At 49.2% G+C, this 141,082-nt stretch overlaps 1 protein-coding gene across 2 annotated transcripts; it reads left to right on the forward strand.

Annotated features, from left to right (window-relative positions):
• The first annotated feature begins 5,454 nt into the window (after positions 1–5,454).
• On the forward strand, positions 5,455–107,603 carry sema4c (sema domain, immunoglobulin domain (Ig), transmembrane domain (TM) and short cytoplasmic domain, (semaphorin) 4C). Of its 2 annotated transcripts, none has more exons than XM_080216823.1 (16): positions 5,455–5,816; positions 27,737–27,931; positions 60,353–60,501; positions 71,581–71,643; positions 73,145–73,243; positions 75,101–75,197; positions 80,233–80,349; positions 84,292–84,443; positions 88,359–88,534; positions 93,519–93,663; positions 95,015–95,237; positions 98,872–98,987; positions 99,465–99,613; positions 100,781–100,842; positions 102,799–103,932; positions 106,042–107,603. In XM_080216823.1, exons 2-15 carry the CDS (start codon positions 27,826–27,828, stop codon positions 103,638–103,640), a joined length of 2,496 nt encoding a protein of 831 aa, XP_080072949.1. In that variant the 5' UTR covers positions 5,455–5,816; positions 27,737–27,825; the 3' UTR covers positions 103,641–103,932; positions 106,042–107,603. The 2 variants fall into 2 exon arrangements, with proteins under 2 accessions (XP_080072949.1, XP_080072950.1); XM_080216824.1 differs by lacking the exon at positions 5,455–5,816 and adding an exon at positions 5,849–5,944.
• Positions 107,604–141,082: the final 33,479 nt, after the last annotated feature.

Raw genomic sequence — 141,082 nt, forward strand, 5'->3', positions numbered from 1 at the left:
TTTATTTGGTAGTAAACGCCACTCGCTTTCGGGGCTCTGCCCCTTTGTCGGGTGAGTGGGAAATTCTGATCGTTAAACAGGACATGTAAAGGCACACACACAGTTCACAGAATAATGATTAGAGTGCGAGTCTTTGCAGCTAATCAGTCTTAAAGATGCAGACAATGTGAGTGGAGATAGCAATAAGCATAGGTTAAGGAGATGTGTATTGTCTCCAGACAATACACATCTCTTCAGCCTGTACTCGTCTGGAGTTCTGCCTGTTCCATGGAGCAACGTCTGTTTCTATCAGGGCTCTATTTCAGTCTGTGGGTACTTTTTAAAAAATGTATTAATGTTACAAGTAGGCTTACATTAACACTGCAATGAAGTTATTGTGAAAATCCCCTGCTTGCCACACTCCAGCGCCTGTTCAGGTACACTGAGAGAGCATTTAGCATAGCCAATCTGCCTAACCTGCACACCTTTGGACTGTGGGAGGAAACTGGAGTACCCGGAGGAAACCCACACGGACACGGGGAGAATGTGCAGACTCCACACAGGCAGTAACTCAAGCCGGGAATTGAACCCGGGTCCCTGGTGCAGTGAGGCAGCAGTATTAACCACTGTGCCACCGTGCTGTCAAGTGGCAATACTTGGGACATAGTTTCTGCTACAGACAAAATGGAAAAAATATTATGTTCGGAAAACTGTCAACATAGCAGTTCTTAACAGTTTCTGGCAAGTATTTCTTTAACTTGATAGACAAGGACATTATATTCTGTGATGTATATCACTGCATTGTACACTTATGTGTACAACACTGTGTGTCTATCATTGGACAAACCAGTGGGGTGCATATCCCGTTCTAATCATTGTACATGAGTGAGATTGTGTGTCTGACTTTATGTTTTATCCTGTGTAAGCTTGTGTGTGTGTCTGTGTGTGTGTCTGTGTGTGGGTGTGTGTGTGTGTCTGTGTGTGGGTGTGTGCACATGTCTGTGTGTGTGTGCGTGTCTGTGTGTGTGTGTGCGTGTGTGTGTGCACATACACATTTACGGTAGAGAAGAATTGGCGAATGTGGACTGGGAGAGCGCGTTGGAGGGAGGGTCTGTTGAGGAGCAGTGGAGGATCTTTAAGGAGATCTTTCTTGGTGCTCAGCGGAAATTTATTCCGATGGTTAAAAAGGACCATAGGAGGTGAGGTAATAAGCCGTGGATAACGAAGGAGGTGAAGGAAAGTGTTAAATTAAAAGCGGAGGCGTTTAGAGTAGCTAAGAGTAGTGGGCGAGCAGAGGATTGGGAGGGGTTTAAATGTCAACAAAGATTGACAAAGAAGTTGATAAAGGAGGGTAGGAGAAACTATGAAGCTGGGCTAGCGCTTCATATAAAAAAGGATAGCAAGAGTTTTTATAAATATATAAAAAGGAAGAGGCTGGCTAGGGTGAACGTTGGTCCCTTAGAGGATGAGAAGGGGGACTTAGTGGTAGGGGATGGGGATATGGCAGAGGTCTTGAATAACTTCTTTGTTTCGGTCTTCACGGAGGAGGACGTGAATAATTTGCCGGACGTTAGAGATGGAAAGGTGGTAGGACTGGAGGGTCTCGATGACATTACTGTTACTAGAGAGGTGGTGCTCGACAGACTGGAGGGGCTGATTGTGGACAAGTCCCCAGGACCGGATGGAATGCATCCGAGGGTCCTGAAAGAAATGGCGGAGGTGATAGTGGATGCCTCGGTGGTTATTTTCCAGACGTCGCTGGATTCCGGGGAAGTGCCGGAAGATTGGAAAACGGCTAATGTTACGCCGTTGTTTAAGAAGGGTGCCAGGTAAAAGGCGGGGAATTATAGGCCTGTTAGTTTAACGTCTGTGGTAGGTAAAATGTTAGAATCCGTCATCAAGGAGGAAATAGCGAGGCATCTTGAGGGGAACTGCTTGATAGAACAGACACAGCACGGTTTCCTTAAAGGGAAGTCGTGTCTGACAAATTTACTGGAGTTCTATGAGGATGTGTCTAGGGCAGTGGATAGAGGAGAGCCGGTGGATGTGGTCTTTCTGGATTTTCAGAAGGCGTTTGACAAGGTACCTCACAAGAGGTTATTGCAGAAGGTCAGGGGGCATGGAGTTGGGGGTAGAGTGTTAGCGTGGATAGAGGACTAGTTGTCAAATAGGAGGCAGAGAGTGGGGGTCAATGGGTGCTATTCGGATTGGCGGATGGTGACTAGTGGAGTGCCCCAGGGGTCGGTGCTGGGGCCTCAGCTATTTACCATTTATATAGATGATCTGGAGGAGGGAACCGAGTGTAGGGTGTCGAAATTTGCTGATGACACCAAAATTGGTGGAAAGGCAAATTGTGCGGAGGGTGGGGAGAGTCTACAGAAGGATCTAGATAGGCTGGGCGAATGGGCCAGGAACTGGCAAATGGAATTTAATGTTGGCAAGTGCGAGGTGGTCCACTTTGGTAGGAATAATGGTAGGAAGGATTATTACTTACGTGGCGAAAAACTGCAGCAGGCGACGGTGCAGAGGGACCTCGGGGTCCTTGTGCATGAGTCGCAAAAACCCAGCTTGCAGGTGCAGCAGGTGGTCAGGAAGGCGAATGGGATGCTGGCCTTCATCACGAGGGGGATTGAATATAAAAGTAGGGAGGTCTTGCTGCAGCTGTATAGGGCATTGGTGAGGCCACAGCTGGAGTACTGTGTGCAGTTTTGGGCGCCGTACTTACGCAAGGATATTTTAGCCTTGGAGGGAGTGCAGAGGAGGTTTAGTAGGCTGATGCCGGAGTTGAGGGGGTTGAGCTATGAGGAGAGGCTGAATAGATTGGGATTGTACTCGTTAGAGTTTAAAAGAATGAGGGGAGATCTCATTGAGACGTATAAGATGATGAATGGGATGGATAGGATAGAGGTGGAGAGACTCTTCCCTCTCAGAAAGGATAGTAGGACTAGGGGGCACAGCCTCAAGATAAAGGGGGGGTGGTTTAGAACGGAGTTGAGGAGGAACTTCTTCACTCAAAGGGTGGTGAATCTCTGGAATTCTCTGCCCGTTGAAGTGGTGGAGGCTGCCTCGCTAAATATTTTTAAGATGCGGGTTGATGGGTTTTTGATGAGAGAGGGGATTAAGGGTTATGGGGAGAGGGCGGGAATGTGGAACTGAGCCACGACAGATCAGCCATGATCTTATTGAATGGCGGGGCAGGCTCGAAGGGCTAGTTGGCCTACTCCTGCTCCTATTTCTTATGTTCTTAACTTCAGCCTTCAAGCAACTAACATTTAACCTCTTTTATTCTCAAGTCTCCAAGTCAGTACTTTTGGAAACAAAGAATTGTCAGGCAGTAATCTTCCACAGCTCCCACTTTGTCCCCCTCCTCTCTAAGCTTTTGTCTATCTCTCTCTCTCTCTCTCGCACTCTGCCCCCTGTGTGTTATTTGTCGGGAGGCAGTGGTGTATCGGTATTGTTTTCAGACTAGCAGTTCAGAGACCCATGGTGGTGTTCAGGAGACCTGGGTTCAAATCCCATCGTAGTCGATGGTGAAATTTCAAATGGTTCCCCGCATGGTGGCACATTGGTTCACACTGCTGCCTCACAGCCCCAAGGACCTGGGTTCAATTCCCAGCTCGGGTCACTGTCTGTGCGGAGTTTACAAATTCTCCCTGTGTCTGCATGGGTTTCCTCCGGGTGCTCCGCTTTCTTCCCACATTCCAAAGATATGCAGGTTGGGTGGATTGGCCATGCAAAATTGCCCCTTAGTGTCAGAGGGACAAGCTAGGGTAAATCCATGCGGTTATGGGGATTGGGCCTGGATGGGATTGTGGTTGGCGCAGACTCGATGGGCTAAATGCCTTCCTTCTGCACTGGAGGATCCTGTGGATGGGGGTGACACTGCTGCCTCAAAGCGCCACGGTCTCAGGTTCAGTTCCGGCCTCAGTTCAGTGTCAGTGTGAAGCCTGTACATTCTCCCTGTATCTGTGTGGGTTTCCTCCGGGTCCACCGGTTTCCTCCCACACGCCAAAGATGTGTGGATTAGGTGGATTGGCCATTCGAAATTGAGCCAATGTCAGGGTAAATGTTTGGGGTTATGGGAAGAGAGCCTGGGTGAGACTGTGGTTGGTCCAGAATGGCCTCCTTCTGTACTGTAGAGATTCTCTGATTTTCCCCTTTATTCTTTCTGATTGCTGAAGTTCAATCTTTCCGAACCTGGTTGAGTGTCCTCTCCCAGTCATCTGCTTCCCAGTCAGATGAAGGGATGAAGATTCAATAAAGCAGTGGGGTGGGAGAGGGATGTCTGAGAGGTCCGGGGGATGGATGATTTGGAAAAATCATCCGACAAACACAGATTCAAATGTGTCCGTTGGAGAGCAAATTGCACAATTGTTCAAAAGAAATAGAGGGAAGGAGCCAGGGGAGTGGCAGGAAGAACTGAAATAAAAGCAAAACACTACGAATGCTGGAATCTGACAAAAATAGAAAATTGCTATAATGAAATCTCAGCAGGTCTGACAGCATCTTGGAAAGGGGAAAAGAGCCAATGTTTCTAGTCTGGATGACCCTTTGTCAGAGGCTGGTTGGGTCATCCAGACGAGAAATGTTGGTTCTGCCCCCCCCCCCCCCCCCAGGTGCTGTCAGACCTGCTGCGATATTCCAGCATTTGCTGTCTTGGTTTGGGCAGGATGGAAGAACTTTTACACTTCTGAATTTTACAATTTTTACAGATGCACCATAGAAAGCATTCTTTCTGGTTGTATCAAAGCTTGGTATGGGCTCCTGCTCTGCCCAAGGCTGCGAGGAATGACAAAAAGGTTGTGAATGTAGCCCAATCCATCACACAAACCAGCCTCCCATCCATTGACTCTGTCTACACTTCCCGCTGCCTCGGCAAAGCAGTCAGCATAATTAAGGAACCCATGCACCCCGGACATTCTCTCTTCCACCTTCTTCCATCGGGAAAAAGATACAAAAGTCTGAGGTCACGTACCAACCGACTCAAGAACAGCTTCTTCCCTGCTGCTGTCAGACTTTTGAATGGACCTACCTCACATTAAGTTGATCTTTCTTTGCACCCTCGCGATGACTATAACACTACATTCTGCACTCTCTCCTTTCCTTCTCTATGAACAGTATGCTCTGTCTGCAGAGCACGCAAGAAACAATACTTTTCACCGTCTGTTAGTACATGTGACGATAATACATCAAATCAAACTGGCTTGATTTTGAGGAGAGCTGGCACAGATTCGATGGGCTGAAGGGTCGCACTGGCTGTGCAAGAATCCTGCGTGTGTGGATGTGACCCTGTGTTTATTGGGATAGTGTGTGTGTATGTGACGCTGCCTTTCTGTGTTCATACTGTATGTATGTTTGTGTGTGTTACTGTCTCTCTCTCTCTCATCAAGTTACACTGTCTCTTTAAATGGGCGCGCCTGGCTTGGGGGCTGGGTAATGAGAACAAGTTGGCAAGAAGAGGTTGGAGGAGGAGGGGTGCGAGCTGTGTTGGAAAGGAGCCCTGAGCAGTGTAAGATTATCCCATTTCCTTGTCGGAGAGAAGATGTTCTGAGAGAGAGGGAGAGGGAGATGCAGAGGGGGTGAGAGGAGCAGTCTGCAAGGTTTTCCTTTAGCCACTGAACAATAGAGTTTGGGACATCTGGTCATTTTTTTCCTTTAGCCTGGGATTGACTTCCCTACATCATTGCTCCAGCTTCCCTGTCTCCCAGCCGGGACCGACCTGCACCCAGAGACTGTCGATGCTGCCGTTTCGGAGATAAGTTTCCCCAGGACAACCCCCACCAAAAAAAAAATCCAGCAGAAGGAGAGAGATTGTGGCCGCAATTCATTCAACTCGGGTAAGGAGCATCTGAAAGTGGGACTGAAATCTGTGATTGTACACAAGACAAACGCTGGCTCGCTTTTTGTTTCGTACACTGTAGCTCGTTTTAAAGGAGAATGATGTGTAACAAATCCTGCAGTAGCGGTAAGAATGGGATACATTTTTGTTCCAAGTATGTTTTAAGTAGTCTGCTTTTATTTTCTCTCCCCCCCGCCTTTCATGATTGCCTTTCCAGTCTTGCTCTAATTGTACCAGGACAATATAAAGCCAGAGCCATGGGCGAGACCTTCATTCAATAGCTGGACAAACACCCCACCCATCTTAATAAAGATGACCACGTCCCTGTGGCCCTCAATGTTGTAATTTGTAAGATTGCTTTCACAGCAGCCTCCTCCCCCCCCCCTGTCTTTTTTCCCCCATTGTTATATTTGCAGCGTGTGTTTCTCTAATAAATACATGTATTTGCCCTGTTTTGTGTGGGGGTGGCTTTGTTTGGGGAGGGAAGGGGTCCAGTTTCTGGAGACCCTCCCAACCAATTGTGTTGTGGCTGTGTTTGCTTTTATTTTCTTGTAGGGGTGATGGTTTTTGTGTGAGGGAACGCCGATCCCTCTAAATGCCAGATTTGGGGGGGAGAGAGAGAGAGCGAATGGTTAAATCCAACAGATAAAATGGGGCGAGTGCAATAACAATTGCCAGATTTAATTGCAGATTGATTCGATAAAAGGGGAGCTTGTGGAGAGGGGAAATATGAAATGATTTTTAGTGCTGGCTCAGAAGGATTAACAGGAGAGAGAGAGAGTTAGACCTCCCTTTGAGTGTGGCAGACTGTGTGTGCACCTGAATCCTGTGTGTGTGTGTGTGTGTGTAACACCTATTGTCCTGATCTACATAATATTTGTGAATCCAGCGAGCAGTCAGATGGAACAACACGGGAACAATTTCCTCAACGCAATCTCTACTGCTTTTGTCCATACACGCATACACACACACACACACATATATATATATAATAAAGAGCTTAGAAGGCTGTTGTTAAAGGTTGTTTTGTTTGGAAGGAGTGTTGGGCTGTGCAGCAGGGGAGGATCTTTGTAACTTCAATCGGGCTATTTTGTTTCAAACTGCGTGTGACGCAATTTCATTTAAAGCCACAGTGTTGGAAGATTCTTCACAAGAATCCAGACAATACTTGGGGGAGAAAGCATAAGCTGCCATGTTAAATTGCCCCTTAGTGTCCCAGGATGTGCAGATCACAGGGATTAGTGGGTTAACTGTATGGGAATACTGAGATTGGATGTTGTGGGGTGGGGGAGGGTTAGGTGGGCTTGGGTAAGGTGCTCTGTCAGAGGGTCAGTTGCAGACTCGATGGGCCGAATGGCCTCCCGCACTGCAGGGATTCGAATCCAGACTGTGAGCGAAATGTGCTGCAGTGTCACAGATGGTGTCACTCTGGCACTTCATCGATAACTTGGTCCAAAGGAGTCTGTACGTGGCACAGTGGGTTAGCACTGCTGCCTCACGGCTTCAGGGACCTGGGTTCGATTCCCGGCTAGGGCCACTCTGTATGGAGTTTGCGCCTTCTCCCCGCGTCGGCGTGGATATCCTCCGGGTGCTCCAGTTTCCTCCCACAGTCCGAAGATGTGCGGTGGAGTGACCATGCTAAATTGCCCCTCAGTGCTGGGGGATTTGCAGGGTACGTGGAGTTAATGGGGATAGGGCCCAGTTGGTACTGTTGTTGGCATAGGCTGAATGGCCTTCTCCACTGGAGGAATTCTATGAATTATGACAGCGGGTTTAAGAAACATGTGAGATGCTGAGGTGTGAGGCAGCTGAAGATCAGACCAGCAGTGGTGGAACAGTTTAAAAATGGGAGTGTGTGAGAGGCCAGAATTGGAGCAAAGTGGAGAGAGACCAAAGACAGGGAGCGGACAGAGATGTGAGAGTTCAACGCAAGTGCCAATAAAAGGCAGAACTGAACTGGGAGCTAGTGTATGTCGACCACAGGAGTAATGGGTGAAAGGGACTTGGTCAGAGTTCCAGTGTGGGCAGCAAAGGTTTGGAGACCTCGGGTAGAAAGGTGAAAATGGAAGACTGGCCAGGTGGTGCATTTTTCAATAGTCAAGTTTGGAGGGTAATGAGTGAGGGTTTCTGCAGCGGAGGAACTGAGGAGCGCAGTGTCACAGACAGAAGTGATCTCAGTGCAGATATGAGGTAGGAAGCTGACTGTGGGCGTCCCTCACCATGTTATAAACATCCAAGGTCCAGCACGGAGAGGGATGGAAGCAGACGCACAACGGTGGAGTTTGTGTCGGGGTCTGAAGACCGTGACTTTGGCCTCCCTGATATTTAGATGCAGGAGATTCCTTGATCTGTAGCCTTGCACTGAGGTAAAAGCCAAATAGACGCTCGTGATCTGAAATAAAAAGTGCAGCAGGTCAGGCAGCATGTGTGGAGAGAGAAACCAAGTTAATGTTTGGACTCCCATCTGATTCTTCTTCAGAAGACTTTTGAGTTTCTCAGTGTCACATTTGAGTCAGTTAACTATTTAATAGAACCTTTTACAGTACAGAAGTCTGCACCCCCCCCTCCCATCCCCACAGCCCTGCATACCCTGTCTCTCCCCTTGCCAAAAAGCAATCAAATTTCTCCCTCTCCTGAATACTCCGATCAACACTCCCTCCCCATCACCTTCCTCAGAAGCCCATCCCATGTTCCAGAAATCATCCTATTCACATTGCTGTTCCTCAATTTGCCAGTTATTCTGGATTTGTGCCCTCTGCACTCTCCTGAGTGGGGGGACAGCTTCTCGTCACCCTCAGCTCGTTCATACCCCTCAGGATCGCAAAGCCCTCCACGGAGTCTGCTCCCAACCCGTTCTCCAGCCAAGGACAACAGTCCAACCCTCTCCCATCATCTCCTCGCCACTCAAATCCTTCCTCTCTAACAGCAGCGTGGGTGTACCTACGCAGGGATGGCAGAGTCTCAAGGAGATGGCTTACCATCACCTGCCCAATGGGCAGTGAATGTTGGGTGGGTGAGCAAGCAGCACTGGCATCTGGTGAAAGAACACTTTTTTGATAAGTGGAAGCAACTTGCATTTCTCACTCCCCAGATGCTGACCGACGCACAGAGTATTTCCAGCACGTGCTGTTATTATTTTGTGTTGTCGACTGCAGTCCGGATGTTCCAAGGTGGTCCCATTTAGTAGTTCCAAGTGTGTGGGTCGTACATAGAGCAAATTTATCTTCAGATTCCTTCCAGGGCAGGGACAGCATGGGCCAGGTACAGGATCCCAACAGTGCAGTTGTACTCCAATCTCAGAGACCAATTGCTACCTGTAGTGGAATACTTTTACGCTTCCAACTCTGGATCTCTTGATGAGGTTACTGGGCTGGGACAGTTTGCTGCTTTGAGCCTGTCCCATTTAGAAGCTGCATTGAGTTCCTCCTGTGTCAGACCTTTGATTTGATTTGATTTATTATTGTCACATGTATTGGGAGATAGTGAAAAGTATTGTTTTTGGCATACTATGTAGACATCGCATAACGTTCATAGAGTACGTAGGAGAGAAAGAAAGAAGAGGGTGCAGTATATGGAGTTGCGGTCGCAGCTACGGTGGAGAGAAAGATCAGCTTAATATAAGATAGACTTATTCAAGGAAGTTACTTTTCACAGTAACTTCATTGCAGTGTTATTGTGAGCCTACCTGTGTCAATAACAAATAGCACTTGCTTCTGACTATTAGCGAAACAGAGCCTCGGGCATTCGAGCACCCAATCTGCTGTTTGAGTGTCGGATACACATGGTTTGGAGTTGAAACAAGTGTTCCTATTGTTCTTGGATAGGTGTGTTCCCTCTCACAGTGATGTGGTCCAAGCTGAGATAGCTGGTGTTAGCCAATATCCAGTAGATGTACATGTTGTGAGTGCCAGTTTACTGGAAATGTTTCCTGCGTTTGGTGCCAACTCATGGCTCCACCTACTTGGCTTAATAAATTTCTTCATTCTGATAGCAGTCAGGGGCAGAATATGCGACATCTGTCAGCGTGATTTGATTTATTGTTGTCACTTGTATTAACATACTCAAGAAACAATATTTTCCACTGTGCCAAACAGACAATGCATACCGCCCATAGATAAGGAAAGGAGAGAGTGCAGAATGTAGTGTTACAGTCATAGCTAGGGTGTAGAGAAACATCAACTTAGTGCAAGGTAGGTCCATTCAAAAGTCTGACAGCAGCAGGGAAGAAGCTGTTCTTGAGTTGGTTGGTACGTGACCTCAGACTTCTGTATCTTTTTCCTGATGGAAAAAGATGGGAGAGAGAATGTCTGTAATGTGTGGAGTCCTTAATTATACCGGCTGCTTTTGCTGAGGCAGCGGGAAGTGTAGACAGAGTCAATGGGTGGGAGGCTGGTTTGTGTGATGGATTGGGCTACATTCATGACCTTTTGTAGTTCTTTGCGGTCTTGGGCAGAGCAGGAACCAAGAATGCTTTCCATGGGGCATCTGTAAAAGTTGGTGAGAGTCGTAGCTGACGTGCCAAATTTCCTTTAGTCTTCTGAGAAAGTAGAGGCGTTGTTGGGCTTTCTTAACTATAGCGTTGGCATGGCGAAACCAGGACAATCATGTCCAAGTAAAATTTATAATCTGATGAAGCACGTTCCAGGCTGATTTCTTGCAATCTGGATTTAATAACGTTTTCTGGAAGATTTGACAATTGATTGACCTGAGGTTTGGTGATCAGAGCCAGGCAGGGCAATCTTTGACTGGAAGTGTTTCCACCAGCACTGGTTACCTGTTGCTGGGGAGTGCAGTCTCTGGAAGCATCAGCCTTGTTGGCCAGCTCCAGATTGGCAGATCTGCTCCCTGCGTTAGATTGAAGATCAGAATGGACGTACTAATTCACAACTTGTACTGCTGAGGGACATCTCGGCACACAAACACATTACTGGCCTCACAGTTCCTTGCCAGCGTGCACGCTCCATGTGAATTATTACTTTCTCCCTCATGCATGTGTGTCGCTCTCAGCCATTTGCGCCAACTGCTCCACGTGGTGGTGAATTTGTCACAACTTGTTGAGTGAAGGAGCCGCTCCGGAATTCCGTATCGGAATTACTAGTTGATAATGGGCCGAGCAGCAGAAACGGACACCGTTCTTTCATCTGGGACTCGCAAGTGAATCCTTCCTTTGTTTTCGTCCGCTGTGTTTCCATGGAACATCTTGGGGACGTTTTGTTACATTGACGGCTCTTTAAATACGAGTTGTTCAAGGCCTGGGTGTTATTATTTGTGTGGCTCGATAGCTGGTGCCTTCATCGTCAACACTGAGGGATGGAAGCAGAGAGGGCTGACCGAGGGGCATGGACAGGCTGGTGACGGACCAGCTGTTCCCCTTGGTTGAAGGGTCAGTTCTGAGGGTACATAAGCTGAAAGTGAGAGATGAGGGGATTTGAGGAGAAAGCTTTTTACCGAGAGGGTGGTGAGGGTCTGGAATGCGCTGCCCGGGAGGGTGGGGGAGGTGGGATGCCTCACATCCTTTAAAAAAGTATGTGGATGAGTACTTGGCATGTTATAACAGACAAGGCTGTGGGATTAAGTGGGCAGATCAGGGCATTTCATGCATTGCTGCAGACTGAATGGGCCAAAGGGCCTCTTCTGCATTGTAGTGTTCTGTCAACAAGGGCCAGGGGCATCTTGTTGGAGAGAGTGACAAGTGGTAACGTAACCTGAAGGGTACCACTCCCAATCAAACATGGGACAAGGAGACAACCCTGCACAAACAAACAGTGCTGGCAGAGGGATTGGCACCATGTTGTTCATCTCCTTGTGCACCACTTGCTAGCCTACACCACCCCAGAGTCCTGAAGAAAGCCAGACTTCCCCACATTACAGCAGAGATTTCATGTCTGAAATGTTTGATTGCCTGTAAAGTGTTGTGGGATGTCCTGAGATTGTGGGGAAAAAAAGCAGGCAAATCTTTTGTTTTTTTTTAAAAAATGCCTGGTTGTGGATCGATTAGCTTGTCTGAGCATTTCACTGTAAAAGGTCCCTGGTAACTCTGTGCCATTGTTAGACAGAGTTTAACAATGAGTCACTAGGTTCTGTTGATCCAACTGGTGAACGTGGCTTTTAAATTACTGAATCACTGGTTTGTATGTGCTTCCTAAATCCCCGTGTCCCTGCGATCTAATAGCTGGGGGAAGGGACGGGTTTGAACAGCATGTTGGGTTTGTGGGGAGAAGAATGGTGTGAGAGCAAAAGAGAGAAAGGAACTGGTGTACAATAGGCAATGTATGACAGAGCGCGGCGACTGCAGTGTGTGGTAGCCTTCTCTAGATTGTCCCTGGAAGTATCCTGTTGATTTTCTAATTGCACAGAAGAGAATTGTGTTCTAAATGCAGACGTACGTCAGTCCCCGACTGTGGTAAAAGAAGCCCATATCGTTGCATGACTTCGAACCACTGTGTTTATATTAGCGGCGCAGACCCAGCTTCACAGGCTGTACAGCAGGGAACATTTTCCTAAACACTCAAAATATCTCTGCGTCATTGGATCAACCCTGTGATTGCTTCCTTTCGTTGGAAATTACTGTCAGTGCTGTTCCGAGACAAACTTCTCATCTAATGGTACCTAACTCATCTCCAGTCCTAATTTGGGACATTGCTAGCTCATTTCCTTCGCTCTCTGTCACTGGCAGTGTGGACCCAATTGTCGTCTCCTGTGCTGTTAAGATTCTGAGACAGCCTATCATCATCTGTTGGTTTTCACTCTCCCAGCATCTTTGAAGTGAATCTCCTTACCCTTTTATTTTCATTTCCTTCTGCCTTTTAGTCACTAATCACTGTTGGATTTATGTGCTCTTCATGCACTCTCTCTCTCTCCCCCCCCCCGCTCTGCTCCCACTGCACCTTCAGTGCAATTCGAAACTCAATCTCTGCTGCAATGCAAATCCTGGTTAATAAGTGCTACCTGAAGTCCTAAGAATTTACTCCCAAAGCAGATTTCACATGAGCAGGAATTGTGTCAATGCAAATTCTGTTCTCTTGCCTGACCTGCCCAATGTTGAAACAGCTGAATTTTTGCAGGGAAACCTGACCTGGGCCTCAGGCAGCACAGTGCAGCCTTATTCCGGATGGACGTGTGTTGGCTGGGCGTATTGTCAGGGAGACAGTTCATCACAGGACACCATTCAGCTTATCAGTCTTTGCCATCTCTTTGTCAATCCATTGTCCTGCTCTGTCCCTGTAGTCCTGTGAATTTCTTTCCCTTGTTCCCATCCAATTTCCTTTTGAAATGGTGGATATTTTCCCCTTGTTTTGGATCACTCCCATTGCTTAGGCTTTTTAAAGTTTCTTCATCCCATTCCTCTCGAGTGTCTGATGCCCCAAATCTTTGGTGTCCCTTCTTTCCTTGTACCCAATAGTACGCTTTCTCTAAACTTGCCAATCTTATACAGCTCTCCAGATAAATTCATTCTTTCTTTCTTCAGAGAACAACCTGGGTTTCCAAATTTGAATTCGCCCCTCCATCCTCTGGGTTGTTCCAGTAAACTTCCTCAAGGACCTGTATTTGTCAAATTTGGTGAGCGCAAGATGAGAGTCATGGAGCGATCCAGCACGGAAACAGGCCCGTTGGCCCAAGCGACCCATGCTGGCTTCCCAGCTAGTCCCAAATTGCTCACGTTTGGCATCCAAGTCTTGGGTGTCGTCACTGAATCACCTCACTGCCCTCCATTGTTGGAGTTCAGTCTGTCCGGAATAAGGAATGAACTTCCTGGGACTGCCATCTGCATGTTTCCTGCAGGCAAGATCAGGAGTGACGACATCCAATAAAGCTGTGCCTTTTGGAGACGTGTATTTTACCGATTAAATCCCACCCCCCACACTCCCATTTGGTATGGTTCTACATACCTGAGTGCTTTGTTCAATGTCTATCACTTGGAAAGAGGATAGATATATTGGCCAGGGATGGAATCCAATCTGGATCTCCAGGGTTGGGATAAGTCTGGGAAATAAAAGGTTAACCTTTATGTATCAGGTTGCACCTGACTTAATATTCCCTTGAGTTTGGAAGGCTGAGTTATGATCTAATCCTGTTTAATTTGCGGAAGGGATTCGCTGGGCTCTGTCTATAGGAACACGGGTTGAGAACAAGGCAGCACAATCTTTAAATTGGAGTGAAATCAGAAAGCCCTTTTTCAGACAAGGTGCAGTTAAAATCAGGCAGTCACCCCACCTCCAGCCTCACGTACTGTGATTTCTACGTCGATTGAAGCGGTGCATTTCAAGTTATGGATCAGCTGTGTGTTTGAACGAGCTGAGTGAGAGAAACTCCCCCACTGCTGTGCCAACCGCAGCAAAGCCAATCTCGACCCACTGGGAGATCATCGAAATCATAGAATCCCTGCAGTGCAGAAGGAGGCCATTCAGCCCATCGATTCAGCACCTGTCACAATCCTATCCATACCTATCCCCGGAACTCCATGTTAATCCCTCTAACCTCCGCATCCTGGGACACCAAGGGGCAACTTATCATGGCCCATCCACCTAACCCACACGTTTTTGGAGTGTGGGAGGAAACTGGAGCACCCAGTGGAAACCCACGCAGACACAGGGAGAGCGTTCAAACTCCACACAAAGTGATCCAAGCCAGGAATTGAACCCAGGTCCCTGGAGCTGAGAGGCAGCAGTGGTAACCACTGTGCTGCCCCAGAGATGGTGGTGCCTTGGTAATGTCACTGGACTCATAGTCCAGAGACCCAGGCTTAACCCTTTGGGGGCTTGGGTTCAGTTCTCACCATGGCAGCTGGTGGGGGAGAGGGGTTGAAATTCCATTAATAAAACCTGGAATACAAAGCATGTGACGTGAAATCTTCGAATGTCATTCAAGAGCCATTCGGTTCACTCGTGGGTCTTTGGGGAACCAAGCTTGCCTGATCTGTCCGCATCCACACTGACATGGTTCACTCTTAAGTGTCCTTTGAAATATTCACTTGAGGAGCAATTAGGGCCAGGGATGTCCACGTCCCCTGAAATAATAGATTAAAAAAGAAACTTGTATTTTGCAGCAGAGAGCACCAAACCATGATGAGGAATGTGTACTCTGGCTGACCACCTGTTTACAACTCATTGCTGAGATGAATTGTAGAAGCACCTTTTGAGCTACCCTGGTTAGGCACAGACCAGGCGTCCAAGTGTTGCGGTGAAAGGTGGGTAACTCTCAGATGAATCATGGGGTGAGCTGCTGTTGTTTGCTGATGATGGGGAGGAAATGTGTCCTCGGTCAGCTGATGATATCGTCTTTTTTCTGCTCGCCAAAGACGACCAGGAGAAGCTTGTAAACTTCAGGCCCACCTGTGTCGGAGCTCTTTGGGTGCTGACTGCAAACCACCCCCCCCGGCTGCCCCCACCAACGACTTGAATTCCTTATGAAGATTAGTGACAGAAAACCCCTTCTTAAGTCTATGACTTGCTTTATTCTTCATCAATAGAACAGCCATTGCATATGGTAATGTTTAACATGTGCAGATGAAAATGAAACAAAAGCCACCTTGTTGGGAGATGTCTGCAAGTAATCAGTCGGCAACTGGTTTGCTTTCATTGCATTGGGATTTATGCGCGGGCTCATTTTGAGACCCTTCCTTCTCTCTCGCTCTCAATCTTGTTATTTACTCTTACGCTGTTTTTGATCAGGACGTTCAGTTTTTGCCTTGTGTTCGGACAGATGTGCGCAACAGCTGCATTCGTGTCTGAGTGGCTGAATGTGAAGTCAATTGCCCTCCTCCTGTGTTACTGACTCTCTGAGTCATGCCAGCTCAGTGCTACGTCCTGCGTCCTGGCTTGGCTCTCTGAGTGAGTGGGTTGAAATGCATAATCGAACATGAGAGAAATTAAATGGAAGGAAAGGATCAACAGTTCCCTGCTGTAAATGTTATCGGAGCATTCACAAAACTGCCCCCGAGAAGGGAGAATGTCTTTGACCAAATTATGGTGGAGCCGGATCAGAATTCAACCAAAATGTTTAATAATGGATTTGTTTAAAAGCAGGCTTGAATGTGGGACAGTCTATCTAAGGGGTAATGAGAGTGAGTTGGGAATCTGACTGAGGTTCAGAGGAAGTGTGCTGAAGACTGGGTCTGTAGGAGTGAGGGGTGAGCTGATGTTTTTAGAAAGGTCTGGTTGAGTGTTTGTAAGGTGGAAAGCTCAAAGGACCAAGGTGCTGTTTGGGTGGGGCAAGATGGGGGTTGGGAGAGGGGAGATGGACTCTGTCACTCCTGGAGTGTGAGAGAGAATGGGACAGGAGCCCCAGCTGTCACGTTATAGAATCCACACAGTGCAAAAGGAGGCCATTCGGCCCATCGAGTTTGCACCGACCACGATCCCACCCAGGCACCATTCTCAAACCCCTCACATTTACCCTGTCAATCCCCCTGACACGAGGGTTAATTTAGCATGGCCAGTCAACCTCACCTGCACATCTTTGGAGTGTGGGAGTACACTTGAGCACCCTGAGGAAACCCACACAGAGGTGGGGAGAATGTGCAGCCTTCACACAGAGTGTGGCCCAAGCCGGGAGTTGAACCCGGGCCCCTGGTGCTGTGAGGCAGCAATGCTAATCACTGTTCCACCCCAAATTCTGTGATGGAGTATGAATTGAGAAGCACTTTGTATGAGAGCAATAAATCGTTTGCTGTCACAATCTGACATCAGAATCTTGCTTCTGAAAATCTTTCATTAAAAATAAGAAATGCTCAGCCGGTCAGGCAGCATCCAGTTTACGATGCATTCTGTTCACTGACTAGCACGTCCTGTGATACAAGAAATACAGGCTTGTCTGAAGCAACAAGTCCTACAGGAGCCTGAGCTTGGTGTCCTGTCATCTGATAGTAAATCACATCCGCACATACACACATAACCTGGTTATGTTGTGGTAAGTGTGGCTTTGACTTCAATGCCTGAAGCCCTCCAAAGATGCCTGCTGGTTGGGTCAGTGAGTTCGTTGCGAAATATGGAAAGCAACTGTCGACATCACGCGTGGCTGCTGTCCTGTTCCTGATCTTTCCTGTTGTTTTCCAGTTGGTGAATATCCTTGTGTGCAATGCCAGACGCAAGAGTGTTGGTCAAGCATTCAGCCTCTGGGGGAGGGAGCAGAGTCACTGCTCATGTTTTGTGTGAAGGTCAAAGCTTCTGGTATTGGGGATCTTGCCTATCGTTGCAGTGGGAGGCATGGTAGCACAGTGGTTAGCACTGCTGCTTCACGGCTCCAGGGATCTGGGTTCGATTCCCGGCTCGGGTCACTGTCAGTGTGGAGCCTGCACGTTCTCCTCGTGTCTGCATGGGTTTTCTCCAGGTGCTCCGGTTTCATCCCACAGTCCAAAGATGTGCGGGTTAGGTTGATTGGCTATGCTAAAATTGCCCCTCAGTGTCCTGACGTGCTTAGGTTAGAGGGGTTAGTTAGTGGGTCAAATTTGTAAGGATATGGGGTAGGGCCTGGGTGGAATTGTGGTCAGTGCAGACTCGATGGGCCGAATGGCCTCTTTCTGTACTGTGGGTTTTCTATGATTTTCGGTAATTCTTCAATTGGGCACTTCAGCAGAAAGCAGGGGACAAGCTACACCATTGTTCTTGGCTTTGGCCGTCTTGTCCAAGACGTGCAGGGCTGATCATGAGTTTATGGAGGTAGATTAGTGGTGCTGAGGCAAGCTGGAGGGGTGGTCACGTTGTGTAGAGCTTTCTACTTGCTTGGGGTTAATGGTCTGGTTGTGCAGAGTGTGTGTCTCTCCAATCAGATCAACTAGTTAATCCCTTTGTGGGCAGTGTCAAAGCGTGTGAAATAGTTCACTGGCCCTGAACTGGGAATTGCTGAGTTGAGATACTGAGCAATTTGCTGCATGGTGATCCCTCGAGCATAAAACAGGGACTAGTGATAATGTGTACACTCAGCACCACACCAGTAACTGTTGGGGAGCCCTGCATGTGACCAATTTGTACCACTGGAACATGCCTAGTTAATTACGAGTAATTCCTTCCTTTAACACCTTTCATCTTAATGAGCAAAGTGATCAACAACTGCATGTTGAAAAGTGTGGTGCACACAATCCATCTCGGCCAACTTCACCCCAGATTAAATGGAGTAAAGCTCCCTCTACACTGTCCCCCATCAAACACTCCCAGGACAGGTACAGCACGGGGTTAGATACAGAGTAAAGCTCCCTCTACACTGTCCCGCATCAAACACTCCCAGGACACGGACAGCACGGGGTCAGATACAGAGTAAAGCTCCCTCTACACTGTCCCCCATCAAACACTCCCAGGACAGGTACAGCACGGGGTTAGATACAGAGTAAAGCTCCCTCTACACTGTCCCCCATCAAACACTCCCAGGACAGGTACAGCACGGGGTTAGATACAGAGTAAAGCTCCCTCTACACTGTCCCCCATCAAACACTCCCAGGACAGGTACAGCACGGGGTTAGATACAGAGTAAAGCTCCCTCTACACTGTCCCCATCAAACACTCCCAGGACAGGTACAGCACGGGGTTAGATACAGAGTAAAGCTCCCTCTACACTGTCCCCATCAAACACTCCCAGGACAGGTACAGCACGGGGTTAGATACAGAGTAAAGCTCCCTCCACACTGTCCCCCCCATCAAACACTCCCAGGACAGGTACAGCACGGGGTTAGATACAGAGTAAAGCTCCCTCCACACTGTCCCCCCCATCAAACACTCCCAGGACAGGTACAGCACGGGGTTAGATACAGAGTAAAGCTCCCTCTACACTGTCCCCCCCATCAAACACTCCCAGGACAGGTACAGCACGGGGTTAGATACAGAGTAAAGCTCCCTCTACACTGTCCCCCCATCAAACACTCCCAGGACAGGTACAGCACGGGGTTAGATACAGAGTAAAGCTCCCTCTACACTGTCCCCCCATCAAACACTCCCAGGACAGGTACAGCACGGGGTTAGATACAGAGTAAAGCTCCCTCTACACTGTCCCCATCAAACACTCCCAGGACAGGTACAGCACGGGGTTAGATACAGAGTAAAGCTCCCTCTACACTGTCCCCCCCATCAAACACTCCCAGGACAGGTACAACACGGGGTTAGATACAGAGTAAAGCTCCCTCTACACTGTCCCCCCCATCAAACACTCCCAGGACAGGTACAGCACGGGGTTAGATACAGAGTAAAGCTCCCTCTACACTGTCCCCCCATCAAACACTCCCAGGACAGGTACAGCACGGGGTTAGATACAGAGTAAAGCTCCCTCTACACTGTCCCCATCAAACACTCCCAGGACAGGTACAGCACAGCCCCTTTCAATATCAGCGCAATAGCATTACTGGGTTGTAATTTTTGCTCCCTTGTCCACTGGTTTTTTACATCATTGTTGCCATGTGATCTGAGACTGAACTGGATGCTGCACTAGGGATAATTTGGTGCTCTGCCTGTGAAGAATATGTATAAGAATGCCTGAGCTGACATTATTGAAGATCTGTCAATAATAAGCTGCCTTTAATTCTGGGTTAAATTATGATTTCTATTTTTATTGATCTTTTGTATCAATATTCTGGCTGGGGTAATGAAATGTAGCAGGCACAGAAGAGAAGCCAGGTATAACGGAGAACGTGAAGTGGATTTGATGGGTGGGACAGCAGACTGAATGGAGTCCCTTGTTCTTTAATTACAACTGACTGGCTTCTTAATTGCTGAAAGCTGTAATTCAGCGGTGTCTTTGTCTGAGGAACCAGGGCACTGGGGAGGACAGGAAATGGGAAGCAGAAAGGAGGGGGCTGGAAAATGAGGCTCCAAGCCTGAATTAAGGTTGGCCAGTCCTGGAACTGTCAAGTGTGCGATCCTAGGAGAGGGTGCTGTTGATGATAAACTATCGGGGCAGCACAGTGGTTAGCACTGCTACCTCTGCGCCGGGGACCCGGGTTCGATTCCTGGTTTGGGTCACTGTCTGTGCGGAGTCTGCACCTTCTCCCCGTGTTTGTGTGGGTTTCCTCCGGGTGCTCTGGTTTCTTCCCACAGTCTGAAAGACGTGCTGGTTAGATGTTAACATTCTCCCTCTGTGTCCTCGATTGCCAGAGAGTGACAACTAGGGGACTTTCACAGTCACTTCATTGCAGTGTTACTGTAAGCCTACTTGTGACAATAAATAAACTTTACTTTTAACTTCTCTGTCCTAACTTGAAGCATCATCAGCTTACCTTGAGAGCGGCTGAGAGTAGGTTTAATTTGCATTTGCATTGCATTGTCAGCCAAGTATAACATCCCAGGGTGCTTCTCCAACAAGACTGGAGACTGACTGAAGGAGATAGTAGCTCAGGTCACTCATCAGAAATGACTGAAAAGAGGAGAGAGAGCAGACAAGGGGAGGGTCAGTGAAGAAATCCAGATGTTCGGGCCTCTCAGACTGCCAACTGTGCAGCCGAGGAAAAGTGGGGATGAGTAAAAGGCTAGAGTTGAAGACACAAAAACCACAAGTCCAAATATCTTCGAATCCCTACAGTACAGAAGGAGGCCATTCAGCCTAACGAGCCTGTACTAACCACAGTTCCCACCCAGACCCTGTTTCTGTTACCCTGCTCATCCCCCTGACCCTCGGGTCGGTTCAGCACGGCCAATCGACCTACCCACACACATCTTTGGAGTGTGGGAGGAAACCGGAGAACGCGCAAGCTCCGAGGCCGGGAATCGAACCCAGGTCCCTGGCACTAACCACAGCACCAGCATGCCACCCCTCATCAGTTGCTGAACTCCCTGCTCCCACGCTTAGCCGGCACAGATATGAGTTGAAGGGCATGCGATGATCTGGAATGAAACAACAGAATGAATCAGTTGGTTGAGGAGATGCTGAGGCTAGCAAACTTTTTTTTATAAATAAAAGTACTGATGCTGGTTTTGGTTTTGTGTTTTTCAAACTTGAATGATTGCACTCATAAAATAAAGAACAAAGCAGGCACATCCTGTGGGACAGCTGAAATGAGATTTTCTGAAGTCATCAAATGTGGTGTCCTGTTTGTTCCCAGTGATTAAATCTCAACTTGTCGTGATTTAGATAAGGACGCAGTTCCCGCAGTCCTGGATGTGGCTGTGACGCTTGTCCGGTCTCGGGGGACATCTGGTCTTGAGGAGGGATGTGTCACAGCCAGCTTACACGGCATGGACAGCGGAGAAGCAGGCCATTCGGCCCAGCGAGGCTATGCCAGCATGAATGTTACACTGAGAACAGCATGCACGAGGCACGGGTTCATACAGGGCAAAGCCTGCTCGATTGGCACTGCTTCCCTCTACCATTGGCACAGTGCGGTGGCAGTGTGTACCATGTACAAGATGTACTGTAGCGACTCCCCAAGGATCCTTGCAGCACCTTTCAATCTCGGGACTGCTACCGTCTAGAAAGGCAAGAGCAGCAGATACCTGGGACCACCACTCACCATCCCTGTCTTAGATATCTAAGTGCTGTTGTCTTATTGTGGCTGCGTTAAAATCCTGGAACTCGTTCCAGCACTCTGGGTGTAACGATACAGGTCCGAAAGTGGTTTAAGATGGCAGCTCACCACCACCGAGGGGCAGTTAAGTGTTGGCAAGAAACGCTGGCCCAGTCAGTGATGCCCAAATCTTGTGAACTAACTCTTTTTTTTTGAAAAAGTTAAACAGTTGAGCTGGGATGTTGCCAATCGGAATGATTTTCTTGGCCACAGAGTATTTAACATGAAGCCACCAAGTCATTTCCCTGTGTCATTCACTTGGCGAGAGAGAGAGAGGCCACGTCGCTAAGTCACTGCTCTTAGGATTTAGAGAGTGATCGTCAAGTTAGTTTTGAGGATTGAGTGGGTGGGGGGGACCAGTGGCTGCTGCTTTTTGGATCTAAAAGCAAATTAGTGCAGATGCTGGAATCAGAAACCAAAAGAGAGAATGCTGGAGAATCTCAGCAGGCCTGGCACCATCTGTAAGGAGAGAAAAAGGTGGTCAGCTGTGACGAAGGGTCATTTGGAGACTCCTTACAGACGCTGCCTGACCTGCTCAGATTTTCCAGCATGCCCTCTTCTGCTTCTCAACTTGTTTGTTAACCAAAAGGCCAGCGTGGTCAGATAGTCACAAGTAATACTCAGGGGAGAATGATGGTCAGGTCCCGAGAGTGGCCAGCTGTCTGTGAAGAACTTGCTTGTTGATTTGAGGCGAGAATGGACTGCAGGTTGACAATCTCTCCTATCTGTGAACCTGCGAAAACAAGAGAGATTGTGCTGTGTGCTACATTTCCTGTCCAAAGCCAGTGCCGCCAGCTGGGGTATTGTGTTCACTCTTGGAGGCTGCTCTTCAGGAAGTAGCTTGAGGCCATGGAGAGGGGTTGCAGCAATGGTACCAGCCCTGAACGTGGAGCCATGTGACAAGCTGGGTGTAGTAAATGCAATAATTGGTGACAACCGGTTCGCTAACAAACAGCCACTGATTTATGGCTCTATCCAGGGTGCCACAATCTATGATCTCATTCTGGGCTGTGTGTCAATCTGGTTGTAAAAGCACGTGCTTTGCCCAAAGATCCCATTACCCATCTTCCATTGCACAACTGGATAACGTGACCCTTCTGATACATATACCCTGCCTCCCCCCGAGGACTAATTATTACACTGGGATTGTTCTCTCTCTCTCTCTCTCAAACCACAATGTTGACATTCAGAATTATTCTGCAAGATTTTGATAGACTAAGTAGGGAACAATTTTCGATCAGCAGACGAGTTGGTTACAGAACATAAGAGCATAAGAATTAGGAGCAGGAGTAGGCCATCTAGCCCTTTGAGCCTGCCCCGCCATTCAATAAGATCATGGCTGATCTGAAGTGGATCAGTTCCACTTTCCCGCTCTCTCCCCATAACCCTTCATTCCCTTGTCTGTCAAACACCTATCTACCCGTGACTTAAATATATTTAGTGAGGTAGCCTCCACCACATCAATGGGCAGAGAATTCCAGAGATTCACCACCCTTTGAGTGAAGAAGTTCCTCCTCAACTCCGATCTAAACTGCCCCTCCCCGTTATGTTGAGGCTGTGCCCTCTAGTCCTGCTGTCCTTTCTCAGCGGGAAGAATCTCTACCCTATCTAGCCCCTTCATTATCTTATACGTCTCTATAAGATCCCCCCTCAGCCTTCTAAACTCCAACGCGTACAGACCCAGTCTATTCAATCTCTCCTTCAGCTAACCCCCTCATCTCCGGTATCAGCCTAGTGAACCTCCTCTGCACTCCCTCCAAGGCCAAAATATCCTTCCGCAAGTGCGGCGACCAAAACTGCACACAGTACTCCAGCTGCAGTCTCACCAGTGCCCTGTACAGTTGTAGCAAGACCTCCCTGCTTTTCTATTCTATCCCCCTCGCTATAAAGGCCAGCATACCATTCGCCTTCTTGATCACCTGCAGACTGGGTTTTTGCGACTCATGCACAAGGACCCCCAGGTCCCTCTGCACTGTAGCACGCTGCAGCTTTTCACCCTTTAAATAGTAATCCCTCCTACTATTATTTCTGCCAAAGTGGATAACCTCACACTTGCTAACATTATACTCCATCTGCCAGGTCCTCGCCCATTCACTCTGCTTTCCACACCCTCCGCACAATTTGCTTTTCCACTCACCTTCGTGTCATCAGCAAATTTCGTCACCCTACACTCAGCTCCCTCCTCCAGATCATCTATGTAAATGGTAAGTAGTTGAGGCCCCAGTACCGATCCCTGCGGCACTCCACTAGTCAGCAACTGCCAACCAGAATAGCACCCATTGATACCAACTCTCTGCCTCCTATTAGACAACCAGTCTTCTATCCACGCTAACACCTTACCCCCAACTCCTTGCACCCTAACCTTTTGCAGCAACCTTTTGTGAGTCACCTTATCGAATGCCTTTTGGAAATCTAAAAACACCACATCTACCGGTTCCCCTCTGCCTACCGCACATGTCACATCCTCATAGAAATCCAATAAATTCGTCAAACACGACTTCCCCTTAACGAATCTGTGCTGCATCTGCTCGATCAAACCATTCTTTTCTCGATGTCTCGCTATTTCTTCTAGCATTTTTCCAATGACAGACGTTAAACTAACCGGCCTATGATTCCCTGCCTTTTGCCTGCTACCTTTTTTAAACAGCGGCGTAACATTAGCTGTTATCCAATCTTCCGGCACTTCCCTGGAATCCAGCGTATTTTGATAAATAATTACTAAGGCATCCACTATCACCTCTGCCGTTTCCTTCAGAACCATGGGATGCATTCCATCCGGTCCTGGGGACTTGTCCACCCTCAGTCCCTTTGGTCTATCAAGCACTACCTCTCTAGTGACAGTAATTGCATTAAGGACCTCATCTCCTACCATCCTTCTATCTTTAATCTTTGGCAAGCTATTTGTGTCCTCCTCTGTGAAGACCGAGGCAAAAAACTTATTTAAAGCCTCAGCCATTTCCTCATCTCCCACCGCTAAATCCCCTCCTCTCGTCCAACATTCACTCTAGCCAGTCTCCTCTTTATGTTTTTGTAAAAACTTCTACTATTGTTTTTTATATTTTGAGTTAGTTTAGCTTCAGACTCTCTCTTTCCTTTCTTTATCTATGAATGGATGCAGGTGGAAGGTGACTGATGCATTGAGCTATGGGAGATCTCTCTGTGCGATGATGCCCTGCCTGAAAGCTATTGGAAGCAAACTGAAACGTGACTTTTGGAAGGGACTTGAGAAATTTGTGGGACAGTTTGGGTCGGATTTTCTTTTTGTGCAAGGTGAAGCATGCGTGGCTATGTGACTCTTTTCTTCCCTGCGCTGTATGGGTTTGTGTGACACTGACCCATTTGATGATTGGTTTGAAAGGGACTGCTTTCACATGGGCATTTTACTGCCTTGTTTGAGAAGGTGAGGGAAAATGCAAGTAGGAGGACCACAAGTGGACATCATCAGCTCATCCATCAGAAATCCACTGGGGAATTTGAGAGGAGCATTTTTGACCCGGTGAGGGTGAGAATGTGGAACCATAAGACATTGGAGAAGAAGTAGACCATTTGGCCCATCAAATCTGCTCTGCTATTCAATTACAGTGATATTTTTCTCATCCTCATTCCCATTCTCCTGCCTTTGCCCCATAACCCCTGATCCCCTTATCAATCAAGAACCTATCTATCTCTGCCTTAAAGACACTCAATGACCCGGCCTCCACAGCCTTCTGCAGCAAAGAGTTCCACAGATTCCCCACTCTCTGGCTGAAGAAATTCCTCCTCATCTCTGTTTTAAAAGATCGTCCCTTTAGCCTGAAGTTGTGTCCTTGGGTTCTAGTTTTTCCTCCTAGTCACTCTATCCAAGCCTTGTTGTATCCTGTAAGTTTGAATAAGAATCCCTCCCCAATCCTTCTAAACTGCGACAAGAGTCTCCAATCATTCCTGATGCGACAAGCTCTTGATTCCAGGGATCATTCTTGTGAAGCTCCTCTGGACCCTTTCCAAGGCCAACACATCATTCCTTAGATACAGAGCCCAAATCTGCTCACAATACTCCAAATGTGGTCTGAGCAGAACCTCATACAGCCTCAGCAGTACATCCCTGCCCTGGTATTCTAGTCCTCGTGACATGAATGCTCACATTGCATTTGCCTTCCTAACTGCTGACTGAACCTGCACGTTAACCTTGAGTCTTGGAGAATGACAGCCAAGTCTCTTTGTGTTTCAACTGAGAAGGAAGAAATAACCTGGATGCGTTTGACGGGGAGGGAGTGAGAAACCAATCAAAGGAATGGCAGGAGGCTTGAATGCTGGCACAGACCAGTTGGGCTGAATGGCCTGCTTTGTGCTCTACATGTGATATAATAATTGCTCGGTGGCTTGTGAATTTTATTTTAGAATTTAGAAATCCTCGTGCTGATGTACCTGGCTGAGCGCTGGAGAAATTGCTGGTTCCCTGTCACAAATGTTGCCATGATGTAATTGGGATCGAATCTCCCCGCATTACGCCATGGCGACGAGGGAACGGGCTGTGATCAGATCTGCCTGGATGTGCAGGGTGATGAGAGGGTGAGACTCCCCTGGGTGTGCTACTCATCGTAATGTCAATGACGCATGGTGCAATGATCTCATTGCTGTGGATGCGAGTGCTGGGCTGGGATTTGTGATTGCTGAACTTGCAGTTGGAGGTTAACAGTGACACAGACTGTGCTTGGTTGTTACCAGGGCACGCATCTCTCTGTGTGAACTGTCTTGCAGAGTATTACACCACTGGTCAATGTTTAGGCTTTGGTAACTAGCATCATCACCTGGGGTGCCTCTCAGCCACGCAGGTCCAGTTGGGTAAGTGAATGAATCGATGGCCTCTGAGCACTTGTGCAAAGTGATGGACATGCCTGGCAACGCTGGATGAGAGTTTTGGAGTTGTCAGTCATAATACTTAATGGTGCAATCATTCTGTGGTTCCCACTGGAAGATTCTTGGAAATCGTAAACCACCAAACGTTGGGTTCTGAACAAGGTTCCCATTTCGAGTTGCAGCGTTAACTCTTTCTCTCTGTCTCTCTGCCACAGATTGCTGCCAGAGCTGCAGTCTTTCAGCATTCCTCTGTTCTATTTCAGATGTGGGGAGGGTGAAAGCAATTGCAAGAAGCATCCTTGATGCATTTAAGATGTGGGGGGGTGGGGGGAGGGGTTTGAGTGGAAGCAAAGAGTGAGAAAGGAATCCGAGGAACAGCGTCAGATGAAGTTGGGGGCAGGAAGCTTGTGTGGAGTGTGAATGCTGGCACAGACCTGTTGGGCTGAATGGCCTGTTTTGGTGCTCTGCACATGATGTAACAATTGTCCAGTGAATTTTACTTTGCGCCATGAGTTTCTAGAAGCAAAGGGAGTGAGATCTGTGAGAGTCATGGTTTGTACATGTAACACCTCACAAATACCTTCCGGTGGGAGATGAGGTTCAGGGTAGACGAATGCAGTTGGCCCATCTGCACTTGTAGCACACCTGAACTAGCCTCATCGGCTTTGATAAACTTATCCAGTTCCTTTTCACTGAAGGGGCACTTTCTCTCTCTCTCTGAAGGTAGATGTTCCCAGTTGACATGAACGTGCTTTTCTCTTCAGGGTCCCAGCCTCTACTCCCAGTTCTGTCACCCTTGCGACAATCTGCACTTCCTCCAGTGCATCTCCATCCTCCTGACAGTGTGGAGATCAGAATTGTTTACTCCTCCAGGTTCATGCAACTTTGTCTGGCTTTCAATTCAAAGGCAGATTTTTTGGAAACAGAAGCTCACCCTCCACTTTTCCAAATTGTTCTTCCATTTGAAAGGAGAATAATTTCTCTCCACTTGACTGAAATTACAAATCCCTGGTACCTTCTTGAGTAAGAGACAATCTGTAATTACTCAGAGTGAGATTTGATCGAGATGTTTAACATAATTGAGAGATTTGACCTAGTGGCTGGGGAGGGGGATTATAAATGTTCACGCTGGCAAGAGGTTATCAATCTGATAACCCAACTTAATTGGCTGAAGAAATGTTGAGAGAATGAAAGAATTTCAATTATTATTTGGACTCCGTTGCTGAAGGGTTGATGGAAACAGGATCAGCAGTAGTTTTCACAAGGCAATAGGATATGTGTCAGCCTTGCCTGCTGGTTCCTGTACGAAGCTTTTCAATAAGTCCCCGGCTCTTGTGTTTCCTTGCAAACTCGAGACGAGGGCCAAATGGCAACCGTTGTATTCAATTGTGGTTGTATTTCCTCTTTGCAGCTCAGAGGGTATTGTATCTTGGTGGGATGTGGGGAGCAGGCTTTGGTTGGTTGGGCATGAGGCCACACTATCTAACTGTAATGTGACTGACTGACTGACCAAGAGTTGGCCTTTCTCTTAACCATTTGTTCTTGTGTTTTTAAGTGCCTGTTTGTCACCCAGAACTGACATTGCTCAATAACCCTTGCAGTGGCAGCGAGAAAGTTGAAGATTTAGTGGCAGTCAGAGGCCTCGAACGAAGAGGAAGACGTGAGTGTGTTCTACGAAGGGACAGGAGCGATGGCTGGTGGCTTTCTCGTCTTCAACTTCCTGATGGTGACGCTAGTGCAGCTCGCGCAGGCCAGCGACTGGAATACGTTGCCTCGCAAGACTGTGAGCCACAGTGGTAAGTAGTCATTTCTCTCTCTCTGCACCCATTTTTCTTTTTTGTAAACCTTTGGGAGGTGATTTAGTTCTCGGTGAATAAACTGGTAGTTAGAAACTCAACTTGAACAAATCCCAGAAGCTGAGGCACTCAATGCAATATTTCAGCAAAGGTTATAAAGAAGAGGATGACCTCAGAATCCTATAGTGCAGGAGGCCATTTGGCCCATCGACTCTGCACCGACAACAATCCCACCCAGACCCGATCTCCATCACCCCATATATATTTTAGCTCGTCCCCTAACTCAACAGGTCGATTTAGCGTGGCCAATCCACTGTCTTTGGAGTGTGGGAGGAAACCCATGCAGACAAGGGGAGAAGGGTGATCACCTGAAGCTGCAATTGGACCCAAGGCCCTGCTGCTGAGAGATAGTCGTGCTAACCACTGCCTCTGTGCTGCCCTGCCGCTCTAAACTATTTGATGAGGTTGTGTTCCTGACCTAGATTTTAAAATCCTGTTGCTATGGGGTGCAGGTAAGTGTGCCTGAGGCACTGTCCTGGGATCCCGTGAGTTGGAGAACCATATAATCTCTACGTTTCAGAACAAGGCAATCCGGCCCATTGACTCTTAAGGCCATCCCACCCAGGCCCTCCGCCCTGTCTCTGTAACCCCGTGCATTTACCATAGCTAATCCACCTTACCTGCACACCTTCAGACTGGGAGGCAACCAGTGCACCTGGAGGAAACCCACGCAGACATGGGGACAACATGCAAACTCCGTCCAAGGCCTGAATATAACCTGGCTCCCTGGCGCTGTGAGGCAGCAATACTCGCCACATTGCTGCTGAGATAGAGTGTTGGAAGTTCTGATTCCAACATGGGTAAGGATGCCTGTAATGTGGGACAGTGTTGGGGCTTCAGAAAAGCACTGGCCAGTCCATCAATAAATAAGAGGCAAGAAAATGAAAACAATCTTGGGATGTGAAGCCTTGTAGCCAGTGTCTGGAAATAAGAGAGGTTACTGAGACAGGGATATCCTTGGATATAAGAGAATTGCTTTCACTTGGGCTTTTTCCTGAGTTGTTGAGAAACAAAACATAGAGCTTGGGCACAGTGGTCAAATTGGAAGCCCTTCAAAGCACCTGGACTGGAGAAAGAAAGGGAAGATGGGTGGGACTGACCATCTGAATCTGTTGTTCCACATTGGAGGCGTGCAGGGGTAAAGTACCAGATAAAAGGAGTTTAACTACGTTTCCCCCCCCTGTCTCCCTCCAGGGAAATGGCTGCTACCTTGATGAAGTGTCAGTCACGAGAGGCATTTGCTCCCTTGCGCTGTCTCCTATGGGATTCAGTCCCTGATGGCAGAGACCTGAGCTGGGCTGGGAAAGGAGACAGTGTGGGAAAACTCAATTAACCAGGCATAATCTGAATGCAATCACAGCAGGATCCTACTGGGTAACAGAGTGTATCTGCAGGCAGGAATTCAGTTCCCCAGACACATCGATGTCAGCAGCTGCAATTAGCCCTCTTGCTGATTTGAAAGAAATGAGTGAGTAATTTTTACCAAACAGTGTGGTAAATATTACAACAAGAAGGGGTTTGGCTGCTGAGATCAGCAGACTGAATCTCCTGCCTCACAGCAACCTGGTTCTGGAAGCTTTTTATGCTCCGTGTGCTGGTGAAATATTATGGTTCACCCTTTTGAGTCCCAACAGTATGGAGACGTGGCCATGACTTGTCTTTGTGTGACTTGTTCCCTTCTCATCAGTTCATTAGACATCTGAGTGGAATGAGGCAATTTGGCCCATGGAGTCCATTCCACCATTTCATCCTGGCTGATATGTTCCTTCTCCCCTCAACCCGTTACCAATGAAAATCTGTCCAACTCTTCCTTAAACGTACTCACTGTCCCAGCACCCACCGCACTTTGGGGCAGTGAATTCCACAGATTCACATCCCTTTGGGAGAAGGAGCTTCCCCTCCAACTCAGTTTTAAATTTGCTGTCCCCTATCCTCAGACTATGACCTCTCGTCCTCCGAGAGGAAGCATCCACTCCACATCTACTTCATCCAGACCTTTTATCATCTTGTATATCTCAATCTGATCTCCCCTCATTCTTCAAAATTCCAGAGAGTATTGGCCCAAACTGTTCAACCTCCCTTCACAGGACAAACCCCTCATCTCTGGAATCTATCCAGTGAACCTCCTCTGAACTGCCTCCAATGTCACTACCCTTTCCCTCCGATAAGGGGACCAAAGCTGTGCACAATACTCCAGGTGCCGCATCACCAATACCTTGTACAGTTGCAAAAGCACTTCCTCATCTTTATATTCTTTTCCTTTAGCTCCTGTACGTACAAGCTGCCCTCTGAGGGTCACTCAGCAAGTGACCATGTTGCTGACAACTGATTGTTGGCCCATTGGAGAAATTGTCAGTGTGCCAGCCGCTGTGATGGTTTTACCAATTGAGATGGCAGACATGGTGCCAGCTCACCATTATTCAGGGGAGGTGACAAACTCGTGGTATCGTCACTAGACTCAATTAACCCAGAAACTCAGCTCATGTTCTGGGGACCAGGTTTCGAATCCTGCCACGGCAGATGGTGGAATTTGAATTAAATTTTTTTAAAAATCCGGAATTAAGAATTTCCTGATAACCGTGACGCCATTGTCAATCGCTGTAAAAATCCATCTGGTTCACTTGTGTCCTTTGGGGGAGGAAATCTGCCATCCGTACCTGGTCTGGCCTCCACGTGACTCCAGAGCCACAGCAATGTGGCTGACTCAGCTGCCCTTGGGCAAACAGGAATGGATGATAAATGGTGGCCAGCCAATGATGCCCATGAAAGAATGAAACATTGTGCTGGAGCCCAGCTGGACCTGGTTCCTCACTCTGTTGGGCTGGTTTTAAGCATCTCCCAGTTGCCCTCACCCCCCCAACCCCACTTGAGTTATCAATTCATCTGATTGGCTGAAGATGTGGCCTGGTGTTTTGCTAATACTTTGGTTGTCCCTCAGCCTGCAACGTCCAAGACAGCAGTCACCATCCTGTGTCAACCCTAACTCATCTCTTTGAGCTTGCAGGCTCCCGAACTGGCTGAACGTGCCGATTTCCTGTTTGACCCTCACGTTGCTGAGATGGTTGACGGTCTCCTCCTCTTCCCTTCAGCTCTGCTGTCATTCCCCCACTGCGCTCTCATAAATATTATAAGACACCCTTGACCCCTCCCACCCAGCACTCCTTCTCAGCTATCATTCCACCGCAACCTCCCGTTCGTTGAACCTTCAGTGAACTCCAGATCTGTGCTGTGTCTATTCCCCACCAAGTCTCCGGTTTGCATTCCTCCAGTTGGATTTCTGCCGCTGCCCCTCAGTAACCTTGAAATGGGTCCAGCTGTACAGCAAATGGTCGGGGAACTCGAGGACAAAGACAAGTAAAGCACAGGAACAGACAGACCCTCTGGCCCTCCAAACCTGTGCTGATCGTGATGCCTGAACTGAACTTCTGCCTGTACTCGGTCTGTGTCCCCTATTCCGTCCCCGTTCACGTACCCATGCAAGTACCTCGGAAATGTTCCGAAGAGATGTGCCTGTTTCCAGCACCACCCTCTGGCAGCGCGTTCCAGGCACCCACCACTCTCTGCGTGAAAAACTTCCACCTCACATCTCCCTTCAACTTACCCCCCTTGCCTTGAACCCATGGCCCCTTGTGATTGACACTTCCACCCTGGGGAAAAAATCCTCTGACTCCCCACCCTGTTGGTGCCTCTCATTAATCTTGTAGACCTTGAGCAGGTTTGGCAGCATCTGTAGGGAGAGGAAGGGAAACAAGAAATAATATTTTGAGTCTGGTGTGTCTTCTTTGCAACTCAAAACGGAGGTTGGTGCTTGTTGGAGGTTGAGGTTTTTCCCTGTGCTCTGTGCACACTGTTTCAGTTGATCGTAGACTTTTTCATATCTAATCTTCGGACCGGAGGAAATTATAGAGAGTCTTTGCCAGTATTGGGCTGCTGCTCTATAATTGGAGCAGAGAATATAATTTCCTGTGCACTCGAATGGTAACTGAATATCATCTACCCGGTGTTTGTGGATTGGAGAGCGGTGCGATGGATTTTGGCCTTGTGATTGTTTGACCAGCCCGAGTTGGGAGTTGATCTGCTGGGCTTGGTTTGGTGGGTGAGCTTCTGGTTCGGTTTCTGGGACAAATTGTTCACTTTTTGTTTTTCTCTTTTCTCAGAAAAGTTCCTGAAACTCTGCGTAATCACCCCCCCCCTCCCCCCGAAACCCCATTGCATTGCTTTGATCAAAGAACAATACAGCAGAGGAGCAGGCCCTTTGGCCCTCCAAGCCTGCGCTGATCGTGTGTTCCTAACTAGACCATCCGTTTGTATCCCTCTCTTCCCAGTCTGTTCATGTGACTATCTGGATCTGTCTTAAACGATGCCAGCATGTCTGCCTCAGCCACCTTGCTTGGCAGCGCATTCCAGGCCCTCACCACCCTCTGTGTAAAAAAAAAAAGTCCCCTGCATATCGGTACTGATATTCCACAACTCCAAACATCTTTGGACAAAAACATTTCCTCCCTTGTCCCGCACAGAAGGAGTCCATTTGGTCCATCACATCTGTGCCAGTTCTTTGAGAGAGCTTCACCCCTACCTTCTCTCGGACCATGTGGTGTTTGAAACCTCAGCATCATTTCCAGTTCTCCCCGCACGTATCTCCTCGATTCCACGCCTCAGAAGCACCACTCCCTCTCACACACCAATACAAAGTCAGTCAGAGGCAAGGGAGCTTATTAGGGCCAGTGATTTTTATTTCATTGAAGAGGAAGTCCTGATGTGGTCACCACCTTCCTGACCCTGGGACTTTGATGTTTGGAAGAATTGGACACACGTGTGTGTTCCTTGTGCTGTTGGCATGTGCTATTCATAAAAGGAATTCTCTGAATGTTATCATTGTGAATGGCACTGCTCAAAGGAAGCGAGGGATCCGATTTTGATTTGATGTATTATTGTCACATGTATTAGTCTACAATCAGAAGTATTGTTTCCTGTGCGCTGTGCAGACTGTATACCACTCGTAGAGAAGGAAAGGAGAGGGTGCAGAATGTAGTGTTATGGTCATAGCTAGAGAAAGATGAAATTATTGCGAGATAGGTCTAGGCAGAAGTCTGACAACAGCAGGGAAGAAGCTGCTCTTGTTGAGCTGGAGTTAGAGTTGGTCGTCTTGGCTTGGTTTGGTGATGTGCTGGTGAAGGTGGTAAGAAGGATGAAGGTACGAGGATGATGTGGACTCGTTTGGTTCACGTTAGAATGTAAAAGATCAATGGGTAAGTTAGTTGAGCTTGTCAAGGTGTAGAGAGAGAAAGCTGTTCAAGGGACATTACTGCACGATCTCTGGAGAGAATATATGAACAGTTTATCAGTGTGTGAGAATGGTGGAATTCACCAACCAAGTGCAGCAGGTGCTACCTTGTCAATCTGGGATTGGTTGACCATGGCTAGCCAAAGCAGATAAATCATGCTCTGATCTCTGACTCTCAGAACAGGGACGAGAGGGGCTGAACACTCTCTCTTGTTCCCCTGACTCTCCAGTGGAAATTGTGTGCGAGGACGTAGAATCATAGAAACCCGACAGCGCAGAATAGAGTCTGCACCGACTGTAATCCCACCCAAGCCCTATCCCCACATCCCGACATATTATCAGCTAATCCCTCTAACCCACGCATCTCGGGGACAATTTTTTAGCATGGCCAATCGACCTAACCTGCACATCTTTGGATTGTGGGAGGAAACTGGAGCACCCAGAGGAAACCTACACAGACATGGGGAGAATGTGCAATCTCCACACAGACAGTGACCCAAGCCAGGAATCGAACCTGAGTCCCTGAAGCTTTGAAGCAGCAGTGCTAACCACTGGGCTACTGTGATTTGCTTTGGCCCTCTACACTGTTAGGAAGTCAGTGTTTTGGGATCACCTCTTGGATGGGGTGCTGGAGAGGTCTGAGACTCGGGCGTTTGTGAGTGGGGTCAGTAAGGAAAGCCAAACAGTTTTCTTTTTTCCAGTGTGCCTTGGTTACGCTGTGGGAGCTGAAAGGTTTAACCAGATTCCAGGTGTGATCCCCTCCTGGAACAGTGGTCAGTTTTCTTGCTGGGTTTCCTGATTCCCGGAGGTGTCTTGCCCACAGGGAATTGACTGGAGCTGGGATCAGCCTTACTGAGGGGTGTTGGAGGGAGAGTTTCTGCTTCCTCACTCTTACCCTGTGCACTCTAGTCAGTACTGGGCTTCAGGAGACACTGCTCACCTTCTCAGCGGAACTCAGAGTAAGACTGCACCTCGTCAGGAAGAATTCATCCAAGCCAACAGTTTCAGAAAGCTGATAAAGTTTACTTATTAGTCACAAGTAAGGCTTACATTCACACTGCAATGAAGTTACTGTGAAATTCCCCCAGTCACCACACGCCAGCGCCTGTTTGGGTCAATGCACCCTAACCATCTTTCAGACTGTAGGAGCAAACCCACGCAGACACGGGGAGAATGTGCAAACTCACAGACAATGACCCAAGCCAGGAATTGAACCCGGGTCCCTAGCACTGTGAGGCAGCAGTGCTAATCCACTGTACCACCCACACACACATTCTCAATAGCCTGAGTGTAGATAATGACTTGCAGTGACATTGAATCCACTTGCCACCTCTACCAGGCCAGAACAACGGATGCCGGCAACATTCTGTTTCTGAGCACCAGAAGGATGCTGATCCCTCTCTTTGTGTGTGTCCCGTTCTTGCTCACTCGCTCTTTCCCCTACCCCCCCCCACACACACACACACACACACACCCCTCTCAAGGTTCTTACCTGTTAGACTGGATTGAAAGTGGATGTGAGCCGTGAGAACAGCCATCTGACCTGTGGCAATGTCAGTGCAAATATTACCAGTCGCTGGGTGCGGTGACGTTCACTCCTCCTGGAAGCAGGAGCCGGCACTGATATTCATTTCCTGTCATTGAGGATAAGCTGAAACCCCCACACTCGCAGGTGGTTGGCAAGCACAGCCATGTCCTTCCTATAGCACGACCACACACTGGCCCAGGGTCGTACGTTTCCCCCGAGTTAGCAAACATCTGCTTCCTGTCAAAGCAGACCAGCGCTATCACAAGTCGGCTATTGGAACAAAAGAAACTGTTTTTTTGTGGCCCTCCAATAGCTGACGGGCGAGATTTCTGTCCTGACTTCAGATCTTGCAAGGGAGGCAGTTGCCGGGATGTGCTTCCACTGGTACTAAAACCAAGGTGAGCAACTTCTTCTCATCTGCTGCTGTTAGCAAGAGGAGTGCTTACTCAGCCCTCTCCAATTCCTCCCACTCCCCTGCACTTTCCCTCCTCCTTTCTAACATATTTGCCCAATTCCCTTTTTGACAGGGAGTGAATTTGCTTCCGTCACCCATTGCAGGTTGTATTTTGGATCTTGCTCGCTGTCTCAAAATATTTCTTCTTGCTGCCTTTCTGATTCTGTATCCAGAGAGCCAGGTGTGGGCACTGTCAAGCATGTCCCACTGCAGTTCAGAATCGCAAATACAACTCCCCTTTTCTCTCCAAGCCAACCAGTGCCAGTATTGTGGTGGCACTGTCAGTGATACTTACACTTAATCGTACAATCCCACAGCGCAGAAAGAGGCCATTTGGCCCATCGAGCCTGTACCCACCACAGTCCAACCCAGGTCCGATCTCCGTAACCCCACATATTTACCCTGCTAGTCTCCCTGACGCTAGGCTTGATTCGTCATGGCCAATCAACCGAACCAGCACATCTTTGGCCTGTGGGAGGAAACCCACACAGACACGAGGAGAATGTGCAAACTCCACACAGATAGTGACCCGAGTCAGGGATCAAACCCAAGTCCCTGGCGCTATGAGGCGGCGGCAGTACTAACCACTGCAGCCGTATCATTTACGTTCTGGCCCTATTTTTCACCCACATTTTTTTTAGAGAAATATCCAACTTTTGTTTATAAAACTGCTGAGGAAGGAACCAAAGTTTGGCAAGCAACTTAAAACTGCTTGAGAAAGAGTTTTAGGAGTGAAATTGTGATTGGAGGAGATGCTGTGGGCTGAAATGTTTGTGAATTCAGGAGAAGCAGAAGCTTTTGAATCAACTCTGAGCCTTCTTGCCTTCAATATGTCTAAAGTTGGATGAGTTTCTGCACTGGATGAGAAACAGTTTGAGATATATGGTATTGACGATGTTTGAAAAAGGGAAGGGGGAAACTCTTGACTGTGAAATGAGGGATGTTTGGGAGAGGGTGGTGTCGTGATTCAGCCATGGCATTGTGAGGATGTAGTGTGTGGTCTCAGCACAGACTGAAATCATCAACCCAAAGGATGAATGGCTTCAGATGATGAGTGTAGGAGGAGGTTATTGATACGAGGAAGGAACAGAGTGTGGGAGAGAGAGCCTTGGGGATGGGAACATAAGATGCGCTGTCAATGCAGCAATAGGAGGGCAAAGATGATGATGCTGTTTGGAAACGACTGAAGCCAGATGAAAGGTTTGTCAACATTGCAAAACAATGGGAGATGACTCATCAAAAGGTTTGAGAGATGTGCGGCAGAGAAGCAAGATTATCAGGAAGATGATCATGTCAAACTCTCCTTCTCCTTCTCCCCCCCCAATACTCCTGGCAACTGACTTGTGTAACAATGCCAGCGTGTCTCATGGAACATAGATACCCTACAGGGCAGAAACAGGCCTATCGACCACAATCCCACCCAGGCCCTATCCCCGTATCCCTACGTATTTACTCGCTAATCCCTTGAACCTACACATCCCAGGACACTAAGGAGCAATTTTTAGCATGGCCTATCAACCTAACCCGCACATCTTTGGACTGTGGGAGGAAACCGGAGCACCCGGAGGAAACCCACACAGGCACGAGGAGAATGTGCAAACTCCACACAGTGACCGGAGCCAGGAATCAAACCCAGGTCTCTGGAGCTGTGAAGCAGCAGTGCTAACCACTGTGCTACCGTGTCTGGATGGGACCTGGTGCTGCGTTTGCTCCAGGGTAGTAACTTTGGGCTTTCTGCTGCTTCTGTGATTCATCATTGCCCCGTTGTTTGCTTTTGGCTGCAACTCACCAGACATTGGACCCCCGTCACAAAATCCTAATGTACAGCCAATCGTGAAGTGGGTAGCTGTGGTTTGCTCTCTCCAGAGTGAGCAGAACACGGGCTATCTTTTTGAAAGGGGGTGACTGAGGGGAAAGATAAGAGCAAGTTGAGGAGAGATCAGAGAGGATTTTGTGGGCGTCTTGGAGACAGAGGAATCGAGAGGAGGGAGGAAACGTGCTGTTGGTTCACTTTCCTCCCAGGATAGTCCAGATGAGAACGAGAGCAGAGACCTGACCTGAAAGGTCGGGTTTCTCTTGAAAGAGAGATGGCGACTTGTCATCAGATCGGCAAGGAGCTCCGAGTGGGTCGGTAAGGCCAGCAAGCAGCAGGAAGATGGCAGGCTGCACGTCTTTATTTCTCACAGATGACTTGGCTTGCCTGCTGTGTCTGCCTTGGCCGGTAGTGTGTCTTTGTGGCAGGGCGATGAGATGGTCCAGCCATTGCCAACGTGTACGTGTTGGTTTGGCATCTTCCTGCTGCATGAGTGACATAAAAACAGCTAAATAATAGTTCAAACCAGTGAGAGCAGGTTTGGAACTTAAGCAGAGACTGCCAGTCAGGTTTCTGAACTGTAACATCATACACAGCATGCAGAGTTCCTCGAGGGAAATAATATTTCCTGTTTCCATTATGGGAGGGTGGACATTAATAATAGAAATGGGTGCAGAAGCCAAGGGTTTGAGAACAAAAACACTCACATCCATTCAAATTTTCTCTTTAATTTTGCTGTTTATGGAATTTGTTCTTACCATTGGAAAATATATTGATCAGATGTAGCACAGGGTTAGATACAGAGTAAAGCTCCCTCTACACTGTCCCCATCAAACACTCCCAGGACAGGTACAGCACGGGGTTGGATACAGAGTAAAGCTCCCTCTACACTGTCCCCCCATCAAACACTCCCAGGACAGGTACAGCACGGGGTTAGATACAGAGTAAAGCTCCCTCTACACTGTCCCCCATCAAACACTCCCAGGACAGGTACAGTTCGGGGTTAGATACAGAGTAAAGCTCCCTCTACACTGTCCCCCCATCAAACACTCCCAGGACAGGTACAGCACGGGGTTAGACACAGAGTAAAGCTCCCTCTACACTGTCCCCCCATCAAACACTCCCAGGACAGATGGACTGAAACTTCCTTCACAGTTTGCCAGGAGGTTATGGTGCCTTGGTTTGATTGGTGTGGTTTTGAGGATGCCTTGTGCAATAGGAATTGTAAGATTTCCTGTGCTGTTTGTTGAAGCTTAAACCCTTCAGGCTGAGTATAGTTGGCTCCTAGTTGGTGAAAAGTGGATTGATCAGGTTCCAGACATGTTCCACAGAAGGCTTCAGTTGCCCTGCAGTGGAGGAGCAGGGAACATCATTTCACTCACTCCAATACCCTGCCCTTCGCTTTCACAAGGCCAATTTGATCAGGCAGCCAATCTGCATTTCAGCTGTCACCCCCCCAAAAGCTCATTCTGCTTCTTATTCCGGAGGCTTTTCCCAACGTTTCATACACGATGATGGAGTAGCAGCTGTCGTCTGTTTGAATACACCATGGTGCTGTTTGTATAACATGGAAGAGCCAACTTGGTCAAAGGCTGTCTGTGTCTGTGTCTGTGTCTGTGTCTGTGTCTGTGTCTGTGTCTGTGTCTGTGTGTTTCTACTACTGGGCTGTAACAAGAACAAAGAAAATGACAGCACAGGAACAGGCCCTTTGGCCCTCCAAGCCCGTACTGACCGTGCTGCCTGACTGAACTAAACCCCCCTATCCTTCCAGGGACCATACCCCTGTAATGCAGCTAGGGTTTTACTGATGTGTGGGTTCGGTTGAATTGACCCTGATGTTGGGGATTAGCAGGGGAAATATGTGGGGTTGTGGGAATAGGGCCTAGGTGGGATGATGGTCAGTGCAGACTTGATGGGCTGAATGGCCTCCTTGTGTACTGTAGGGATTGTAAGATTCATGTTGAGTTTTGAAATGTGAGTGTCCCTGGCTTGGCTAGCATTTATTACACCATGTTGATTGGCACTGTTTGCCCTTGATGGGTGTGATGGACTATGAGCTGCGCTGAAGGTTGTTCTGCTTGCTGAGGTGTACTGCACCTTCACTCATTGGGATAAGCAATCCAACTCTGCCCGTCTCAGTTGAAGGTTCTCACTTGAAGCAGATGAGGTCATGGCACAAGATCCACCAACTTTCCATCAATCAGGGACTAGAACCCTGACTGATGACCCCTTGCCAGTTGTCAGGGCCCAACCAGCTCTCTCAAAACAGGAGGTCAACTTGTTGAAATAAATCCGTTTCATGCATCCACACGGTTGTCAAGTTGGGAAAGTTTTATGAAGGCTTTGAGATCACCCGATCCATGCACAGAACTGTGGAAAGCCACGCAGAGGTTTGTGGGGCTCTCCTGTTATTAAACTAGCTCCTTGTTTGATTAAGTGTGGATGTTTCACCACCCCCCCCCCTCCCGCAGGCTGCTCTTTCACCAGAAAGCTGACTGATCAGAGGCAGCTTGGCATTTTCCCTCGGTGTATTGGCAGCACCTTCTCTCTCTGAGGAGGTGGCGATCTGCAAGTGAGTTGGCAGCTAGTTCCCCTCTGTCAAGCCAGCTGCGCACGTATGAAGAAGGCACAGAATTGAGTGACCCAAGACTCCCTGATGTGCTTTCCAATGTATGCGGTGCACAGGAAGATCCAAACTTTGGACCTCCCTCAGCAGCCTCCAGCAGGTACTGAGACCAGGCAGCAGTGGAGAAAGCTACAATTGCTTCCATTCCAGAACATGTCAGCATGGCTGGTGACATATCGAGGGCAGGCAGTGATTACCCCTGCAATTCAATAGCTTACCAGCACTGACTGAGACATACATGAAGGTGAAGAATGGCTTTTAACAACAGCTCCCCTTCATAGGGTTGAGAGTCTGCTGGGATTCGAGTTGGATATGAGGTTTGAGAGGATGCTGGATACTCGGATTGAGTGTGCTGGGATTCTGGTTGGATACTCGGATTGAGCGTGTGCTGGGATTTTAGTTGGACACAAGGACTAAGAATTGGTTGGGATTCTAGCTGGGTCCTACAATTTGAGGGAGTACTGGGATTCTAGTTGGAAAACTAGGATTGGGAGAGTGCTAGTTGGCTCCTATTGGAGGATGCACCTTCATTCTAGCTTAATCCCATTTAATGTTGAGACTGGCATGTTTCCTTTGATTTGTAACTTGGAGCAGTTCCAGATAGATGCCACGTTCAAGTACATCATCAGTGGGAACCTGGAGTGCCACAATCTCTGAGGACGTGTCTCAGTCAAGCAGCTGAACCACGATTCCCCTCACATCCATGTGAATATGCAGTGTCCATGTTGACAACACCCGTTCTTTGCCTTCAGTTGTAGCATCATGTTGGACAATTCTCCAGCATTTCCGCAATCTCCAGAGCGTCCAAAGCCACAATGATATCGTTCATCTCTGTCTCCAAACTGGCAAGAGAGAGAGATCCCCGAGGGATACAGTCTGTGAACAGTGTGGGAGAAGGAATATTGCTGGAGACAATTTGAGGAGCTTTTCCAGTTGCCTATTTTCCCCACTTGCCCTGAAGGTGCTGACACTGTGGACTGCAGTTAGAGATGAGAAGACAATGGAATTGGGTGAAACTGGAGCCTGGGAGCCTGTGGAACGCAAATAGAGACTGAGGGAGCCAGTTGGTATCGTTCTGTGCCGCACATGATGTGTGATCTTCCCAGCATACCCCATCCAATTAGGCACTGTTCAGCTGCAGGAGCTGGCACTGAGCGCTGGCATATTCTCATGGTGCCGGAACTCTCAGCACAGCCAGATCTGGGCCGCTAATGAACTCAACATTTACACCCTTCCAGTGCGAAGGCCGCTTGTCTCCCCCTCGCTTGTTGGCCCCGTCCAAATGCTTTGACCCAGCAGAGGACAAACCTCGAAATTGGATAAAAGCAAGTTAGCGCAGAAGCTGGAGTCTGAAATCAAAAGAGAAAATGCTGGAAAATCTCAGCAGGTCTGGCAGCATCTGGAAGGAGAGAAAAGAGCTGACGTTTCGAGTCCAGATGAGCCTTTATCCAATCTCGGAATTGAATGGGATCAGTGACGAGCCGATATATGGGTGGCTGGAAGAGTTATTGCTGGACCAGCACCAACAGGAATCGCTGGAGGGGGCACGCTGAGCTATTTGCACAATGTATGAAGGATTAGCCATGAAATACATGAAGAAGAATTGCGTTTGTATAGTGCCTTCACCATGTCTAGCCATCCCAAGGCTAGCTTGAGCAAAGTAAGCACTTTCAGTGTTGACACGGTTGTGATGTGGGAAATGTGGCAGCCGGTTTGTGCCGAGCACATTTTGGCAAACAGGATTGTGAGAATGATCAGATCACCTATTTTCAAGTACTGTTGGTTTTACTCCCCAATGCTGCGTTGGAATGCCAACCTTAATGTTTGGACTCAACCTGAAGTGGGAGCAATCCCACAGCTATGGCCACACGATCAAGTCAGAGGTTGGGAATTCTGTGGTGAGAAACTCACCTCCTGACTCCTCCAAAGCCTGTTTGCTATCTACATCTACAAGGCCCAAATCGGGAGTGCAATTGAATCCTCTCCACTTACCTGGATGGCTGCAGCAGCGGCAACATTGATACCAGCCAGGACCAGGTAGCACACTTGATTGGCACTCCAGCCCCTGTACTCTTGTGGCACCAAAAGATGTCCTGCAACAATTTGTCAAGTGAGAACCTTCCCAATTCGTGAGTCTGCTACCAAGAAGAACAAGGGTGTGCAAACACCATCAGCTGACATTTCTCCACCACCTCACACACCATCCCCACTGAGAAATATGAAACCTGTGTTTCACCCTCACTGGGTCAAAATCTTAACTCCTTCCTGTGGGCAGTACAGTGGCACAGTGATTTAGCACTGCTACCTCACAGTTCCAGTGATTCCAGCCTTGGATGGAGTTTGCACATTCTCCCCATGTCTGTGTGGGTGTTCTCCTCCAGGGGACAAGATGGGTGGGTCGGCCATGCTAAATTGCCCCTTGGTGTCCAAAGATGTGTGGGTTCAAAAAAAAAAGGTTGGTGCTGGAGTGAGGCGACAGTGAGCTGACCCCAGCACACCCTCTAATTCCATCTCTTATCCCTGTTTTACACTCTGAACCTCAACTGTAAGTGCAGTGCTCGATTCTGCACCCTCTCCTTTCCTTTTCCCCTCTGTAATCTAGGAATGGTTTGCTTTGTCTGTTCTGTGCGCAAAAAACCGTACTTTTCACAGTAGCCCAATACAGGGGATTAGCAAGGTCAATGCGCAGGATTCCAGGGATAGGGTGGCTACGGATAAGATGCACTGTCAGAGAGTCGGTGCAGATTTGAGTGGCTGAATAGCAGTCCTTGGACAGCATGGTAGCATAGCTGCTTCTCAGCTCCAGGGACCCGGATTCTACTCCCGACTTGGGTGACTGCAGGGTCTAAATGTTCTCCCTGTGTTTGCATGGGGTTTCCTCCCACAGTCTGAAAGCAGTGCTGGTTAGGGTGCATTGACCCGAACAAGCGCCAGAGTCTGACGACGAGGGGAATTTCATTGTGACTTAATTGCAGTGTTAATGTAAGCCTTACTCTTCTGCACTGTCGGAGTTCTACAAAACTCTGAGTCGTGCTCTGTAGTTGAAGCAGCAGTTTACACAGGCAGCGCACCCCCATCTCTGGAGGGCAATTCGGGATCGGTGACACAATGCTGGACTTGCCAGCGATTTTCCACATTGCGTGAAAGAATATTTTGAAAATAAAAAGCTTCTTGCTGAAGTGAGAGAGCTACCAACAGATGATATAACAAAGGACAAAAAACAGGCCCTTCGGCCCAACGAGCCCGCGCCGCCATTTTAATATTACTGGTACCCCCCCCTCCACCCATGACCCTTTTCTATTGTTTTTATGGCAATCCACATTGAGGGAAACTAATTTAGGGACAATTTTTTATTACTTCCAATCAGCCTAATAGCACATCTTTGGGGTGTGGGAGGAAACCGGAGCACCCGGAGAAAACCCACGCAAGCACGGGGAGAATGCGCAAACTCCCATAGACACCGGCCCAAATCCATGTATCTGCACAGCAAACAGTGATAGTCACTGAGCTGTCGTCTTGCCCAGTATCTGGTCCAGTTTAAGCACACGCTAACGACGTGAAGCACTAGGCCAATCTCGAACAACCAAGAGCAGCCCCAAGTACGACCCATCGCGTGTATGCCCCTCGTTGGACAACAAGGCAGACCGACTTAAAACCTGTGAATGAAAAGAGAAAAAACATTATTATCATCCCATATCCTTTTCCATTACCAGGGTCATCCCACTGTTTATGAACTTTATTTAAAACAATCTCCCATCTCCAACCCACTCATGTGCCTGTCTAAGTTACTCTTAAACAGCTCCAGCGTGCCTGCCTCCACCACCTTACTTGGCAGAGCATTCCATACCCCCACTACCCTCTGTGTGAAAAACCTCCCTCTAATATCTGTGTTACACCTCTCCCCCCTCACCTTAAGCCCGTGGCCCCTTGTACTGTGTGTCTCTAACATAGGAAATAGCTTACCTCTGTTTATCTATACCCTTCATAATCTTACATACCTCTATTAGATCCCCCCCTCAGTCGCCGTCTTTCAAGGGAAAACAGCCCCAATTTGCTCAATCTTTCCTCATACCCCAGTCCTTCCATACCAGGCAACATCCTGGTAAACCTCCTCTGCACTCTCTTCAGGGTCTCCACATCCTTCCGGTAGTAAGGCGACCAGAACTGTACGCAGTACTCCAAACACGGGCTCACCAACGTTCTATACAACTGCAACATTAGACTCCAGCTCTTATATTCTATACCCCTTCCTATAAAGGCTAACATACCATAGGCTTTCTTCACAACCTTCTCCACTTTTACTGCCCCCTTCAAAGACTTGTGCACTTGCACCCCCAGGTCTCGCTGCGATTCTATACTCCTTATGGGCTTTCCCTTTATCATGTAACTCCCTCCTACGTTATTCCGGCCAAAATGCATCACCTCACATTTATCCGGATTAAACTCCATTTGCCATGTATCTGCCCAATATTACCAGCCTCTCTATATCCCGTTGTATTGCCAGACACTGCTCTTCACTGCCCGCCAATCCAGCCATCTTGGTGTCATCAGCAAATTTGCTGATCACACCACTTACTCCCTCTTCCAAGTCATTTATATACACTACAAAGAGAAGAGGTCCCAGTACTGAACCCTGCGGCACACCGCTAGTGACAGACCTCCAGCTAGAAAAGGACCCTTCCACTACTACTCTCTGTCTCCTCTTAGCAAGCCAGTTCTCCACCCATCTAGATACCTGGCCTCGTATCCCATGAGCCTTAATCTTTTCTACCAACCTACCATGAGGGACTTTGTCAAACGCCTTAGTAAAATCCATATAGACGACAGCAACGGCTCGTCCTTCGTCGACCGTTTTTGTCACCTCCTCAAAAAATTCTACCAGATTCGTAACCAAGACTGCTTGATCTCTTTTTCACGAGAGTTGCAGAGATGTCATTGCTTCAGTCCTGAGGAGAGTCTGTGTGTATTGTAGAAGGTTGAAGAGATGTCTGCCAGTCATCACATTGGAAACCCAGATGAGCCAGCACTGGTCTGGCTGATAAACCCTCCATCGTGGGGCAGTAGCGGAGCTGGGTGATAATGCAACTTTCTCACACTGATGGGCAGCAGCGCATTTTGCCTCGCCTCCCATTGCCAAACCCAAGTTGTGAATGATCTCATTGTGCGCTGTTGGAAATACCACATCTATAAAACAAATGTGGTCAGGACTATTCCGCGGTGCTCCCCCGGGGACTCAGCTAGTGAATGAATTGCTGTGTGTAGTCAGTGAATCACACACACAGCAGGGACCGTTCTGACTCTCCATCAGGGCGGCAAGCTGTGGGTTCTGTTTGGGATTGTGGGAGGGAGGGAGAAAGCAGCCAAGGTTCCAGCTTCTGATCACTCTCCGGTTAAGTGGTCCATGTCATCTCTCTCTGATTGTTCTCAGGTCTGAGAGGAACTTTTCAGAGTAATAAGTTCTGGGAGTTGACGATGGGCTGGCCATCGCGTTTATGGGGCAGGATTTTGATGTCTGTCCTTGTGTGTTCCTCAAGTGTGCACAGTCTGGATGGTACCTGATGTTGGCAGACTTTGACCTGTATTGACTCCAGTTCCAAAGGCTGTGGTTTGTTGTTTTGTTTTTGGGATGTCCCCTCGCTGAAATAGAAACCAGCTGTTTTTTTTCCAGGAAGGAGTCCGTTAATTGGATTTCCTGGTTGCCACATCAAGAATCAGTGCTCAGGTAGCTTGCTAGGGCAAAGCTGAGGTGGAAAATAAGCAAGGCTGAGAGATTGGGTTTGAGCTGATGGTCAGAAGGGGGCAGGGAGTGGGAAGCGGTGTGTGGTGAGCCAGCTGAGTGGACTGTGAAAGCTGTGTGAGCGGTTGAGACAGGCTGAGAGGCAAGGTGTCTCTGCTTTTGTGAACCAGAGCCAATGAGACCATGTACGGGGATGGTGAGGCGCAGGTGACTCTGGAAAAGCCACACCATCAGGATTTTGACGAACTGAGTGCTGCAGCAGTGAGATAATCCAGCTGGGTTGATGGAGACTGTTTGAGAATCATGACAAAGAGTGGTTAAACTCTCCCAGAGGAGGGTGCAGTGGCACAAGATTGTGGGACTGCGCACAGTGCCACAAGTGTACTGCTAGACTTCTTGCACAGTGCTAAGACTTTGGTTGCATCAGCTACGTCAAGCATAATTTAAGTGTAATCTGTGAAATATAATTTGCCTGTTAATGTCAGTTTTGGTATGATCGTAGTGAGTAAAAGGTTCAAAAAGTGAAATCTTGCTGGTTTAGTTTGGAACTTGTATTCTTCGTCATACAGATCTACAGCATGGAAACAGGCCCTTCAGCCCAACTTCTCCATGCTGCCCTTTTCTTTTAAAACCCTGAAGCTAATCCCAATTGCCCACATTTGACCCCAATCTCTCTATCCCCATCGCACCCATGTAACTGTCCAAATGCTTTTTAAAAAGATAAAATTGTACCCACCTCTACTACTGCCCCTGGCAGCTTGTTCTAGACACTCAGCACCCTCTGTGTGAAAAAATTGCCCCTCTGGATACTTCTGTATCTCTCCCCTCTCACCTTAAACCTGTGCCCTCTAGTTTTAGATTCCCCTGCCTGTGGGAAAAGATATTGACTATCTAGCTGATCTGTGCCCCTCATTATTTTATAGACCTCTATAAGACACCCCTCAGCTTCCTACACTCCAGAGAAAAAAGTCCCAGTCTATCCAGCCTCTCCTCATAGCTCAAGCCATCAAGTTCTGTTGGCATCCTAGTAAATCTTTTCTGCACTCTTTCTAGTTTAATAATATCCTTTCTATAATAGGGTGACCAGAACTGTACACAGTATTCCAAACAGTATGTAACAATAGAAAATTGGGCAAGGGCAAACATGCACACATGTTGGACACCAATGTACACCCACTTGCTGCTGGAGTCTCAGCCTGAGTGAAACAGGGTACCCTGAGGAGTGAAGGTTATGCATTAGTGTCACATTAACACTGCAATGAAGTGACTGTGAAAATCTCCCGGTCCCCACATTGCGGTGCCTGTTTGGGTACGCTGATGGAGAATTTAGACATGCACCCAACGAGCATGTCTTTCAGACTCTGGGAGGAAACCAGAGCACCTGGAGGAAACCCACGCAGACTCCACACAGACAGTGACCCAAAGCCAGGAATCGAACCCAGGTCCCTGGCGCTGTGAGGCAGCAGTGCTGACCACCATGCCTCCCCCAGTTCTGTTTTTTTTAAGGGGGGAGGGGGGTTTATGCCCTGAAGGGCACCTTGCCCGAGGAGAAGAGTTGCTTTGAAGCGCTGGAGTTTTATTCTCCTGAGTTGCCTTTCTTGCTGTGTGGAAAATGTGATGCAGACGATATTTAGTTTTATTCCGAGGACGGCCTACAGATTACTTTGGACTTTGAGTGGCAAGAGGTGCAGCCAAAATTTGAGAGAGTCAGCTCTTAATACGGTTTGTAATCTGCACATTTTCCACATGACAGTGGAGGAGTAGAATAACCTGGCAGTGTTGATGCTGGCCTGGCCAAGCAAACTGGCACCAGAGTTAACATCTTGATGCTGCCTGTAATAGACTCTTAAAAAACTTTCAGTCAGGGAGTTACAAGGTTCCTGTACACTAGAACGGATAACGGATCCCAGAACGGGATCGCTTGGTTATAGAATACTGGATAGTGACACGGTGGAATCTAATCAAGCGGTTAAGATGAGTTTTTATAAACAGTATAATAGATTATCTGGAATCTAATTTTGGAGTTGATGGGAGTGATTGCGGACTGAGTGCCAATGTGGGAGAGAGGGAAAGCTGTCCAGTTGCTGCCTCAGCTGTGTTGTGGTCACTCCTCACCAAACCAGGGACCAATATCACATTAGTCTTGTCTTCAAGTCTCCATATGTTCCATGTTCTGGATTTGCAAGCAGATACTCTCATACTTGGGAGTAAACAGGTTTATCTGCATTTTACCCTGTTGAAGGGAGGGGTTTTTGCAAGTGGGATATCTTTATCAAAAGCAGCACCTGGAAATACCCAAGCAGTGCAACGTTAGACGGGGAGAATGAGAAGCCAAGGAGGAAGTGTTTGTGCATTAATTTTGTGAAAACAGTTACAAGCTCCACAAACAGTGCATAGCCTGACAGGTCCTGGAGATCAGATCAAAAATCTGGGACATCAGCCCTAATGCTGGAGGAGCAGAATTAGGCCATTCAGCCCATCACATCTCTGCCATTCCATATGTTTCTCAGTCCCATTCTCCTGTCTTTTCCCCCAGAACTGTCGGTCTCCATACCAATCACAAGCCTGTCTATTTCTGTCTGAAATACCAAGTTAAAAACTTTGTTTATTAGTCAGAAGTGAGGTTCACATTCACGCTGCAATGAAGTTACTGTGAAATTCCCCTAGCCGCCTGATCAGGTCAACACACCAAACCAGCACGTCTTTCAGACTGTGGGAGGAAACCCTTGCAGACACGGGGAGAATGTGCAAACTCCACACAGACAGTGACCCAAGCCGGGAATCAGAACTGGGTCCGTGACGCTGTGAAGCAGCAGTGCTAATCACAGTACTTCCACCCGTTGTTCAGTTGGATAAAGTTTGTCTTACTGTTGTATGAGGAGGAATTATTTTAGCCTAATATCATCTGGCCTCCACAGCCCTCCTGGGGCAATGAATTCCACAGATTAACTGGCCTCTGGCTGAAGAAATTCCTCTTCATCTTGCTTCCAAAGTGTCATCCCTTTGCTCCCAGGCTGATCCAAGTCTCTCCGACTGATGGAGACATCTTCCCCACGTCCACTCTATCCAGGCTTCAGGATGCTGAGAACAAAATCCGGTCTGTCCGTGTACAAGGCAGCAAAACTAAATTGTATTCATCCTGTTCTTTCCATGACTTCATCATGTCCCCAGAGTGCAAACACCCAATTAATAAAATCAAATTAGTGCGGATGCTGGAATGTGAAACCAAAAGAGAAAATGCTGGAAAAGTCTCAGCAGGTCTGGCAGCATCTGTAAGGAGAGAAAAGAGCTGATGTTTCCAGTCCAGGTGACCTGTCAAAGCTCCCTTCTCCTGATGTGGAGATGTCAGCATTGGACTGGGGTGGGCACAGTAACAAGTCTCCACAACACCAGGTTCAAGTCCAACAGGTTTATTTGGTTTGGCTGCACAAGCTTCCAGAGTGCTGGCCCTTCATCACCTGAAGAAGGAGCAATGCTCCAAAAGCTTGTGCTATCAGACTTTGTGTTGTCAGACTTTGAACTTGTCTCTCCTGACAGACCTGTTGAAAAGTGCAGTCACCGTTGTAATGTAGAACAATGCTGCCTGTGTCAGAGCAGCTCCAGTTGAATTCTGAGAGTGGGTTTTGGTTGCGGTAGGATTGGACTGTAATAGCACGGGAGGAGACCCTTTGACTCATTATGTCAGTGCTCATTCTGTTGAACTGTTGATTGAGTCCCACTGGCCTCGTTTTTCCCCTTTAGCTTTCCAGATATTTTTAACCTTCATTCCCTTCTGTAAGTTGCTATTGATTCTTCCGAGCAGTGCATTCCACATCTCTCAAACTCTGCATTTTCCTTACAAAAGGTTTTGGTTCTGATTTGTCTGCAGTTATCTCTGTTCTCCAGTGATTAACTGAAAAAAAAAAGTTTCTCCCTCCTTCACTCTATCAAAACACTTTGGCTGCACCAATACAAAGTCATCTCAATCAACCTGGCTGTTGGAGTGGTCTCTGATTTGGTGTTTCCTGTTGCCTAAGTTTGGCCAGCTCTTCTCCTCCTCCTCCTCCTCCCCCTCCTCCTCCTCCTCCTCCCCCCGACTGCCCCACCAAGAACATCTTGTTGGTGAAGAACAGGACTAGAGGACACAGCCTCAAGATGAGGGCAGGGGGGCAGTTTAGATCGGAGTTGAGGAGGAACTTCTTCACTCAAAGGGTGGTGAATCTCTGGAATTCTCTGCCCGTTGATGTGGTGGAGGCTGCCTCACTAAATATATTTAAGTCACGGGTAGATAGGTTTCTGACAGACAAGGGAATGAAGGGTTATGGGGAGAAAGCGGGCAAGTGGAACTGATCCACTTCAGATCAGCCATGATCTTATTGAATGGCGGGGCAGGCTCAAAGGGCTAGATGGCCTACTCCTGCTCCTATTTCTTATGTTCTAAGAACATAGGGATGTACTCTGCCTGTGGCAGAAATGGGAAGAGAAAAATAAATAGCAGCAGAATTTAGCTTGTGTAATGAATTGGAGAGTTGTGTAGGTTACCTGTTACTACAGAGTCTCACAGTGAGCTGGCACTTCAACCAGAATCCTCCTCGCACCATCAAGTTGTAGTTTCAGCTCTAGTCCTATTTGTGAAATTCACCTAATTTCCTTCATCTCTGGAGGAGAATGAACAATCACACCTCGTCCTCCACTGATAGAAGGCACACTTTTCCAAAATAAAACAAAAGCAGCTGGAAACGTGCACTAATAAAAGCAAAACACGCTCAGGATGAATGCTGGATCACCTCAGCAGGTCTGGCAGCGTCTGTCAAGAGCGAGGGAAACATGATTTGAGTCCATCTGACCCTTCTACAGACCAGTTGTGTTGTCTGGTCAGACAGACTGGGAAGGCTGTGTTTCTGTCTCCACAGATGTTGTTGAGGAAGTTCACATCAGGTCAGGCAGTGTCCCTGCTCGAAGAAAACCACAACTCCTATTTCAGGCTAACAGACTCCTCTTACTGTTTTTGATAAAATCATGGAATCCCTTCAGTGTAGGAGGAGACCATTTGGCCCATCAAGTCGGCACTGACGACAGCCCCACATATTTCCCCTGCTAATCCCCCTGACACCTGGGTCCATTTTAGCATGGCCAATCCACCTAACCTGCATGTGTTTGGAGTGTGGGAGGAACCCGGAGGAAACCCATGCAGACACGGGGAGAATGTGCAAACTCCACACAGACAGTGGCCTGAGGCTGGAATTGAACCCGGGTCCCTGGCGCTATGAGGCAGCAGTGCTAACCCACTGCGCAATCGTGCTGCCCTGGCAAATATAATTTGTTAAAGTTTATTTATGAGTCACAAGTTAGACTCGCGTTAACACTGCAATGAAGTGACTGTGAAAATCCCTAATCGCTCCACACCGGTGTCTGTTCGGGTACACTGAGGGAGAATTGGGCATGGACAATGCACCTAACCAGCACGCCTTTCAGACTGAGAGAGGAAACCCATGCAGACATGGGGAGACTGTGCAGATAGTGACCCAAGCTGGGAATGGAACCCGGGCCCCTGGCGCTGTGAGGCCTGAGGTGTGCCACCCTGCTGAACGTGCAGCCTGTTGTAGTCCCCGGATGTACCCTGGAGGGCTTTAGCCAGTGGCTGTTCTCTTTTAGTGTGCACCTCAGCCCCATTGCTTTGGGTGGGTGACACACCGGGCTGGCGTAATGCTGGAGTGTGGCAGGAGGGGGGTTAATGGCCGATAGCTTCAGATGGTGGGCAGATTCGGCTCCGTATCCTCAGCGTTTGAGGCCAGCTGACACTCATCTGTGCGTGGTATCTGGCAGGGAAATTGTTAAAAGATGATGCCGCGGGCGGGGGCACCCGCAGCCTGGCTTGTGTTTTGCAGCTTGGAAACTGGCGTAATTCCTTCCGAGAGCTGAGCTTGTGGTACTGTTTCTTACAACTCCTGGGGGAGCAGGAACACTGAACGCCAACTGCTATTGTGCTGCTGCATTTCTCCAGTTAATCCCTTGAACCGCCTCCGTGGGCTGTGTGCCGTGAAATTCGGCCACTTTGAATATGCCAGTGGAACAAAACAAGGGATTCTTTTATTCCGTTGGCCCCAAATACATAAACATTAATGGGAAAGCTTAACTTGGAGAGGCAGGTTATTTACAGAGGACGTTCGTGGCAGCCTGTTCCCCGAGGAGGGGAGACCCTCCCTCCAGGGCGGTCAGGGTTTTCTGTCTGCCACGCTGCTAAGGCAGTGACCTATACTGGCAGGAACCTGGTGCCCCCGCAGGGAATGAACCTGAGCACCCATCCCTATCACCACCCCCGACCCCCATCGGCCTCAGAAACCCTGTTCATCTCCCCCGCTGTGTTTGTGTGTTGAGCTTTTGAGAGACTGTCTTCATTCAGGCTGCCCCATGGGACAGTACTGAGCAGCCAGAGGACTCCTTGTCCTCCACCCTTGCAGCTCAGCTCGGGAATAGCTAGCACACGCAAGGTGGTGACCTCTTGCATTCCACACTGCCATCTCCTGAAAGCGTTGCCTCCGGTAGACTTACGGCTTCCTTCCTCCGCTCCGTTCCCCCGTGGGATCCTTCATCTCTTGGCTAATGTGGGAAGTACCAAGCGGGTATGGTGCCTCATGGGACCAGGCTTTGACTCCAGCCTCGGGTGAATGTCTGTCAAGTTGGCATGTTCTCCCCATGTCTGCTTGGGTTCCCCCCCCCCGGGCCCTCCTGTTTCCTCCCCCAGTCCAAAGATGTGCGGGTGAGTTGGATTGGCCATGCTAAATTAACCCCAGTGTCAGGGGATCAGCAGGGTCAATTTGTGGAGCTGTGGCAGTGGGGCCTGGGTGAGATTGTAGTCAATGTAGACTCGATGGGCTGAATGGTCTCCTGCACTGTAAGGATTCGATGATTTGATACAGTTAAGTGGGGGGAGGTTGGTGGAGCATGGCTTTAGATTACGCGTGCCTGGAACTCTTCCCAAGCAGCAGTCACAGCCTCGTGCTAAAGAACAAGAACACCGGCTGTTAGTCTCCCTTCTAATTCGTAGCCCTCAGCTCCTTGGCAGCACTCAGCAGCTGAGGCGTTGATGGAACGACACACCAATACGCAAGTGTGCCTCGTGCACGCGCCACCCTCCTGCTGTCTGCCTGAAGGAGCACAATTGGAGTCCAGTGGGGTGAGGGATTTCAGCGAACCTGAGTGGTGAGGACCCAGGCGAGTGGTGAACACCAGCCAATGTGCCACCTGCTCCTGCCAAGCAACACAAGACTCTGTCTGCCTGGCCAGGATCTGGTTAACCTAACTGAGCTCTCCTTACATCTTGCTGGGTGATTCATTGTGAAATGAATGGAAAAGGAAGAGAGAGAGCTTGAGGTCTTTGAAAGAAGGGCCTGAAGCCACAGCAGATTGGTCAGTGGCGGAACTGGACATGTTTCAGCTGTGGGTCTTTGAGAAGGTTTGCAGGAATTGCTGAGGAGGCCAGTGTAAAAGACCCCTTGAGCAATGGGTTAAATGTTCTTGCATTATCATTGTTTTAGTATAAGCTTTGACCTGGGGGGCTGCTCCCATGGTCTCTGTGTCTTTCTGCTGTTTTGCGTCAGTGGATTAAAAGTAAGCAGTTTGAAAGCTAACTCTGTCCACGCAGCAGATTGAGTCAATGTTCCACAATAGAACAGTAGCTAAACTAAATGATCAGTCTCATACCCTTACATGTTGGAGACAACAGGAAGTGTCGACTCTGTCTACACTTCCCACTGCCTTGGGAAAAGCAGCCAGCATAATTAAGGACCCCACGCACCCTGGACATTCTCTCTTCCACCTTCTTCCATCAGGAAAAAGGTACAAAAGTCTGAGGTCACGTCCCAGCCGACTCAAGAACAGCTTCTTCCCTGCTGCTGTCAGACTTTTGAATGGACTTACCTCACATTAAGTTGATCTTTCTCTACACCCTAGCTATGACTAACACTACATTCTGCACTGTTTCCTTTCCTTCTCTATGAATGGTATGTTTTGTCTGTGTGGCGTGCAAGAAGCAATACTTCTCACTGTATACTAATACATGTGACAATAATAAATCAAATCAAATGTGTCTATATGACGCATGAGTCTCCCTCTGGGAAAAGGATGTCACTTTGAGAATTGTAAAATATTGAGAGTGCTTTTATTGAAAACAAACTGTCGTGACCCCTTTGCTCCTGGTTGCTGTCCTGGGCTTCCTTTAGGGTGCTTGGATACTTCAGTGTGAGTGGCAACAAACAGGGAGAACATCCGACTGATTGACTTCCTCACGTTTATTTACAACATCAAAGACAGGCAACAATTTACTCGGTTCCTAAAGGTCCACCATTCAGTGTGAGAGAAACACGGAGCTTTAAAGTTGAGCTTGATCCCATTCGCTCCCTGTCGTCTGATTTTCTAGTGGTGACAGAGGGCCCCCTCTCTGCTATCTCCTTGATTTCAGCTGTCTTACAACCATAGAACATTACAGTGCAGAAACAGGCCTTTTGGCCCTTCTTGGCTGTGCTGAACCATTTTTCTGCCTCGTCCCACTGACCTGCACCTGGACCATATCCCTCCACACCGCTCTCATCCACGTACCTGTCCCGGTTTATCTTCAATGTTAATGAGCCCACATTTACCACTTTATCCAGCAGCTCATTCCACACTCCCACCACTCTGTGTGTGACGAACCATGCCCACACCCCCCCCACCCATATTCCCTTTAAATTTCTCCCGCTTCACCTTTAACCCATGTCCTTTCGTTTTTTCCCTCCCCTGGCTTCCGTGGAAGAAAGCCTGCTTGCATTCACTCTATCTATACCCATCACCTCTATCAAATCTCCCCTCATTCTTCTACGCTCCAGGGAATAAAGTCCTAACCCATTCAATCTTTCTCTGTAACTCAGTTTCTCAAGTCCCGGCAACATCCTTGTGAACCTTCTCTGCACTCTTTTCAACCTTATTAATATCCTTCCTGTAACCAGGTGACCAAAACTGTACATAATACTCTAAATTTGGCCTCACCAATGTCTTATACAACCTCACCGTAACATTCCAACTCTTATACTCAATACTTTGATTTATAAAGGCCAGTGTACCAAAAGCACTCCTTATGACCCTATCTACCTGTGACGCCACTTTTAGGGAATTTTGTCTCGATATTCCCAAATCCCTCTGTTCTACTACATGCAAGGATATTTTGGCCTTGGAGGGAGTGCAGAGGAGGTTTACTAGGCTGATGCCAGAGTTGAGGGGGTTGAGCTATGAGGAGAGGCTGAATAAATTAGGCTTGTACTCGTTGGAGTTTAGAAGAATGAGGGGAGATCTCGTTGAGACGTATAAGGTGATGAATGGGATGGATAGGATAGAGGTGGAGAGACTCTTCCCGCTCAGAAAGGACAGTAGGACTAGGGGGCACAGCCTCAAGATAAAGGGGGGGCGGTTTAGAACGGAGTTGAGGAGGAACTTCTTCACTCAAAGGGTGGTGAATCTCTGGAATTCTCTGCCCGTTGAAGTGGTGGAGGCTACCTCGCTAAATATTTTTAAGACACGGGTTGATGGGTTTTTGATAAGCGAGGGGATTAAGGGTTATGGGGAGAGGGCGGGAATGTGGAACTGAGCCACGACAGATCAGCCATGATCTTATTGAATGGCGGGGCAGGCTCGAAGGGCTAGATGGCCTACTCCTGCTCCTATTTCTTATGTTCTTATGTTCAGTGTCCTACCATTTACCCTGTATGTTCTACCTTGGTTTGTCCTTGCAAAGTGCAATACCTCACACTTGTTTGCATTAAACTCCATCTGCCATTTTTCAGCCTATTTTTCTAGTTGGTCCAAATCCCTCTCCAAGCTTTGAAAACCTTCCTCACATCCACTACATCTCCAATCTTTGTATCATCAGCAAATTTGCTGATCCAATTTACCACGTTATCATCCAGATCATTGGACCCAGCACTGATCCCTGTGACACACCACTTGTCCCAGGTCTCCACTTGGAGAAGCAATCCTTCACCACCACTCCCTGGCTTCTTCCATTGAGCCAGTGTCTAATCCAATTTACTACCTTCCTAACTAACCTCCCAAGAGGGACCTTGTCGAAGGCCTTACTGAAGTCCATGTAGACAACATCCACCGCCTTCCCTTCATCCACTTTCCTGGTAACCTCCTTGAAAAACTCAAATAGATTCGTTAAACATGACCTACCACGCACAAAGCCATGTTGACTCTCTCTAGTAAGCCCCTGTCTGTCCAAGTATTTGTAGATCCTGTCTCTTAGTACCCCTTCCAATACTTTACCTACCGCTGACGTCAAACTTACTGGCCTATAATTTCCCGGATTATGTTTTGCGCCTTTTTTAAACAAGGGAACAACATGAGCTATCCTCCAATCATCCAGCACCTCACCGATGGATACTGAGATTTAAAATACCTCCTGCCAGGGCTCCTGCAATTTCAACACTAGTCTTCTCCAAGATCCAGGGGATTACCCTGTCTGGCCCTGGGGATTTATCTACTCTGATTTGCCTTTCTCTACGTGCCACAATTGTATGGACTCGGATTCAACTCCGGCCCCGTGCGACTGTCCAGACGGAGCCCGCACCCCCCCCACCCGCGTGGGTTTTCTCTGGGTGATCCAGCCCACCCCACACTCCAAAGATGTGCGGGTCAGGTTGACTGGCCGTGCTAAATTGCCCCTAACTGTCAGGGGGATCAGCAGGGCAAACACATGGGAATAGGGTCTGGGTGGGAGTGTTGTAGGTGCAGGCTCAATGGGCTGAATGGCCTGTTTCTGTAGGGATTGTCTGATCTCCCATTTCTGGCTGTTCCAGTTGACCAGGACAGTTAGGAGTTTGGCCATCCTCCAGTGTAAATGTGGCAACAATTGAATGGAGGGAAAGCGAGAGGTTTGGAAAATTCAGTCACCTCAAGCCAACAGCTGGAGACGTAATGGGTGGGATTTTACAGCCTCACTTGTCCCAAAACCCTAAAATCCCACCCGGAGGTCACCCTGCTCCTCCCCTCATCCACTCCGATTCCCGTGTTAGATGGGCTGGTAAAAATCCCAGTGTATATCAGTAAGGCCACGTTGTATCTTCCTGATGCCCCACACTCATTCCTCAATATTTAAAACAAAGTCCCATCGCTGTGAAATGGAACTGGCTTATTTCAAATTACTGGCTGATGTACGTACACAGACTAGGGGAACCCTGGGGGACGGGCAAGTTGGATACGCCACTGAGCTCGGTGGAGGGGAATATCTTTACTTGCACCAAGCACACGTTTCTGGCCTACTCCTGCTCCTATTTCTTATGTTCTTATGTTGTCACACAACCCCTACAGAAGGAGGCCATTCAGCCCATCAAGTCTGCACTGACCACAATCCCACCCAGAGCCTATTCCCCATCACCCCTGCTAATCCCCCTGACATTCAGATCAATTTTAGCACGGCCAATCGACCTGACTCTTTCATCTTTGGAGTGTGGGAGGAAACCGGAGCACCTGGACTGTAGATATGGGGAGAGTGTGCAAACTCCACACAGGCGGTGACCCGAGGTCGGAATCGAACCCGGGTCCCTGTCCCTGTCCCTGTCCCTGTCCCTGTCCCTGTCCGTGCCTCCCACTGCCTCTCACAACAGAGCCTCTTTTTTTCCTCACAAAGGACTAGGTCTAATTTGCAGTCTACACTGCCTTAAAGTACAGAACAGGACAATAATGCTGCTTCCACATTGTTGACGCAGTGTTGAGATGTTTTAACACCAGGGTGAAGTGATGATGATTCCTGATCAGCCATTGGTTGTGGCAGCAAGCTTTGAAGGCATCATCAAATGCCGCACAGGAAAATATTATGCGTCAGGAGAGTGTGTTTTGGGTTTCAAAATATGCAAATCCCTTCTCTGACTCATCTTGGGACCGAAACGCACAGTCATCCCACTCACTGGCAGCAGAGACATGGACTGGGGTCATGTAAATTTTACTGGGATCCTGGCTGGGTAGGGAATAAGCCGATGAGTTTGAAACAATGGGGTGTCAGATTGCAGTCACAACCCCCCTCTCCCACCCCCTCGGAAACCAGGACAATGTGGGATTGAGAGAGTCATGGAATCCTACAAATCTGAGGGCAAGTGGTGGCTGATGCAAGCACGTGCGGCTTCACCTATTTCTAACTCGCAGTGTGTGTCTGAATCGGCAGGATGAGTTAGGAGTGGTGAGATTACCGGAGAGAATAGGCACAGTGCCCACGATGATTCCCCAGGAGTCCCTGCGAACTAACATTTGGGTAGCAATGAAAGCGTGCTTTGTGAAATAATTGGAAGTGATCCAGGTTGGATTGTTGAATATGCTTCGTGGTCTAAAACTGGATCCACGGCCTCTCTGCATCCCTGTCCCAAACCTCAGTTTAGGGCCTTCCTGACAAGGCACCGTCTCTCACACTGGGCTTGTTTGGTGGTCAGTGCTGGCCTCTGGACAGGTTCTGTTGAGGACTGTGACCCTGATCCCTGGGTCAGGGAGGGGTAATCCTCCATTCCCCTTTGCTGATGGATACTGTTACAAAGCCTCTTGTTGGGGACATTGGCTGAGGGTGGGTTTGGGGTCTGCTTTGGTAGCCTTTCCATTCCTTCAGACTTTGCCAGCAGCAACACTGTTTGTGGCGTCTTGGGTCAGGGAAGGTAGCACAGGCCTAGGATTTCACTGAGCTGGGCATCTGAACTGCTTCTCCATTATCAGTACAGCACAGGAACAGGCCCTTCTGCCGCCCATCAAGCCTGTGCTGACACAGATGCCTCTCCATGGTCTATCTCCCTCTATTCCCTCCTAATTCATGTATCCATCCAGATGTCTCATGAATCTTGTTCTGGAATCTGCTTCCACCATCTCCTCCAGCCCAGGCACTCACCACCCTCTGTGTGGAAAACTTGCCCCTTACATTGCTTTTAAACTCTCTGACCCCTACTACCCCCGCTCCCCACACACACACACACACACATTCCACCTATGTCATTGACCCTGGGGAAAAAACTCTGACTATCCACTCTCTCCAAGCCCGTCATAATCTTGTAGACCTTTTGATTTATTATTGTCACGTGTATTAGTATACAGTGAAAAGAATTGTTCATTGAATGCGATTCAGACAAAGCATACCATTTATAGAGAAGGAAAGGAGAGAGTGCAGAATGTGGTGTTACAGTCATAGCTCGGCTGTAGAGAAAGATTAACTTATTGCAAGGTAAGTCCGTTCGAAGGCCCAACGGCAGCAGGGAAGAAGGTGTTCTTGAGTCAGTTGGTACGTGAGCTCAGACTTTTGTCTCTTTTCCCGTTGGAAATGAAGATGTCCGGGGTGTGTGGGGTCCTCCATTCAGCTGGCTGCTTTTCTGAGGCAGTGGGAAGTGTAGACACAGTCAATGGATGGGAGGCTGGTTTGCCTGATGGCTTGGGCGACATTCAGTTGTAGTTTATTAGGTTCCCCCTCATCTTCCAATGCTCCAATGAAAACAATCCATGTTTGTTCAACCTTGCTTGATAGTCCATATCCTCCAAAGCAGGCAGCAATCTCTCTTGAACCGGAGGAATCATTTGGATAGAATTCTGCTTATGCGCCATTCCAGATTCTTGAGCTGAGTGATGCAAGGCCTCAGTCCAATCATCAGACATGATCACACCTTCACCCTGGCAGTAAAGGTGTTCAGTGCAATGCTGTAGGAGGTGAGCAGTGAAACAGGCCCATGTTAACAGTGCTTGACTTGAGCTTCCTCCCATTCTCCACATTCTACTTCAATAAGCCGAACCTTCTCTTTCTTTTCTTATGGTTGTCTCGTTACCTCCTAAATGCAGCTACACTGTTTGCTTTAGCTGCTCCGTGTACACGCAAGCTCCACAGTGTCCCCTCTCTCCGAATACCGGGGTTTCTTCGAAATTCAGGGAAGATCTTCCCTTGGTGGCCTCTTCCCCGCAAACTGAAAAGGTTTCTGTCACGATCTTCAAGACCCCAATGAGATCAGCTCTCAGCTTTTCTCCTTCTTCCAGCCTGTTATATTAACCACGCATTTCCACTATCGTCCCTGTCAATACATCCATTCCAATGCCTCTTTCGTACTATCGTGACCACAACTGTGTGCAGCCACCTAAGTGTGGTCACACACTCTGGTACAGATCTGAAACACTTCTCCACTTCTCAGTTCCGTGCCTCTGGCGTCAGCTTGCCTTTGTTATGACATTATTAACCTGTGTCACAACTGTGATTTGTGTATTTGTACTCAGATTCCTTCTGCTCTTCCAGCACCGTTGGATTCAGTTAGGTATGTTACCTCCATCACATTATTGGCACCAAGTGATTCCTCACATTATTTCTGTTCAAATTGATTTGCCAGCTCTACATCCCTCTGGCAAAGTTTCCCAAACCTTTTCCTCCACCGCTGCGTTTGTGTATTAGTGAGTATCGATCTGTCACCGTTACAGCAGCAGCAGGAGGGATTCAAGGTAATGATTTGAAATGATCAGACAAAGTGGACTTCTGCTGTTTGTTGTAGAACGAATACCTTGTAATATATTGCTATTGAGCCTTGGAAGAATGCTCAGCTGGATGCTCCTTTTTACAAATCACATTTAAGAATGGAGTGCGTCATGTTTATGTGTGGGGTTGTGTCACCGTACATTACGGGCATACAGACCTGTGTGTTTGTACTCTGCTGGGGTGTTATGACCTGTGTCTGTTTGTGTGTGTGTGTGGGCAGTGGGGTTCTGTCATCTTCTCAGCATGTGAGTTGTTTGGGGAGAGGGGGAGCTTTTCGTTCTGTGGGGATGCCGGGAGTTTTGAGGTTTGCCCATGTGCTGACGCGCTGGCAGGAACTCTTTGGTCTTTCTGCAGGTTTTGGCTACCTGTTGGCACGACAGCTGAGTGTCACTCGGAAGCTAATGTCCCTCCTCTCTCTGTCTCTCTTGCAGCTCTGAAAGAGGTGAAACGCTTCTCTCAACCCAATGTCTTCAACTACACCACCCTGCAACTGGATGAAGATGAGCAGGTTCTGTACGTGGGCGCTCGAGAGGCTGTGTTTGCCCTCTTCACACATAATGTGACCGAGGTGAAAGAGGCGGTAAGGAACGTTTCTGGTTGGAAACAGGCTGTATCCGATATGGCGGTCAGTTAGGGTCACTCTGAGCTCCTCACCCACATGTTCAGAGTATGTCCATCATCCTTGGTGGTGCTGGTAAATAGAACAATTGGGAAACATCATCATCGTCATCATCCTGGAATGGTGCAAGGCTCCATTGTAGAAAGAGCTCTTTGGCCCATCAACTCTGCACCAATAGTAACTACTGTTAAAGTCACAAGGATCCCGTTTTCCTGTCCCATATCCTTGAATGTTACTCTGTTTCAAGTACTTTTTAAAGGTTTCCAGCCTCCACGACCTTCCCAGGCAGTGCACTCCAGATCCCCACCACCCTCTGAGCGAGACAGCTTTTTCCTCAAGTCCCCTCTGAATCTCCTGTCCCTCATCCCAAAACGATGCCCCCTCATGATTGATTCCTCAACTCAGGGGAACAGCTGCTCCCGACTCACTCTGTCCAGACCCCTCATGATCTTGTACACCTCAATCATGTCCCCCCAACACCTCAGCCTTCTCTGCTCTAGAGAAAACAATCTAAGCCTATCTAGTCTCTCCAAATAGCTCCGATGCTCTGTCCCAGGCAGCACCCTGGTGAATCTCTTCTGTATCCCACTCGTGTTGTCACATCCTATTGTCAGTGAAATTAAATTTGGGTCTTAGATGGGACATTTGAGAGTTTGTGTATCTGCCTGAGAATAGCAGTGCAGACTGCTAATTCATAAGAGCACTCCTGTATCCTTGCAGATATATTTGTGTACAGTTCTATCAGGTCTCAGTTATTGAAGCATGTGACGATACACCAGTATCAGGTGCTCCTGATGTTAACCCTTCACTCTTCCATGAGTTTTCCACGGGACACAGCCAGCCTTCTCATTGCCCATCCCAAATTGCCTTTGAGAAGGTGGTGGTGAGGCTGCAGTCCGTGTGTCCCCACCATGCTGTTACAGAGGGTGTCCAATGGTTTTGACCTGGCTGCATGAATATATTTCCAAGCCAGATGGCCTGGAGGGGAACTTGACAATGGTGATGTTCTCATGTGTCTGCTGCCCTTGTCCGTCTAGGTGGCAGAGCTCACGGATCTGGAAGGTGCTGCACAAAGAGCCTTGGGAAGTTGCTACAGTGCATCTTGTTGATGGTACACAAGGTTGCCATTGTGCATCAGGGAGGGATGTTGAAGGTGGTCGATGCGATGCTTTGTCCTGGATTGTATCAAGGTTCTTGAGTCTTGTTGGAGCTTCACTCATCCAGGCAATGCTTGCATTGGGATGGACTGGATATCAAACATAGGATCTTCCCAGTCGTTATTCCAGGGTATGACCTGGGAAGGTGCATTTAGCATCTGACCTGAAGGTGGCACAGTGGTTAGTGCTGCTGCCCCATAGTGCCAGGGGCCTAGGTTCTGATTCCTGGCCTTGGCTCACTGTCTGTATGGAGTTTGCACATTCTCCCCATGTCTGTGTGGGTTTCCTCCCACAGTCCGTAAGATGTGCTGGTTAGGTATATTGGCTGTGTTAAATTCTCCCTCAGTGTACCTGAACAGGCGCTGCAGTGTGGCAACGAGGGGATTTTCACACTCATCTCATTACAGTATTATGTCAGTCTAATTGTGACCTAATAAATAAAAGTTTAACAGAAAGCTCCAAAGCCTGGACTTTGTGGCAAGTTTGGACCCAAGCCCAATTTGCAAGTTGCTGGGTGGTTTATAAGTTTCACTTGGTGAATATACGAGCGACGTCTATTAGCAACCATTTCTTTGAGCAAGCAGGCATTTGGATCTTGCTGCTATGTCCAGCTGGCCATTGGAATGTAAGAACAGTTTTTTAATACTGAAATATAACAGCTCTTCAGTTGGTATGCAGGATAACATTGGGAGTGTTATCATTGCTACTTGTCATTCCCCCTCCCTGGCAGCCCATGGAGTGAAGAGTGGTTCCTTATGCTCTTTTGCTGGCAGCATCCGGCCAAGCAGTACTGCCTGCCCAGTGTGTGAGACGTAGCATACTTCTCTCTACTGTTCATGCTCATTAAATCATCGAATCCCTACAGTTGCAGAAGGAGGCCATTTCACCCATCGAGTCTGCGCTGACTCTCTGACAGAGTATCTTACCTAGGTCCCTATCCCCACGTTTACCCCACTGATCCCCCGAACTTGTACATCTTGGGACACTCGGGAGCCATTTAACATAGCATGTCCAGCTAGCCTGCACATCTTTGGACTGTAGAAGGAAACTGGAGCATCCAGAGGATGCAGACAGTGGGGAGAGCGTGCAAACTCCATACAGTCAGTCACCTCAGTCCGGAGTCAAACCCGTGTCCCTGGCACAGTGAGGCAGCAGTGCTAACCACGGTGGCACCGTACTGCCCAGGCCAATGAAGGAACAGGCGCAGTGAATAACCTAGTCAGCCGGTCCGAATAATACTCTGAAAGAAAGGTCAGTCATTCTGTAAACCGGTGCTTCCCAAACTGACCCCATCTTAATGTCTTTGATGTTGTGGGCCTCTTCCCAGAGGGAAAACTTGGTGGGGTTGGGGGGTGGCGTTGATGGAGTTAAAAGCGATGGGGTTTGCCCTGAGGAATGTGAAGACTTGACTTTTCATTCAAACAAGGGAGGAAAGACCCAACTTTCGAACAGCTGCGGCTTTTGCAACGGTTGAGTCTCGGATAACAGAGAATTTAGTCACGTCCACCCAAACACACAAAGGAGCTAAGCAGCCCTCAGGACGAGCACCATTGTAACAACGCCTCCTCCCCCAAATCTCAACCCCCATTGGGGGTTGTGAGCAGTTTGGGAACCCCCCCTGCCCCCTGCTGTAAACTGTTTCCATCAGCAGGAATGAAGACGACAGACAGCTGTGAGGATTTACCATGCGCCGAAAGGCCAGTGGAAGCAGATACTGTTCAGAATGGATTTCAAATGAAATGTTTATTTGTCAGTCACCGGGATGGCATGGTGGCACAGCTGCCTCACAGCACCAAGGGCCTGGCTTCAATTCCAGCCTCAGGTCACTCTCTGTGTGGAGTGTGCACATTCTCCCCATGTCTGCGTGGGTTTCCTCCCACAGTCCAAAGATGTGTGAGTTAGGTTGATTGGCCATGATAAATTGGCCCTTAGTGTGAGGGGGATTTGCAGGGTAAATATGTGGGGTTACTGGAATATGGCCTGGGTGGGATTGTGGTCGGTGCAGGCTCTTTGGGCTGGATGGCCTCCTTCTGCATTGTAAGGATTCTATGATCCTGAGGCTTGCATTAACACTGCAGTGAAGTTACTGTGAAATTCTCCCAGTCGCCATAGTCCGGCACCTGTTCAATGCACCCTAACCAGCGTGTCTTTCAGACTGTGGGAGGAAACCGGAGCACCCGGAGGAAACCCACGCAGACACGGGGAGAATGTGCAGACTCCACACAGACAGTGACCCGAGCCAGGAATCGAACCCAGGACCCTGGCGCTGTGAGGCAGCAGCGCTAACCACTCTGTCACCGTGCCGCCCCGTTTTAGGATTGATGCATTTGCAGAATAAAGGCTAAACTCTGTGCTGCTTTGGGGCAGGAGGCGATGAATTGGGTAGTGCAGCCATGCGTGTGAGGGGCTGAATGGCCTCATTGTCTGCTGTGTGATTCTCCTGTAGAGAAGTGTCTGCTTTCCACTTGGCAGTGTTACAGCAGAGGTGTGTGTGTGTGTGTGTGTGAACAAAGAACAACCCAGCACGGGAAACAGGCCCTTCGGCCCAACAAGCCCGCGCCGCTGCATCACCCTACACCTATTCTACCCTGCGTATCTACAATTAGAACCCCTGACTTAGCCAGATTCAGGGGAGAATAGTGTCAATTTGGTAAAACCAGTCAGCCTAAGAGCACATCTTTGGGGTGTGGGAGGAAACCGGAGCGCCCGGAGGAAACCCACGCAACCACAGGGAGAATGCACAAACTCCCACAGACACAGGCCCAAATCCATGTATCTGCACAGCTAGCAGTGCTAGTCACTGAGCTGTTGCGGCGCCCGTCTACCGGTCCAGGATCAAGCACACACACCGACACGAAGTACTAGGCCACTCCCGGAACCTCCAAGAGCAGCCCACGCACGACCCACCGTGTGCATGCCCCTCGTTTGACAACAAGGTGGACCGCCACCTGCGGAATAAAAAGACAAAAACGTTAATCACAAGCCTGCCTTTCCGGTGTCTCCCGAGGTTCTAACCCTTATTCAATAACCCCTACCATAACCCTCCATCCTCGTTTCACTCATGTGTCTATCTAACTGAACCTTAAACGAGTCCAACGTTCCCGCCTCCACCACCCCACTCGGTAGCGCGTTCCATACCCCCACAACTCTCTGCGTAAAGAACCTTCCTCTCATATCCAAATTGTACCTCTCCCCCCTCACCCTTAAATCATGTCCTCTTGTATTCGTAACCAATCTAGGGAGCAGTCTATCACTATTAACTCTATCTATTCCCTTCAGTATCTTATATACCTCTATCATGTCACCCCTCAATCTCCGTCTTTCCAAAGAGAACAGTCCCAGTTTCTCCAACCTTTCCTCGTAACCCAACCCCTCCATGCCAGGCAACATCCTGGTAAACCTCCTCTGCACCCTTTCCAGAGCCTCCACGTCCTTCCGGTAGTAAGGTGACCAGAACTGGACGCAGTACTCCAAATGCGGTCTAACCAACGTTCTATACAACTGAAGCATTAGACGGCAGCTTTTAAACTCTATACCTCTTCCTATAAAGGCTAACATTCCATAAGCCTTCCTGACAACATTCTCCACTTGTGTCACAACCTTCATGGATTTGTGAACCTGCACTCCCGGGTCCCTCTGTATTTCTATACTCCTAATTTGCCTACCTTTAATCACATAGCTCCTCTCTACATTATTCCTTCCAAAATGCATCACCTCGCATTTGTCAGGATTAAATTCCATCTGCCACCTATCTGCCCAATGCACCAACCTATCTATATCCTGTTGTATCACCTGACAATCCAGTTCAGTACCCGCCAACCCTGCCACCTTGGTGTCATCAGCAAACTTGCTGATCACACCACCTACGCTCTCTTCCAAGTCATTTATGTAGACTACAAAGAGGAGAGGTCCCAGTACCGAGCCCTGCGGCACACCACTGGTCACTGGCTTCCAGCTGGACAAAGTCCCCTCCACAACTACCCTCTGTCTCCTATTGCCCAGCCAGTTCTCAATCCACCTAGCTACCTGACCCCGTATCCCATGCGCCTTAACCTTTTCTACCAGCCTACCGTGAGGGACTTTGTCAAACGCCTTACTGAAATCCATATAGATGACATCAACGGCTTGCCCATCATCAACCGTTTTTGTCACCCCCTCAAAGAATTCCACCAGATTCGTAAGGCAAGACCTTCCTCTAACAAAGCCATGTTGCGTATCCCCAATCAGATCGCAACGTTCCAAATGCTCATACATCCTACCCCTAAGTAATTTTTCCATTAATTTCCCTCCCACCGATGTCAAACTCACCGGCCTATAATTCCCAGGGTTATCCCTACTACCTTTTTTGAACAGCGGTACCACATTTGCCACCCTCCAGTCTTCTGGGACCTCACCTGTGTCCAAAGAAGAGACAAAGATTTGCGCCAGAGGCCCAGCAATTTCATCTTTCACCTCCCTAAGCAGCCTGGGATAAATACCATCAGGCCCCGGAGCTTTATCCGTCCTTACACTACCTAAAAGCCCTAGCACTTCCTCCCTCGTAATAGATATTTCCTGCAACTGATCCTCAGCTCCCTCTAACAGACCGCACGATTCCGAACCCCTCTCCTTCGTGAATACCGACGCAAAGTATTCATTCAGGAGCTCCCGCATTCCCTCCGACTCAATACATAACTCCCCGCTTTTGTCCCTAAGAGGACCAATTTTCCCTCTAACTACTCTCTTGCTCCTAATATAGGAATAAAATGCCTTTGGATTCTCCTTAATCCTACCAGCCAAAGCCATTTCATGCCCTCTCTTCGCCCTTCTAATTCCCCTTTTTAGCTCCCTCCTACTCTCTCTATATTCCTCCAGCGCACTCTCCGTACCCAGTCATTTCGACCTAACATACGCCTCCCTCTTCTTGCTGACCAAGTCTTCGATACCCCCTGTAATCCACGGCTCTCTAATCCTACCTTTCCCATCCTTCCTCTTAACCGGAACATACCTCCCCTGCAACCATTTCATTTTGCCTTTAAAAGCCTCCCACTTGCCAACCGTGGACTTTCCAGCTAACAGTCCTTCCCAATCAGTGTCCTGCAGCTCCCTCCTAATCCTGCTATAGCTCGCCTTTCCCCAGTTCAGCACACTCCCGTTCAGACGGCACTCGTCCCTTTCCATTTTTATCCTAAAGTAGACGGACTTGTGGTCACTGTTAGCCACATGTTCGCCTACCTCTACCTCACCCACCTGCCCCGGCTCATTTCCCAACACTAAATCCAGTATAGCCTCTCCCCTAGTCGGACTAGTTACATACTGCTCCAGCGACCCTTCCAAAACACATTTCACAAACTCCTCTCCCTCCGTACCCCCAGCTCTAGGCCCCCTCCAATTCACTCCAGGAAGATTAAAGTCACCCACTACAACCACCCTATTCTTCCTGCACCTGTCCAAAATGCCCCTGCAAATGCCTTCCTCCACTGACCTCGGGCTGTTGGGTGGCCTATAGTACACCCCTAGCAATGTAATCTCTCCCTTTTTATTCCTCAACTCCACCCACAGTGACTCAATCCCTATCTCTTCCATATCGTCCTCCCTCTGCACTACTGTGATGTTTTCCTTTACCAACAGTGCCACCCCTCCACCTCTCTTCAACCCTCCTCTGTCACACCTAAAACACTTGTACCCAGGAACATTCAGCTGCCAGTCCTGCCCTTCCCGTAACCACGTCTCCGTTACAGCCACCACATCTAACTGCCTCACAAACATCAAGGCCCTAAGCTCATCCGTTTTTCCTGTCACACTCCTAGCATTTAAACAGACACAGTTCAACCCACCAGTGTCCCTCGGAACCTCCTTCTCCCTGATAATTTTCCTTTCACCCGACTCTCTCCCAGCCACCTCCCCACCCCCCCTCCATATTAGTTTAAACCCTTCGTAAACACCCTAGGTAACCTCCCCGCTAAGACATTAGTTCCCCTCCCGTTCAAATTCTCCCCACCCTTCCTGTACAATTGCCCTTCTCTCCTAAACAGTGTGTGTGTCTGTGTGTGTGTGTCTGTGTGTGTGTGTCTGTGTGTGTGTGTCTGTGTGTGTGTGTCTGTGTGTGTGTGTCTGTGTGTGTGTGTCTGTGTGTGTGTGTCTGTGTGTCTGTGTGTGTGTGTCTGTCTGTGTGTGTGTGTCTGTCTGTGTGTGTGTGTCTGTCTGTGTGTGTGTGTCTGTCTGTGTGTGTGTGTCTGTCTGTGTGTGTGTCTGTGTGTTTGTGTGTGTCTGTGTGTGTGTGCGCATCTGTGGGTCATGTTTGACTGAGCTGTGTTACTGCTTTCCCTGAGAAGGCTTAGAGCGAGATAGTGGCTTTAATTGACTGCCCCCCCCCCCACCCCGTCACCAGTCTGTGCGTCAGTGTCCCTGAAAGGTGACGAGAATTTTTATTCCAATAACCTTTTTGTAAGCTCCAGCAGGCAGCAAGGTTATGTAACCTTGCATGTTTACCTGCCAGAACCGAGAGAGAGAGAGAGAGACACAACAGTGCCGTGACGGGGTAGAAAGGAGATTGGGTTTTAAATTACAGCTAAAGTCAGCTTCTCCATTCCCGCTACTCGTTCGCTGTCTTAGAAATATCTCCTTAATTACCAGGTTTAATTTTAGTGACACTGGCTCGAGTTCAAGGGCGCTGTTGGATGAATGGAATTGCTCACCTCATTAACAAATGGGGCTGGAGTTCAATGTGTCAGTCTGTTCAGCCCCCCAAGCCTGAGGGGGGGGAGAGAGAGAGGGGGGGGGGGGGTGTGGGGGTGTGTGTGTGTGAGTGAGCGTGCGGGTACCGAGTGTGTGTTCTTTCCCGATTTACTGTGACCTGAGACAGCGATTTGGTCTCACGCAGACATGTCAGTGCCCTGATTTAGTACGCTTCACATGCGCTGTGCAATTTAGCAAGCGTGGTGAGACGGGCCAGATGACAGTGCCTCAGCTGCTTTCTCTCACAATGGCTGGAGCCCTGATTCTCACAGCTCACATTGTTCGGGTGAACAATGCAAAATATTGCACAAACCACATCTGCCAACAGCAGCGTGACCTGGACCAAATAACTCTGAGCTCACTTCCTGCGAGCCCCATGTCACCCTGCTCGGCACTCAAATCTCACTCTCACCCAAAGTTATTCTGAAATTTGCACCTCCATTTCGTCCTTGTGTGGATGCACATCCACGCTGAAACTAAAGCTTCTTCCCAAACACTTCCTACAGAAAGACAGGGGGGAAAAAAAGGATTAAGTCTGATAACAATTGAATCTCCTGTAAATCTTTTTCTTACTTTAGGATAAGGATACAGCAATGCAGAATCCTACAGTGTGGACAGAGGCCATTCAGCCCATTGAGTCAGCACTGACCACAATCCCACCCAGGCTCTATTTCTATAACCCCATACGTTTGCCCTAGATAGTTCCACCCCTCCGACACTAAGGGGCAATTTAGCATGGCCAATCCACCTAACCCGCATTTCTTTGAACTGTGGGAGGAAACCGGAGCAAACCCATGCAGACACGGGGGAGAACGTGCCAACTCCACACAGACAGTGTCCCAAGCCAGGAATTGAAGCCACGTCCCTGGTGCTGTGAGACAGTAGTGCCACTGTGCATTCAGCCTCAATGAAGAAGTTTGCCATCCCTGTACGTTCCCCCACGGTAAACTCGGGAAGGCCTCCCGGTGGCAGAAGCACGGTGTGCTGTGTTTTCCAAGTCAGTTTCATTCCTGCTCGTTAGAATCCATCCCCTCTGTCACTGCCTGGTCCAGTGGTAAAGCACTGCCAAGTATGTGAGATTTGCAATCTTGGCTGCCTTGGTTCGTTAACTCTGGATCCCTTTGGGATGATGGGTGGCAGCACAGTGGTTGGTACTGCTGTCTCACAGCGCCAGGGATCCGGGATCAATTCCAGCCTTGGGTCACTGTCTGTGTGGAGTTTGCACATTCTCCCCGTGTCTGCGTGGGTTTCCTCCGGGTGCTCCGGTTTCCTCCCACAGTCCGAAGGCATGCAGGTTAGGTGGATTGGCTTTGCTAAAAATTGCCCCTTAGTGTCAGGGCGGTTAGCAGGGTAACAATGCGGGGTGACGGAGATGGGGCCTGGCTGAGATTGTGGTTGGCGCAGGCTCGATTCCGCACTGCAGGGATTCGATGACGTCCTGAGGCTGTGAATCAGGCCAAGTTGTGTTTGGACATCTCAGACAACTATCTTCCTGTCCTTGACCTTTCTCCCCAAGAGTGGATGGCAGCTGTAAACGATGGAAGGAAGTGGGAGTCGCAGTGATTGGAAATGGGTGGATGCTGCTTTCCCCTCCTTGAAACTCCTTGGCACTGCCTGACCCAGCAGGAGAAAAAGGATGAACAACTTCATAGAATCCTACAGGGCAGAAAGAGGCCATTCGGCCCATCGAGTCTGCACCAACCACAATCCCACCCAGCCTCTATCCCCATATCCCAACATATTTACCCACAAATCCCTCTAACCTATGCATCCTGGGACACTAAGGGGCAATTAGGAATGGCCAGTCAGCCTTGCCTGTACATCCTTGGACTGTGGGAGGAAACTGGAGCACTCGGAGGAAACCCATGCAGACACAGGGAGAATGTCTGTGTGGAATCTGCACCATGACCCGAGCCGGGATTCGAACCCGGGTCCCTGGAGCTGTGAAGCAGCAGTGTTAACCACTGTGCTACCATGACGCTCTTGTCCAACAACCTTTTCCATCTGTCTGTTTCTTTTCTTCCATTGTCACTTGTTCCTACCCAGTGTTGTTGGAAACTCTGTGTCTCTGCCTGGTGTACGGGGTCTGTCCCACCTCGAAAGGATGGTTGACCCTCCAGCCTTGATGCTCAGGAGTGCGACAGGGCTCTGTATCCCTTCCAGCACTTGTCTCCATTGTTGATGACTAACTCTCTGCTGTCAGCACGACCCGCAAATCTGGAGCTTGGCCTCCTGCTCTTCCTATTCTCCCTCTTGAGAAGCATTACATTGGACTCTGGCTGGGGGCGGGGGGTCATGTTCTGCTCCCACCTGCTGTATTGGGGTGTTGTCCTACCTGATGATGCTGACAGCTGATTTGTTGAGTGATTTTTGGAGCTGGCACAGTGATGAACAAACATCAGTGTTGGGGCTTGGCAGGGAGGTCACTGGGTGGGATTGAGTTGCTATGGGCAATAATACTGACCCAGGTCAGCAAGAGCACAAGTTAGTGGGACCCCTGCACCATGAGTTGGCCACCGACACTCCGCAGAGTGGAGGGAGTGTTCCCTGCTGTGACCAAGAACCAAACAGGAGCAGGCAGAGGCCATTCAGCCCTTCAAGCCTGTTCCGCCATTGAGTGGGATGTTGCTGGTTCCAGCTGAGTGCAGTTTGGCTGCATGTGCCTGGATGCACAAGCTGACAAGAATATGTTGATCGCTGATTGTATCCTGCTCGGATTGGAGCGGAGTTGCATACTTGGACCACTGCTCGTGGGAAGAATGTTGCCTGACATCCTGCTTAAGTGGCCTCTAACTTTCTCCCAGCTTTTGCACAAGTTTATCAATTCCTTACGAAAGCCAACAGGATTCCAGGGCATCAGCTATTAACCTTTCATCTTCCAGAGAATCCAAGCCTCATGTATATAATATTGCACATCGTTCAATCTGCACATGGGAACTGTACGGTGCTGAATCGGGGTGGGGGGCTGTGACTGGGCTTTGTGGGGGCATGGGGTATGTGCGAGGGATGCGTAGCTGGTTGAGCGACAGACGATTGCCCATTGCCAAGAGAATCGGACCCCTGATCAGGCAGGAAAACGGAGGGTGTGGGACGCTGATAGGGCCTGGAATGTAAAAGCTGAGTGAGTCTCATAGTCATTGTCTGGCTTGCTTTCTTGTTGAAACAGATTGTTTGGGACGCCCCGATTGAGAAGAAGATGGAGTGTGTTCTGAAGGGGAAGAATAACCAGGTAGGTTGGAGCAGCGGCTGGGAGATGGTGTGCAGGGCAAACGGTAAAGGGATCAGAGTCAGGCACGTGAGAGGGGTCACACTGCAGGGGCACAGCGTTACAGCCTGGACTGTTCTCGGGATAAGGTTAAGTGTTACTCCCTGGCTTGTGCAGGGCGATCGCCAGGCTGAGAAACACGAATGCCATTTTCCTATGGGACACGGCAGGGTTTTGACAGCGTAACCAGTGCTATGGGTTTAAACAAGCACAGTGTGCCCGGATACTGGCTGCAGGCTTGTTCAGCCTGGAGCAAAGCCACACTGCCACGCACGATGACATGGTGGACATTGTTCTCTGAACTGAGGCTCATTGTTGCTGCACGCAACCGGGATTAGACTGCCTGGGCTTGGCTGATCCACAAACAATCCTCACCCTCCGTCCCAATGTTCTTGTCTTCCTATCCCCCCCCCCCCACCCTCCCTTTGATTATTCAGCCCAGTAAAAGCCTTCCCTTCCTGCTGGCTTGTGGTGAGACATCCCTGCCTCTCTACCACAGTACGGCTTTAAACCAACCTCTGTCTGAGTTTATAGACAGTAGGAGTAGGCCATTTGGCCCTTTGAGCCTGCTCCACCATTCATTTTGATCGTGGCTGATTGTCAAATTCAATATCTTGATTCCCCTTTTCCCCACCCGTATCCCTTGATCCCTTTTAACCCCAAGAACTAGATCTAATTTCTTTTTGAAATCAGATGAGGTTTTGGCCTCAACTCGATTCTGTGGTGGTGAATTCCACACGTTTACCACCCTCTGGGTGAAGAAATTTCTCCTCAGCTCAGTTCGAAAAGGCTTTATCCCCTTATCCCCAAACAATGAACCCGAGTTCTGGACTCCCCCACCATCAGGAACATTCTTTCTGAATCTACCCTGTCTAACCCTGTTAGAATTTTATAAGTTTGTATGTGATCCCCTCTCACTCTTCCAAACTCCAGTGAATGTAATCCCAACCAACTCAGTCTGTCCTCCTATGACAGAGCTGCTATCCCAGGAATCAGCCTGGAAAACCTTCGCTGTACTCCCTCTATAGCAAGGACACCCTTCCTCAGATAAGGACACCAAAACTGCACACAATACTCCAGGTGTGGCCTCACCAACGCCCTGTACAATTGCAGCAAAACATCCCTGTACTGGTCACCTTCTCCTGTTATCTTCTGAAGCAAATGAGATTGCACAGCCATGGGTCGTTTCAGTATGTTAAAGGTGCCACAGAAATGCAAGTTGTTGTTGAGTGACTGGATAGTAATTCAGGAGTGATGAATTAGATGGTGAAATTCCTGCGCTGTGTTGAGATGAGTTATTCCGAGCCCACCCGTGTGGCCCGTGCACCCTCTGTGCAGCGGGCAGTTGGCAGTATGGATTTGGCACATGGCCAGCTTTGTGCTATCGGTCAGCCTGTGCCTGAATGGTGCCGGTGGCTTTGTGAATGATTGACGGACAAGTTGTTTGTTTGCTCTCTCCCCACAGACTGACTGCTTCAATTACATTCGTTTCCTGCAGAACTTCAACAGCACTCACCTGTACATCTGTGGGACGTACGCTTTCCAGCCCAGGTGCACCTATATTGTAAGTTCCTGCTGCACCGTGAGGGTGTGACCTCCCAGTGTCCTCCATCTTAGCTTCTTCCGCCTCAGGACGTGTGGGAATGCTGCACTAGCTTTGGGATGTTTAGCAGAGAACGCCACCCCCCCACCTCCCTTCCCCCTTGATAATGGATGTGCAAAATATCCTTCCCCTCAGTGGGAAGAGGAGCAGTATTGGAGTCCTGGCTGATAATTGTCCCTCAAACAACACAAAACAGGTTATCACATGGCCATCCTGTGGGTGGGAAGTACTTTCTTGTCTGTAATGAGGTGCAGGGCAGCACAGTCGTTAGCACTGCTACCGCTCAGCGCCAGTGACTGAGTTCAATTCTAGCCTCGGGTGACTGTCTGTCTGTCTGTGCGGGGGTTGCACCTTCTCCCCATGTCTGCGTGGGTTTCCTCCCACATTCCAGCAACGTGCGGATTAGTGGAATGGTCTTGCTAAATTGCCCCTGAATATTCCAAGATATATACAGGCTAGGGGGATTAGTGGGGTAAAATGCATGCGGTTATGGGGGTGAGGTTATTCGGTTCGGGCCTGGGTAAGAGTTGGTGCAAATGAGTTGGGCCAAATGGCCTCCTTCAGCACTGTGTAGGGATTCTGTGATTTGGTCATAGAAGGAGCCATGTGAATGAGGACTGGATTTTCATTTGGAAACCTGGGATTATTGTGGGTGAGGCGTGGAATACCAGTGCCCCTGTCACTCTAACCTTCCTAGTCTGCACAGAGTTTGAACAGTAATGTGGAGACACTCTGGAGAATTGGCCAGCTCTCCCTTCCTGATGTCCTGTATCCTTTTGCTTGGTTCAATGTGCCTGCTGTGGGTGGATTTTGGAGGGGAGGAGTGGTGTGTGTGTGTGTGTGTGTGTGTGTGTGTGTGTGTGTGTGTGTGTGTGTGTGTGTGTGTGTGTGTACACGTGCGTAAGTATGTCCCACCTGCAGCGGGGAATGGAGAGATGAGTTAACCAGCCACAGGGTGGGTGCGAGGAGGCAAAGTCTATGCATTCTGGGGTATGATTGGTTGGCGGATTCCATGGGAAGTGTGAGCTCCCGGATGATTCTGATGAAGTTTGGAAGATGGAAAAATGTCACCAGACAAGAGGTGGATGATGTCTGAACCTGAGAATTGACATGTTCTCCCCGTGTCTGTGTGGGTTTCCTCCGGGTGCTCCGGGTTCCTCCCATACTCCAAAGACATGCTAAATTGCTCCTTAGTGTAATGGGATGAGCAGGTTGAATGTGTGGGGTGGTGGCGATAGGATCTGGGTGGGATTGTTGTTGGTGTTGGCTCGATGGGCCGAATGGCCTCCTGCACTATAGGGATTCTATGATTCCATTCGAAAGGTGCTTGTCAGGTGAGGTTTTCATCTCGGGTTCAGACTCTGCTTGAATTCGTGGTGCTTTCTCCCAGTCAGTGCTCTCGTGTGTTTTACCTGCACCTTTAGGGGGAGGCGATGACCCAGTGATATTATCGCTAGACTGTTAATCCAGAAACTCAGTGAATGTCCAGGGGACCCGGGTTCAAATCCTGCCACGGTAACTGGTAGAATTTGAATTCAACAAAAAAAAAATCTGGAATTAAGAATGTACGGATGGCCGTGAAACCGAAGTCAATTGTCTGAAAGAACCATCTGGTTCACTCATGTCCTTGAGGGAAGGAGATCCGCCATCCTTACCAGGTCTGGCCTACATGTGACTCCAGAGCCACAGCGACATGGTTGACTCACAACTACCCTCTCAGGGCAGTAAATGGTGGCCCAGCCAGCGATGCCCATGAATGAATAAAGAAAATGCAGTGCCTTCAGTGGGGATTACATCATTTTGTTCCTCATTTTACAGGAGGTGCGAAATTTTACTTTAAACAAAGCAGCCATGGAGGATGGGAAAGGCAAATGCCCCTATGACCCTGCCAAAAGTCACACTGGTCTCATTGTGGGTGAGTATCCCGGGGCCCTGGGTTGCAGGATGTGTTTTCTGGAGCTGTGTCGTTGGACGTGCTGGAGTGGAGAAGGGGGGGATTCTAACTGTTGCTCTCTGCTTTCTGATGTTTAAATAAAAAGACCAGCCCAGCTCTGTGCACCTGAAGGCAACAGGTTTTGAATGCTGAAGCCTGGGTGTGGCGCTAACTACACTCGTTAGAGTTTAGAAGAATGAGGGGAGATCTCATTGAGACGTATAAGATGATGAATGGGATGGATAGGATAGAGGTGGAGAGACTCTTCCCGCTCAAAAAAGACAGTAGGACTAGGGGGCACAGCCTCAAGATAAAGGGGGGGCGGTTTAGAACGGAGTTGAGGAGGAACTTCTTCACTCAAAGGGTGGTGAATCTCTGGAATTCTCTGCCCGTTGAAGTGGTGGAGGCTGCCTCGCTAAATATTTTTAAGAAGCGGGTTGATGGGTTTTTGATAAGAGAGGGGATTAAGGGTTATGGGGAGAGGGCGGGAAAGTGGAACTGAGCTACGACAGATCAGCCATGATCTTATTGAATGGCGGGGCAGGCTCGAAGGGCTAGATGGCCTACTCCTGCTCCTATTTCTTATGTTCTTATGTACACTGCGGCTTCGGTGAGGTTGCAAGTGACCGCGGTGTGATTGTGCCAGTCACTGAGCCCCTTGGTAAACTGGACGATGGAACAAGTTCACATCGAAATGAAGCAGAAAGCTTCTGCTGCCTCTCCCGTTTACTTCCAGCTGGGGTGGCACAGTGCTGAGCACGGCTGCCTCTCAGCACCACGGTTCCATTCCCAGCTTGGGTGGTTGTCTGTTGAGTTTGCACATTCTCCCCGTGTCTGCGTGGGTTTCCTCCGACAGGTTTATTTGGCAGTCCAAGCTTTCGGAGTCTCATCACCAGGTGAGTGAGGACTTGTGTTGACAAACAAGTCATATACAGACACAATCTCGTGGTCGGAATTGCGAGTCTTTACAGGTACAGACAATGTGAATGGAGAGGGGGTTAAGCACAGGTTAAAGAGGTGTCAATTGTCTCCATCCAGGACAGTTAGTGAGATTTTGCAAGTCTTTAAGACTTAATTACCTGTAAAGACTCGCATTCCAATCATTATCTTGTAAATTGAGTTTGTGTCTATTTATGCCCTGTTTGTGAACACAAGTCATCGCTCACCCAATGGAGTGACACTCTGAAAGCTTTTCCTGCCAAATAAACCTGGTGTTGTGAGATTTCTTATTGTGTTTATCCCTGTCCAATGCCGGCATCTCCACATCCTGGGTTTCCTCCCACACTGTGAAAGACGTGCTGGTTAGGGTGCATTGGCCGTGCTAAATTCTCCCTCACTGTGCCCAAACAGGCGCCAGAGTGTGGCCACGAGGGGATTTTCACAGCAGTTTCATTGTCATGTTAATGTAAGCTGACTTGTGACACTAATAAAGAAACTTGGACCTCAGTACTTTAGTTTGTCGCCTGGATTTTGGCAGCACCCTCTGAGATACTGAGCCTTGCAGACCAGGGTCACTCACTTCCTCCCCTTGGGTATGTTGAGGTGCGGGATGGGATGCGGTGGCCAAGGCTGGAAGCCTGGGTCGATGTGGTTCGCCTCCACGTGCCCCGGTTCCCTCCGGTATGAACTTCACCCATCGGCTCCTGCTAGCCACTATGGGATGGTGGTAGGACTGGGCTTCGCTGCGCCGCCTCCTGCAGACCACCAGCTTTCCATCTCTGGCCCTCCCCAGGAAACCTGTCAGCCAGGGCGAGCCAGTGCCTTCAGCGCGGGCTTGAGGACCGGGAGTGAAGTGGGCCAGTATCTGAGAGAATGGCCTGCATTGGGGTCACTGCCGAGTTCCTTTACCAAAACAGGGCAGGGAATAGTTTGGACAAGCTAGGCAGACGTGTTTATGTACCAGTTATCCTGTCTGCAAGTTCCTTTTCCCCTTGATTACTAGAGTAAACTGATCTGTGCAAACATTGAGCGTGCTTTCCAAACACTGTGCTGCCCCCTCGTCCCCTGACCTCCGGCTGCCTATAAACCATCCAAACACACGCAGCGTGCCAACTGAAATACCACTGTCAGCAGACTTCTCATCTGCCTCGGAGCCAGCATTCCTCTCCCTCACAACTCACTATCTCTCTCTCTGTCTCTGTCTGTCCCCCCAACACCCCTTTATCCCACAAACTCCTGGGGAGTTAGTTGTGTACTTCCCAAAAAGCGCAAGGCCGGTCTGATTAACGTGGGAGCGAGTTAGTTTTCCAGTAAATAATGTTTGCATGGAAACGCGTAACAGGAAGTGGCAATATGATACAATAATTAGAGATGGAATAGAAGTGCTGGAGTGCTGTGTAAACCTCGCGTGAGTGACCTCGCAATAACATCAAACTTTGTTATGATTTGAAAGCTCCTTCTCCTCCCTGCCCCCTCCCTCAGGTCATTTTCTGCTCCTGGTTTGAAGTTGCTGACTCCTGGTGGTTCTGTCTTTTACTCTCCAGTACGCACTCTCTCCCCTTCAGCTGCTGGGCAGGAAGACTCCACGGGGAGTTCGCTGTGGGGGGGCCGGGGGGGGGTGAGGCCCGACCCCCCCCCCCCCGATCGCTGGCACAGGCTGGATGGGAAGAGTGACCTCCTGTCGCACTCAGCCTCCAAATTTGCTGTAGGTTGGCGGGCTGCCCAGCTGTCGATTAGTGCGCACCCTTGATCCAACCCTGCCGCCGTGTACGCAGTCCCCAGTGGGACTCGGCTGACCCCCGCTTGACAGTGGCGGTTCCTCGGGATAGGAAGAGTGTGGGAAAAGAGAGAAAATAAATCAGTTGGGATTCCCAGTCCTGACTGCCCTTGTTAGGAAGTACATGTCAACGAAATGAGTCTTGCTTTTTTAAAAAAAAATTGGAATAATAAAATTGAATGCCATGGGAATATGTAGAATAGAAACTGGAGTTATCATGAGAAAGAGAGAGAGAGATCAGACTAATGGAGGAGGCACACTGGGGCCAATGCTTAAATCTTTTCTTCATCTAGGTAAGTGATCTGGAATCCCGGATCCATGTGGGATTTGTCACTGGTTCTGAAATGGGGAGTCAGCCGGAACAAGAGGCTTTTCAAAAGGCTGTTCCTGCGGGAATAAAACGGAACACCATCGAGACCCGACATGTTGACGTTGGCTCAGAAAATAGCGACAGATGGGCAGCGAAGGAACTCAGATTGGCAGGAGGGGAGCTGTGTAAAGGATCGAGATGGAGGTGGGGGGGGGGAAGGGAACAGCAGAAACATGCAGTGCCAGCAATAGTGTGCTTGATATGGAGAGATTTGGGCAGCACAGTGGTTAGCACTGCTGCTTCACCGCTCCAGGGACCCGGCTCGGGTCACTGTCTGTGTGGAGTTTGCACATTGTCTGCCTGGGTTTCCTCCGGGTGCTCCGATTTCCTCCCGCAGTCCGAAAATGTGTGGGTTAGGTTGATTGGCCATGCTAAAAGTTGCCCCTTCGTGTCCTAAGATGCATAGGTTCGAGGGATTAGCGGTAAATATGTTGGGTTGTGGGAATAGGCCCTGGGTGGGATTGTGGTCAGTGCAGGCTCGATGGGCCGAAGGGTACTGTAGGGTATCTATGATTTCTATGTTGATTTGGAGAATGGGAAGTAAATGGGTTGTCAGGACAGGTGAAGCACAGGTTGGACAGAGGCTGCTCGGGCCATTCCATCCAGGAATTCTGTGGGCCCATGTCCACGTCAACATCCTGAAGGCGGAGAGAGATGAACTTGAAAGAAAGCAGCTCCCTCCCCTCCTTTCCACATCACTGTGTGAACATTAACACGAAGGGGAATCGGGCCTGGGCATTGCTTTTGGGTCGAAACTGAATTGAACCGTCCACCATAAAGCAACCCCAAGACCAGTTTGAGAATGAATTAGTGACTGGGCGGTGATAGTGGGTGTTGAACAGGAAGGTGAATTGTCTCCCCTTCCCCCCATTCCACCTCCCCTTGAGGCACTGCTTTTCCTATTTAACCTTCTCCCTGTCGTTACTGAGAGAAACTGCCGGGTTTCTTGTTGTCGTCTGAGCCTTCAGAAGGTTGTCATGATGTGGAGATGCCGGTGTTGGACTGGGGTAAACACAGTAAGAAGTCTGACAACACCAGGTTCGAGTCCAACAGGTTTCTTTGATAGTAATCGCCACAAGCTTTTGGAAACAGTGTCCCTTCCTCAGGTATATGGAAAGCTCATAGATGAGTGGAACGTTCCATACACCTGAGGAAGGGACACTGTTTCCGAAAGCTTGTGGTGATTACTATCAAATAAACCTGTTGGACTCAGAAGAACATAAGAAATAGGAGCAGGAGTAGGCCATCTAGCCCTTCGAGCCTGCCCCGCCATTCAATAAGATCATGGCTGATCTGAAGTGGATCAGTTCCACTTTCCCGCTTTCTCCCCATAACCCTTAATCCCCTTGTCTACCAAAAACCTATCTACTCGCGTCTTAAATATATTTAGCGAGGCAGCCTCCACCACTTCAACAGGCAGAGGATGACTCTATAAATCTCAATCCCATTAAATCCCTTGTGCTCATCCAGAAGTCTCTTAAAAGACCCCAGTGAGTTCGCCTCTACCACCACCGACGGCAGCCGATTCCACTCACTCACCACCCTCTGAGTGAAGAACTTACCCCTGACGTCTCCTCTGTACCTACTCCCCAGCACCTTAAAACCTCTCGTAACGACCTGGGAAATAGCCCCCGAGAATCCACCCTATCTATACCTCTCAACATCTTATAAACCTCTATCAGGTCGCCTCTCAACCTTTGTCTCTCCAGGGAGAAGAGACCTAGCTCCCTCAATCTATCCTCATAAGACATGCCTCCCAATAAGAACATAAGACTCGAACCTGGTGTTGGGAGACTTCTTACTATGCCTTCAGAAGGTTGGCAGTGTATGTGGCACATGGCCTGGTCTCTTTGTAATAGACATGTTTTATTGGCCAACTGAAGCAGAACTCGGATGGGTGATGATCCTCCGCTCTCTCTCTCTCTTTTCAGATGGGGAATTATATTCTGCAACTCTGAACAACTTCCTTGGCACAGAACCGGTTATCCTGCGGAACTTGGGGCATCACTACTCGATGAAGACAGAATATCTCGCTTCCTGGCTCAATGGTAAGGTCCTTTAACTGCCTTCCCTACGTGATCAACTTGAGGAATGAAGATTTGCATCAGGTCAGATAGAGTGACATTTTCTCCATGCTGATGTGGAGATGTCAGCGTTGGACTGGGGTAAACGGAGTAAGAAGCCTCACAACAGGTTGAAGTCCAACAGGTTTATTTGGTAGTAATCGCCACAAGTGTTTGGGGTTTGCCCCTTTGTCAGGTGAGTGGGAATTCTGATCGCAAAGAGACCATATACTCTGTGATCAGAACTCCCAGTCACCTGACAAAGGGGCAAACCCTGAAAACTTGTGGCCATTACTATCAGATAAACCTGTTGGACTTCAACCTGGTGTTGTGAGACTTCTTACTCCGTTTACCCCATCAAACACTCCCAGGACAGGTACAGCACAGCGTTAGATACAGAGTAAAGCTCCCTCTACACTGTCCCCCCCCATCAAACACTCCCAGGACAGGGACAGCACAGGGTTAGATACAGAGTAAAGCTCCCTCTACACTGTCCCCCAGCAAACACTCCCAGGACAGGTACAGCACGGGGTTAGATACAGAGTAAAGCTCTCTCTACACTGTCCCCCCCATCAAACACTCCCAGGACAGGTACAGCACGGGGTTAGATACAGAGTAAAGCTCCCTCTACACTGTCCCCCCATCAAACACTCCCAGGACAGGTACAGCACGGGGTTAGATACAGAGTAAAGCTCCCTCTACACTGTCCCCCCATCAAACGCTCCCAGGATAGGTACAGCACGGGGTTAGATACAGAGTAAAGCTCCCTCTACACTGTCCCCCCATCAAACACTCCCAGGACAGGGACAGCACGGGGTTTGAGATATGGAGTTAAGCTCCCTTGACCGATGCTGATAAGAGCTCATGTTTGTTGCGAACGTTTCAGATAACTTTTTGAAACAGCAGAATTGTCAAGTCATGGATGAGTGGAAAGTTTGTAACATTGGCCCGTGCATTGTTCTGGGAAAGCTTGTTGCCTTCTCTTCAGTCACATCCGCTGTATTGGTCCCGTTGTGTCATGTCAGCAGGGAGCACTTGGTTTTAACTCATTCCTCTTCTGCTCCATTCAGTGCTCCCAAAGCCTTTCCAATCTGCCTGTGTGGATTGAAGCGGGGAATGGCTGTTAATAGTGTAGCGGCTGCACTTGATTCAAACCTCCCCCCTCCCCCCGGGGATACAGGGACCCAAACCCCTGTCAGATCAGTGTCCCTTTCCCCCACCCTGAGCAGTGCAGAAACAGGAGGAGAGCTGCAGAGACTCAGTGGGAAGGCCAAACCCATTCTGCTGCTGTGATTGGAAAGTCGGATTGATTTGCACTGCTTGGACGTGAAGCCTGATGGCAGTTCGGGGGGGAGCCAGACCCTCGGCAGCAGTTGGTGGTTTGTGCGGACGATCTGCTGTCGGGGCAGAGGCGGGGGGTGGGGGCAGTTGGATTGGCAGGCGATGTTGCCATCTTGGCCCTCGATGGTGAGGGGGTGACGGTTGTCGGTGACAGCTGGGTTGGTTTGTGAAGAGGCAGACAGTAACCCACCCGATGGGCCAAATGGCTACATTGGAAACAGTCAGAACCCTGGCCTTTGGAGGAATTGGCTCCCCGCTTCCCTGCCAATTTAATTTGATTTTTTTGTCCTCTTCCCTCCGCCTCTGAGAGCGATTATACCCTCCGGGAGGACACCCTCAGGGTGCTAGCATTGAGAACCCACCCAAGGGTGCGTGGTCTGGGGCATTCACAAGCAGAAACCTTGGCAAGACAAGTTGACGTGGCTATTTTATCCTTAAACAGAAGGCAGGCAGGATCCTGGGATTTCTATCCAGTCAGAGACGGAGTACAAAAACACAGTGATTTATAAGTGGCTGGCGAGCTCCCAGCTGGAGCTCTGGAGTCTGACTCTGGGCACAGCACTTCACAAGAGCACGCAAAGGTGCAGGAGAGATTTACTCGAGTGGTTCCAGGGATCGGGTTACATGGAAAGACTGGAGAGGCTGGGATTGTTATCCTTCCAGCGGGGAGGGTGGGGGAGCTAATTGTCAACGGCTTTGGAAGGGAGGAAATGGAGAGAGAGAGAGAGAGAGAGACAGAGTTTCACCGGTTGGAAGGTCGCTCACCAGAGGGGCTAAAATGAAAATGCAAGAGGGGGTGAAGAGATTGTCCACAACTAGTGGTGAGGGGCTGGCAAGAGTGAGTGCAGTGGGATTTGGAAAAAAGGTCACGGGAAAAGAGCTCACAAGTAAATATAATTAAGCCAGTGAAAGGGCACTGGTGAGAGGTAAACGGTACTCTTTGTGCTTTAGAACACCATTCATTATAGATAAGCATTGGGAAGCATGTGCCAGGAGGCTGTTCAACCGTGTGTGCCTCACAGACAAACCTGCTCCTACACCCCGCTCCCCCGTCCTCACCCCACCCCGTAATGATGTGCACTTTGCAGTCACTGGCTTGCGCTCAGAGGCAAGAGTTTGAGGCTGTTATCTCTGTCTTCCATTCGCTCGTGGGCCAAATGCAGGAAATTGGGACCACCTTTGGAGTTTAATAAAAAGGGTGGCACGGACAAGTTGGGCCGAAGGGCCTGTTTCCAGGCTGTAAACCTCTGTGACTCAGTGACGTAGATACACTTGAGCCAGGCCACAGATTGAACTGGGGACCTTTCCTGGTCTGTACAGAGTTCGAGTCATCGAGAGAGACAGCAGGGGAGCAGGCCCTTCGGCCCAACTCATCCCTGCTGACCAGGTTTCCTCAACTCAACTCATCCTATTTGCCTGCGTTTGGCCCGTATCCCTCGATCTTTCCCATCCAAATGTCTTTTTAAATGTTGTAATTCTACCAGCTCCTCATTCCATATACACACCCCACGCTGTGTGTGAAAATATTGCCCCTCAGGTCCCTTTCCCCTCTCATTTCGGAATCACCTCACCTTGGGGAAACGATCTCGGCTGGTCATCTTTTCTATGCCCCTCGTGATTTTATTAACCTCGATAAGGTTACCCCTCGTCCTCCTACACTACGGGGGGAATAAACTTCCAGTCGATCCAGCCTCCCCTTATCATTGAAACCACGTTCCAACCATGTTTCCCAAAGTTAAAAGACCTTCAGGGTTAAAGGGGGAATTCATCTCTTTGAGCATCACAGCCAATCAAGGCCTGGTCCTCAGTATCCTCGGAGTGGGGGTGGACATGAGGAGTAGCAGAGCTGTCTGCCTGGGAATAGTCTGAGCTCAACTGGGCCGTGGCAATTACTTACTCAGTCCATTCTGTCACATTGTTGCTCTGTGAGACCCGGCCCCTCCGTCAAACATGTGGATTTGCTCCTTGTTTTATTCCGAAGTGGAGGCAACTCCACGTGAGATCTCACTCCAAATGAGATGATTGGCAGAATTCCACCCAAGTTTGTTCATGTCATGGTGGCATAGTGGTTAGCACAGCTGCCTCGCAGCGCCAGGGATCCGGGTTCGATCCCCGGCCTTGGGTCACTGTCTGTGTGGAGTTTGTACATTCTGCCCGTGTCTGCATGGGTTTCCTCTGGTTTTTCCCACACTCCAAAGACGCGCAGGTTAGTTAGATTAGCTGTGCTAAATTGCCCCTTAGTGTTGGGGGGACTAGCTAGGGTAAATGCATGGGGTTATGGAGATAGGGCCTGGGTGACATGGTGGTTGGTGCAGGCTTGATGGACTGAATGGCCTCATTCTGCACTGTCAGGATTCTGTGTCCCTAAGCGAGCTCTGTTCCATGCCCGAAATGTCCACTTGGAACACGTCCTTGATGAAAACATGCAAACTCACATGTCTGAAGAGTAAGTTTGAACCTCATTCACCCTGAGGTTGTCCTGGGGCTGTGATGGGGGTAATGGGCGATCACAATTGTTGGGCGTGTGGAATGACATGAGGGGAAACGGGAACCACCAAACTCTTCACTCTTGTCCATTTATTCCAGAACCAAACTTTGTTGGTTCAGCGTACATCCAGGAAAGTGCCAACAGCAAGACGGGGGACGATGATAAAATCTACTTCTTCTTCAGCGAGAGAGCTGTGGAGTATGACTGCTACAAAGAGCAGGTGGTGGCCAGGGTTGCACGTGTGTGTAAGGTGAGCAAAACTTGGACAACTGGCCAGTCCAGCCAGGGTGGTCTTTAACTCAACAACGTGCGCACACTGAGGGGTGACTTGATGCATGCAGTTAGTGGCATGAGACATGACAAGTCTTGAGGACTCATTCTGAGTTGATGCTATGTTTGTGATTGAGGAGTGGGTACCCTGGCTGATTTTTAATCACCCTCCCTGATTGGAGGACTGCTGAAATCAGTTCTCTTTCTCCATCTTCTCCATCCAGCCGCTTGGGTGAGAGATGGGGAAATGACTACGGTGCAGCCATTGAACATTGGTTTTCTTCTTACTCCCATGCTTGCGTTTTTTTGAGTGAGTCCTTTGATTTGATTTATTATTATCACGTGTATTAGTATACAGTGAAAAGTATTGTTTCTTGCGCGCTATACAGACAAAGCATACCGTTCATAGAGAAGGAGAGAGTGCAGAATGTAGTGTTATAGTCACAGCTAGGGTGTAGAGAAAGATGAAAGAGTTCAAATGAAGTTTTAGACGCACAGATGGAGAGTAAAAGAGAATCAGAAGGTATGCTGGGCACAGCTTGCAAGAAGTCTCCTCACTCCAGCAACATCTTGGGGAAAAACCCTGGTAGTTTTCAGACATTTACATTCACGTTGGAACGTATTATACCAACGTTCTAGCTCTGGACTTGTATGTGTACATGTGCTGTTGCTTTACGTCCTGTTATCCTTGCCCTAAATCCTGCTTTCCTTGTCACTGGGTGTCGATGTACCCTGGTATATATGGCCAGTTTGCTCACATCATCCCCAGGGTGTTCCACTTGCACTCCCTTTCTCCTTGCTTAGCCTGTTTATCTCCTCACTTGACCCCTGGCCACCCTGTATTCCTGTACCTCTGAAAAGGGGTGGCACAGTGGTTGGCACTGCTACCTCACAGCGCCAGGGACCCGGGTTCAATTCCAGCCTCGGGCCACTGTCTGTGTGGAGTCTGCACATTCGATGCGGGATTTCTCCCACAGTCCCAAAGATGTGTGGGTTAGGTTGTGTGACCATGCTGTGGGGTTACAGGAATAGGGCCTGGGTGCGAGTGTGATTGGTGTAGACTCGATGGGCTGAATGGCCTCCTTCTGGGATTCTGTGACAGTAAGTCCAGCAGTGCACTGACGATTCACTCGAGTAACACCATTCCTCCATCGATTCTATGAATGGAAATCTGGTTTTGCACCCAGCAGTAAGCTGTCAGCATTCCAAAATGGCCACGCAAGTCCCAACGGCATGACCCGAAATCAATCCCTGAGACATTGGACCCCGGACCTTAATGCTAATTCTCTTTTTCTCCCTCTCCCTCTCTCTCTCCACAGATGCAGCCAGATGTACTGAGTTTTTCCGACGCTTTGTTTGTATTTCAGATTTTCAGCACCTGCCGTACTTTCTGTTTGTCTGATTACGAGCAGATGATCTGGTCGTTGTTTGTGGGATCTTGCCGTGTGCAAAAGAGTTCCTGTGTTTATGACATTAGAACAAACAGAGTAATGAATGGAGTAAAGCAAGATGCCACATGAAAGTCCTTTCCCTTTCTTGCCCTCTCCGCCACCCTTGCTCCTGTTCAGATGTTTACCCAGTTCTCTGACAGATCTCAAGCCATTGAATGAAGTCAGCGTTTTTGTTGAATCCTTGTCCCTGGTTTCCCGAGACAACAGCAGATTTCTGCTTACGTCCCTCAGCCTCTATCCCTGGGCTTCTCATTGCAGAGGCATTACACTGCCCAGGTGTCTAACCATTCGGTCCATCGTGCCTGTACCAGCTCTCTGAAGGAACAATTTCCTTCCCACAGTGGCTTGGCTCACACGAGAAGATCCCATCCCCTTGACCCTTCTGGAGTAATTGATGTTTTGGTGAATGTATTGCTCGAAGCACATCATTGTTTCAGCTGCTGCTGTTCTGTTCCCTTGGATTGCGGAGGTTTACAATCTTCCTGCTTTGTTTCTCAGTCTCCTGATGTGCAGAACATCCTTTCTTCAGCGCGATCTGTTGCTTTTCCTTTGTCTTGGTTTGAGTGCGGCCCAGCCCTCACATTCTGTCTGTCAGCGTCTCATCTCCGTGTCTGTGCTGGAACTATCATCCCCCCACCCATCCCCCTTCCTCTTGCTCTGTCACATCTGGTCTCTGTTGCAAGCTTTCCGTTTCTCCCTCCCCCCCCCCCCCCACCCCACCCCCTGCCTCTCCCCATCACTTCATTTCCTGGTATAATCTTTCCCAATAAAATCTCCTCCGCTTCCATGCAATGGTCATCCAAAGCCCAGTTTTAGCAGGGGTTTCTCTCTCTCTCTCTGAAGGGAGGGAGATGGAAGTTATTCCAGTTTACACCACTGCCTTGTGACCCCAGAGTCCTCATTTCCAATTCAATTACTGTCACACAAAGGTCTCCGCACAGCTGCTGAGGGCACCGACCAAGACATTTTTGGATTGCCTGCATCCGACTCCCAGTTGAATTGTTTTCCGCACTAACTGACAGCGAGATTGGGAGAGGTCAGGAGTTTAAAATAAATCTCTGACACGCAGCGACCAGCTTTGTTCACTCACGAACATTCTCGTCACTGGTTTGAGAAATTTGAACCCGTAGCCAGGGCTAATCTCATTACCAGCGAGCTATGCTAATGCTGGAGTGCAGCGCTGAGGGAGTGCCACATTGCCTGGGGTGCTGCCTTTTTGCCCAGGTAGTTAAACTGAGGCCACGTCTCACTCCTCCTCCAGTTCTCCTGTCTTCAGCATCACTGAGTGTAGTTGCTGCTCTGTCGGTGGTTGTGCCTTTCTGTTCAAACCCTGAGCTCTGAGACTTGCTTCCTCCTTTTGAAGATGGCCCTCAAGCCAGTGTGACTTTGCCCTTGGTCACACGTCCAAGTATCTTTTATATGTGGCCCATTATTGAAATGAATTTTGTTTGATAAAGTTCCCAAGTCCTGGGAATTATCAATGCTTTTTGTTGTATGGCGTGGGATGATATGGGGGAGGCGATGGCCCAGTGGTGTTATCGCTAGACTATTAATCCAGAAACTCTGCTAGTCTTCTGGGAACCCGGTTTATCCCGGCACAGCAGATGGTGCAATTTGAATCCAGCAAAAGAAATCTGGATTTAAGGATCTGCTGATGACCATGAAACCATTGTCGGCTGTCGGAAAAAACCCATCTGGTTCAGTAATGCCCCTTCAGGGAAGGAAATCTGCTGTCCTTACCCGGCCTGGCATGCGTGCGAGTCCAGAATCACAGCAACTGTTCTCCCAGGGCAGTAGGGATGGGCAATAAATACTCATGGCCAGCGATGCCCTATCTCACACAAATGTATAAAAATTGTCAGTATTAATAGGACTGTCTGGATGGAGATCTGTCCATGACTTGACCAACTTCCACAGAACCCGGACAGTGCAGGAGGAGGACATTCCGCCTCCTGACTCTGGACCAGCTCCCCGAAAGCCCACCTTACCCAGAATCACCGCCTTGCACTATTACCGTAACCCCACACTTTCACCTTGATGAATCCACCCAACCTACACATCCTTGAGCGTGGCCAAGCCATCTGACCTTGGAGTGTGGGAGGAAACCGGAGCACCCAGAGGAAACCCATGCAGACATGGGGAGAATGTGCAGACTGCACACAGACAGTGACCTGAGCTGGGTATTGAACCTAGAGCTGTGAGGCAGCGGTGCTAATCACTGTGCCACCGTGCCGTCCTCAGCTGTGACGTGGAAGGAAACAGATTTGTTTGAGCGAAGAGCTCCTTGGTGGTTTTTGATGCTTTCTTGTTGGGTGGGGTGGAGCGGAGGGTGAGAGAGGGACACGATTATGTCCGAATGGGCTGCCATGTTTCGAAGATGCATTAATGGGAACTGGGCTCCAGAAGGTGCTGGAATAATGTGAGTTTGTTCTCTCCAATGGCAGGGTGACATGGGTGGGGCTCGAACCCTTCAGAAAAAATGGACAACCTTCTTGAAGGCCCGTTTGTTATGCTCGATCCCCGAGCAACAGCTTCACTTCAACAAGATTCAGACCATTTACACACTGACCGATAGCAACTGGACCAAGACCGTGTTCTTCGGGATCTTCCGGGCACAGTGGTAAGTCCAGCACTCCCGATTTCTTTCCTACTCTTGCGGTCCCCAAATCCAGCTGCCGGCTGACACTCAGCACAATATTTCCGCCAATGTCTGTTCTGGGGACCCGGGTTCGAATCCCGCCACGGCAGATGGTGGAATTAGAATTCAATAACCAAAAAAAAATCTGGACTTGAGAATCTATCGATTCCGTTGTCGTAGAACCATCTGGGGAAGGAAATCTGCCGTCTTTACCTGGCCTGGCCTACATGTGACTCCCAAGCCACAGCAATGAGGTTGACTCTCACCTGCCCTCTGAAATGGCCCAGCTAGCCACTCATTTCAACGGCGATTAGGGCTGGACAGCCAGTGACGCCCATGTCCCGTGAATGGATGAAGAACCCTGATCTGAAGTGGTGGCCTGCTGGACTGTCACGATTTAGCTCCCGTAGCCCAGCTTCCTGATTCCTGATTGCTGCCCAAGCTCACCCCAACCCCGGGGCACCAACTCCTGCTCCTGACAGGACACACATTATCAAAGAGTCACCCAGACCCAGAACATTGGCTACCTGAGCTCTCTCTCTTTCTCTCCACAGAACCCGTACAGTGCAGAAGGAGGCCATTCGGCCCATTGAGTCTGCACAGACCAGAATCCCATCCAGGCCCTATCTCTGTAACCCCACGCATTTACCCTAGCTAGCCCCCCCTGACACTTGTGGGAGGGGGGGGGGTTTACAATTTAGTCTGGCCACCCACCTACCCCGCACATCTTTGGACGTGCTGTTTGTACTGAGGCACCTGAATGATGGGGTGGGGGTGGAGGGGGGAGGGTAGGGGATCCCATCCGCTGAAAGCGGAGAGTGAGCGCACGGCTGGAGGCTTCCCGATCGGGATCTGATGCACTTTCTGGGAAAGCGCTGGAATCAGTCAGCAGTTTGACTGTCGACCCGGCACTGATCAGAACCCTGTCTGTCTGCTCCTGACGGGAAGGTGCAACCCTCCTCGGGGAAAGCAGCAAGACACCAACAGCAGAGGGCAGACCCCCAGCAATATAAAATCCAACAGAGGGTGAAGGTTTGCTGCCTCCTGTCATTGTCTTGTTCCTACGTTTGAGGGGGGAGAGGAGGGGGTGCTCGGTATTGCTTGGAAGGCCAGCCATCCACAAAGACGTTGCTGGTAGTTCTCTCCCCCCCGGCCCCGCGCTCCCTTGACGTGGCTACGATTGTTGAAATTCTGACCCCTTCAGCAGTAGAATACGTGAAGAACAGCAGTTGTGTTCTCTCCCTCCTCCCCTCCACTCCACTCCCCGTTCCAAAGTCAGCAAAAAGCACTGAAACCAGATGGACCATCCAGCGCAAGAAACAGCAGCAATGGCAAACTTATCCAACGTTAACAGTTGTTATCCACATCCAAAACTGGGGCAACACACACACACACACACACACACACACACACACACACACACACACACACACACACACACACACACACACACACACACAGAGTGGGCAGTTTGGGGGGTACTGTACACTGGCTGCTGAGTTAGACCAGAGGGAGACAGGATCGGCCCAGGGATCGCTCTCCAGTCTGCCCCTGACCGTCAGGCAGGGGAACGCCGCTCTGCAGTCAAACAGTCTGCCAGCACTCGCTGCAGCCTGGCCCACTTGAAGGAGAGGCACCGCAGCAGAGTTGCCAGAGGGAGCTGCCATTGCCTGCGGAACCACAGCTCAGCAAAGCTACAGCAGGGGAAAATGGTGGTGGGGAGGGGTGGGGGGGGGAGCGAGGTGTGAGAGAGTGATGAAGAGACGCTGAGAGGGGGGGAAGAAACGTTTCACCTTCTGCTCCGTTGGCAAGGAAGCGGGTATAATCCAGGCGGGAGTGCTGTTGCTGCCAGTACGTGAAGGCACAAACGGTGGGTAACCCAGGCTGTGAAGTCAGCATTGCACGGGAGCAGGCTGCCTCAGCGAGCTTTCCCTTTTTTAATTGTCCCCCCAGAGGATTGCCACAGCTCTGATGAGATGTAGATGCTGAGAAGACGAGAGAGAGGCTGTGGGTTGTGCCTGAGCGGTTGGTTTGGGGGGGTGGGGGGGTAGATGGTGGTGGTGTGAGTGAGTGAGCGATGAGACCATCTGCTGGGTGCAGGGAGTGTGTTCCCTGCCGATTTGGCAGGACTGACACACATCAGCTCCACAGACAGAGCAGCCTGATTTCACGTCCCGCCAATGTGCGTTCCCCTCTCCCTTTTTAACCCAAGGAATGCTGACTTTGAAAGGATAAGTCACTGATTTTCACACTGCCTTGGGACAGGGGCTGGGGGGGAGAGTTCAGCGACCTGGGGATCGTTACTGACTCAGGAATACTTTCCAATCCCAGGCGACTCTGATTGGGGCAGAGTGTCCTCTTGTTCATTGGCAACGGGTTGCCAAATTTATTCCCTTTTGTTTTTTGAAACTAAAATCTAACTTGCTCCAAATGTGGGAGTGAAACTTGAAGACAGTGGTGGGGGAAAGGGGTGAGGTGACGGAGGTGAAGGGTTTCAGTTTGATTTATTATTGTCACACCTATTGAGAGACAGTGATAACTATTGTTTGTTGCGCACTGTACCGACAAAGCATACCCTTCATAAAGTACACTGGGGAGAAGGAAAGGAGATTGGAGTGTCACAGTCATAGCGAGGGTGCAAGGTCCATTCAGAAGCCTGACGGCAGCAGGGAAGAAGCTGTTCTCGAGTCAGTCGGTACATGACCTCAGACTTTTATATCTTTTTTCCCCGATGGAACAAGGTGGGAGGTCCGGGGTTGCGTGGGGTCCTTGATTATGCTGGCTGCTTTTCCCAGGTGAGGTGAGCAGGACGGAAGGTGAATCGAACATTTAAAAATGACTCACGTGGGCGTATCTGACAGCTCCAGGTGTGAACTCGGGACCCGGTGAAGATTCCAGAAGTTGAAATTTGGAGGTGTGGTGAGGATATCTGAGCTGTGGACAGGAATGCTGATAAACGCCTGAAAGTCTGGGCTGGGATCCAGACCAGGTTTTTTCCCAATGCAGCCTGCTGTCAGCGTCACACTCACACTTGTGCAAGTTTCCACCTCAGTTGGGGATCTTTTTTTCCTCCCCTCCCCCCCCACCCTCTGGAGTCTTTCTCTCGACGTTTCCAGATGTTTGTGGCTGGAGAATCCGCCATCTCGCGACATGTGCAGGATCAGAGTGCTGAGCTTGGCCGGTGTCCCGTGGATGTGTGAAGGAATAAAGCTCCCTCTGCACTTGGACTGAAGGTCGAGGGGGAATTTGAGGAAAAGCCTTTCCCCCTCGGCCCATCAAATCTGCACCGACAATATCCGCCACTAAAGTTGTGGGAATTCCATTTTCCTGCACTTGTCCCACATCCTTGAATGTTATGATGTTTCAAGTGCTCATCCAAACATCCTTCACGCACCCCGGACATTCTCTCTCCCACCATCTTCCTTCGGGAAAAAGATACACAAGTCTGAGGTCACGTACCGACCGACTCAAGAACAGCTTCTTCCCTGCTGCTGTCAGACTCTGGAATGGACCTTGCACCCTGGCTATGACTATAACACCGCAATCTGCACTCTCTCCTTTCCTTCTCTATGAACAGTCTGCTTTGTCTGTATACTGCGCAAGAAATAATACTTTTCACTGTGCGTTAATATATGTGACAATAATAAATCAAATCAAATTGATAAATATTTCCAAGGTTGAGGTTTGCAGCCGTGACTAGCTTTTCCAGGTCGTGCATTCCACATTCTCACAATCTTCTTGAATGAAGAAGAATTTTCTGAAATCCCTTCTGAATCTCCTCCCCCTTACTCCAAAACTATATTTCCTCATGATTGACCCCTCAACCCAGGGGAACAGCTACTTCCCTACTCACCCTGCCCATACCTGTACGTCATCTTGTGCATCTCAATCATGTCCTGCTCCTCAGCCTTCTCTCCTTGGGGCAAAAAAAACACGATCTAACCCATTCAGTCTCTCCTTATTACTCGGATAGTCCGTCCTAGGCAACACCCCTTAGTGAAACTCCTCAGTATCCCCTGTAGTGCTGTCACATCCGTCCTACAGTTGGTTGTGTGGGATGGAGCATTTGAGCTGTGAGATGTGTTGGGGGGGGGTGGATTGGCCATGCTAAATTGAGCACAGTGTCAGAGAATTAGCAGGGTAAATATGCGGGGTGATGGGGATTGTGGTCGGTGTAGACTCGATGGGCTGGATGACCACCTCCTGCACTGTCGGGATTCTATGCTCAGAGGATGGTGGGAATCTGGAACTCACTGCCTGAAAGGGTGGGAACCATCACGACATTCAAGAAACATTTAAATGAACGCTGGCAAAGTCACAGTGTGCAAGGCCACAGAGCAGATGCTGGAAAGTGGGAGTGGAATAGGTGCTGGATGACCAGCACGGATACGGTGGGCTGGAGGGGTCTCTTGCTGTACTTTGTGACGTGGTGTGAATTGTACACCATTTGGCATGATGGGTCAAATGGCCTCCTCCCTCCTGCGCTGTTGGGGTTGTGTGATCGAGTGGTGTAATTCCTCGCAGGCTGAAAGCTCAGGTTGCTCGATGAGGAGCAGGTTTGTAAGCTTTCCCCACACGTCAGAGCGAGAATGTGGAAGGATGAGGCCCAGTCTGTCTGGAGTAAACGTCTCCCAGGACAGCACAGGGTTCGACCTGCTTTAACAGATGGATTTGTGGCTGGTGTGTGTGTTTTGCTGCCTCTCTTGCAATGATGTCAGAAAGATGAGCTCCAACATATCACTTCAAACTCTGGCAGAGGAGGAATGAAACAGCTTGAAGCAGTTCTGCTAAATGGGACAACCATCTGGAAGCTCCGCTTGCCAAATGCCGAGTGTGGAACAGTGCTGGTGCAAGCCAGTGATGTGTTAGGAGGTTTGCGATGGGAAGTGGGAGCTTGACTGGGGGATCAGTGGGAAAGCTGTGTTCCCGGCCTAACTCTTTGCCTGTACCTTCTGTCTGCTCGCAGGGCTGACGTGGACGTGTCTGCTGTCTGCCAGTACAGGATTGAAGATATCCAGCGGGCCTTTGAGGGACCCTACAAGGAGTACCGGGACCAGGCGCAGAAATGGGGCCGATATTCTGACAAAGTGCCAAGTCCCCGGCCTGGAGCAGTAAGTTCTCCCGGGGACAGACCTTCGTTCTGATCCTTTCAGTGGCAACAAGTTCTCATTTCGACATCTTCACAGAGTCCCTACAGTGTAGAAGGTGGCCATTCAGCCCATCGAGTCTGCATTGACCACAATCCAACCCCAGGCCCTATCCCCATCACCCCATGTATTTATCCTGCTAATCCCCCAACACGAGGGTCAATTTAACATCACTAATCAACCTAACCTGCACATCTTTGGACTGTGGGAGGAAACCGGAGCATCCGGAGGAAACACATGCAGATATGGGGAGACTCCACACACAATAAGACGGTGTTGCTGAACTCCCACATACCTAAAGGAGCAGAGTCTGAAATCTAGTGGCTTGTGCTACCAAATAAACCTGTTGGACTCGAACTGGTGTTGTGAGACTTCTTGTTGTGTTTACCCCAGTCCAACACCGGCATCTCCACATAAGCAGTGACCTGAGGCTGGAATTGAACCCAGGTCCTGAGTGCTGTGAGGCAGCTGTGCTAACCACTGCGCCACCATGCTCCTTCCAAGATGTTAATATTCCAGTCTCCTTCTCATCCTAAATTTTCCCTTGTGGGGCTGGGAGATGTGCGGGGGTCCCTTCACTCTACGGGTGAAGAAGATTCTTCACAGTGCTGTGTAGGATCTCTTGGTAACTACCTCACTGAACATAAGATAGATCTTTCTGTCAAATTCCTTTCCAAATCCTAAAAAAAAAACTCATATCAGTTCACCCCTTCAAGTTTCAGAAATTCCCAAGGAAACCCTTTGTTGGCACAGCAGGTTAGCACTGCTGCCTCACGATGCCAGGTACCCAGGTTCGATTCTGGCCTTGGGTGACTGCCTGTGTGGAGTCAGCGCGTTCTCCCCATGTCTGCGTGGGTTTCCTCCCACAGTCCAAAGATGTGTGGGTTGGGTGGATTGGCTGTGCCCCTGAGTGTTAGGGGGTAAATGTGCAGGGTTATAGGGACTTGGATCTGGGTGGGATTGTTGTTAGGGAAGACTGGATGGGCCAAATGGCCGTCTTTTGCGCTGTAGGGATGCAGTGATCCTCTGAAGTGTTGTGGGAAGTATTTCAAGGTATTCAGCTGGTGTGCGGCAGGAGTCGGGACTGGGAATGCCGGTGAGTCCTCCCCATCCCCCCGCCACACTGCCACCAATCAGCAAGAGGCACCAGATTGTCATATACAATCCCAATCTTGCTGGAGATTGATGTGTTCAGACCTTCCTGTGTCGAACCATCAGGGGTAATGTTGTTTGAAGCTGACACACACACGGTGGGTGGCTTCTAGAAATGCTCTTCTCGTTCCTCACCGTGATTTTGTTTTTGACTCGTTCCCAGTGCATCACAAACAGCCACAGAGTGAACGGCTACAACACGTCCCTGGAGCTGCCAGACAACACCCTCAACTTTGCCAAGAAGCACCCACTGATGGACGACCTGGTGCAGCCTGTGGGCCGCAGGCCTTTACTGATCCAGAAGAACGTCAACTACACGCAGATTGTGGTGGATCGGGTACAGAGTGCAGACGGCAGTCAGTACAACGTCCTGTTCCTCGGGACAGGTCAGTCCTGATTCAGACCCGGGTGTGGGTAGAACTGGCAGAGGGCGGTGCGTTGGGTCAGACGCTGGGTTGAATCACAGAATCCCTGCAGTGCAGAAGGAGGCCATTCGGCCCATCGAGTCTGCACCGGCCACAACCCCACCCTATCTCTGTAACCCCATACGTTTACCCTAGCTAGGCCCTCTGACGCTCAGGGGCAATTCAGCACGGCCAATCCGTCCTAACTCCCACATCTTGGGAATGTGGGAGGAAACTCACGCAGACACGGGGAGAATGTGCAGACTCCACCCAGACAGTGACCCAAGCCAGGAATCGAACCCAGGTCTGGGGTCACTGACTGGGCAGGCAAACGAGAGGACAGTAGGTTTCCTTCAGTAACTGGAGCTTTTGTGGTCAGTATCACAGATAGCACTTTCTGTTCCAGACTGTGAGGCAGCAGTGCCAACCACTGTGGGATACAGTTCATGTCAACGGCTCCTTGCAAGTTGTGGTTGGGTCAGTTCCTAAGTCGGTGCCCCCAGTGGCTGGCACGCAATGGCACACTGGTGCAAAAGACAGCCAGGACTCCTGTTTGGGCAGAACGTTGGAATTCTTTGCTGCTGCCGTTCAGCACCTTCAGCTGTCTGTTGCTAAAACCCTTTATCTGGATAGAGTGCAAGAGTTCCGAAAAATAATTGCTCCCGAGATGGGGACGAGGTTGTGCCTTTGTGAAACCTGACTTCATGTTGATTTTGGCATTAGTTAGAAAGGGTTGGGCACTTGTGGAGAAAATGAGATGACCACATGCTGAGCGCTTGATTAGACTGAATCTTTTGTGGGATTTGGCCATTGCTCGATGAGATTCGTTGCCTGTCCTCACTTTTCCTCGGACTGAGCTCTAGCTCGGCTGTTTTCAGAGCCCACCATGCTGAGCTCTTAGAGCCAGATGTAGACCAGACTGGGTCAGAAAGGCAGATCTCCCCCTCGGAGATCCTGGCCTTTATTTAGACTAAACAATCTGGGACAATTCTGGGACTCCGGAAGGACGTTTTTCTTCTGGAAATGGAGAAATGGGAGATGAAGAATGTAGCTGTGATTAAGCAATGTCAACAAAGAACAATACAACATAGGAGCAGGCCCTTCGGCCCTCCAAGCCTGCACTGCTCATGCTTCCAACCAGACCATTCGTTTGTACCCCTCCATTCCCAGTCTGTTGGTGTGGCTATCCAGATAAGTCTTAAATAATCCCAGCGTGTCCACCTCAACCACCCTGCTTGGCAGTGCATCCCAGACCCCCACCACCCTCTGTGTAAAATACATCCCCCTGATATCTGTGTTGAACCTTGGCCCCCTCACCTTGAGCCTGTGACCCCAGATCTGTTGAAGTTCTCCGCTGGCCGTACACACCTGCGCTACTTGCACTAGGGGAAGCAGATGAATGATTTGCCAGGGTGTTAATTTAATTATGGCCTGGCTGCCCTGGTTAGGGAGTGAAATGATCTCGTCCTACATTTGCCTGGGAAGCATTGGTCAGAGAAACAGCCTGAGGCTGAAGGCAGCAAATGTGGGCATCGCTGGCAGGGTGGGCACTTACTGCCCATCCCTGAGGGCATTGAAGAGTCACCCACATTGCTGTGGGGGGTCTGGACTCACACTGTAAGCCAAACTAGGCCAGGACGACAGATTTCCCTCCCTAAAGGACATTAGAGAACCAGGTGGGTTTTTCCACAATGCTTTCATGGTCATCGGTAGATTCTTAATTCCAGATTTCCCCAGGCGGGATTCGAACCCTTGTCCCCAGGGCTTTACCCTGTGTCTCTGGATTACCAGTCCAGTAACAGTACTACTGCCTTCCCTTCAGGAAAAAACCAGGTCAGTGAGGGGCGAGCTACAGTGTTCTGCCTTTGTGTGTACAATGGGGGAAGGAAAGCAGCATTGAGTCAGAGTGACTGACAGGAATGTGGGCCCCAAGACCTCGCCATTTAACATTCCCACTGTGGGAAAGTCTTCAAGCTGTGCAGCCAGATTTAATTCCATCGTACTGACAAACAGTGAAACTGCAGGAGATCATGACCTGTAAACATGCCTGCAGATGGTTTGTTTTGAAAGGCTTTTATCGACGTGTTTGACCCCTCCATTCATCTGGATCTTAGATAGCTGGGAGGCAGGACAGAAACGTAGGAGCAGGAGGAGACCATTGGGCCCTTCAGGCCTGCTGCACCATTCACCACGATCGTGCCTGATTGTCCAAATTCAACAGCCTAATCCTGCTTTCTGCCCCAGCGCCTGAGTCCCTGTTTGTCCCGAGTGTTCTCGAAACAAGGATCTTCAGTGGAGTCACAGAGCAATGGGACATAAAGCCACTTTGCCGGGGAGGAGGGGGTGGGTTCGGGGAAGTTTCAGGGAAGGGGTTTCGGGATGGAAGTCCCTGGCAATTCTTCTCCTCTGGTCTGCACTGCTGGGAGATGGGTGCTCCGACTTCCTCCCACAGTCTGAAAGATGTGCTGGTTAGTTGCGTTGACCCAAACAGATGCTGGAATGTGGCAACGAGCGAATTTCGTATTAACTTCATTGCAGTGTTAATGTAAGCCTTATTTGTGACCAATGAATAAACTTTGTGGTAGCTGAAGGCTTGGGTCCGAATGAGAGCGAGAAGGTGTCAGACTGAGATGAGCTGCTGTGGCAGCTGGCTTCACATCAGTGAGCAGGCAGTCATGGCTGGCAGTCTGAGCAGTGTGTTGAAATGTCAGGGATAGAGACGGTGGTGATGACTCAGGGTACACTCACCCACATTGGCGCCACAGAGCTGGCAATGCCTTGATTTTAATCTGGTTCTGCTTGTTTTCAAATCCTTCCCTCCCTCCTGTCACCTCCTCCAGCCCCACAGCTTCACAAGGTCTTGTTCTCACCCTGGCCTGTTATACACCCCCCGGTTTCCATTGCTGCACTATTGGTCTTGTGCCTTTAATGCCACATCCCTCAGTAGGCCTTTCGTTCCTCCCTTCACAGTATTGCTTCAGAATGTCATCCTTCCACTCAGCTTTTAGTCACCTCCCCTAATGTAGCATTGTGCAGTTTGGGGTCAGACAGTAGCACAGTGGCTAACACTGCTGCCTCATAGCGCCAGGGACCCGGGTTCAATTCCCGGCTTGGGTCACTGTCTGTGTGGAGTCTGCACGTTCTCCCTGTGTCTACATGGGTTTCCTCCAGTCTGAAAGGTGTGCTGGTTTGGGTGCATTGGCCATGCTAAATTCTTCCTCGGTGTACCTGAACAGGCGCCAGAGTGTGGCATCTCGGAGATTTTCACATGAACTTCATTGCAGTGTTAATGTAAGCCTACTTGTGACGCTAATAAAAGCTGGATGTTAGTTGCTGATGTACCTGTGGGAGACTGGGGTGGGATGGTTGTTGTTGCATGGCGCCTGTTGAAGAACGGATGTTTGAGAGGGAGCAAAGACTGCTTGACGTTACGTCCGTGAAGTTCACCCAGATGAAGGCTTTGGGTCCCTTTGGAATTGGTCCACTGGGTGAAGAGAGCTGCTCTGGGCTGTTGACCCCGGTCCAGATTGGCTGAGCTGACGGTTTCCCAGTTGGCAGGGATGTGTTTCATTTGCTGGGCCTTTTATTTGAAACTGGTTTTACTCTGGTCCAACAGGAGCAGGCTGGCTGCACAAGGCTGTGGTGGTTGACTCCTGGATACACATCATTGAAGAGCTCCAGCTGTTTGAAACGTCACAGCCGGTGGAGAGTCTGGCCATCTCCAAGCAGAAGGTAAGAGCCTCCCATCCTCTTCCTCCGCAGGATGGCAGCCTTGTTAGACTTGATGCAGCTCTCTCTCTCTCTCTGACAGTTCTCCCCGATGGGAATGTACTGCATCCGTCAACAGATCATCAACGGGTGCTGACTTTCCAGTTCTCTCAAGCAGCCCAGCGTGAGCTAATGGTTTCAGGAGAACCATTCAATAAACTGGAGGCATTGCTGTCTTCAGAGGGAGACTGGGCAGAGGCTAACTCACAGATTTGACTGTGGCATCTTGCCATGTTACAGATGGTTAGGGTTTGATAGATAGATTCTTTGGCAAGACAATCCAACACAGAGAGATCAGGCCTGATCTTAATGAATGGGGGAACAGCCTCCAAGGTGTGAATGAGCTAATTCTGCTCCCGTGTTGTGGAGAAGATCTTCCAAAGAGGGAAGAGTGTCTCTCAGTGGTACCACTGATCCTGATGTTTTCCCTCGTTCCCACAGAAGCTCCTGTTTGCCGGGTCTCGGAGTCACGTTGTTCAGGTGCCCTTTGCAGACTGTGAGAAGTACAGGAGCTGTGAAGATTGCATCCTGGCGAGGGATCCGTACTGCGTCTGGACCAAGTGGGCCTGTGTGAGGCTCGATGGGCTGAGGTAAGGAACTGGGGGGGGTTGTTGGGGGATTGTCACTTTGATCCACAACCAGGTACTGAGACTGTGAGATAAAACAACAGGTCAGGCAGCGTCTGGGGAAAGGTGAACAGTTCAGACGTGAAATTTGAAGTTGGCTCTTCCCTGAATCTCCTGATGTTTAAGGAGAACAATCCCAGTCAGTCTCTGGAATTCTGCAGCCCGGTGAACGGTGGAAGCTGAGGTCATTGAACAGAACCACTCCTGAGTTTGACAGGCCTTTACACTGCAATGAAGTTACTGTGAAAATCCCCTAGTCGCCACACGCCGGTGCCTGTTCGGGTACACTGAGGGAGAATTTAGCACGGCCAATCCACCCTAACCAGCACGTCTTTCGGACTCTGAGAGGAAACTGGAGCACCCGGAAGAAACCCATGCAGACATGGGGAGAATGTGCAGACTGCACACAGACAGTGACCCGAGCTGGAAATGGAAGCCGGGTCCCTGGCGCTGAGAGGCAGGAGTGCTAACCATTGTGTCACCCCCAATTATGACTGTAGCTGATTAATTGAGAAGAGGAGGCCACGAGGTTTGTTAACAAAGTGATTGAAACCATTCACAAGCTCCAGTTTGAAGCAAACTTGATTGATTGAATCTGTGGAAACTGAAAGAAAGGTATTCCGAGAATTGTCATGGTGCTGGAACTCCTGGAGACTTTCAGTTGCTTTATATTTGGTCTGCTTCTAACCAATATCCAAAGGTAATGCTGCTTCCTTCCAGGAACAGAGTGTTGAGGCTTTGAATTGTGGGGCGTCTTCTGTTTCTTCTCACCCACTGGGACCAGGGCTTTGTGTTTGCAGCAAACAATTCCTGGAGACGTGAGTCGCACAAAGGGGTCAGTGCTGATCTTCGATTCCTGACACTCCCACACCTTGTTGTCTTTGGATCTCAAGACATTTCCTTGGGACTGGGGAGGGGTATCCTGAGCTACTTGGTAAACTTGTCGGTTTGGGAATCGGCCGGTGACAAAGAAACTTGGGGACGATGCGTGGCGTATTGCACGCGGAGAGCCAGCTGTGAGCAGATGCCCCGAAAATTGAGTTTGGCTGCTGTGTTGGCCGCCTTGTTGTGATGTTCAGGTTTGTGTTTCTGTCTGGACTAATCCCGTGCCATTCTTATGCTTTTCCTTAGGGATCTTGATGTGGAGCAGGATGTTGAGTTTGGAGATACCAATGTGTGCCGTTCCACTCCAGGTAACAGGAGTTCCATGCCTTGGCGCAGGGTGGGCAGTCAGGCAGTTGTGTCTCTTGGCATTGGCAAGTTGCCAAGTTACAACTTGGGATTCCTGCCAGCAAGCTGCAGTTACTGAGTTTGCAAGCACTGGGAGGAAATAACAGCTTCAAATCCTGCTCGTGTTCTGTGAATTGGATTGTTTGCACCTTCCCCCTGAAGTTGCTGTGGGCATCGCTGCCCGTGCCTTCCACATCTGGGCAATCTGGCCATCAGTGGCCCCAGCCAACTGCTTTCCTTCACCAGGGGTACCTCCCTGAGCCCAAGGTCTCTGCTGAGGCTTTCTCACTCACCACAGGTCATCGGTTAAACCTGGGACGTCCCCCTTATTGTTCGAGTGCCTCTCTGTTGAGGCCAGTCAGGGAGCTTGGCCAATATTTTGCTCCAAATCCTCGGGTGCGTGTGTCTTGTAGCTGAGCTCCAGTAGTTGGACCTCTCTCTGGGTTTGGACTCCAAGGAGTGGAGCATTAAATCCGGGTTGACGTGCTACACTGCTGGGAGGTATCACCTTTCAATCAAGGTATTACATGAATGGCCTTTCTGTTCTATTGGACAGAGAAAGATCACAACACTGTTAGGATGGAGAGCCTCTGGAAGTCTCCCTGGCCAACAGTTACCCTTTATTTAATCACAAGTAAGGCTACATTAACACTGCAATGAAGTTAGTGTGACATTTCCCCTAGTTGCCGCACCCCTGTTCAGGTCAATGCACCCTAACCAGCACGTCTTTCAGGATGTGGGGAGAAACCAGAGCACCCGGAGGAAACCCACGCAGACATGGGGAGAACGTGCAAACTCCACACAGACGGTGACCCGAGCTGGGAATCTAATCCAGCTCCCTGGCGCTGTGAGGCAGCAGTGCTAACTCAGTGTGTCACCGTACCCGGGTCCCTGGCGCTGTGAGGCAGCAGTGCTAACTCAGTGTGTCACCGTACCCGGGTCCCTGGCGCTGTGAGGCAGCAGTGCTAACTCAGTGTGCCACCGTACCCGGGTCCCTGGCGCTGAGGCAGCAGTGCTAACTCAGTGTGTCACCGTACCCGGGTCCCTGGCGCTGTGAGGCAGCAGTGCTAACTCAGTGTGCCACCGTACCCGGGTCCCTGGTGCTGTGAGGCAGCAGTGCTAACTCAGTGTGCCACCGTACCCGGGTCCCTGGCGCTGAGGCAGCAGTGCTAACTCAGTGTGTCACCGTACCCGGGTCCCTGGCGCTGTGAGGCAGCAGTGCTAACTCAGTGTGCCACCGTACCCGGGTCCCTGGTGCTGTGAGGCAGCAGTGCTAACTCAGTGTGCCACCGTACCCGGGTCCCTGGCGCTGAGGCAGCAGTGCTAACTCAGTGTGTCACCGTACCCGGGTCCCTGGCGCTGTGAGGCAGCAGTGCTAACCACTGTGTCACCGTACCCGGGTCCCTGGTGCTGAGGCAGCAGTGCTAACTCAGTGTGCCACCGTACCCGGGTCCCTGGCGCTGCGAGGCAGCAGTGCTAACCACTGTGCCACCGTACCCGGGTCCCTGGTGCTGAGGCAGCAGTGCTAACTCAGTGTGTCACCGTACCCGGGTCCCTGGTGCTGTGAGGCAGCAGTGCTAACTCAGTGTGTCACCGTACCCGGGTCCCTGGCGCTGTGAGGCAGCAGTGCTAACTCAGTGTGCCACCCTGCTGTCCATCTCCGCGATAATCGGATGATATGTCATTTATCATCTTGCTTTTGGTGGGAGGTTATTGTGTGCCAATTGGTGCCACGGTTCCTAAGTTGCAACAGTGGCTACACTTTAGAAGTATTTTGTTAGCTGTAAAACACTGAGATTGATTATGGCAGCTTAGACACTTGTTCATACTTGTGTACTCCTCTCCCAGTTGCCAATCCCTATGCAGTTTGTGTGGAGTAAAGGTTGACTGACCTTTGTTTGTACATCACTCTTTTTCAGTTGACCTGAAGATGGAGAACCTCACTGTTGTAGCTGGCACAAATATCCTCCTGCCTTGCCGACTCATCTCCAACTTGGCAGTGCCCAAGTGGACCTTCCAGCAGCAAGACCTTGCCCAGGTACCGGACGCTAACTACGAGGTGCGGCGCAAAGCCTTGTTGATCTCGGAGGTGGGGCCACAGCACGGCGGCAGCTACAGGTGTTACTCGGAGGAGAAACGGAAGCGCTTCCCGGTGGGCAGGTACTGGCTGAAGGTGGTTTCCAAACCAGCCATGGCATTGGAGCGTCAGATGGCAGCGAGCAATGTGGAACTGGTCTGGCTGTGTGTCTTTGTCCTGGGAGTGGTCTGTCTTTGCTTGTTAGGAGTGGTCATCTACCTGAACCGCAAGCTGAAGGAGCGGTTGGACAAAAAGGCGCCAAGCACGGAAGCTGAGCGTGCCACCGTGTACCCCACCGAGCGCATCCTGCCCAAGGAGCTCCCCAAAGGCACCCAGTTCATCCCCAGCCAGACGTCCAGCTCGGACGAGAAGCTGTGGGAGGCGCCCTCCTACTATTACTCCGACGGCTCCCTGAAGATCGTGCCCGGCCACGCCCTGTGCCAGAACGGCAGCTCGCCCTCGCACAACGGCACCTCCAACGGGATCCCCGGGCAGCCCCTGCCCACCGCCGTCCAGTCGCCCACCCGCCTCAACCTGGCCAACATCCGCGGCGCCAACACCAACGGCTACATCCGGCTGCAGCTGGGCGAGGAGGGGGTGGACCCTTTCTCCGAGGAGCTGAGGAAGAAGCTGAAGCAGCGGCAGATGCTTCCAGATGCAAATCCGGAGGAGTCCTCGGTGTGAGGGACTGTCTGTCGGCAGCCCCCCCTCCATTCACCACACCGCTACCTCACCCCTTGTGTAAATAGGACAGAAAACAGACACTGATCTTTTGTCAAGATTTCTGTATATATTCCACGCTTCACCTGCATTTAAAACATAAAGACCCCAACCAAAAATCCCTGAAATGTAACTTAACACAGACTGTCGATATACACTGTACCCACCATCTCTCCAGCCAAACTTGTGTGATACTGTGAACAGGAAGAGAAACTCTCCCTCCTTGCTGTGCTTCAAGGTGGACGCCAGGTTGTAGGTAGGTGTTCATCTGTCTCTGTTGTTGGGGGTTTCTGTCCTGCGACAGGTCACGCTTCTTCATAAACCACCTCTTTATTTCCCTGTTTCGATTCCAAACACACACACACAGCTCTGCACCACCGACCCAGTGCCACCTGTCGCCCCTTTCTATATCATTGACATCAAATGAGGACTGAATTGGGAGGCCTGTTAACCCCTTCCTAACAGGCCCATCTGCTGCAAGCCTCACCCGCTGTCCGCAATAGCAACCAGGAGGGCATGAGGGGGCTGAGGAACCCTCTCCATCAGTTGCTTCGGGGCATTTGGAGGCCAAGGAATTGCAGATGGACCTTGAGAAGATTGGTGGTGTGGCCAGTTCTGATCACAAGTGGGTCTTACGTAAGAACCAGGAGCAGGAGTCGGCCATCTGGCCCCTCGAGCCTGCTCCGCCATTCAATAAGATCATGGCTGATCTTTTCATGGACTCAGCTCCACTTACCCACCCGCTCACCATAACCCTTAATTCCTTTGCTGTTCAAAAATGTATCTATCCTTGCCTTAAAAACATTCAATGAGGGAGCCGCAACTGGTTCACTGGGCAGGGAATTCCACAGATTCACAACCCTTTGTGTGAAGAAGTTCCTCCTCAACTCAGTCCGAAATCTGCTCCCCCTTATTTTGAGGCCATGTCTCCTAGTTCTAGTTTCACCCGTCAGTGGAAACAACTTCCCTGTTTCTATCTTATCTATGCCCTTCGTAATCTTACATGTTTCTATAAGATCTCCCCTCATTCTTCTGAATTCCAATGAGTATAGTCCCAGTCTACTCAGTGTCTCCTCATAAGCCAACCCTCTCAACTCCAGAATCAATCTAGTGAATCTCTTCTGCACCCCCTCCAGTGTCAGTATATCCCTTCTCAAGTAAGGAGACCGAAACTGTACACAGTACTCCAGGTGTGGCCTCACCAGCTCCTTATACAGCTGCAACATAACCTCGCTGTTTTTAAACTCTATCCCTTCAGCAATGAAGGACAACATTCCATTTGCCGCCTTAATTACCTGCAAACCAACTCGAGATTCCTGCACAAGGACACCCAGGTCCCTCTGCACAGCAGCATGCTGCAGTTGTTTATCATTTAAATAATAGTCCATTTTGCTGTTATTCCTACCAAGATGGATGACCTGACACTTACCAACATTGTACTCCATCTGCCAGACCCTCACCCACTCACTTAGACTTTGCAGATTTTCAGCACCCTCTGCACACTTTGCTGTGCCATCCATCTTTGTGTCATCTGTGAATTTTGACACACTGCACTTGGTCTTGCAGTTGCAGGGAGGTCCCTGGGGAATGGACTCAGGCTGTGTCTGCCTCAGTGGACGCGTTGCTAAGTAATGAAATCAGCACAGCTGGAGTTCCCCTCCACCTCGGCCTATTGACGTAGGCTTGAGTCCTATCCAAGGATTTGGATAGTCACAGTGTGGGCCTTTGGCTGAAAGGCTGTTCTTGCAGTTTTGGTCTGCAGATTACACCCCAAGGCCCCCCACCCCCCAACAGCTGGTGTTAGAGGTGGATACTTTGGTGATACACAGTCTTAATCTGGTGTAACATGGGAACTATTCCCTGCTTCCAGTTATAAGCTATCACCTCCTGTCAATCCTTTAGAATATTTTTTTGTTCCACATTAACTCCTTGGCCAATGGTTTAGCACTGCTGCCTCACAGCGCCAGGTTCGATGCGGGTCACTGTCTGTGTGGAGTTTACACACTCTCCCCATGTCTGTGTGGGTTTCCTCTGGGTGCTCCGGTTTCCCCCCTCAGTCCATAGATTTGGTTGGTTGGCGGTGCTGAATTCCCCCTAGTGTCAGGGGGATAAGCAGGGTAAATATATGGGGTCACAGATATGTGGGATTGTGGTCGGTGCAGACATAATGGGCTGAATGGTTTCCTACCGCACTGTAGTGATTCTATGGCCAGTGAGACCTGCTGGCCCAGGTAGGGCCATGAGTCCAAGGGAATAAGACTGAGCTTGGTGTCGCTGGAGAAGGAGCGGTGTGTGCCCTTGTTCTCCTTCCCTGGCTCCTCACTCCCACCCTGTGTATAACTCTGCCAATGTTTTTTCCCCACAGTCTTCACCATCAGTGGAACAACGGTCGCAGAGAACCCATCACTCTTCAGATATGACAGTGAGCACCTCCTATTGAGGCTAGTGTTTGAGGTGCTGAGGTGAAGTGTGTGATACTCGTCTGCTGCCCTGGAGCTGAGGGGGTGCACACTCTGACCCAGCTTGCTGGGAGATGTGATTGGAACGCTGATGGCACAAGCCATCGTCATTGTGCTGTTGGACATGGTGAAGTGGTACACTCGGAACTCTGAACACATTCATGCTTGACTTCAATCCAAGGATTCGGATGCTTTCTGTCTCGTCTGCTGCTTTTAGGGAAGGAATCAGTGTGTGGGTTTGGCTTGCTCCCGTATCAAATATCATGGGAGTTGTTTTGAAAACAACCAATGGAAAGGTGTTTGTTTTTTTTCCCAAGGCCACATTCGATGGATGCTCTCCCATCAGGTGCTTGCGTGCTGCTGGAAGATGAGTGGCTGCCAAGTCATGACTAAGCTTTAAATGATTGTTAATTGGCAATCAGTGGGAATAACTATGTTTGTACAGGATGTGTCAAATATGAGCAGAAGGAAGTTTGGTTTTCTGGGCAGTCCCAGCTGAAGACATTGGAAGACAAATGGTATAAAAGTGATGCTTTGTTTATTGGACCATGTGTTGAGTGATTGTACATTGTGTGGGGGGGGGAAGCTGATTAGGATGTGTTGAGGTAGGCAGGTTTCACTGTTGATATTACTCATGGTCCCAACTCAGACGTGTTCCTTGTATTTTTGGAGTTGACCTTGGTTTCAGATGAAGATCCGACACGTGCGAGATGAGTGTGTGCCCGGCAAGGTGTGGCACTCTGGCCAGACAGGAGTGAGAAACCCAAGGGTTAATCTTGTCTGGGATGAAGAGAGAATCCTGCAAGTACACTGGAGGTCAGACAGCATTCGTGGAGATATAGAGAGAGACTGAGGAGAGTTCAAATTTTGGGGCAATGACATACTGTTGGAATGTATGTGATTGGCAGAGGGTGGGTGTGAGGACCCGAGACGAGGTGTGCCACCCTCAGCTCACGCGGCGTCACATTGGAAGGTGCAGCTACGACAGGGACAGGGTCAGGGCCAAAGAAATTGCCAATTCTACCTGCCGGAATTGGCAATGTGGAAGGGAGGGGATTGGCAGAAGGTGCGGCGGGGGAAATGAGTAGGCGGGTGGGTGCATGAGGAAGCTCTCATGCAGCTGTATTGTTACATGGTGGGAATATTGAGAATCCCAAGTGAAGCGTGGGTTGGGCGAAAGCAAATAGCCACGGTGCTGACTGCATTCAGTGGCTTGGAGGAGAGGATGGGGAACAACTCCCATGTGTCTTCACCATTACTCCGTCAGCAGAGAATGGAGGGGTTAGATGATCTGCTGTTGATCTGTGCGGGAGGTGGCTGTGTCTCATGTACTTGAATCAGTTTGTAGGTGGTATTGACTTTATAATGTAACTTATTGAACTCAGCATGTAATTTAAATATTGTACAGTCTCGCCGAAAAATATTTATGAAAGTATTTTTATATCAATTAAAAAAGGATTAAAATTTAGTAAATGCATACGGTCTCCAATTTTATTTGTCTTTAAGGGTTGGGTGGTTTCCAGTGTGGTCATTTGTTGACTGGATTGGGAGTTGATGTCCATTCTACCTTGATGGCTGCGCTCTGAACTGGAGTTTGAAAGTTCAACTTCAAGGACACTGGCGCGACAACCAGCTGCAGTGCGGCGTTGGAAGAGTGCTGCTTTGTCAGGGGTGACGTGTCCCTGTCCCTGTAAAAGATCCCGTCACAGTATCTCTCCGAGCAGGGGAGGTGGACGTCCCTTTACCAATATTTACGCTCAACCAGGGCAGAAAGAGGTTTGGCTGTTTGCTGATTGATGTTGAGTGTAAGGTCAGGAGTTTGATCTTGGATGACGTACCAGTCACTTTGATTAACCGTGATGTCGTTGAGATGTTGAAGCCATTGCTCAATCTCCAGCATTTGGGTTCCTACTCGGGCGTAAGGGTCATCAAGTTGAGAAGAGTTGTCGGTGATTTCCGGGTGGGTAGCGGGGCCTACAGAACGAAAGAGACAGTCATTGGGCAGCAGGCTCCAGTTCCACACCGGTGGAGCTGAGGTTGCTGGAGGGGGATAGTGCCTACTTTCTCACTGTCAGTAAGGCAGCAGAGACACAGCAGGCAGGACGTGTCTATCCTGACCTGGGAGTCCTTGTTGAGGGTGCAGTGTGGGGTGGGGGGGAGCTCTCCTCCTGCACCTTGGCACGATTGCATCCGGACTGGGAGTTATGAGGGCATCACAGTACATCATTCCCCTTAGCTGCCAGCTGTGCTCCTGGCAACCGAGCTGCCTGGAAATGTAGGAGCTGTCGTGGGTATTGCAGCCTTGTTGAGATTGGCTCAGATAAATGGTGTTGATGAGTCTGACCCTGGATGAAGAGGTAAGTGACTAATTAATATTGACAAGATCTTCAAATCCATACCTGTGGAGCTGAAGCCTCAGAGTTTGGTGTAATCTGCTTTCACTCTGTTGTACCGTACATCAGTACTTTTATCAGCAGGTTCTCAGATTGTCACACGTGGTAAAGTCACTGTGTGAGCAATCGGACACACGTGAGCTAACATGAGGAGACGGAACTGGACACACAAGCTCCTGTACGAAAAGGTAAGGTTTCACACTCTCACATTTCCCAGTGCTTTCCAGTGTGGTTCAGTCAATTAAAGGTATCCCTCCTTCTCTGTCCCCCTCTCTCTACCTCCTCTTCCACCTCTATCCCCCTCCCTCTGACCCTGTGTACTCCCTCTGCTCACCTCTCACACACACCCCCCCACCTTCTCTCCCCTTTCTCTCTCTTTTTCTCTCTCTCCCTCCTGCTCGCTCTCCTCCTCTTTTCTCTCCCTCTTTTTCTTTCTCTCTCTCTCTCTCCTCCCCTCCCCCTCTCTTTTTCCCTCTCTCTCCTCCCCTCCCCCTCTCTTTTTTTCTTTTTCTCTCCCTCCTGCTCTCTCTCCTCCTCCTCCTCTCTCTCTCTCTCCCTCCCTCTCCCTCTCTCCTCCCCTTCCCCTCTCTTTTTCTCTCTCTCTCTCTCTCTGCCCCCCCAACCCCCTGCCCTCCCTCCCCATCTCTTTCCCCCCTCCCCCACCCTTGCCCTTGCTCTCTCCCCCCTGCCTCCCCCCCCAACCCCCTCTCCCTCTCCCCCTCTGTCTTCCCCCTGCCACCCCTGCCCTCTCTCTCTCTCTCTCTGTCCCCCCCCCCCCCCATCCCTCCACCCACCCTTCTCCCCTTGGGCAGCATTGATCTCTCCCTTGTGTTTGGTCCAAATGCCCCAGTTACAGGAGAGGAAAGGTATTTGCTGCTTGGATGAGTCCCAGTGAAAGGTTATTCAACCCCGAGTCGTGTTTGATTTTTCTTTTCATAACACGGTGCGAGGATGCAGTGGGGAACATTCCAGTGCAGCGCAGGGAAGCCAGCGATGGCTGGAAGGTAGCCAGCGTCTCTTGCTGCTTTATGTCAGGAGAGGTCAGGAAGGGTGCTCGTGTGGAGGAGATACAGAACCAGAACACAAACATTTCCTTAAATGGTTGGACTTGTGTCTGGGGCCAGAAGAGGCTCTGTTTGGAGATTGAGTCACAGCATCCATCACTTTGACAAGCTGAAAATGCTTTGGAATAATAACACCCTGTTCTTTCTTGAGAAGAAACAATTAAGGATTCTTCATCCTTCTGAACAAGCCCACCTCATCTACCTCAGCCCACTCCACTCCACCTCCCCATCCTCACACCAAGTCCCTCCCTACCCTGAGCTCCCTTCACTGAAAGCAGTGGTCTCTGGAGTCTGCTTTTGGATTGCCATGGCAGTGTCTGGATGCTGGGCTATGTCTGTGACTCTACTCTGCATCTCGCTCTTCTCCCTGTCACACTGCCCCAGCGAGTACAGAGGGTGAACCTTTAACAGAAACATCTCCCAGGGCACAGATACCAACTCTGTATTTCGGGAACCTTCCGTTGTGCACCTCCTCGGTTAGACCATATCTGACGTGTTTGGTTTTGGGCACCGCTTCTTGGGAATGCTGTGCAATGATGTTTTAATATAAATTTCTGGGACATGAGTGTCGCTGGCTGGCCAACATTTATTGCCCATCCCTAGTTGCCTGAGGGCAGTTGAGAGTCAGACACATTGCTGTGGCTCTGGAGCCACATGTAGGCCAGACCAGCTAAGGACAGCAGATTTCCTTCCCTAAAGGATATCATTGAACCAAATGGGTTTTTCTGACAATGGGCAATGGTTTCATGGTCATCTAGATTCTTAATTCCAGATACTTTTTTTGTTGAATACAAATTCCACCATCTGCCGTGGCGGGATTCGAACCCGGGTCCCCAGGATGCTCACTGAGTTTCTGGATTAATAGTCCAGTGATAATACCACTTGGCCATTGTGGAGGGCAGAGCTCTGAAGATTGAGGCCTTCCCTTTTTTCTGGGGGGGTTTTGTCGAGATATCTAAGGGTTTGGAGCTGAAGGTGAGTGAATGGAGTTGAGATGTTGAATGGGAACCTCCTGCTGGAGTGTGGCCAGGTTACCAGAGCTCATATCCTGGGAAAAGGTGACCCTCAGTGCAGGAATGGGGAAGGGAAGCTATTGGAAGGAGCATGTTGACAGTTTTTCTGTATGTCAGCCATTAGCAGCTGGTAATCTGCAGTTCTCCACATGATGTGGCGCACAATATCAACTGGAGGACCCAGCTTATCTCAGGCTTTTGCAGTCTGGCCCCGTTGCGATAATGATTGCAGCCTGAGTTGTAGGATTCGAGTCAAAGGTTCGTTCATCAGATGCGAGGCAAAAGCCCCCCTCACCCCACAGTCGAGGCTGGTCTGGTGACTTGCTGTATCTGCTGGAATGATGCGGTCCAGAAGGACCCTGGTGATTGTTGAGTGCACGGTGCTCTGTCAGGAAGGGAGGGTCCCTCGGCCTTTATCTTTGCTGACACCTATCGTACCTCTGTTACAGTTCAGCTTGGGAATGTGGACCAAACACCACAGAGTTTCCAGCACCCCACAATAACAGACGTGGAGGGCAGTTTGTGAACTGAAAAACCACAGCCTGTCGCTCATCGATTTCTTCCTGAAGCAATTTGCTTTTTAAAAGGGTGTTTGTATTTTCACTGGAGGCCATGGGGTGACACTGGGAAGGCTGCCTTCATTGCCAAGAGTCAGACGCCCTCAGAAGATGGTGGAGCTTGTCAGTTTGTGGTGGTGGTGTTCCCACACGGGGTTATTTTGGGAGTTCCAGGATGTTCCTCTCTGGGTTGGTAGGTGATTTCCACTGATGACAGTGCTGTGGGGAGAGATGGGCGTTGTTCCTGAGTGAACAGACAAACCACTCTGCTCGGTGTTGAGCTTTCTGAGCAGAAGTGACAAGATTAATCCATCGCACTCCTTATAAACTTCGAAAATAGATCGGGGGGAGGCCATTCACCCCTTCAAGCCTCCTCCCCCATTCAGATAATCATGGCTGATTATCCAACTCAATAGCCTGATCCCAACTCCTGCCCGCCTGGAGATCCTATCATTTCTCTTTGCTCCCAAGAGTTGCATCTTACTCCTTCAAAACATAAAATGTTTTGGCCTCACGACTTTCTGTGGCAGTGGATTCACCACCCTCTGGGTGAAAAAATTTCTCCTCACCTCAGTGAAAAAAGGTTTACCCCTTATCCTCAAACTATGACCCCCAGTCCTGGACTCCCCCACCATCAGGAACATCCTTCCTGCATCTACCCATTTGTCTTGTTGGGATATTATAGATTTCAGTGAGGTTCCTCCTGACCAACTCAGTCTCTCCTCATCTGTCAGTGCCACTGTCCCAGGAATCAGCCTGGTAAATGTTCAGTGTACTCTCTCCATAGCAGGAGCCTCCTTCCTCAGATAAGGAGAACTAGAGTGCACACAACATTCCAGGTGTGGTCTCACCAGGTCCCTGGAAACTGCAGCAAGATACCAATGCTCCTGTACTCGATTGCAGTAAAACATCTTATCCTTTACTCAGATCCTCTCGCTCTGAAGGCCAACGTAGCATTTTCCGCCTTTACTGCATGCTTACCTTCAGCGACTGGAGTACGAGGACACCCAGGTCTTATTGCACATTCTCCCCTTTACATTTCTAGCCATTCAGGTAATAATCTGTCTCCCTGTTTCTGCTACCAAAGTGGGTAAGCCCATGTTAATGCACGTTATACTGCATCTGCCGTGCACTCAGCTTATAGAAAGGCTGCAAAGATGAATCAACAGGTGGCCCCCTGTTATTGCAGGAGGTTCAGTCTTTACTGGAATCTTGTACCATTCATGTGGCTAGTGCAGTGCAGCCATTGGTCAAGGGTAAGCTCCCAAGACATCTTGGTTGGAGAGCGTGGGCTCAGCTATTGATGAAGGCCAGGGCAATGGGTCAGAGCCTCAGGGGAGTTGGAGATTTAAGATCCAAGGTGCAGTTGTGAGCAGTGGGACTGGCCTTTTGAGGTGCATAGGAAGGGTTCTGGGCAGTGAGGAGGGCCATTGTCTTCTTCTGTCAAGTTGATACCTGTGCGGCCTTGGAGAGATGCTACATGGTAAATAATGGGATAAGTCCACACTCTGACTGAGATTACTGATTTAGCTTTGGCTTTCTTCACTGGTTATGCTGAGTTAGCGGAGTTGCTCCCTCTGAGGACCTGAACCATTTGTACAGTGGTCATCTTGGCTGGGGGTTAGAGCTGGCGAGGCACCTTGGGCTGCCAGTCTGTGTTGTGGTAGCTGCTAACTCATATATTCCTTTATTGATTGTATTCTCGGAACGGGTCAGCCAGGCCACAGGGGCGGAGTGACAGGGGCCCAAAGGTAGTGCTCATCAGAATGAAATAATCGGTCATAAATCCAAGAGCGATTCAGGAGAAACCTCTCTGCATGGAGGGTGATGAGCCTGTGGAAACCCATACTCCCCGGGAGTAATTGCAGTAAATAGCACGGTTCATTGAAGAGGAAATTAGATAAAAACATGAGGGAGAAAGGAATAGAGCGGACAAGAGTTAATCAATCAGGTGGGGCACACGGTGACGCAGTGGGTTAGCACTGCTGCCCCTCAGTGTCAGGGACCCGGGTTCAATTCCTGCCTTGGGTCACTGTCTGTGGGGTCTGCACATTCTCCCCGTGTCTGCATGGGTTTGCTCTGGGTGCTCTGGTTCCCTCCCACAGTCTGAAAGACTTGCTGGTTCAGTACACTGACCCAAACAGGCTCCACAGTGTGGCGACGAGGGGAATTTCACAGTAACTTCATTACACTGTTAATGTAAGCCTGCTTCTGACAATAATAAATAAACTTTAAGGTTCTTCTGGAGCAGAAATGCCAACAAGTGGAGTTTACTTTTTTGTTAGTTTGCTGTAAGTGTTGAAATGATGTCTATCATTGAAGAAGGGCAGAATGTTACTAGTTTTCAATAATAACCCAGTTGCTTTGTGGTCATTTTGAAGCAGGTTTTGTGTGAAAACATTCTGATAAGTGTGTCAAATAACAATTTGGGGAAATTGAGGGGTAATTCTGAAAAGAATCATAGAATTCCTACAGTGCAGAAGGAGGCCATTCGGCCCAACAAGTCTGGAACAACCACATCCCACCCAGGCCCTATCCCCACAACCTCATGCATTTACCCTCATGCTAGTACCCCCGACACGAAGGGGAAATTTAGCATGGCCAATCAACCTAATGTGTGCATCTTTGGCCTGTGGGAGGAAACCCACGCAGATATGGGGAGAATGTGCGGACTCCACACACACTGACCCAAGCTAGGAATCAAACCCGGGTCTCTGGCGTTGTGAGACGACAGCGCTAACCACTGTGCCACCCACGGTAAGTTTGAAGATCTGCCTTCCCAGCTGCTTATTTGAGGATTGAAGGGGGTTTCATGGCTGGTGAATTGTGGTGGGCCTGTCCATCTCTGTTGTTGCAACACCCACGAGAATGGGAGCTTGAGGGGGCGGGGGATAACCCATCAGTCAAACAGGGACAAATGATGTTAGATACGAGAGTAGATTTCCTTCCACAACCTGTTCTGAATAATGATTCGTCCTCTCAGAATGGAGCTGGACAAGCTGCTGGAATTTGAGGAACTTTGGGATTCCCAAATGGTGGTGGGGGTGGGATGACTGAGATTCCTCGGAACTTGCTTGATCATCTTTTGGCTGAGAGAGGAATTGGAGAGAGATGTTCCATGAATGAGCCTAAGGGTGTTTCGCTATTTCTCGGCTCCTGGAGGAGACTGTGTGGTGAGCGGATGATTTAGTGAGTACGTCACTGAGCTGTGCTATGTTGAGGCAGGATAGGCCCTGTGTATGTTTGTATATCAGAGCCTGGGGTACAGCTGAGGAATCAACAGAATGTCACATGTTTCCTGAAGGTGCTGAGTGTGGCCAGGAACACTCTCTTGTATTTCACCAAAGTCACTCATTGATTTCCGGTGAGCCCAAGCAATGAGAGTCCACATTTGGGAACATCAGACTGAAGCTCCGTGCTACCCTCTCTCGCACTCGGCTAACATGGAAAGGGAGCAGAAGAAGCATCCCCGCCCTCCTCACCTCACTAACCAGGGCACCATGGTCAGTGGGCCTGGTGAACCTTCCAAATCCCAGATGGCTCAGACAGTGTTTGGGAGCGCTATCATCAGCTTGGCAAGTTGTATCTCAAATGTCTCCCCTGGGATTCCCCTGTGTTTGGGCCGGAAAGCCTTGTTGTTGAGCTGTCATGGGGATTTGTGTAATTTGTGGTCACAGCTGACTGACATTAGGTACAAGACACCATTTCACAAGAGGAGATGGTGCGTGACTCAGTGTGTAAATGTGTGGTCTGCTTCACAAACCAGCTCAAGTGGGTCACCGACCTTTTGAGCAGATGATTATCCCTGGGAATGGAGATTACAGATTTTGGATTGACTGAACTGTTGGAACAGTACAGTTGGTTTTGGGAATCGAGATGGGGAAGAAATAGCTAAGACCTTGTGTTGATATCCAGTTAATACTGATGTGGAGTTGGATAAGGATAAGACTGGGGTTGGGTTTAATCGGCTCTTGACGGTTGCTCCTACCTGCTCTGTACCAACCCGGGCCTGGTCACTCTCACCTCGCAAGGGAAAGACCATGATTTTTGGATCTGCTGCAGTCATTCCCAGCATCTCTCCAGCTTTCCCGAAGAAGGAAACTGAGAACAACTGGATAATCAAAACATGCCGAGGATCAAAGCCAAAGCAGTGCCTGGGCGGCCTATCTCAGAGCTGTGACTGAGGAAGGGGCCTCCAGCCAAGGAGGCTGTGATCACAGGAAGTGTGACATCATCAGCTTGTTAACCCTCCAGGAATTGGTGATTCCATCTCCAAGATCCAGCTGTGTGCAACCTTCCAGAAAAATCCACACCTTTAACAACAAAAACAAGCTTTTTTTTGTCATTTCTTTGAACATTTCTCTTTAACAATCCTGTGGGTGGCACAGTGGTTAGCACCACTGCAGCCTCGCAGCGCCAGGGACCTGGGTTCGAACTTGGCCTTGGGTCACTGTCTGTGCGGAGTTTGCATGTTCCCCCCGTGCCTGCGTGGGTTTCCTTCCACAGTCAGTGTGACGTTTCCTCCCACAATCCGAAAGATATGCTGGTTGGGTTGACTGGTCGTGAGAAATTGCCCCTTAGTGCTGGGGAATTAGCAGGGTAAGGGCCTGGGATAATGGGGAAAAGGGCCTGGGTGGGATTGCAGTTGGTGTAGGTTCAATGAGCCAAATGGCCTCCTGCACTGCAGGAACTCGATGATTTTTGTGCACAGATTAGGCAGATTGGCCGTGCTAAATTGCCCCTTCGTGCCCCAAGTTGTGTCGGTTTGGGGAATTAGCCGGGTAAATGCATAGAGACACAAGGATAGGGATTGGGCCTTGAAAAAATGCTCTGTCAGTGTGTCAGCACAGATCTGATGAGCCAAATGGCCACCACCTACACTGTGGACATTCTGTGAAAACCTGGAGGGGAGGGTGGGGGTGGAGGCGTTGTTTGGCCAGTAGACAAGGAGCATTGAATTTGGGAACGAGTCTTGCTTACCAATTGCCGTAGGGAGGCAGTATATCATCTGGAGGGATGTGCTGGCTGACTAATAGCTGGAGCATTGGGCCAAGTCATGCAGTGAAACCTCCAGGAATGGACCTGATCACAGTTAGCAACCCGAAAGCAGGCTGGGCTTTGAGTCACTAAGCAGCATAGTGCTGCTCAGAGTCACTCATCTCAGAATAGAACACCTTCTCCTGTTCAATGATCAGTTCAGCCTTGAACTGCCTTGTCACCTCTCCCGCCTGTTCCACCTTTTGAAGGGGATCGCAGCTCATCTGTGGCCTCACTCAATATCATCCCCTTTCTTGATCTCTGAAGATGTTTAGGTCATCTTTCTTGGATTTAAAATTGGCAATTAATCCACCATTTGCAGGAGAGATTTCCAAAATCATACAGGATCTGCCCATTGCGAGGGTAAGACTGTTCCATGTCTTAGTCGTCTGATTTTCAACTTCCTCCACATCACCTGGGGGTGGCGCAGTGGTTAGCGCTGCTGCCTCACAGGGCCAGGGACCCAGGTTTGATTCCGGTCTCGGGTCACTGTCTGTGAGGAATCTGCTCATTCTCCCCGTGTCTGCGTGGGTTTCCTCCGGGTGCTCCAGTTTCCTTCCACAATCCAAACATGTGCGGGTTAGGTTGATTGGCCGTGCTAAATTGACCATAATGTCAGTGGGATTATCAGGGTAAATATATGTGGTTGTGGGAATAGGGCCTGGGTGGGATTGCGGCCGGTGCAGACTCAATGGGTTGAATAGCCTCTTTCCACACTATTGGTGATGATTGGTTGTTGCTGGGGAACAGTTCTGTCGTGCTGTGCGATGGCCACATGTCTCGTACCTTGTGCCGTTGCTAGTTCCTCACAGGCTGGTGTTTCTCCTTGGTTGGTGATGTGAAGGTGAGGGGCACAGCACCGCCCAAACTTCAGCTCTAACCCGAGAGTGCTGGGTTCTCTACCACACTGACTTTGTCACCATCTCTTCTGGATTGGGTTTGAAGTTTCTGATGTCTGCCCCTGATCTTGAAGCTGTAGAGAGTTTGGCTTCATGATGCAAATCTCTCCATTTTGGTTGACGTTCCTTCCTGAAGCTGGAGATTTGGAGAGAGGTAGGCCCCAGGCCCCAGGCCCCAGGCACAAACCTGCCGCCTCTTGTTTCTTTCTGCTTGGCACAGAGCCTCCCGTTCCCACTCCGCCCGCCTCCCTCTTGTAACCTGGGCTTCAGCCAAGCAGTTACATAAGAACATAAGAAATAGGAGCAGGAGTAGGCCATCTAGCCCTTCGAGCCTGCCCCGCCATTCAATAAGATCATGGCTGATCTGTCGCTGCTCAGTTCCACATTCCCGCCCTCTCCCCATAACCCTTAATCCCCTCGCTTATCAAAAACCCATCAACCTGCGTCTTAAAAATATTTAGCGAGGCAGCCTCCACCACTTCAACGGGCAGAGAATTCCAGAGATTCACCACCCTTTGAGTGAAGAAGTTCCTCCTCAACTCCGTTCTAAACCGCCCCCCTTTATCTTGAGGCTGTGCCCCCTAGTCCCTCTCGTTACTGCCCTGTGAGTGAGCCAGCTCAGATTTACAGTTTGGGATGTTGTTATTGCTATCTCGCTTCCTCAGAGCTGGGTCATGCTAACTGAGGCCCCCTCTTCCTTGTAAAAGGACTGCGCGGAATCTTTTTACTGCCGATGATTTGGCTCAGGGCGGCTGTTTAATTTTGACGTTTGCATATTTTAACATGGGGGTGAAGAGTGCACAGGACCACACCAACAGCAAGAGGGATACTGCTTCCCAGTGAGAGGTCACAGCCGCGTGCTGCTTTGCAGGGGGTTAGGTTAAAGTTCATTTGTTTATTAGTCACCAGTAGGCTGACATGAACACTGCAGCAAAGTTGCTGTGAAATTCCCCCCATTGCCATGTTCCGGGTGCCCTAACTAGCATGTCTTTCAGACTGTGGGAGGAAACCAGAGGAAACCCATGCAGACATGGGGAGAATGTGCAAACTCCACACAGTCAGTGACCCAAGGCCAGGAATCGAACCCGGGTCCCTGCGTTGTGAGGCAGCAGTGCTAACCCACTGTGCCACCACCTTACTTGGGTTAGATAAGCAAAGCTCCTTTCTGCGCTGTCCCCATCAAGCACTCCCTTGACAGCCACACCACAAGTCAGGCCCAGACAAAAGCTTCCTTGCTCCAGAGATGAGTGGGTTAGGTTGATTGGCCATGCTAAATTGCCCCTAATGTTGGGGGGGGGGGGGGGGGGTGCGGGGGGTGTGGGGGGGAGGCTGTTAGCAGGGTAAATATGTGGGGTTTGGGGAATAGAGCCTAGCTGTAAACTGGATGGTCTGACTGTCCTCCTGCTCTGGAGGGATTGTACGATTCTGTTTCCCCTGCTGATTCAGCACACAGATGTCAGCAGAAGTGTACCAAAGGCAGTTCAGCTTTGACTTGGAGCTCTGGCCAGGAGGGAAAGGCAGTGCGTGCCTGAGAGCCTGACCTTCTGCCTTCATCATTCATTCTGTGTCAATCCTGGAGCTGGCGTGTTTGCTGTCTTCCTGCCTGTGTTGGTGCTGTCGATTCCATCCAGTAAACACTCCTCCTTCCCATAAACTGTTTTGCTCTCCTGCCGTTTAACCCCTTCGAGAAAACCCGCAGCTTCCTCTGACAAACAGGCTTGTGCTGTGTGTTGTTTCTGGTAGATCCTGCAAGGTGACTGGGCGTCTGATCAGACAGATGCCAGTCTCGGGCAAACAAGCGGCAGATGGAACGCAGTGTGGGAAACGTGAGGCTGTGCACCTTGGTAGGAAGAACAGAGGTGTGGACTATTCTCTAAATGGGGAAAGGCTTTGGAAATCTGAAACACAAAGAGACTTGGAAGTCCTGGTTCAGGGCTCTCTTAATGTTAACGTGCGGGTTCAGCTGGCAGTTAGGAAGGTAAATGCAATGTTAGCATTCATTTCTAGAGGGCTAGAATACAAGAGCTGAGACGGTATAAGGCTGGACTCAGACCCCACTTGGAGTATGGTGAGCAGTTTTGGGCCCCGGATCTAAGGAAGGATGGTCTTGGAAAGGGCCCAGAGGAGCTTCACGAGAACGATCCCTGGAATGAAGAGTTTGTCATGTGAGGAGTGGTTGAAGAGTCTGGGTCGATACTCAATGGAGTTTAGAAGGTTGAAGTGGGAGGGGATCTAATCTGAGAGGCCTGGATAGAGTGGACATGGAGAGGATGTTTCCAGGAATGGGAGAGTCTAGAACACAAGGGCACAACCTCAGAGTCAAGAGATGCTCCTTTAAAACAGAGATGAGGAGGAATTTCTCCAGCCAGAGAGTGGGGAATCTGTGGAACTCTTTGCCGCAGAAGGCTGTGGAGGCCGGGTCATTGAGTGTCTTTAAGACAGAGATAGATAGGTTCTTGATCAACCAAGGGATCAGGGGGAAAGGCAGGAGAATGGGGATGAGAAAAATATCAGCCATGATTGAATGGCGGATCAGACTCGATGGGCCGAGTGGCCCTGTTCTGCTCCTATGTCTTATAGCACTATTAAGTACAAATGTTGACCATCGACCATTTTGTTTGGCTTGATGCAGGACCAGTTGCAGATCTGCCCCTCGCACGTGGGTCTCTGGAGCCTGTCCACTTTCTATTTTTGTCCCTGTCCCTCACCTTGTGATGTGGATTGAGTCAAATGGAGTGAGCTGTGTGAATGTCGCGCTGACTGGGGCCCCTGGTAATACGGAAGGATAAATAGCCAGGGGTAGCCTCATCGTGTGCCGAGATGTTAATTCCTGGCAGTGAGGTTTATGAAGCAGTGAAGGAGGATACTATCCCTGATTGACCACAATGATAGAGGAATTCTTGTGAAGCTCCTCTGGACCCCCTCCAAGCTTTCCTTTACATATGGGGCCCAAAACTGCTCAATATTCCACATGGGGTCTGAGCAGGGTCTCACATAGCCTCAGCAGTACATCCCTGCTCTTGTATTCAAGCCCATGTTCCCTCCGAGATAACGTGGACAGGCAGTGTCTGACTTCCCATTGCCTGTGGGAGAGAAATGCCAATTTCTGGTCCTGTTTTAGTCCTCTGTTGTCGAGGTGATTGAGTATGTTTGACATCCATGGCTCAGGTGACAGATCCTCTCACATCTTCAGTCAGAAGGTTGTGGTCATAAGTTCAATTCCAGAGTCTTGGACAAGAACTGAAGACAGACAAGCTGGAGTGTTGTACTGAGGGCGTGTGGCAGTCAGAGAAGTGCAGCGTTTCTGCTGAGATATTGAATTGAAGATGCTTTGTGTTGGCTTGAGGTGATGTTAAAGATCCTACGTGTGAAACCCAGGGTAGTTCAGCCTTGTGGTTTAACCATCACCCAGTGTTAGTGAAACAGATGACCTTGTTGGAGAGCTTTCCTTTGTGAGAATTGACCCTTTGAGCTTTTAACAACATCAGAACGTGAATGGGCTATCAGTGTGCCTGAGCCGTCTGAGAGCTTTTCATTTGTTCGCTTTCTGGGCTATGGGCGTCACCATTTCTAGTTGGCCTCCATTTGAGAATCAACCACACATTGCTGTAGGTCTGGAGTCACGTGTAGGCCAGACCAGGTAAGGACAGCAGATTTCCGTCCCTAAAGGACAAATCTTTTTCAGATTGGAAGTCGTGGGGACGGAAGTAGGCCGTTCAGCCCATCGAGTCTATTCTGCCATGAGGTCATGACAGTCCTGATTTGGGGGTGTCGTGAGGTTCTGAAAGATGCTGTTTTACTCACTCGGTGTGATGGGAGTTTGGGTCACGCCAGATGTGAATTTTGGGTGTTTTCTCCGGGGTGAAATGAAGTCTCCTGGATGTGGCTGCTTCGGGTTAGTCTGAAGGAGAAACTGAGGGGGGGTGGGGGGGAAAGACTCCCCAGTAACTGACCATACTTTTATTCTGGCTTGTCAGGAGGCAGGCGGAAGGAACTGTTTATAACTGCAGAATATTTCACTCCCACACTGCTTGAAGCGTCTGAGAACAAACTAATCTCCCGGAGGAAGGAGTTAGTAAATCATTGCCACTCTGAGGAGTTCGATGCAGCTATCTGAGTGGGAGAATGTGGAAAGAGTTAATAAAAGCATTGAATAATGGCAGATATCAGGACTGTAGTTCTTTTCTTTCCCAGCACATGGGCTGAGAGAATCCACAATAGATACATCAAATTTTGCCACCGGAATGGTTTGAGGTACAACTAAACTTCACAACAGCAATGGAACTGAAGTTCGAAGTCCTGTTCATGCCTCCTTCATTCTTTGGTAACTGCTTTTGTGAGCCCTGCTCCCGCTCTGAATCTTGTGTTTAGGATGTTGCAGGGACTGTCCTGTTCGGCTGGGTAACAGGCTGCCCTGAACTGTTTGTGTGGTGCTGGTGACTGGGCTGAAAGCTGGCATTGTCAGGGTGGATGGGGAGCTGGAGATGACACTGCCCCTGCCACTGTGTGGGAACTGCACACAGGAAATGAGGCAGATGGGCCCTGGAGACTGGTGATTATCCTGTGAGTCAGAGAGCACAATTACTTCAGATGAGAAAGTTATTGATGCAAGATATCGACTTTGTCGTTGCTTCATCAGAGCAGCCTAACAGATCCCACAAGTATACGTCTTTATCATCAATTAGTGCAAGCTTTTTGGCTTCTAACTCCATCTTTCAATCTCCTAACTTGCTGCAATTGCATCTCAATCTGTTTTAAATGTTTTTTAGTTGTTATTAAATGTGGAAGATTAATGTTATTGAATACTTGCAGAACTTGGTGTCATTTACGCTCTGAGCTCCTCCTTCTCTGAAAGGTTCTCAAAGTCAGCGACCTCACAACACCAGGTTCAAGTCCAACAGGTTTATTTGGCAGCACCAGCTTTCGGAGTAACTTCATTGCAGTGTTAATGTAAGCCCACTTGTGACTAAGAAATGAACTTACATCTTATTCCCGATGTGCTGGGTGGAGCTCACAAGGATTAATTGATTGAAGCCCATGCCAACATTGGTGGGTAGTTTCGGGTAGTGGGTGGGGAGCCCGAGCATGGGCGGGTCAGGTTGATTGGCCCTAGTATCAGGGGATGAGCAGGTTGAATATGAGGGGTTATGGGAATGGGGTCTGGGTGGGATTGTGATGGGTGCAGACTCGATGGGCTGAGTGGCCTCCTCCTGTACTGTAGGAATCTGAGTGTGAGAGTACGGGAAAGGTTGATCAGAGTTGTAATGAAAATGCTAATTGTGTGGTGTGTCGGTCAGGATCACTTTCAAAAGGAGGCCATTCAGCCCATCGAGTCTGCACCCACCACAATCCCACCCAGCCACTATTCCCATACCAATCCCCTGACACTGGGGTCAATCCACCCAACCTCCACAGCTTTGGGACTGTGGGAGGAAACCGGAGCAAACCCACGCAGACACAGGGAGAATGTGCAGACTCCACATAGGCACTGACCTGAGGCCGGATTGGGGAAAACAGCATGACTGGACACCCTGAGCATTCATTAAAAAGCAAAAAAAATCTGAGCTTTTCTCCCCAGAGTCCTGAATGGAAAAAGTATGGGGAAGAACGGATGAGGGAGATGGAATTAATGTCTGCCTCCTCCAACACCAGAGTCTTCGATCTCCTGAGGAGATGCCACCTGAAGGTATGGCTACAGGCAATGGCCCAGTGATATCATTCCTGGACGGTTACTTCAGAAACTCAGCTCATGTTCTGGGGACCCAGGTTCGAATCCCGCCACGGCAGCTGGTGGAGTTTGAATTCAATAATTAAAAAAAGTCTGGAATTAAGAATCCACTGATGACCATGAAACCATTGTCAAGAAAACCTATCTGGTTCACTAATGTCCTTGAGGGAAGGAAATCTGCCGTCCTTACCTGGTCTGGCCTACATGTGACTCCAGAGCCACAGAAATGTGGTTAACTCTCAACTGCCCTCTGAAATGGCCCAGCAGGTCACTCACTTCACCACCTTCTCAAGGGCAACGTGGGGTGGGCAATAAAGACTGGCCAGCCAGCGATGCCCATGTCCCACAGATGAATTAAAGAATACAGAACCCACCGGTGTTGTTAGACAGCTCTGTAACTGGTGGTTACACAGGCATCATCTTATTCTGGCCTTTTCCACCAGGGAATCTGTTGCAAGTGCAGTGCTGACTCCTGGACAGGTAGTTGGAGAGCGATGGCACTGTGGGCCTTTCTGTTGTTTTCTCCCCCCCATATACACTGCCCACGGACCTGGGCTCAGGGAGTATGGAAAATAACTGAAACTATTAATAACAGCAGAATGCAGAGCTGTGCTGAAGATCGAGGGACAAAGTTGTCCATGGGACGTGGGAATTGGCAGCACGTAATCAGACTTGCGCATGCTGTTGTCTGAGCCACACGCTGCCACTCATAACCTGGGGCAACTACGAGCAGCTGTTTGCCATTACACCGTCATCCAAAAACCACTGGAGTCTGAGAGACTGACCTTTCTCTCTGCTCGGATATTTGCTCATTGTTCCATTTGTTGTTCACTGTCTATCTCGCTGTAAGTTTCCAAGGGGTGGCACGGTGGCACTCCCGCCTCACAGCGCCAGGGACACGGCTTCAATTCCCAGTGTGGGTCATTATCTGTGCGGAGCCTGCATGTTCTCCCCATGTCTGCATGGGTTTCCTCCGGGTGCTCCGAATTCCTGCCACAGTCCAAAGAAGTGGGGGGTTAGGTTGATTGGCCGTGCTAAATTGATCGTAGTGTCAGGGGGAATAGGGCATGGGTGGGATTGTGGTTGGTACAGATTGGATGGATTGAATGGCTTTCAGCACTGTTTGTGTGTCTGTGTCTGTGTGTCTCAGTCTCACGCCCTGTAGTCTATTGTATTCTGACTGTCAGCGCAGAATTATTAAGCCACAGGGATTTTGTTGATCGAAGTGGATAATAATTGGAAGTCGGGTCAGATATAGACCTGTTGTGGGGCAGGGGGGAGAGTGGATTGAAGGAAACAATCTCCGAAATCTCCAGCTCACAAGAACAGTTTCAGTGTCAGGTCACCTCCCTTGGATTTGAGCGAAGGTCAGGCTGAATGGCTTCCTGTGGTGGTCTTTGGAACGGACTGTGAGCTCTTTGATGTGTAGTGAATTATGTAACAGGAGCATTTTCTGCACATCCCAACAGTTCTGCGGGGTTTTTCTGAACAGAGAGAGTTGTTGAATTATTAAAAACTGGCAAAGGTCACGGCTCCAATTTTATTACAATCATACCCTCCAAGGTGGGTTTGTAAGAATGTTCCTGGAGTCCAAGTGGCTGATGGTGTGACATTCAGGTGGTTATCAGCAAGTTGGTATCTTTCACATTGGCTTTGCCCAAGGCAGACGTACATCACTAAAAAAATGTATTGAGAAAATGTAGCCATTTGGCAGCAGGTCAGAGAGGCTGCAGGGTGGCTGTGTCCATGGTGTTTGTGTTTGTCCAGGTGGTGAATGGTGTCATGCAGGAAATGTGCAGCAAAGTGTCAGAAACAGCGGTGCGATGCTGACCAGGTGATGTGGCCCATCGCAAACAGAACTTGCATTTTCTGACTGCCTCATGATCAGTGTTTTTGCATGTGACATCTCTCTGTTTTCTCCCCCACGAGGGTTTGTTCCTGTTTCTATCATCCCAGCAGCAAGCTTTCGTGAGTCTTTCAAAAAACGGTTATCTGTAATTAACCTCTGTAAAAAAAACAAGAAGGCAGATTCCCAGCTGAGTGGCTGTAAATTGGGAGAGGGGAGTGTGTAGAGGGACCTGGGTGTCCTTGTGCTGGCCTTCATTGGGAGAGGTTTGGAGTACAGGAGCAGGGATGTGTTTACAATTATCCAGGGCCTTGGTGAGGCCACACCGAGAGTATTGTGTGCAGTTTTAGTCTCCTCTTTGAGGAAGGATGTTCTTGTTCTCGAGGGAGAGCAGTGAAGGTTTACCAGGCTGATTCCGGGGATGGTGGGACTGATGGATGAGGAGAGATTGACCAGGTTAGGATTGCTTTCACTGGAGTTCAGATGAATGAGGGGGAAATCTCACAGAAACTAATAAAATTCTAACAGGACTAGACAGGGTAGATGCAGGGAGGATGTTCCCGATGGTGGAGGGAGTCCAGAATCAGGGGTCACAGTCTGAGGATTGGGGGTAGACCCTTTCGGACGGAGGTGAGGAGACATTTCTTCACCCAGTGAGCTGTGGAATTCATTCCCACAGGAAGTAGCTGATACCAAACATTGAATGTATTCAAGAGGCAGCTGGATATAGCGCTTGGGGTGAATGGGATCAAAGGTTATGGGGAGAAAGCAGGATTAGGCTATTGAGTTGGATGATCAGCCAGGATCATAATGAATGGTAGAACAGGCTCGAAGGGCTGAATGGCCTCCTCCTGTTTCTATTCTATCACACACATGCCCCACAGGTTTAAAATGTGTTGTGTAATTCACCCCCAGAAATTCAAAGTGTCAGAACAGTGTGAAAATCTGTATTCCACATTGGTCTTTTGGGTGAATTCAGCACTGTAATCTTCTAGAACACAGAACGTAGCAAAGTACAGGCCCTTCGGCCCCCCACGCTGTGCTGAACCCAAGATCAAGCTATCCCATTCCCTCTCATTCTGGAGTGCTCCATGTGCCTATCCAATAATTGCTTGGAAGTTCCTAAAGTGTCCGACTCCACTATCACAGCAGGCAGTGCATTCCACACCCTAACCACTCTGAGTAGAGAATCTACCTCGGACATCCCTCCGATATCTCCCAGCACCTCTGGTCAGTTTTCCTGACATCTGGGAGATTTGTGTTGGGGGTGGGAGAGAGAATAGGGGTGTGGAATCGAAGCATGCTGGGAAGACAGCTCCATTGGGCTTGGGTGCCATCTCCTACTGAGCTGGAAAACCTCCTACTACCCACCTTCCTCCCCCACCCTCACCACTCGCTCCACTGACATTGAACCCCCCCCCCTCCCCCTCCCCCTCCCCCCACACACACAACACGGGTCACCAGCGTTGGAGGAATGAGGACCCTTGTCATGAGTCCCCTGTGGATGCCTGATGAGCTCCATCTCCCTTGCAGAGCTCCCCCCTACATAAGGACCCTACTTCCACTCAGGCCCTCTTGCCACTCATGGTGCCCACCTGGGCATTACCAGGGAGCAAGGTGGGCAGTGCCAGGGTGTCAGGTGGGTCTTGGCAGGCTAACAGCCCGATGATGAGTGCCCCATCCATGCCCACCCCTCCCACCCAGGAGGCTTCAATGGACTCCTATTTCTTCCCCCCCACCACCCCACCCCAGTGTGGCTGTGCCATCTGGTCTCTGCTCCTGCAGTCCCTGGCCTGACAGCATGCGGAAGCATCCGGAAGATGGAAGCAGCCATGCCGAACAAGGTAAACGCTTGTAAATTTCCTCATTCTTAGGTTAATGGAAGAGCTGGAAGCCCTTCTCAATGGTACAGAGGGGTCTGAAGGATGGATTTTTGGCCTCTGTGGCTATCTTCCCAGCCCAGCACGCTGATCGAAGGGCCCCGAAGTCCGGTAAGATCGTGTCCGTGATGCCTCACTCACTTGCCTCTCTCCCACACAAAAGATTGGATGAAAACAGAAAGGTAAAAGAATGGAATGAGAATATATAGGAAAGTAGATGCTGAAGGTTGGAAATAAAAGTAGAAAACGCCGGAGAAAGTCAGCAGGCCTGTCAGAGTCTGAAAGCAGAGTTGATGGATGGAGTCAGTGTGGTGTTTATAAAGCAGAGGAGAGGCAGGTGTAACAGAAGAGAAGGACAGGGAGAAGTTGGAGCACGGAACACGAGCCAAATGGGAATGAGAATGCTGAGTGTTGAAGAATGAAACTTTGGTTGAAAGTGGGTGTTAATGGCAGAATAAAGGACAGCACTGTCTGAAAGCAAAGTAGCAGAATGTCTTCCTCCCGGGAAAAGGGTCAGCACCGTCTGAGAGCCAGATACAGACTCGGGAATGAAATCAAATGAAAAAGGGCAGGGTTTTGAAGTTGTTGAACTGGATGTTGAGTCTGGAAGCTGGATTGCAGTTTCTCACCTTGTGTTGAGCTTTAATGGAACAGTGTAGCAGACCGATGAGAGGAATGTGTAGCGTGAGAGCGAGTGGATGAATTGTAATGATGAGTGACAGGAGGATTAGGGTGCTGCTCACGGACTAAGCAGTCTATATCGAGCTTCTTGAGTGCTGACCTCTACACTGACCCAGGCATGTAGATAACGTCCTATTGCACTCCTCATCTGTGCATTGTGGATGATGGGCAGGCTTTGGGAAGAGAGTTTGCAGAACTCCCAGTCTCTGTCCTGGTGGCACAGTGGGTTAGCACTGCTGCCTCACAGCACAGGGACCTGGGTTCAATTCCTGGTTTGGCTCACTGTCTGTGTGGAGCTTGCACATTCTCCCCATGTCTGTGTGGGTTTCTTCTGGGTGCCCCAGTTTCCTCCCACAGTCCAAAGATGTGCGGGTTTGGTTGATTGGCCATGATAAGTTAACCTCAGTGTATCCGAACAGGCGCTGGAGTGTGGTGACATGGGGATTTTCACAGTAACCTCAGTGTAGTGTGAATGTAAGCCTTACTTACGACTAATAAATAAACTTTACTTCTGCTGTTGTGGACACAATATTTTTATGGCTGGTCCACTTCAGTTTGTGGTCAGTGGTCAGACCCAAAATGTTAATGGTGTGGGATTCAGCGCTGGCAATGCCAAAAGGTCAAAGGGAGGTGGTTAGCTTCTGTTTTGCTGCAGATGATCATTGCCTGATGCTGTGTGTCACTGAGGTTATTTGTCACTTCCCAGCAGAGGGCTGAATGTTGTCTCGGTCTTGCTGCATTGAGACATGGATTCTCCTGTATCTGAGCAGTCACGAATAGTGCTGAACTCAGTGCAGTTATCAGCTAACATCCCCACTTCTGAAGATCATTGATAAAACAGCCTAAGATGTTTGGGCAAAAGACACTGTCCTGAGGAACTCCTGCAGAGATGTCCTGGGATGAATGACCTCCAACAATCACAATCACTTCTCTTTGTGACAGGTATGACACTAACCACCATCCCCCCCGATTCCCACTGACCCCAGTTTTACTCGGATTCCTCCATGCTGCACTCGGTCCAATGTCGGTTGGATCAATGGGTCCTTCTCTGGCTGGTGAAATGTGACCAGTGGGATGCTGCAGGGGGTCAGGTCTCCGACCTCAACCGTTTACAATCTACACAGATGATCCACAAACAGGGAAAGTTTTGCCAGTGTTGTTAAAATAGGTGGGAAAGCAGGCAGTGAAGAGGAGAGAAAGATTTTACAGATGGGTAGGCAAGATAACAGAACGGAGTTTAATGTGGAGAAGTGCGAGCTTGTCCTTCTTTGGTCAAAAAAAATAGAAAGGCAAATTTATCGAAATGGAAAGCAGATTCAAAATGTGTCGGGGCAGAGGGATCTGGGTGTCTGTGTTGATGAATCACAGGAAGTGGGTCTGCAGGTGCAGCATGTAATAAAGGCAAATGGGATGTTGGCATTTACTAAAAGTAGAGAAGTGTTGTTGTAATTGTACAGGGTGTTGGTGAGACCACATCAGGACTATTGTGTCCAGTTTTGCTCTCCTTATTTGAGGAAGGATGTGGTGGTTCACCAGATTGAATCCGGGGAGATCCTTTACCGTATCCGCTGCCTTCACCTGTTTTGTTGTTATCACGCAGAGCGAATTGACTTGCCTGAAGAGTGGGGTCTGTGACGCTGGGACCCTTAGCAGGGGGCCGAGTTGGATCATCCTGCGGCTCTTCTGACTGAAGATAGTTTCAAATGCTGCAGCCTTCTCTGTCGCGATGACGTGCTCAGTTCCCACGTTGTGGGTGTGGGTGTTTGTTGGGGCTGATAGTTGATTAACTGTCCGTACCATTCACGAGGTGATAGACTGCAGTGTCCCGATCCAGTCTGTTGGTTGTGGAATCTGATGATGTCGCTTCACCAGGTCGACACCGTCTTTTGAGGTGCTGCTCCTGACGTGCCCTCCTGCACTCTTCATTGAAGCAGGGATCATTGATTTTGACTCGGAGACGAGAGGATATGCTGACTCATGGTGAGTTACCCAGGTGGAGATTTGGACATGACAAGGAAGGTCAGGATCATGATAGGGAGTGGGATAGCTTGATCTTGGTTCGGACATAGCTCGGCACAACATTGAGGGCCGAAGGGCCTGTACTGTTTTATTGTAGACTGAATGGAAACGTTCTACAAAGCAGTCACTGGGGTTGCATTTTGTTTTTTCCAATGTAGGGAGACCAACTTGTGAGCTGTTGTATCGATGGTAAATTGGAACACGCACAGGGAAATCACTCTTTCACTGAAAGACTGTTTGGCATCTTAAATGATGGAAAAGAAGGAGGTGAAAGGGAAGGGATCGCATCCTCGATGTTTGCATGGAACACAGTAAGAAGTCTCACAACACCGGGTTAAAGTCCAACAGGTTTATTTGGTATCACGAGCTTTTGGAGCACTGCCCCTTCATCAGGTGAGTGGGTATCATTCAGTGGGTCACTGGGGAACGTGAGGCTGTACTGCTGGGACAACCAACCCTGGGACCAATGTTCTTGCGGAGTGTGTAACCAGGGAAGTAGAGAGGGCTTTAAACAAGGGGAGGGGGGGCGGTGAGGCTTCAATTGCTTGGAAAATTAGGAAGTCAAAGCTCAAGACAAGTGCAGATTAGTGGTCAGCCTGAGTGTCAACAGAAACCTACAGGTCAGGACAAAGCACAGGAGCATTATATCACAGCAAGAACTCGTACAAGAGTGTTAACTCAGAGTGGAGAAAGTTCCAGGAACACAAGGTTTTAAAAAATTCAGCTCTATGTGAGAGAGCGGTGGCACAAGGTGATGGGGGAGAACCTGATTGTCATCATGTGACAGGCCAGGGTATGAAACCTGAACAAATATATACAACGCAGAGCAACTCCATCAAAAAAATCAAAGCTTCTTTATCTCATGCACAAAGAATTTACAACTCGAGAGATGAGTTGATAGCACAAATTGCAACATCTGAACATGAGATTGTAGCTGATACAGGCTTGGTTACAGGATAACCAGGACTCGGTGCTCCACATTCCAGGATATACACTGTTGCCAAAGGTGAAAGGAGGTGGGGTAGTGTTGTTCATCAAAGATGGGTTTCAGAGCAGTGTTGAGTCATGTTCTAATGCCCGTGGATGGTGATGTACAATCAGTTTGGGTTGAAATGATGAGTCGGAAGACGAGAGTGGGGGTTGTCTATAGACCTCTAAGATGTGACCTATCAAGAGCGTAAGTGGGGAAATAGCGAGGACACGTTCGAAGGGAACTGCGATTGCCATGGGAGATTTAAATCTGCACATTGATTGGATGAACCAAACCGGCTGAGGAGAGGAATTTGTGGAGTGCATCAGGAATTGATTTTTGGTGGAGTGTGTTCTGGAATCGACCCAGAAATGGACTCATTTACAGATGGTTTGGTCTAATGAGGAAGGATTAATAAGGCAGCTTGTGGTTAAGGATTCCCGAGGAGGCAGGAACCACAATGTGATCGAATTCCAGTTACATTTCAAGGGTGAATGCCATAGGTCCAGAGCCAGTATCCTCAACTTAAATGAGGGCAATTATAATAAGAACATAAGAACATAAGAAATAGGAGCAGGAGTAGGCCATCTGGCCCTTCGAGCCTGCCCCGCCATTCAATAAGATCATGGCTGATCTGTCGTGGCTCAGTTCCACTTTCCCGCCCTCTCCCCATAACCCTTAATCCCCTCTCTTATCAAAAACCCATCAACCCGCTTCTTAAAAATATTTAGCGAGGCAGCCTCCACCACTTCAACGGGCAGAGAATTCCAGAGATTCACCACCCTTTGAGTGAAGAAGTTCCTCCTCAACTCCGTTCTGAACTGCCCCCCCTTTATCTTGAGGCTGTGCCCCCTAGTCCTACTGTCTTTTTTGAGCGGGAAGAGTCTTTCCACCTCTATCCTATCCATCCCATTCATCATCTTATACGTCTCAATGAGATCTCCCCTCATTCTTCTAAACTCCAACGAGTACAAGCCTAGTTTATTCAGCCTCTCCTCATAGCTCAACCCCCTCAACTCCGGTATCAGCCTAGTAAACCTCCTCTGCACTCCTTCCAAGGCCAAAATATCCTTGCGCAGGTGCGGCGCCCAAAACTGCACACAGTACTCCAGCTGCGGCCTCACCAATGCCCTATACAGCTGCAGCAAGACCTCCCTACTTTTATATTCAATCCCCCTCGCTATGAAGGCCAGCATCCAATAAAGTCAAAATGTATGTATTAATCACAAGTAGGCTTACACTAACCTTACTTGCAATGAAATTACTGTGAAAATCCCCTAGTTGCCACACTCCAGCACCTGTCTGGGTACACTGAGGGAGAATTTAGCACGGCCAGTACACCCTAACCAGCACATCCTTTGGAGAGTGGGAGGAAACCAGAACACCTGGAGGAAACTCATGCAGACATGGGGAGAATGTGCAGACACCACATCGACAGTGACCCAAGCCGGGAATTGAACCTGGATTCCCTGGTGCTGTGAGATAGCAATGTTAACCACTGTGCTACCGTGTCACCGCTACCCCCCCACCCCACCCCGCTCCACTACACCACCACAAAGCTATTGTAAATGGTATGAGGAAGCAGTTGTCTCAGGTGAACTGAGTAAGCAAGCTAAGATACAGGTCAGTGAATGAGCAATGGCAGATACTCAAACAGCTGGTCCAAAATACTCAGCAGGAGTTTATCTCAATCCACAAGAGGGATTCCACAAGAAAGAGACAAAATCCATGGTTAACACAGGAAGTCAAGGATAATGTTCCAATGAAAAGTTACATATACAAAGTGGCAATGGATAGTGGTCGACCTGGGGACTGGCAAGTTTTTAGGATCCAGCAGCAAAAGACTAAAAAGCTCAAAAGAAGGGAGAAAACCTCCCTGCAGTGTTAAAACATTGTATCGGTGGATAGATAAATAGGAAGTGGGTGGTTAAGTTAAATGTGGGACCTCTACTGAACAAGGCTGGTAAACTGATGAGAGCTGGCACAGTGGGGCACAGCATAGCAGCACAATGGTTGGCACTGTTGCCTCACAGCTCCAGGGACCTGGGTTCAATTCTGGCCTTGGGTGACTGTGTGAAGTTCGCACATTCTCCCCGTGTCTGCATGGGTTTCCTCCGGGTGCTCCGGTTTCCTCCCACAGTCCGAAGATGTGTGGGTTAGGTTGATTGGCTGTGCTAAATTGCCCCTAGTTTGGGGGATCGGCAGGGTATATATTTGGGTGATGGGACCTGGGTGGGATTGTGGTCGGTACAGACTTGATGGGTCAAATGGCCTCCTTCTGTACTGTAGGGATTCTAATGATTCAGACTAAAGAAATGGAGGATGTGTGAAATATAGTTTTTACATCAGTCTTCACCGTGGAAGACATTGTAAATATATCAGTTGGGCTGATTTTAAATAACATGGTAGAACTTAGAAAAATCACAATTACAAAGGAATAGAGTGTTAGAGAAACTTAAAGCCCTAAAGGCAGACAAGTCACCAGGACCCGATGAAATACCCACGAGGATTTTAATGGAAGTTGCTGCAGAGATGGTGCAAACATTGTTTGAAATTTTTTGTAACTCTGGCAGGATACCAGAAGATTGGAAAACAGCCAATGTGACTCCCTTATTCAAAAAGGCAGAGAAGTAGAAGCCAGTTGTTTAAAATCCATTAGTGGCAAAATACTCGAGTCAATAATCAAAGGGGTAATCGCTAATCATTGAGGAAAGCTGAATATAGTCAGACCCAGTCAACATGGTTTTCTGAAAGGTAAATCATGTTTGACAAATTTGCTTGATTTCTTTGAGGATGTAACAGGGAGCATGGATAGAGGGGAACCTGTAGAGGGAGCGTATTTAGATTTCCGAAAGGCATTTGACAATAAGAGACACTCTAACCACCACCCCTTAGCATTCAACAGTGTTACCATTACTGAATCCCCCACTGTCAACATCCCTGGGGTTACCATTGACCAGAAACTCAACTGGACTCACCACATAAACACAGTGGCGACAAGAACAGGTCAGAGGCTGGGAATACTGCGGTAACTCACCTCCTGACTCCCCAAAGCCTATCTACCACCTACAAGGCACAAGTCAGGAGTGTGATGGAATACTCCCCACTTGCCTGGATGGGTGCACCTCCAACAACACTCAAGAAGCTCGACACCATCCAGCAGCCTGTTTGATTGACACCACATCCTTAAACATCCACTCGCTCCACCACCGACACTCAGTAGCAGCAGTGTGTCCTATCTACAAGACGCACTGCAGCAACTCACCAAACATCCTTAGAAGTGGTGGTGGGTTTGGAAGGTGCTGTCTATCTAGAAGGACAAGGGCAGCAAGTACTTGAGGAACCACCACCACCTGCAAGTTCCCCTCCAAGCCCACTCACCATCGTGACTTGGAAATATATCAGTTGTTCCTTCACAGTCACTGGGTCAAGATCCTGGAATTCCCTTCCTCACGGCATTGTGGGTCAACCCACAGCACGTGGACTGCAGCGATTCAAGAAGGCAGCTTCACCACCACCTTCTCAAGGGGCAAGTAGGGATGGGCAATAAATGCTGGGCCAGCCAGCGACACCCATGGCCCACAAATGAATGAAACAACAATGGGGATTAAGGTGTTCCAGGATATGAATCATAAGAAGCTGGCAAACAGGTCAAACCAGTAATTAAAAATCCAAAGGGGTTGGAGTTTAAAAATAGGGAGATTTTCTTGCAATTGTACAGAGTGTTGGGGAAGCCTCACCTGGAATATTGTGTACAGTTTTGTTAAAACAGGATTTTGTAACATTGAATCAATCCAAAAGAAATTCATCAGGCTAATTCCTCAGCTGAGAAGGTTGTCCTGTCAAGAGAGACGAAGTAGTCTGGGTCCATAATTCCTTGGAGTGAAGAGCTTTATTCAAACATATAAGATGCTGAGGGGGCCTGACAGTTTAGATGGTGGGACATTTTCACGAGTGGGGACACAGCTACACATAAAGGGCCAGTCATTTCAAACTGATCTACCTCGAAATTTAGTCTTGCAGAAGATGGCGAATCTCTGGAATTCTCTGCCCCAAAGGGCGCTGGAGGCTGGATCATTGGAAGTATTTAAAGTGGAGGTGGATAAATGTTTGATAGGTTGAGGAATACAGGGCCCTGGGGAAATGGCACAGAGAAGGAGTTGAGGCTGGTATACCGAAGAACATAAGAAATAGGAGCAGGAGTAGGCCATCTAGCCCTTCGAGCCTGCCCCGCCATTCAATAAGATCATGGCTGATCTGTCGTGTCTCAGTTCCACATTCCCGCTTTCTCCCCATAACCCTTAATCCCCTCGCTTATCAAAAACCTATCAACACGCGACTTAAATATATTTAGTGAGGCAGCCTCCACCACATCAACGGGCAGAGAATTCCAGAGATTCACCACCCTTTGAGTGAAGAAGTTCCTCCTCAACTCTGATCTAAACCGCTCCCCCACTTATCTTGAGGCTGTGCCCCCTAGTCCTGCTGTCCTTTCTAAGTGGGAAGAATCTCTCTCCCTCTACCCTATCCATCCCTTTCATTATCTTCTATGTCTCTATAAGATCCCCCCTTAGCTTTCTAAAGTATAGATCAGCCATGAGCCTATTGACTGATGGGGAAGGCTTGAAAGGCTTGGTCGCCCACTCCTGCTTCTGTTTCTTGTGTTTTTGGACGGTGTCTGAATGCACAAAGTAAACTTTTTGTTTTGCTGGACCATAAATATTGATAGAGGAACCATAACTTGTTACTGGATAAACGCAGAGGCAGGTTGTGTGATCAGATCAATGTGGTGAAGTCATTTCTCATGGCTCGCATTCGTTAATTTTGTTTCACGCTCTGAAATGTGCATCTCTGAGCTGCTGTCACGTTCACCTAATTGCTGTTATTTCTGAGATGGGAGCTTCATGTCAGATGCTGAGTAAGTTTTGTTCACGAGTCAAGGTGAAACACAGCATGGAACCATTCCCCTGTCGTTCATATCGAAATTGTTCTCTGAACCTGCTCATCTTGTGTATTGTGGCAATGATTTGCATCCATTAATTGAGCTGTTGTGTTTCTCCTCGTCTCTGAAGATTAAAATCTTGCATTGCAATGTGATACTTTTGGCATTGTGCAGAGGTATTCTGAGTTTACACGTTGCCCACTCCATCACTGCCATCAGGAGGTACGCAGAGAACCGTAACATAACTGCCTGACAAGCAAAACAATGCAATTGATGAGACTAAATACAGAAAACGTTGGAAACACTGATTCAGCATTGATTCGGCAGCGTCTCTCGAGAGGAATGGAGTTGGTACCTTGCGTCAGAAGGTGACGGGTGGCGAGCACTGCTGGCCCACAGTGTCAGGGTCTGGCTTCAATTCCCAACTCAGGTCACTGTCTGTGCAGAGTTTGCACATTCTCCCCATGTCTACGTGGGTTTCCTCTGGGTGCTCCGGTTTCCTCCCACAGTCTGAAAAACGTGCTGGTTAGGTGGCTTGGCCAGGCTAAATGCTCCCTTACTGTCCCTGAACAGGCATCACAGTGTGGTGACTCAGGGGTTTTCACAGTAACTTCATTGCAGTGTTAACGTAAGCCCAATGAATAAACTTGAACTTAAAATCAGTTGAAATGTCCTCACTGTTTCTCTCCATGCACCATTTTCCGTTTTTATTTCATGTTTTCAGCATCTGTGGTGTTTTGTTGTTGGTTTGAAAGACCCACAGGTGAGCTGGTGAAGCGTTCTGTCCCGCACTCGGACAAATGCAAGAATGCCAAATTTCAAACAACAGCAACAAATGATGTGGCAGGGGGGAAAAAATGCAAATTGGTTGGCAGGTTCATTCTTATTGGCCGAGGTGTTGCCATGGAGAAAAGCAGGAAGTCTAGCTTTCTAAGGCTGCTGGGTAATTGAGAAAAAGCTCCAGATCTTCCTTGGCTGTGCAGAGAGTGAATGTTGAGTCTGATATCAGAGTCAATGGACTTAGGGTCTTGACTGATTTCTCTTCAAGTCCAAGGTGTCAGTGCTATGCTGTGGGCCAGTGGCTATCCTCATCAGATTATTGCTTTGTGAGTATTGTGTCAATTTGGAAATGGACCCAAGGCTGCCTGTTCAGGTCAGAAGATTAAAGTAGAACCTTAAAAAATGGCAAATGTGAAGTAAGCTGTTGCATACTGCTTCTCCCCAATTGTGACGGGTGGTATGATAATACTAATACTTTTAAAAAATCTGATATGGGGACAGGATGGTATAATGGGAATATCAGTGCACCACGGTGGCACAGTGGGTTCATGCTGCTGCCCCACAGTGCCAGGGATCTGGATTCGATTCCTGGCTTGGGTCACTGTCTGTCTGGAGTTTGCACGTTCTCCCTGTGTCTGTGTGGGTTTCAAAAAACAAAGAAAAGGATCAGGCCCTTCAGCTCTCCAGATGCCCCTATCTGCGTCCACCACCTCCTCTGGCAGCGAGTTCCAGGCACCCACCACCCTCTGTGTATAAAACCTGCCTCGTTTCCTCTGGGTGCTCCGGTTTCCTCCCACAGTGAAAAGGTTTTGTTGATTGGCCAAGCTAAATTGTCAGGGGGACTATCCAGGGTAAATGCGTGAGGTTATGGGGTAGAGCCTGGGTGCAATTGTGGTCGACACAGACTCGATGGGCCAAATGGCCTCCTTCTGCACTGTAGGGATTCTACGATTCTCAGATCCGGGATGTGGGTGTCACTGGCTAAACCCATCCCTAATTGCCCTCGAGAAGGCGCTGGTGAGCTATCTAATTGAATAGCTGCAGTCCCAGTGGTGTCAGTAAACCCACAGCGCTGTCAGAGAGGGAGCTTCAGGAATTTGATCCAGCAACAATGAAGGAACAGCGATACCTTTCCCGGTCAGGATGGTGAGTGACTCGGAGGTTCTCAGGTATATGTTGCCCCTGTCCTCCTTGATGGTCACGGTTGTAGGTTTGGGAAGTGCTGTCTGAAGAGCTTGGTCAGTGCAGTGTGTTTTGTCGCTGGTGCAGGCTGCTGCCATTGTGGGGGACTGATTAAATGGTTTGTGTCCTTTTCAAACAGGCTGTTTTGTACTGGTTGGTATCACAAGTTTTCAGTGTTGTTGGAGCTGCGCTCCTCCAAGCTAATGGAGAGTATTCCATCACACTCCTGATTGTGTTTTATGGATGGTGGACAGGCTTTGGGAATCAGGAGGTGAGTTACTTGCTGCAGGATTCTGAGTTCTAACAAGCTCTTGTACCCACACTATTTATCTGCCTTGGGTTTCTGGGCAATGTAACCCCCAGGAAGGTGGTAGTAGGAGATTCAGTGATGGCAATGCCATGGGGCGATGATTAGAACCTCCTGTTGGAGATGGTTTTTGCCTGACACAAATGTTACTTGCCACTTCTCAGTCCAAGCCGGGATGTTGTCCAGATGTTGCTGCGTTTGAACATGGACTGCTTCAATATAAACTTAATGATGAAGAAACTGGGCTGAGAACACCTACCTTGAGGAGCTTCTGCAGTGATGTCCTGGAACTGAGATGATTGACCTCCAACCATTATAACCATCTTTCTTTGTACCAGGTATAACTCCGCTCAGCAGAGGGTTATCGCCCTGATTCCCATTTGGCAAGGGCTCCTTGACGCCACACTCAGTCAAACGATGCCTTGGTGTCAAGGGCAGTCACTCGCACCTCAATCCTGGCTTTCAGCTCTTTTGGCCGTGTTTGAACCAAGGCTGTGATGAGGTCGGGAGCCGAGTGACCCTGGCAAATCCCAAACTGAGTGTCCATTCTAGCTGAGTCCGTGCTGCTGATGACCCTCTTGTGTCACTTCACTGAGGGTGGAGACTGACAAGGTGCTCGTTGGCCAAGTTGAATTTCTCCTGTTTCTTGTGTACAGACCACACCTGGGCAATTATTCACATGACTGGATAGATACCAGTGTTGTAGCCGTACTGCAGCAGCTTGGCTAGATGTACGGCTAGTTCTGGAGCACAAGTTTTCAGTACTATTTCAGGAATATTGTCAAGGCCCATAGCCTTTGCACTAGCCCAGTCCATCACTCAAACCAGCCTCCCATCCATTGACTCTGTCTACACTTCCCACTGCCTCGGCAAAGCAGCCGGTATAATTAAGGACCCCACGCACCCTGGACATTCTCTCTTCCACCTTCTTCCGTCAAGAAAAAGATACAAAAGTCTGAGGTCACGTACCAACCGACTCAAGAACAGCTTCTTCCCTGCTGCCATCTGATTTTTAAATGAACCTACTTTGCACTACTCTTTCTCTACACCCTAGCTGTGACTGTAACACTGCAGTCTGCATTCTCTCATTTCCTTCTCTTTGAATGGTATGTTTTGTCTGTATAGTGCGCAAGAAACAATACTTTTCGCTGTACCAATCCACTGTATATCAATGCAGGGTGGCATGGTGGCACAGTGGTTAGCATTGCTGCCTCACAGCTCCAGGAACCTGGGTTTGATTCCTGGCTTAGGTCACTGTCTGCGTGGAGTTTGCACATTCTCCCCGTGTCTGCGTGGGTTTCCTCCGGGCGCTCCGGTTTCCTCCCACACTCCAAAGGTGTGGCGGTTAGTTTGATTGGCCATGCTACATTGCCCCTTAGTGTCATGGGATGTGTAGGTTAGAGGGATTAGCGGGGTAAATGTGTGGGATTACAGGGTTAGGGTGTAAGGTGGGATTGTTGTCGGTGCAGACTCAATGGGTTGAATGGCCTCCTTCTGCAATGTAGGGTTTCTATGACCCCCGACAATCACATTTTGATTTGACATGTCTTAAGTTACCTTTGTACTTTTTGTTTGTGTTCGGGCCGTTCCCCCTCCTTTTGGGGAGCCACCCCCTTTCTTCTTTGTCCGAATGTAATTTGAGTTTGTTTACTTGGTTGACCCGAAAGACTGACAATAATAAATCAAATCAAATTCACTGCCTGCCATTTCTTGATATAACATGGAGTGAATCACATTGGATGAAGACTGGGATCTCCAAAGGAAGTTGGTGTCAGCCCCAAAAAAACATTCTACTTGCCGCAGCATTGAGCAACTTTGTGTTTGAATCTTACTGCGGGTGTGGAGTCAGGTATGTAGGGCCATTTGTCCTGACATGTTCTGTTATTTGTTTGTCACAGACCGTACTGAACGAGCCCACGCTTGCAAACTCCAAAATAAAACGATATCTGTTGGATGGAATTATGGGGGGAGCTTTTGCGAAACAGTTCCAAGTGTGCGCGTTTGTGAGTAGTTTGAGAAACAACCAATGTTGGGAATGAGTTAAACTCGTAACATGGCTGATGAACACCAGCAAGAAGTGATAATTCTCATGGATGGAGGTGTTCTCTGCAAACAGAAGGAAAAAGTTTAAAACTTGTGCTTTTTTAAGAATTTTAAGTGTCTAAAATTTCTTTGGCTGGCACATCAACTTTGATCGCAAATCAGTATACAAAGAACAAAGAAAATTACAGCACAGGAACAGGCCCTTCAGCCCTCCAAACCTGCACCGAACATGCTGCCCAACTGAACTAAAACCCCCTCCCCTTCCAGGGACCGTGTCCCTCTATTCCCATCCTGTTCATGTACTTATCAAGACTCCCCTTAAAAGTCACTACTGTATCCGCTTCCACTACATTGCCCCGGCAACGGATTCCAGGCATCCACTACTCTCTGCGTAAAAAAATCTGCCTCGTACATCTCCTTTAAACCTTACCCCTCGCACCTTAAACCTGTGCCCCCGAGTAATTGACTTTTCCACCTTGGGAAAAAGCTTCTGACTATCAGCTACGCCATGTCTCTCGTGATAGAAGAGACAGGGGAATTAAGGGTTGTGGGGAGAAAGCGGGAAAGTGGAACTGATCCACTTCAGATCAGCCATGATCTTATTGAATGGCGGGGCAGGCTCGAAGGGCTAGATGGCCTACTCCTGCTCCTATTTCTTATGTTCTTACGATCTTGTAGGCTTCTATCAGGTCCTCCCTCAACCTCCGTTACTCCAGTGAGAACAAACCAAGTTTCTCCAACCTCTCCTCAGAGCTAAATCTGGAGGTTGATCTTCTCATAACCTTTCCTCATTACACAGTTTCTTGTGTAATATAAATGGTCTCAGTGATTTGAAAATCTGTGTTTGTCGGAATGAGTTCAACATGTCTCTCACTTCCCCGATATTCATACGTTGTATTTGTATTTTTACTGATTAACGACAGGATGAGGCCTGCTGTTCTCTCCTTCAAATACTGAGAAATAGGAAAATGTCTCTCACTCAGCTTTGTAAGAATAAATTGCGTGTGTCATGGGAGTTTTTTTCTGACAGCTTGAGATTTATTCTGCTGTTGCAGGAAGTGGTGCTGAGCTGGTTGTGTAATATTGGTAAGAGTGTACATGTTAACAATTTACTGGTTATTTCCTGATGGTGTTGGGGCCTGGATGGTTTGGCTCCCAGTTGAAGCTGTGTCCTCTTTGCAGCTTCTCGTGTGAAGCGAATTTGTGCTTCTCACTCAGATCTTCAAATATTGGTGGATGCTCGTGGGGGCTGCAGGGTGGCACAGTGGTTAGCACTGCTGTCTCATTGCGCCAGGGATCTGGGTTGGCTTCTCGGCTTGTGGGGTCACTCTCGGCGTCAGAGTCTGCACATTCTCCCCATGTCTGCGTAGGGTATCCTCCCACTGTCGGAAAGATGTGCTGATTAGGTGCATTGACCCGAACAGGTGCTGGAGTGTGGTGACTAGGGGAATTTCACAGTAACTTCATTGCAGGGTTAATTAATGTGAGCCTTATTTGTGACTAATAAATAAACTTTTAAATGATGCTGGCGAGGGATACAGCATTGCCTGGGCCACGTTGCAAGGTTAAACAAAGGAATTGCTTCATATTTACTCTCCCAGATGTT

Source organism: Carcharhinus amblyrhynchos, chromosome 34 (assembly GCF_965287045.1).
Source record: "Carcharhinus amblyrhynchos chromosome 34, sCarAmb.v2.hapA, whole genome shotgun sequence".
In the NCBI taxonomy this organism is placed as follows: domain Eukaryota; kingdom Metazoa; phylum Chordata; class Chondrichthyes; order Carcharhiniformes; family Carcharhinidae; genus Carcharhinus; species Carcharhinus amblyrhynchos.

Excerpts from the sequence above, each read along its gene's own strand:
- sema4c (XM_080216823.1), top strand. The coding sequence starts at position 27,826 with ATGGCTGGTGGCTTTCTCGTCTTCAACTTCCTGATGGTGACGCTAGTG. Across the intron at positions 95,238-98,871 it reads CGTCCTGTTCCTCGGGACAG|GAGCAGGCTGGCTGCACAAG; the intron begins GTCAGTCCTGAT and ends CTGGTCCAACAG. Across the intron at positions 98,988-99,464 it reads TGGCCATCTCCAAGCAGAAG|AAGCTCCTGTTTGCCGGGTC; the intron begins GTAAGAGCCTCC and ends TCGTTCCCACAG.